The sequence below is a fragment of the Pseudophryne corroboree genome, chromosome 8 (assembly GCF_028390025.1).
Source record: "Pseudophryne corroboree isolate aPseCor3 chromosome 8, aPseCor3.hap2, whole genome shotgun sequence".
NCBI lineage: Eukaryota > Metazoa > Chordata > Amphibia > Anura > Myobatrachidae > Pseudophryne > Pseudophryne corroboree.
In genome coordinates this window covers 398,761,861-398,906,039 of record NC_086451.1, presented here as the reverse complement: position 1 = coordinate 398,906,039, position 144,179 = coordinate 398,761,861, and the positions used below count along the sequence as shown (strand labels likewise).

The window sequence follows — 144,179 nt, the reverse complement described above, 5'->3', positions numbered from 1 at the left end:
GTCTACTGCATGATCTGTGCAGGCTCCCATGGGGGAAGGGCAACAGGCTAGCAGGAGGCGGAGGAAAACACCGTGCTTTACAAATGCGAGCGTCCGAGTCCTCTAAGGCATAAACCAACAGCAATGGGGCGAGGGCCGGGCGCTGTTTGCAGTACTTTCACACATGAAATTAGAAATCTCTCATGAGGCGTCGTGGGCTAGGGGTGAAGGCTCCCACCTCCCTCACTGGGGGTCCAGGGTTCGAGACATGATGTGCTTTCTTTCTTTTTTTTCTTTTTTTTTTTTTTCTGTAATAATGCACTGTATTATTTTATTTCCATTGTAAGACAGTCAATGGAAGGATGCACACAGGTTTCACATAAATCAAAGTACATCTGCAGGAGCGATTCTTTACGCTAAATGCACCCAAACAGCGTGAATGAAATGAGTGTATTCTGGCGCTACCAACTAAGCAAAACAGTACTGTAGATCTTCAGCGTTTGTGCATTGCACAGGACCTGAATTTCCTTCCCTGTGCAGGCCCCCAGGGGGGAAGGGCGATGGGGGTAGGGGGGAGACGATGGAAAATACTGTGCCTTTGAAATGCAATTACATGAGCGTCCGAGTACACTACGGCATACTGTAAACCAACACCAATGGGAAGGAAGTGCCAACCTTATTTTTAATGTGTTCCCGTGACATTCACTTTAACATTTTTTTTTTTCTCTCCAATACAGTACATCCAATGGAAGGATGCACACAGGTTTCACATAAATCAAAGTACATCTGCAGGAGCGATTCTTTACGCTAAATGCAACCTACAGTACGGTACTGTAAGTGAGCAAAATAGTACTACAGTGGGCGTTTGTGTATTGCACATGACCTGCATTCCCTCCCTGTCTACTGCATGATCTGTGCAGGCTCCCATGGGGGAAGGGCAACAGGCTAGCAGGAGGCGGAGGAAAACACCGTGCTTTACAAATGCGAGCGTCCGAGTCCTCTAAGGCATAAACCAACAGCAATGGGGCGAGGGCCGGGCGCTGTTTGCAGTACTTTCACACATGAAATTAGAAATCTCTCATGAGGCGTCGTGGGCTAGGGGTGAAGGCTCCCACCTCCCTCACTGGGGGTCCAGGGTTCGAGACATGATGTGCTTTCTTTTTTTTTTTTTTTTTTTTTTTCTGTAATAATGCACTGTATTATTTTATTTCCATTGTAAGACAGTCAATGGAAGGATGCACACAGGTTTCACATAAATCAAAGTACATCTGCAGGAGCGATTCTTTACGCTAAATGCACCCAAACAGCGTGAATGAAATGAGTGTATTCTGGCGCTACCAACTAAGCAAAACAGTACTGTAGATCTTCAGCGTTTGTGCATTGCACAGGACCTGAATTTCCTTCCCTGTGCAGGCCCCCAGGGGGGAAGGGCGATGGGGGTAGGGGGGAGACGATGGAAAATACTGTGCCTTTGAAATGCAATTACATGAGCGTCCGAGTACACTACGGCATACTGTAAACCAACACCAATGGGAAGGAAGTGCCAACCTTATTTTTAATGTGTTCCCGTGACATTCACTTTAACATTTTTTTTTTCTCTCCAATACAGTACATCCAATGGAAGGATGCACACAGGTTTCACATAAATCAAAGTACATCTGCAGGAGCGATTCTTTACGCTAAATGCAACCTACAGTACGGTACTGTAAGTGAGCAAAATAGTACTACAGTGGGCGTTTGTGTATTGCACATGACCTGCATTCCCTCCCTGTCTACTGCATGATCTGTGCAGGCTCCCATGGGGGAAGGGCAACAGGCTAGCAGGAGGCGGAGGAAAACACCGTGCTTTACAAATGCGAGCGTCCGAGTCCTCTAAGGCATAAACCAACAGCAATGGGGCGAGGGCCGGGCGCTGTTTGCAGTACTTTCACACATGAAATTAGAAATCTCTCATGAGGCGTCGTGGGCTAGGGGTGAAGGCTCCCACCTCCCTCACTGGGGGTCCAGGGTTCGAGACATGATGTGCTTTCTTTCTTTTTTTTTTTTTTTTTTCTGTAATAATGCACTGTATTATTTTATTTCCATTGTAAGACAGTCAATGGAAGGATGCACACAGGTTTCACATAAATCAAAGTACATCTGCAGGAGCGATTCTTTACGCTAAATGCACCCAAACAGCGTGAATGAAATGAGTGTATTCTGGCGCTACCAACTAAGCAAAACAGTACTGTAGATCTTCAGCGTTTGTGCATTGCACAGGACCTGAATTTCCTTCCCTGTGCAGGCCCCCAGGGGGGAAGGGCGATGGGGGTAGGGGGGAGACGATGGAAAATACTGTGCCTTTGAAATGCAATTACATGAGCGTCCGAGTACACTACGGCATACTGTAAACCAACACCAATGGGAAGGAAGTGCCAACCTTATTTTTAATGTGTTCCCGTGACATTCACTTTAACATTTTTTTTTTTCTCTCCAATACAGTACATCCAATGGAAGGATGCACACAGGTTTCACATAAATCAAAGTACATCTGCAGGAGCGATTCTTTACGCTAAATGCAACCTACAGTACGGTACTGTAAGTGAGCAAAATAGTACTACAGTGGGCGTTTGTGTATTGCACATGACCTGCATTCCCTCCCTGTCTACTGCATGATCTGTGCAGGCTCCCATGGGGGAAGGGCAACAGGCTAGCAGGAGGCGGAGGAAAACACCGTGCTTTACAAATGCGAGCGTCCGAGTCCTCTAAGGCATAAACCAACAGCAATGGGGCGAGGGCCGGGCGCTGTTTGCAGTACTTTCACACATGAAATTAGAAATCTCTCATGAGGCGTCGTGGGCTAGGGGTGAAGGCTCCCACCTCCCTCACTGGGGGTCCAGGGTTCGAGACATGATGTGCTTTCTTTCTTTTTTTTTTTTTTTTTTCTGTAATAATGCACTGTATTATTTTATTTCCATTGTAAGACAGTCAATGGAAGGATGCACACAGGTTTCACATAAATCAAAGTACATCTGCAGGAGCGATTCTTTACGCTAAATGCACCCAAACAGCGTGAATGAAATGAGTGTATTCTGGCGCTACCAACTAAGCAAAACAGTACTGTAGATCTTCAGCGTTTGTGCATTGCACAGGACCTGAATTTCCTTCCCTGTGCAGGCCCCCAGGGGGGAAGGGCGATGGGGGTAGGGGGGAGACGATGGAAAATACTGTGCCTTTGAAATGCAATTACATGAGCGTCCGAGTACACTACGGCATACTGTAAACCAACACCAATGGGAAGGAAGTGCCAACCTTATTTTTAATGTGTTCCCGTGACATTCACTTTAACATTTTTTTTTTCTCTCCAATACAGTACATCCAATGGAAGGATGCACACAGGTTTCACATAAATCAAAGTACATCTGCAGGAGCGATTCTTTACGCTAAATGCAACCTACAGTACGGTACTGTAAGTGAGCAAAATAGTACTACAGTGGGCGTTTGTGTATTGCACATGACCTGCATTCCCTCCCTGTCTACTGCATGATCTGTGCAGGCTCCCATGGGGGAAGGGCAACAGGCTAGCAGGAGGCGGAGGAAAACACCGTGCTTTACAAATGCGAGCGTCCGAGTCCTCTAAGGCATAAACCAACAGCAATGGGGCGAGGGCCGGGCGCTGTTTGCAGTACTTTCACACATGAAATTAGAAATCTCTCATGAGGCGTCGTGGGCTAGGGGTGAAGGCTCCCACCTCCCTCACTGGGGGTCCAGGGTTCGAGACATGATGTGCTTTCTTTCTTTTTTTTTTTTTTTTCTGTAATAATGCACTGTATTATTTTATTTCCATTGTAAGACAGTCAATGGAAGGATGCACACAGGTTTCACATAAATCAAAGTACATCTGCAGGAGCGATTCTTTACGCTAAATGCACCCAAACAGCGTGAATGAAATGAGTGTATTCTGGCGCTACCAACTAAGCAAAACAGTACTGTAGATCTTCAGCGTTTGTGCATTGCACAGGACCTGAATTTCCTTCCCTGTGCAGGCCCCCAGGGGGGAAGGGCGATGGGGGTAGGGGGGAGACGATGGAAAATACTGTGCCTTTGAAATGCAATTACATGAGCGTCCGAGTACACTACGGCATACTGTAAACCAACACCAATGGGAAGGAAGTGCCAACCTTATTTTTAATGTGTTCCCGTGACATTCACTTTAACATTTTTTTTTTTCTCTCCAATACAGTACATCCAATGGAAGGATGCACACAGGTTTCACATAAATCAAAGTACATCTGCAGGAGCGATTCTTTACGCTAAATGCAACCTACAGTACGGTACTGTAAGTGAGCAAAATAGTACTACAGTGGGCGTTTGTGTATTGCACATGACCTGCATTCCCTCCCTGTCTACTGCATGATCTGTGCAGGCTCCCATGGGGGAAGGGCAACAGGCTAGCAGGAGGCGGAGGAAAACACCGTGCTTTACAAATGCGAGCGTCCGAGTCCTCTAAGGCATAAACCAACAGCAATGGGGCGAGGGCCGGGCGCTGTTTGCAGTACTTTCACACATGAAATTAGAAATCTCTCATGAGGCGTCGTGGGCTAGGGGTGAAGGCTCCCACCTCCCTCACTGGGGGTCCAGGGTTCGAGACATGATGTGCTTTCTTTCTTTTTTTTTTTTTTTTTTCTGTAATAATGCACTGTATTATTTTATTTCCATTGTAAGACAGTCAATGGAAGGATGCACACAGGTTTCACATAAATCAAAGTACATCTGCAGGAGCGATTCTTTACGCTAAATGCACCCAAACAGCGTGAATGAAATGAGTGTATTCTGGCGCTACCAACTAAGCAAAACAGTACTGTAGATCTTCAGCGTTTGTGCATTGCACAGGACCTGAATTTCCTTCCCTGTGCAGGCCCCCAGGGGGGAAGGGCGATGGGGGTAGGGGGGAGACGATGGAAAATACTGTGCCTTTGAAATGCAATTACATGAGCGTCCGAGTACACTACGGCACTCATATCCGAGCGCTGCCACGTGCTGGGAGTTCACGGTCGGCGGCCATTTTGTCAGGTTGCTAAGCGATCCAGCTCGGTATACCGTAATGTGCATACAGTAGACCTCGCTTATCCCAATGTAATTGAGCTAGGGGATTGTGACGCTCCTTCAGCATTGCCCCCTGAACTGTGAAATGTATGCCATATTGTATCTCACTACATATCCGAGCGCTGCCACGTGCTGGGAGTTCACGGTCGGCGGCCATTTTGTCAGGTTGCTAAGCGATCCAGCTCGGTATACCGTAATGTGCATAGACCTCGCTTATCCCAATGTAATTGAGCTAGGGGATTGTGACGCTCCTTCAGCATTGCCCCCTGAACTGTGAAATGTATGCCATACTGTATCTCACTACATATCCGAGCGCTGCCACGTGCTGGGGGTTCACGGTCGGTGGCCATTTTTTGTGTGCATAGAACTCGCTTATCCACATAGGCCCCTGTGTTTTTAACTACTATATTGAGATGCACATTTCTAGGCCTACAGTATTTAATATACAGTAAGCAGCATTGTTGTTAGGCAATAATTGAAGAATTTACATACAGTACTGACATGTACTGTATGTAATGCTTGTACATCATGTCAGTCGACCCTTATGCTGTACACTACTGTAAGTCTCACAGGGCCCATGCACTTCCAAGGAGGGTTATTTACTGTACTGTATCTGTTTCATACAGGAAACTAATTGCAGTCCATAACACTGAAGTTGTATTTTCAGTACTGTACAGTATACAATACTTAAATTTGAACATCAGGTACTGGATAGTAAACATGTACAGTATTAACTTCTATCATAAAACTCTTATGCATTTTCAGATGTGTAAATTTTAGACTACAGTATTCACAAATGTTTTCTCTCCATACAGGAATTATAGTTGGACAACATGCCAGTAACTATCAACAAAACGATGAGCAAGATAATCGCCAACATGAAAAAAGAAAATAAAACCATCAAAGAGATCCATGCATGGCTCAAGGAAAGTGGCATTATAGTCACTTTAGAAACGGTGCGCTATCATGCATTCGAGAGAACAACGCCCAGATTTGTATTTCCTACAAAATGCACATGGTACGTACTGTACACTACTGTAATGTTTAAATGACTTGCTTTATACCATAAACAATTTTTTTGAAATAAAATAAAAACTTCATCAATTGTAACTGTGATTGTGCTGTTCATGAATTCATATTTTTCATACTGTATTGTACTGTAGGAGAGTGCAACAAATTGTGGAGGAACTAACTCGTGAGGATGATGAGCGTACTGCTCTGCAAATAAAACGAATTCTCCATTCCAAGTATGACCTGGACATATCGGCCACCAGCATCAGAAGGATGCGACGGAAAATGGGATGGACCTTTGGCGCAACAAGGTAAAATACTGAAAGCAGTATAAACCATACAGTAAATGCACTGTTAATAATCCCTTGATACGTGATATAATAATGCCATAAATCATTATACAGAGTGTGTACTTTATACTATATACAGTATGTGTGTGTGTATATACTGTATATACAGTATTCTATCCCAAAAGAGATACCTACTGTATAGGCACTCAGAGACAGCAATGAAGCATTGCCGGCTTATTGTGATGATTACATACTGTATACTGTGTGTGTGTGTTTGTGTGTATGTACAGTATGTATATATATATTACTCTGTATGTAACTTAATGTACTGTATGTACAGTTTAATGTATACAGTAGGTATATAATACAGTATACTGCACATACAGTCTACTGTATATACAGTAATCTGTAAATCTGTAATTTCATAACTGTATCTGATTTCATTATTTTTGGCTCTTCACAGGATATCTCCAATGATAAGAGATGTGAATAAAGAAAAGAGAGTGGAACAGGCACGGCGATGGATTGAGAGTGGTGAAACATTTGATGATGTCATTTTCACAGATGAATCGTCTGTTGCCCTTGAGCGGTTCTCCAGAATGTCATTCAGGAAACGTAACCATATCTCTTTAAAACCACGCCCAAAGCATCCATTGAAAATCCATGTATGGGGAGGCATATCACGATTAGGAGCTGGTCCCCTATTATTTTTCGAAGGTACAGTACAGTACTATACTTTATTCTGTGCCTGTGTTCTGTAAAAATACATGTTGTACTGTAGAGTACGTGTAACTGCACAATAAAAGGAGTTGCTTATTAATGAACAACATTTTTTTATTTCTGTAGGAATCATGGATAAGAAATATTTCCAAGAAACAATAGTAGAGAAATGTATGGTGCCATTTGTGAATAAATATTACCCAACTCACCATAGGATATTCCAAGACAATGATCCTAAACACTCCGCCTCAGCCAAATTTATGGAAGAGAAAGGTATGAATTGGGAACGCACACCACCAGAGTGAGTATTCTTTCAACAGTGTACAAGTAAAATTTTGGATAGCACTCTAGTACTGTAAAAAAAAATTTTGTTTAATAAACAGTACAATATTGTATGTTTAATTTTCTCTATTTACTGTAATGTACTGTAATTAATTTTTTCTATACGCTTTTTTTTTTTTTTAATTAGATCACCAGACATGAACCCAATCGAATTAGTGTGGGCTCAATTGAAGAGGTACGTTAGGAGTGTTGCAAAGCCAACAACAAAACAGCAACTGGTGGATGGGATAAAGAAATTTTGGCTAGAAGTACTCACACCTGAACATTGTAATAATTATATAAATCACCTGTATAAAGTATTACCTGTTGTAGTTGAAAGAAATGGTCAAGCCACAAATATGTAGTTCTGTATTTTCTGTTTAAAATTTTAAATTGGTGCATTATTAAAAAAAATGATAAAATTGCCTTTGTCTGATTATTGCATAAACTAATGTAGAATATTATACAGTAGTAATGTTATTGATGTGTACTGTATGAACAGTTATTTTCAGTTTTATAAGTCCTGAATAAGAGTACTGTACATTTTGATCAGTGCAGTACATGGAATCGGATGTTGTAATACTTTATTTTTACATTAATATTGATGTTTTTCCAATAAATATTCAATTTTACAGTATGGTACGGTACAGTACATGAGGGTACCTGTACAGTATGATACGTCATTATGGGGGAGAAATACTGTATCCACTAAATGTACAGTAAAATGTTTTTTTCTTATTACAAACACACAAATGCATCTCAGATGGAAATATGCTATACACAGCAGACAGCTTATGGTGACAGAACTTCCCTACTGTATCCCCACCCATAGTCGTGGTATATTTTAGATTGCCTAATGAGACACTCCTGCAGCATTGCCAATGATTCATGTAAAACCTGTGTGCAAACAGTATCTGTATTGAATGCAAAGTACAGTAAGAGTACAGTATACAGTATTATCAGAGCCAAACCTGACCAACATGATGCCCTAGGCTAGATTTTGGCTGATGCCCTCTTGCACAGATGCTACGTAGTTCCGCCTCTAACCCTGCACCCCTTTCCCAGCACCATCACCCATTTTGGCGCTCCTACCCCCTATAATCTAAATAAGAACAATGTGCACATTTAGTGCCAGCCCAAAACAGTGTACAGTATGTTCTTGCTGGGAAGGGGCATGGTAACACAATAATACCCGAAGATGAAATGACACAACACAGTACTGCAACTTTATTCACATTATATCATGCAGTGGTGTCTCTTATTCTCATGACATCATATCATAGTACCACATTACTCCTAACAGTAATGCCCCTTATTCACATTACACCCCACCACATTCATCTTTATTTACATTAGACCACAGGTTCTCAAACTCAGTCCTCAGGACCCCACACAGTGCAGGTTTTGCAGGTCTCACAGAATCACAAGTGAAAAAATTAGCTCCACCTACTGTATGGACCTTCTAAAATGTGTCAGTTAGTAATGAATACATCTGTGCACTTGCTGGTTTACCTGCAAAACATGCACTGTGTGGGGTCCTGAGGACCAAGTTTGAGAACCACTGCATTAGACCATGCAGTAGTGCCCTTTCCTTATGTTACACCAGAAAATATTGTAGTACACCTTATACACATACAGTACAGTAATGCCACACATTAGTAATGCATTTCATATTTAAATTTTCTGATTTAATTTCATAGAGCCGCAGTCACTCACAGAATATAGGCATGTACTGTAGCATCTCATTTTATTCTGCAGAAGCTGATTATTCCCGTTTGGCTAGTTTGCCGCCTCTGTACAGTATATCACAATAGAAAAAAGTTATAGTGTCAGTGAAAAAAGCACCTCATGACAGATACTGTACACAAGCTCATGTCTAAATACTGTATACTGTAAGCAGTGACATTAAGGGGTACAGTACTGTATATGCAATTGCAGTCGAATTCCGGAAGGAATACGGAAAAAATGGACACGGGATCCCCCATCTTTTTAGAACCAGCACCGGGCTCTGCGCCTGGTCCTGGTGCAAAAAATAAGGGGGACAAAAAAAGCGTAGGGGTTCCCCATATTTTTTGAATCAGCACTGGGCTCCACTAGCTGGACAGATAATGCACAGCCGGGGGAGACTTTTATACAGGTCCCTGCGGCCATGGAATTAAATACCCAACTAGTCACACCTGGCCGGAGTACCCTGGAGGAGTGGGGGCCCCTTAAATCAAGGGGACCCCCCTCCAGCCACTCGATTATCTCTATCACCCCTGTGTATTGTAGCTAGGGGATTGTGACGCTCCTTCAGCATTGCCCCGTAGCCTGCAAAATCTGTGCTGTTATTTGCTCCATAGCTGAGTGCCTCCTAGGAGCTACTGTAGGAGTCACAGGCGGTAGCCATTTCAATTGAGTCTGCCCTGCTATAGAATTGTACAGGTATGTGTACATTACCGTACGGTGCATAGAACCTTTACAGTAGAAACTCTCCTGCAGCTTTGGCCTGCTTTACTGTATGTACTGTAAAACTTGTGTTTTGTCAGTTTGCTATGCGACCGAGCCCGGTGTAACGTACAGTACTGTAATGTGCATAGACCTCGCTTACAGTATCTCTGTGTATTTTGGCTAGGGGATTGTGACGCTCCTTCAGCATCGCCCCGTAGCCTGCACAGCTTATGCCATTTCTCATTCCATACCCAACTGCTGCCTGCCACGAGGTGGGGGTTCAGGAGGTGGGGGTTCATGGGTAGTGGTCGTTTTGACAGTGTGCTATGCGATTGAGTCCGGTGTACCGTAATACTGTATGCAATCCTACAGTAGCTTATCCCTCCCCTGTGTATTTTGGCTAGGGGATTGTGACGCTCCTTCAGCATTGCCCCATAACCTGCACAAGGGTTCAGGGGCGGCGGCCATTTTGCCAGTGTGCTACAGTATGTCATCGAGTCCGGTGTACCATAATATGCATACTGTGTATTTTAGCTAGGGGATTGTGACGCTCATTCAGCATTGCCCCATAGTCTGTACAATCTGGACTATTACTTGCTCCGTAGCCTAGGGCCTCTGTGGGGCAAGGAGTCATAGGTGGTAGCCATTTCTATTCAGTCTGCCCAGCTACAGAATTGTATGTGTACTGTGTACGGAGCATAGTACCTTAACCTGCATAGAACCTGCACATTATGGTACACCGGACTCGATCGCATAGAACCGCTCATGCAGCTACTGTATGCCCTGGTTTGCAGTATGTGAATAAAAAAAATAATAAAGTGTCTGAAAAAAACTACAGTAACATGCATTCGTACAGTACTTAAGGAATCGAACCCTGGACTCTGAGTATAGGAAGCGAAACACTTCACCACTTCGCCGCAGACAAATGTATAAATCCGTTGGTTTTGATTATGCTGTAATGGCTACGGGATTAGGACGATAACACTGTAGAAAATTCCTAATCTTGAGAGGCAATAGTGAACTTGTAACACACATCCATTTGCGACAGTGTACACTACTGGTTTTACAGTACTGTGTTTTGTCTGCGGGACTTGCACGCTCACATACAGTATTCATAAAGTATTGTAGATTGATCATATACTGTATGCTGTACTACTGTATTTGCGTCGGTGTCGTACTGTATATACTGTACAGTACTGTATTAAATAATGCAGCGTAATGAGTACAGTATTTGCTGTATGCAGCGTAATGAGATGCCTTAGTAAAGTAGTCCTTATTATGTATGTCAGTATTGTATTTTACGGGAGACCACACGCATGCGCAGTGGTGATTGTAAAAAGCGACATCTGGTGGCTGATCGCAGGTATTACACGTAAAGGTAACGCCAAACGTCAAATGTCTGTCTCCGTGCGATTAGATAGCCTCTCTGTGGCTAGGCGCGCCTCGCTACGCCACAGTACGCTGCGTATGGTCGAACGGGACAACCGCCGCGGCCACTCAAGATAAAGGTGGCTACATCTGTATCCTCATTTGTGACTGAGTAGGCAGTACAGATCTGTAATAGGGGATGGTCTCCAATATGATAAGTTCAGTGAGGGCATGTCAATGGAACTGCGGGCTATGCAGAGTTGTAAGTGCGTGTTACAATTGTTTTCAGACACATCTTTTGCATAAAAGTATATAGGTGGTCATTCCGAGTTGTTCGCTCGCTAGCAGTTTTTAGCAGCCGTGCAAACGCTATGCCGCCTCCCACTGGGAGTGTATTTTAGTTTAGCAGAAGTGCGAACAAAAGGATCGCAGAGCGGCTACAAAGTTTTTTTGTGCAGTTTCAGAGTAGCTCAAAACCTACTCTGCGCTTGCGATCACTTCAGACCATTCAGTTCCTGTTTTGACATCACAAACACGCCCTGCGTTCGCCCAGCCACGCCTGCGTTTTTTCTGGCATGCCTGTGTTTTTCCAAACACTCCCTGAAAACGGTCAGTTGACACCCAGAAACGCCCACTTCCTGTCAATCACTCTGCAGCAGCCAGTGCGACTGAATAGCATCGCTAGACCCTGTGTGAAACTACAACATTCGTTGTAATAGTACGTCATGCGTGCGCATTGCGCCGAATACGCATGCACAGAAGTGTCGTTTTTTTGCCTCATCGCTGCACAGCAAACGAATGCAGCTAGCGATCAACTTGGAATGACCACCATAAACTGGTACAAGTGCACACTGACAATAATGACAGTTTATGGACACAAGCATACAGAGAGACCATGGGAGTAATACAGACCTGTTCGCTAGCAAGCGATTTTTGCACTGCTGCGATCAGATAGTCGCCGCCTACAGGGGGAGTGTATTTTATCTGTGCAAGTGTGCGAACGCATGTGTAGCAGAGCTGTACAAACAGATTTTGTGCAGTCTCTGAGAAACCCAGGACTTACTCAGCCACTGCGAACACTTCAGCAGTCCAGGACCGGAATTGATGTCAGGAACCCTCCCTGTAAACGCATGGACATGCCTGCATTTTTTAAGACACTCCCAGAAAATGGTCAGTTGCCACCCACAAATGCCTTCTTCCTGTCAATCTCCTTGCGAACACCCATGCGAATGGATCCTTCGCACAAACCAATCGCTGAGCGGCGATCCGCTTTGTACCCATGCAATGCGCCTGCACATTGCGGTGCATACACATGCGCAGTTTAGACCTGATTGCCCACTGTACGAAAACGCAGCCTAGCAATCAGGTCTGAATTACCCCCCATGTTCTCTACATCCATACCCATCCATTCTTCTCTATTCTCTTATCTCTCTCTTCTCAATCACCATATACAACTGCCTTGACATGACCCATAGTTCTCTGCTACCTTCTCCACTCCTTCACCCACGCCACAGCCCCTCTCTCCTTGCTCCAAATCCATGTTTCCCTAGCATATCAGTAACCCCTCAAACCTTTCAAATCTCCCTTCATCCCTCACTGCCTCTTCCATCTGCCTTCAGTCTGCAAAAGTTGATCTTCTTATCTCTTTACCTTTTTGCTAACACTGAAGCTTGGACGCCCCCGATAAACTCCCATGCTGCCCTCCTTTATGGAGACCTTTCTTTTTACACCCAGCTTCACATAAACCATTGAAACTTTTCTCTCACCCATATGCACCCTCTTTTGCCCTTCTCAACCTTGGCATCTAGTCTGACCTATTTTCTCCAAAAGCTGACTAGTGCCTCACACTGACTAGTGCCTCTGAAGGAGATTGTACTCACCTGCTGACTTGCTTCAATCAAATGTAATTCTCTTGTCGTATACAGGTACATCTGCTCTTTCACTTGCTAAACAGTCCTACTTTACTTTAAGTATTAAAATCATCACCACTTCTTCACTACTTTCAATTTCTTTCTATACCTCATTTTCCACCCTCCCCAGCCTCCCACTCTCTGCACTTTGACTTTATAAACCACTATATCTGCAAAATACAGTTAATCCTTCCTCTTTCTTCACACCACATTAATTGAATGCTGTCCTTGTCTGTTTTTCTCACATTTCATAGGTTTGAAGTCTAGGCCTTTCTCTTCTTCTCTGTTCCCTTCACCTATCTCCATTCCCTTTAATTTCCTTTAGTCTCTCCTTCCTGATGCCTGCACACACCCCCCCTACCTGCTATCATTTTCCCTCTTTACTGGTATTTCCTGATCCACCATGAAAACCCTCCATTGACCCTTCTCTCTCTCTAGTTAATGGCCCTCATTCCGAGTTGTTCGCTCGCTAGCTGCTTTTAGCAGCAGTGCACACGCTAGGCCGCCGCCCTCTGGGAGTGTATTTTAGCTTAGCAGAAGTGCGAACGAAAGAATAGCAGAATTGCTATTAAATATTTCCCAGCAGTTTCTGAGTAGCTCCAGACCTACTCCTAGATTGCGATCAGCTCAGTCCGTTTAGTTCCTGGTTTGACGTCACAAACACGCCCTGCGTTCGGCCAGCCACTCCCCCGTTTCCCCAGGCACACCTGCGTTTTTACCTGTCACGCCTGCGTTTTTTAGCACACTCCCGGAAAACGGCCAGTTACCTCCCAGAAATGCCCCTTTCCTGTCAATCACTCACGATCAGCACAGCGACTGAAAAGCGTCGCTCAGACCTGTGTAAAATTGCTCCGTTTGATGTTAAAATACTTAGCGCATACACGCTGTGTACCATGCGCATGCGCATTTTCCACCTGTTCGCTGCGCTGCGAAAAACGGCAGCGAGCGAACAACTCGGAATGACCACCAATGTCCCATCTGTCTCATCAACCTATACTTTGAAACCCCTTGTACGGATTATCTATTACTGGCTCACCCTTTACTCCTCTTTCTTCATTCTAGGCACACTTTAGTCTGGATTTCTATCTCTTTGTTCCAATTAATGTAATCTAAACAATGTTATTTTCAACGTCTTCTCTACCAAATCCAAGGTTTGATTCTCTATACTTATCCTTTACCAGACCGGTAACCATCCATTCCTTATGTAAACTCTCCTTTACACTGGTACACAGTAATTGGTTTACCTTTTCTTTGTTCAATTAATCCCTTATCTATCTCCACACCTGCCTCCATCTCCCATATATCCTTCAAGTTGTATCCCCATAAGTCTCTGGCTGTGGCCATCTTCATGTCTTCCCTTGGTGAGCTTATCAACTTGTTCATTCATCATTATTACCCAATATTAAGCAAGTTGTCAGCTCGAGTGCCACATGACATGACAACATCTCCTGCTTTAGCTTCCCGTGCTCCAACTGCTTCTGCTGCCTTTCAAGAGGACCCACTGGTGATGAAAATGAGTCAACTCAGCGCACCACAGTGAAACAAGGTTATGACATCTGGTCAGGTTTAAAAAAATTGTCCACAATTATTTATCAATCTGCCGCTTTGACTCAGTCTGATACAGTAAGCATCAATAAGATGATGGAGGATTATTTTAATGACAATGTACAAATTAGCATGTCACACAATCCCTTTGAATACTGGGAGGAGAAAAAAGGCATTTTGGAGCCCCTTGTATAAACTTCCTTTGGTATAATTAAGCTGCCCACCCTCCAGTGTGTATTCAGTAAGAGTTTTTTAGCATAGTCTGGAACTGTGTGAACGATCGGCATAGGGGGATACTTGGGGGAAAACTGATGTTCATTAAAATGAATTACAAATTTTATGAGGAATACCTGTGCTAGCAATTACAACAAACAAAAACTTCTTCTGTAACTGTGAATTCCAGTGGGGATGAGCTAAATTTTTTTGATTATAATGATAATGTACAGATGAGGACACGCTTGTCGTGGCTCCGTCTGTGACTAGGCGCACCCGCCCGGGCACGCCTATCACCAAGAGCGTCCCCGTCCCACCGGGCGCGCACGCCCGCGACGGAGATGTTCCCCATTCACTTGAATGGAGAGCGTCTCTGTCCGTGCGCCCCGACAGAGAAGCTCTAAATGGGAGCGTCTCTCTGCACTCCCAGCGTGACTAGGCGGATGGATCACCTAGTCACGCCGGGAGTGCACGCCAAAGCCTCGGGCAGGTGAAATGATCGGGGCTCCATCTGTATTTAGTATATAAAATAATTAGAAAGAATAATAATTGTATAATACTGTTTTGGGGGGCATTGTTGAAGGTCTTTTTTGCATAGAGATACATTTTTTAATGATTATTGATCTAATACATTACTAATTTGTAGTGATGTGCACCGGAAATTTTTCGGGTTTTGTGTTTTGGTTTTGGGTTCGGTTCCGCGGCCGTGTTTTGGGTTCGAACGCGTTTTGGCAAAACCTCACCGAATTTTTTTTGTCGGATTCGGGTGTGTTTTGGATTCGGGTGTTTTTTTCAAAAAACCCTAAAAAACAGCTTAAATCATTGAATTTGGGGGTCATTTTGATCCCATAGTATTATTAACCTCAATAACCATAATTTACACTCATTTTCAGTCTATTCTGAACACCTCACACCTCACAATATTATTTTTAGTCCTAAAATTTGCACCGAGGTCGCTGGATGGCTAAGCTAAGCGACCCAAGTGGCCGACACAAACACCTGGCCCATCTAGGAGTGGCACTGCAGTGTCAGGCAGGATGGCCCTTCCAAAAAATACTCCCCAAACAGCACATGCCGCAAAGAAAAAAAGAGGCGCAATGAGGTATCTGTGTGAGTAAGCTAAGCGACCCTAGTGGCCGACACAAACACCTGGCCCATCTAGGAGTGGCACTGCAGTGTCAGGCAGGATGGCCCTTCCAAAAAATACTCCCCAAACAGCACATGACGCAAAGAAGAAAAAAAAGAGGCGCAATGAGGTAGCTGTGTGAGTAAGCTAAGCGACCCTAGTGGCCGACACAAACACCTGGCCCATCTAGGAGTGGCACTGCAGTGTCAGGCAGGATGGCCCTTCCAAAAAATACTCCCCAAACAGCACATGACGCAAAGAAAAAAAGAGGCGCAATGAGGTAGCTGTGTGAGTAAGCTAAGCAACCCTAGTGGCCGACACAAACACCTGGCCCATCTAGGAGTGGCACTGCAGTGTCACGCAGGATGGCCCTTCCAAAAAATACTCCCCAAACAGCAAATGACGCAAAGAAAAATGAAAGAAAAAAGAGGTGCAAGATGGAATTGTCCTTGGGCCCTCCCACCCACCCTTTTGTTGTATAAACAGGACATGCACACTTTAACCAACCCATCATTTCAGCGACAGGGTCTGCCACACGACTGTGACTGAAATGACTGGTTGGTTTGGGCCCCCACCAAAAAAGAAGCAATCAATCTCTCCTTGCACAAACTGGCTCTACAGAGGCAAGATGTCCACCTCATCATCATCGTCCGATTCATCACCCCTTTCACTGTGTACATCCCCCTCCTCACAGATTATTAATTCGTCCCCACTGGAATCCACCATCTCAGATCCCCGTGTACTTTCTGGAGGCAATTGCTGCTGGTGAATATCTCCATGGAGGAATTGATTATAATTAATTTTAATGAATATCATCTTCTCCACATTTTCTGGAAGTAACCTCGTACGCCGATTGCTGACAAGGTGAGCGGCGGCACTAAACACTCTTTCGGAGTACACACTGGAGGGAGGGCAACTTAGGTAGAATAAAGCCAGTTTGTGCAAGGGCCTCCAAATTGCCTCTTTTCCCTGCCAGTATACGTACGGACTGTCTGACGTGCCTACTTGGATGCGGTCACTCATATAATCCTCCACCATTCTTTCAATGGTGAGAGAATCAAATGCAGTGACAGTAGACGACATGTCAGTAATCGTTGGCAGGTCCTTCAGTCCAGACCAGATGTCAGCATCAGCAGTCGCTCCAGACTGCCCTGCATCACCGCCAGCGGGTGGGCTCGGAATTCGTAGCCTTTTCCTCGCACCCCCAGTTGCGGGAGAATGTGAAGGAGGAGATGTTGACAGGTCGCGTTCCGCTTGACTTGACAATTTTCTCACCAGCAGTTCTTTGAACCCCTGCAGACTTGTGTCTGCCGGAAAGAGAGATCCAACGTAGGTTTTAAATCTAGGATCGAGCACGGTGGCCAAAATGTAGTGCTCTGATTTCAACAGACTGACCACACGTGAATCCTGGTTAAGCGAATGAAGGGCTCCATCCACAAGTCCCACATGCCTAGCGGAATCGCTCTGTTTTAGCTCCTCCTTCAATGTCTCCAGCTTCTTCTGCAAAATCCTGATGAGGGGAATGACCTGACTCAGGCTGGCAGTGTCTGAACTGACTTCAGGTGTGGCAAGTTCAAAGGGCAGCAGAACCTTGCACAACGTTGAAATCATTCTCCACTGCGCTTGAGACAGGTGCATTTCACCTCCTTTGCCTACATCGTGGGCAGATGTATAGGCTTGAATGGCCTTTTGCTGCGTCTCCATCCTCTGAAGCATATAGAGGGTTGAATTCCACCTCGTTACCACCTCTTGCTTCAGATGATGGCAGGGCAGGTTCAGGTTTTTTTGGTGGTGCTCCAGTCTTCTGTACGCGGTGCCTGCACGCCGAAAGTGGCCCGCAATTCTTCTGGCCACCGACAGCATCTCTCGCACGCCCCTGTCGTTTTTTAAATAATTCTGCACCACCAAATTCAAGGTATGTGCAAAACATGGGACGTGCTGGAATTTGCCCAGATGTAATGCACGCACAATATTGCTGGAGTTGTCCGATGCCACAAATCCCCAGGAGAGTCCAATTGGGGTAAGCCATTCTGCGATGATCTTCCTCAGTTGCCGTAAGAGGTTTTCAGCTGTGTGCGTATTCTGGAAAGCGGTGATACAAAGCGTAGCCTGCCTAGGAACGAGTTGGCGTTTGCGAGATGCTGCTACTGGTGCCGCCGCTGCTGTTCTTGCAGCGGGAGGCAATACATCTACCCAGTGGGCTGTCACAGTCATGTAGTCCTGAGTCTGCCCTGCTCCACTTGTCCACATGTCTGTGGTTAAGTGGACATTGGGTACAACTGCATTTTTTAGGACACTGGTGAGTCTTTTTCTGACGTCCGTGTACATTCTCGGTATCGCCTGCCTAGAGAAGTGGAACCTAGATGGTATTTGGTAACGGGGGCACACTACCTCAAGAAATTGTCTAGTTCCCTGTGAACTAACGGCGGATACCGGACGCACGTCTAACACCAACATAGTTGTCAAGGCCTCAGTTATCCGCTTTGCAACAGGATGACTGCTGTGATATTTCATCTTCCTCGCAAAGGACTGTTGGACAGTCAATTGCTTACTGGAAGTAGTACAAGTGGTCTTCCGACTTCCCCTCTGGGATGACGATCGACTCCCAGCAGCAACAACAGCAGCGCCAGCAGCAGTAGACGTTACACTCAAGGATGCATCGGAGGAATCCCAGGCAGGAGAGGACTCGTCAGACTTGCCAGTGACATGGCCTGCAGGACTATTGGCTTTCCTGGGTAAGGAGGAAATTGACACTGAGGGAGTTGGAGGTGTGGTTTGCGCGAGCTTGGTTACAAGAGGAAGGGATTTACCGGTCAGTGGACTGCTTCCGCTGTCGCCCAAAGTTTTTGAACTTGTCACTGACTTATTATGAATGCGCTGCAGGTGACGTATAAGGGAGGATGTTCCGAGGTGGTTAACGTCCTTACCCCTACTTATTACAGCTTGACAAAGGCAACACACGGCTTGACACCAGTTGTCCGCATTTCTGTTGAAATACTTCCACACTGAAGAGCTGATTATTTTGGTATTTTCACCAGGCATGTCAATGGCCATATTCCTCCCACGGACAACAGGTGTCTCCCCGGGTGCCTGACTTAAACAAACCACCTCACCATCAGAATCCTCCTTGTCAATTTCCTCCCCAGCGCCAGCAACACCCATATCCTCATCCTGCTGTACTTCAACACTGACATCTTCAATTTCACTATCAGGAACTGGACTGCGGGTGCTCCTTTCAACACTTGCAGGGGGCGTGCAAATGGTGGAAGGCGCAAGCTCTTCCCGTCCAGTGTTGGGAAGGTCAGGCATCGCAACCGACACAATTGGACTCTCCTTTGGGATTTGGGATTTCGAAGAACGCACAGTTCTTTGCTGTGCTTTTGCCGCAAGTCTTTTCTTTTTTCTAGTAAGAGGATGAGTGCTTCCATCCTCATGTGAAGCTGAACCACTAGCCATGAACTTAGGCCAGGGCCTCAGCCGTTCCTTGCCTCTCCGTGTCGTAAATGGCATATTGGCAAGTTTACGCTTCTCCTCAGACGCTTTTAATTTTGATTTTTGGGTCATTTTTTTACTGATCTTTTGTGTTTTGGATTTTACATGCTCTGTACTATGACATTGGGCATCGGCCTTGGCAGACGACGTTGATGGCATTTCATCGTCTCGGCCATGACTAGTGGCAGCAGCTTCAGCACGAGGTGGAAGTGGATCTTGATCTTTCCCTATTTTTTTAACCTCCACATTTTTGTTCTCCATATTTTGCGCACAACTAAAAGCCACCACAGGTATACAATGTAGATGGATGGATAGTATAGTATTACTTATACTTATGGACGACGAGTGACGACACAGAGGTAGGTACAGCCGTTGCCTACCGTACTGCTGCTTAGTGCTTATATATATAATATACTGTATAACGGACCTGGTGGACACTGTCAGCAGACTGCTAAACTAGTATGAAGAAAGAAAAAAAAAACACCACAGGTATACAATGTAGATGGATGGATAGTATAGTATTACTTATACTTATGGACGACGAGTGCACTGACGACACAGAGGTAGGTACAGCCGTGGCCTACCATACTGCTGCTTAGTGCTTATATATATAATATACTGTATAACGGACCTGGTGGACACTGTCAGCAGACTGCTAAACTAGTATGAAGAAAGAAAAAAAAAACACCACAGGTATACAATGTAGATGGATGGATAGTATAGTATTACTTATACTTATGGACGACGAGTGACGACACAGAGGTAGGTACAGCCGTGGCCTACCGTACTGCTGCTTAGTGCTTATATATATAATATACTGTATAACGGACCTGGTGGACACTGTCAGCAGACTGCTAAACTAGTATGAAGAAAGAAAAAAAAAAACACCACAGGTATACAATGTAGATGGATGGATAGTATAGTATTACTTATACTTATGGACGACGAGTGCACTGACGACACAGAGGCAGGTACAGCCGTGGCCTACCATACTGCTGCTTAGTGCTTATATATATAATATACTGTATAACGGACCTGGTGGACACTGTCAGCAGACTGCTAAACAAACTAGCATGAAGAAAGAAAAAAAAAAAACACCACAGTGTTTTTCAGGCAGACAAACGTATACTGGACTAGTGGTCACTGTCAGCAAAACTGTGCACTGTACTCCTGCTATAACTGCTCCCCAGTCCCCACAATTAGGCAGTGTGAGCAGAGCAGTGCACTCAGAGTCAGCACAGATATATCATGCAGCAGTGCAGCACACTGAGTGAGCACAGCCACAGATATGGTGGAGCGTTTTTTTTCAGGCAGAGAAACAAAGGATTAAAATCACTGGTGGTATAATCAAAACCCTGCACTGTACTCCCTAACAGCTGCTCCCCGTCCCCAATCCTCCCCACAATTATAACAATGTCACTTAGTCTTTTCTATTACAGAGAGGACGCCAGCCACGTCCTCTCCCTATCAATCTCAATGCACGTGTGAAAATGGCGGCGACGCACGGCTCCTTATATAGAATCCGAGTCTCGCGAGAATCCGACAACGGGATGATGACGTTCGGGCGCACTCGGGTTAACCGAGCAAGGCGGGAGGATCCGAGTCGCTCGGACCCGTGTAAAAAAAAGTGAAGTTCGGGCGGGTTCGGATTCCGAGGAACCGAACCCGCTCATCACTACTAATTTGCAAAACATTTTTAAACAGAAATAATGTGGTGCTTCCCAAAAAAAAAAAAACGTATTGTGAAGCATATTTATTGTTATTTAGTAATATGCACAAGAGAAATTATTCACATCAGTTAACAGAAATTCTTGCAGGCTTGTAGATCATAGATAAGCAAAAATTCAGTGAAAAGAGTGGAGAAGTGAGCCAGTGGAGAAGTTGCCCAGAGCAACCAATCAGCATTGAAGTAACCTTTAAAATTTGCATACTATAAAATTATACAGAGCAGCTGATTGGTTGCCATGGGCAACTTCTCCACTGACTCACTTCTCCACTCTTTTCGCTTTTAGTACATCTCCCCCTCAGAGTGGTAAGGGAATTGGGATCCGGTCAAACGTCACCATCAGATATATACTCTGCAACGAGACTGATTATATTACACCACTGTAAGCAGCGGTTCTGAGATAAATGGTCGACCTAGTTAACGACGTTGATGGCCATTAGGTCAACCACTATTGGTCAACATTGGCATGGTCGACATAGGAAAATGGTCGACACATGAAAAATAGTTTACACAAGACAGGGTTTTTCAACCATTTTTGGTGTTGTTTCTTCCATAACATGACCAGGAACCCCAATTAATGTACCGCGTCCCCTTGCATGGCTCGCTTTGCTCACCATGCTGCGAACAAGGTGCATCGCTGCTCTACCACTGCGCTCGGAACAGGTTACTATTCCCAATTGTAGTCCACATGGATGGAAAAGTATGAAAACGTTAAAAATCGAGTTTTTTCTAAAGAGTCACGTCGAACTTTTCATGTGTTGACCTGTCCTGTGTCAACCATTTTAATGTGTTGACCATTTTCCTATGTCGACCATGTCAGTGTCGACCAATAGTGGTCAACCTAGTGACTGTTGACTTAAGAATGGTTGACCTACCATCTGGATACCGTAAGTAGCAGGTAGGATAGCCATTTCACCACGGTCCACTTAATACTGGACAGCAGGATCACACACCTCGTCCGCACCGGATCATCTACTACTCTTGGGCACTATCACTAGAGAAAAAAAGATCTTTGGGCATAATGGTAAATTAAAACCCACCCACAGACCATTAATATAGCTAACCGCTAAGGCTATTTTTACTTTTATTCTATTTTATCCTATTGGGACGCCGCTTTATTTACCAATAGTGATCCTACTAAAGGAACACAAATTTGAGACTTTTGCCTTATACAGACTCTACTATCTATATGGTATTTTAAGAAATCTTTCTTTTAGCCATGCATTGCCATTTCATCTAATCTAAATATGTCAAGTCTATAATTGGTGATTCAACCATATGTGTGAATATGGGAGGTAATTCAGACCTGATCGCTCGCTAGCTGATTTTTGCAGTCCTGAGTTCGCTTAGTCGCCGCCCACCAGGGAGTGCATTTTATCTGTGCATGTGTGCGATCGCATGTGCAGTCGAGCTGTACAAAAAAACTTTGTGCAGTTTCTGAGTTGCCCATGACTTACTCAGCCGCTGCGATCACTTCAGCCTGTCCGGGGCCGGAATTAACGTCAGACAGCCGCCCTGCAAACACTTGGACACGCCTGTGTTTTTCCAACCACTCCCTGAAAACGGTCAGTTGCCACCCACAAACGCCCTATTCCTGTCAATCTCCTTGCAATCGGCTGTGCGAATGGATTCTTCGTAAAACCCATCACACAGCAACAATCTGCTTTGTACTAGAGATGAGCGGGTTCGGTTCATCGAGATCCGAACCCCCCCAAACTTCACGCATTGTACACGGTTTCGAGGCAGCCTCGGATCTTTCCGCCTTGCTCAGTTAACCAGAACGCGCCCGAACGTCATCATCCCGCTGTCGGATTCTCGCGAGACTCGTATTCTATATAAGGAGCCGCGTGTCGCCGCCATTTTCACTCGTGCATTGGAGATTGAACGGAGAGGATGTGGCAGCGTTCTCTCCCTGAAATGCTCTGTAATCTGTGCTCAGTGTGCTGCAAATATCTGTGCTCAGTGTGCTGCAAAAATCTGTGCTCAGTGTGCTGAAAATATCTACGTTCTCTGCCTGAAAACGCTCCATATCTGTGCTCAGAGTGCTGCAAATATCTGTGCTCAGTGTGCTGCATACTGGGGACCACCAGTATTATAGTAGTACAGTACAATAGGCCATTGCTGTGTATCTTGTATCTCTATGCTGCAATATTGTGAGCAGTATATAGTAGGACAGTGCAGCATTTTGGTGACCAGCAGTATACATATATAGTACAGTACAGTAGGCCATTGCTGTGTTTCTTGCAGCTCTGTGTCAAGTATACTATCTCTGTGCTGCATTATTGTGAGCAGTATATAGTAGGACAGTGCATCATTTTGGTGACCAGCAGTATACATATATAGTACAGTATAGTAGGCCATTGCTGTGTATCTTGCAGCTCTGTGTCAAGTATACTATCTCTGTGCTGCATTATTGTGACCAGTATGTATACTGTACTGTGCGACGTGTGTTATGCACCTGGTGATTTTATAAATCCTGTAATCTGTACTGAGCGATGTGTGAGATACTCCTGGGGATTATACACCCTATATTATTATTATTATTATTATTATTATTATCCTTTATTAATATGGCGCCACAAGAGTTCCGCAGCGCCCAATTACGGAGTACATAAATAATCAAACAGGAAAACAGCAACTTACAGTTGATGACAGTATTGGACAACTACAGGGTAAATAAACATAGTTACATCAGCAGATGACACTGGAATAAGTATCAGGTGGCAGAAGACTGCTGGATGTGGTACAGTTGAAGATTATTAAAGTAAGACAAAGGATAAGCACATGAGGGAAGAGGGCCCTGCTTGTGAGAGCTTACAATCTAAAGGGGAGGGGTAGACAGACATGAGTGACACAGATGGGGTACATAGAGAATGTGGAACAGAGGGTTAGGATGAGATTTGGCTTGGTTTGGTGAAGAAGTGGACCCCCAGAAGGCACAAGTCAATACTTTACATTGCAATATTTTACTGGGCTATGCAGGAGAAAATTACAAATAGGGGAAAATAAAAATAAAAATAAGAATCGATAACTTCTACCGCTTTCAAAAAGGTCAAAGGAAGCTGAAATAATGGACAACTACCTCATGGAAGCCAGATACAGTATACCAAACAGTACTTAGCAGAGTTAGGAATGAGTGCTTATGAAATGCAGTAACATTTTGTCATAATATTTCAGAAACTGCATGGCTGGTCTCTTGCACTCTTTTACTCTAATACACCACCTGCTTTAGGATTATATTCAAAAACATTATGTCTCCATAATCCCAAAAACGTCAGTCTTCTCGGAAAGTGGTTTGTTCCTTTGTAAGGGAAAGAGAACAAACGTTCTCAAACAATGGTTTCTCAATTTCTTTTTCCTCTAGGAAGGGATTGTGGATTCGCAGGAATATCTGAGCATTTCTTTAATCAGAAAGCAGCGACTTTCTACAAATGTTTACGAATAATTCCTGTGATTTTGTCATTTTCTTCCAGTGATTTGGACCAATAATACCATTGATTAGAACGAATAATTCCTGTGATTTTGTCATTTTCTTCCAGTGATTTGGACCAATAATACCATTGATTAGAACGAATAATTCCTGTGATTTTGTCATTTTCTTCCAGTGATTTGGACCAATAATACCATTGATTAGAACAAATAATTCCTGTGATATTGAGGTGTTTGTGTCGCTTAGCTTAGCCGTCCAGCGACCACAGTGCACCTCTTTTTCTCTTTTCTTTGCATCATGTGCTGTTTGGGGCCAATTTTTTTAAGTGCCATCCTGTCTGACACTGCATTGCCACTCCTAGATGGGCCAGGTGTTTGTGCCGGTCACTTGGGTCGCTTAGCTTAGCCATCCAGTGACCTTGGTGCACCTCTTTGTTTCTTTGCATCATGTGCTGTTTGGGGACTATTTTTTTAAGTGCCATCCTGTCTGACACTGTAGTGCCACTCCTAGATGGGCCAGGTGTTTGTGCCGGCCACTTGGATTGCTTAGCTTAGTCATCCAGCGACCTTGGTGCAAATTTTAGAACTAAAAATAATATTGTGAGGTGTGAGGTGTTCAGAATAGACTGGAAATGAGTGGAAATTATGGTTATTGAGGTTAATAATACTATAGGATTAAAATTACCCCCAAATTCTATGATTGAAGCTGTTTTTGAGGGGTTTTGAGAAAAAACACCCGAATCCAAAACACACCCGAATCCGACAAAAAACTTTCAGGGAAGTTTTGCCAAAACGCGTCCGAATTCAAAACACGGCCGCGGAACCGAATCCAAAACCAAAACACAAAACCCGAAAAATTTCCGGTGCACTTCTCTACTTTGTACCCGTGCAACACGCTTGCACATTGCTGTGCATATGCATGCGCAGTTCTTAACTGATTGCAGCGTTGCAAAAAATGCTAGCGAGCGATCAGGTCTGAATTTCCCCCATGGAACAGTGTTTATTAGTCTCCCTCTGCCACATTTCAAAAGAAAGGATCCTAATTTGTGTATCAATTTAACACAAACAGTATTTGCTTAGCTCTACGTGCCGGTTGTGCTCAGGCTAAATAGCTACAATTTCTCATTTGATACAAGCTAGTTATATAAAATAAACTGTAACTAATAGCTACAATTCTTTAATTGATATAACTCAGATTCACTTAAAAATACTATCAAACCCATTTAGCTATATTGTTGGCACTCAGAGCTTTGAAAAATACCTCTGATCACCTCTTGGAAAGCTAGTTGAACTGATTTCTACCTATACAGTTATTTATGATTTCTATATGACGTTATACAGTGCACTTGTCAACTAGGATTTTAACATTATATTTATTCTTCAAACGTGTACTGCTGCTACGCATTGGGTATGGTATCCTGGCGGTTGGAATTCTGGCAGTCAGAAAACTGACCCCAGGATACTGGCCACCTGGATGCCGGCATCGGGGTGAGAGCTAGAAAGACCCTTGTGGGCTTGCTGCGCTCGCCATGCCGCGGGCTTTGTTGCTTGCTGTACTCGCTGTACTCGCTACAGGTTCTATTCCCACTCTATGGGTGTCGTAGACACCCATGAGTGGGAATAGCTGTGGCACAGCTGCCAGCTTTCTGGCAGTTGGGATCCTGGTGTCGGTATTCTGACCGCTGGGATCCCGACTGCTAAGATAAACTACATCCCGCTGCTACAACAGATCAAGAGGTTTGTTCACCAACCAAGCAGCTATGTGTTTCTCCAGAAAGAGCTGAGCAGCTAAGCAGATTTAAAACTTAATTATAAAAGGTATAGATGTAGTCACACTCATCCATCCTGCGGCTCGGTCGCATGGACACACGCGTCGTTCCGAGGAGCGGGCATGATTTAGTATGCTACTCATTTATTCCTCTGGGCAGTCGTACTTAGATGCACGCAGGCATTCTAGTTGCGGGCACACTTGCTGCACCTGGATTGCCGCGAATACTGCAAGCTGCAGGCTGGATGAGCGTGGCTACATCTGTACTGTGAGTGGGAGTCTATAGGATTTCAGAGCACAGAATACTCCATTTATTTGCATTGGGTATACTGTATGAACACTTTATAGTAACACATCACTTGGAAAAGAGTAGATCTACATCTAAAGAGCATGTTTATTCTACATTGAAAAGCTGATACAGTATTAAACAAGATTAGTAATAATCACCAGGCTTGCAACAAAAATTATTCAAAGATGTGCAGCAGCGATGTTGTAAAACCTCTGATTCTATGGCATCATGCACCTCCGACAACCTTGGACGCCATTACATCCTGCCACACATCTGAATACTGTAGTTAGGAAGGGCTAATTACTGGTGATACGGTCGTTAGGTCGACACAGCTTAGGTCCACAGTCATTAGGTTGACCACTGAAAGTCGACATGAATTAGGTCAACATGGTCAATAGGTCGACATGGTCATTAGGTCGACATGTACTGGGTCTACAGGTCAAAAGGTCGACATGAGTTTTTCACTTTTTTTCCATTTTTTGTATTTTTCCATACTTGACGATCCACGTGGACTAATATTGGAATGGTAACCTGTGCCGATCTAAGCGGTAGCAGAGCGAGGCACCTTGCCTGAAGCATGCGAGGGGACACAGTGCAGTAATTGGGGTTCCCCGTCACTTTATGAAGAAAATGACACCAAAAATAGTCCAAAAACTCATGTCGACCTTTTCACCTGTCGACCTAGTACATGTCAACCTAATGCCCATGTCGACCTAGTGCATGTCAACCTAATGCCCATGTCGACCGTCAGTGGTCGACCTAATGACTGTTGATCTAAGTTGAGTTGACCCAATGACTCATACCCAATTACTGTACTGGTAAAGTCCAGTAATGGTAACGGATATTTTGAGTGCTTATGGAGTAATGATACTTATACAGTATTTACTCATATGTAAAAAATAATGTTTAACAAGAAGTGATATTGCATATTCAGCATTTATTATTTAAATGACCAGTACAAAATCTATTGCATCCAGTGAGCTGTGACTTCGTGGATTTCCAAATTAAAGGTGTTCCTATTATTTATTTATTATTTATTACCAGTTATTTATATAGCGCACACACATTCCGCAATGCTTTACAGAGAATATTTTGTCCTTGTCAGTCCCTGCCCCAGTGGAGCTGACAATCTATATTCCCTATCATATGTACACTCACACACATTCACACTAGGGATAATTTTGTTGGAAGCCAATTACCTACCAGTATATTTTTGGATTGTGGGGGAAACCAGAGTACCTGAAGGAAACCCACGCAAGCATGGGGAGAAAATATAAACTCCACACAGTTAGAGACATGGTGGGAATCGAACCTATGACCTCAGTGCTGTGAGACAGTATTGCTAACCATTCCATGCTGCTCCTGAAAAATAAAAATAAATGTAATGGTGCTTATGTTGATTATTCCAGTAAAATGATGTATATCGTAATATCATCATATTGTAATATGTGTGCTTAATGCTTTTCATAAAAAATACAAAGAAAGCAAACATTAATTAGGGTTTGCCAACTCAAGTCCTGGAAATGCTCAATAGGAAGTGTAGCTTGGGTGGAGGTATGAGTACTGTAATTAGTATATCCTACCTGGATGGTGAGAGTAAGGTGTGCTACATAACAGTATATAAGGGATCGTCTCCTCTTTTCTCTTCCTTGGTGACTTCCCAAACTGTCTCTAAAAGTGTAGAGATGACCTGGCCTGCCATAGAGCATTTAAAGAAACAGAGTTATCAGTGATTAATGTCTATTATTTTCCTCTCCAGCACTTCTTCAGGACAGCCCTTCCATTGGGATTTTTCTTAAGTAACAGAATATGGGGGCAATAAGAATATAATGTCACATCTGTATGCTGCATAATCAAACATTTACTTTAATGACTGTGATGAGAACATGTTTCCCAAACTGAGAATCATCTGCTTGAATTTATCTCAAATGCTGCTGAGAGAGACAGCATTTTGCTAAACATAACCTGGTGTGATGTTTTCTTTGTGGGTCTCCCAATCGATTGGTAAGGTATTGAACAGACAACCAAAGGAAGTTGCTAGAGAGTTTATCTCAACATTACATGGGGGCTCATCCGGGATCACTAAACGCTCCTGCAAGCAGATGACAATGCGGCTGATGCTCGTATACAAACACTGACAAAACCCCAGGTGAGTAATCTAAAGATTGAAATTTCAACTTGATTACTCTCTCAGTGTCTGTATACTATCTACCAGTCTGTTCGTCTATGTGCAGGTGATAATGTGATCTATAGAACCCATTTTGTCTGTTTAAAAGGTGCACATTTTTTGTTTTTCTGTATTCACTGATAAAGTACGTACATAAGTTTCAGTTTCAGTTTTCAGTTTCACATTTGCAAGGAAAAATTTGGTTTTATTTTTAAATGACATGTCAGAATTGCAAATGTTCCATATTTTGGTTTTATTTTTTAATGACATGTCAGAATTATAAATGTTCACTATTGTTGTGGTATAATCCTAAAATTGAACAAAAATATTGTGAATTTAAAGGGATATTGCCATTTCAGTTTTGTAGGGAACCACTGTCTAGATTGTCGTGCACACATTATAATATATATAGTATATTGTAATTCAGACTTAAGGGTAAGATGGACTCAATAGAAAGGGAGTTTGGGTATCATTGCCCTAAGTACATGATGGAGTCAATAGAGAGGGGGCTCAGGTATAATTGCCCAGGGTGTACGGGACACATCATTTTTCAAACTCAAGGGGACCATATTCCAAGAATAGTGGAGGGTATTCCTAGAATACCAGGGGCAACAGAATACATGATATGGGGAGGAATTTATGACACCTTATTGGTCTTTGTTGGGGAGGATTAATAATAAATTTCTCACCAGTTCAGGGAGGCAAAGGTAATATAGCATATCCAGTCAGTAGTCCGCAATCCAGATAAAAGATGTATGACTTATACCCCTTTTCCACTAGCTCAAAAAACATGGGTAAATGCACGGAGGCATGCATTTACCCGTGTTGTTTGCTAGTGGAAAAGAGTCCCCCCCGCAAAAACCCGGATCAAGTGACCCGTGAATCCTACCCAGGTAACTACCTGGGTAGGACACGGGAATGATCCGGGTAGGGTTGTAGTGTAAACGGATGCCGTGTCGATGTGACATGGCTCCCGTTTACACTGTATGGAAGGGCAGTGCTGGGAGATCATGTGATCTCCCAGCGCCGCCCAGCGCAGGCCCTGCCACGTCACTAGCAGCATCACCAACCCGGCAATATGCCGGGTTGGTGAGCGCAGTGGGAAAGGGGGCTGAGCATGGGCCGCAGCCGGGTAGCACTCATGTCAGTCTCCCGGTTGCGACCCGTGCTCAGTAGTGGAAAAGGGTATAAGTGATTGAAGAGGTCTTTGTGGTCTAGATAGAGTCCAGTCAGCAATATCAAAGTTTTATTTTGTTGTGTCAGAAATTAAGATCCAAATAGTTTGCTTCATTTAACCTTTTTATTGTTGGTTTGGTTAACTTTCCTATGAGTAATCTTCCTATGAGAGAAGGGAAGAAAATACTTAATGGCATAAGTGTGATGTTTAAATGAGCAGGTCTTTTAAACTGAGGTACTGTATACTGACTGTTGTTTTTGGATACTATGCAGTGCAAGCAATGTTTGCAGCCCATAAGGATATCGCAAGGTGAACTGATCATTCACGCAGTGGGTGCACATGGTAGGAATGCCAGGGAGACGTCACGCTTGGAGATTGTCAGTGATAGGGAGGGGAAAAAGGCACTTAATGGTATTGGTGCAATTAAAAAAAAAGACAGTTTGAAGCAAATAAACACTTGATTAATAGAAAGGGTTTTTCTGACAGTGTTAAAATTTGGCAAGCTGTCTCAGGAAATTAAGGTTTAATACATCACCTGTATTTATGAGAAATAATAATGCCATAGGTCTTGGCAACATAATGCCCCTAGAAGAAAAACAGGCGTTGTACATGCATTGATTTATCAGGGAGAAATATCTAATCCTTTGTTATAATTTTTATATGACATGCACGCACATCACTGTATATATACAGGAAAACAGCAATGTGTACATGTAATGGGAACTGCAATTGTGCTGCTCCCTCGTTTATAAGCTGAAAGGTTTTAATGTGGCTCAGGAAAAATAAAGGAACAGTATGTATAGATAATGCTTCTACGTGAAAGAACATAGTGTAATATGTACATACATACAGATGTAAAATGTTTATGACTGCAAAATATGGATAATATGACAGTAAATAAAAGTTGCATTAGGGAAATAACTATCACTTCAGTCCTGAATGCCTTATAAGATAAGGAAAATTAGAAAACAGTAAGTTTAACTAAATAGAACATGCTACTGCACATTATATTAATGGGTGATCACGCATACTTATGTAGATTTATATATTCCCATAAGTAATTTATTTTACATATAAGCAATGTGTATTTTAGTTTTGGTTTAGGAAAGAGTTCTCAGCTGTTAGGTAGTTGGAGACAGTTGTACAGTACTCATTACTACTGAACTTTGTTATTATCTGAAATACTAGAAGTTTGGTAATGCAGTTTTGATGCAGGGGAAAATTAATCAGATATTACAACCCTAGACATAATGATCAGGAACATTACATACCATGGTTTCAGTCTGATATGTTAAGAATTGTAAATGAATTACCGAATATGAGGAAAAATCCTGCTGCATTTTATAAGCAATTGTCACAAGTGTGTGGTATATACAGACCTTGCTGGATAGATTTAGAGCACATTAGAGATATACTACAGCAAGTGGAACAAATCTTTAAGCAAGAGTACAGTGGAGATGTTTTGCAATACAAGAAACAGTGCTCGCTTCACCAGATATTGTGCAAAAGACAGGACAGCCAGTACAACTGCAACTGAAGAAAGGAACAGTACCACAAGGGGGAAGCACTTCGCCAAGTGATTTGCAAGCATGGAGACCTCTCTATCTAGAAGACACACAGATGGTACAGTATATGAATGATCTACTTGTCGCCACCACCACTGAAAAAGAAGTGTCAAGAAGAAACAGTGTCCTTGTTGAAGTTTCTAGAAGAACAGAACTGCAGAGCCTCAAAGGAGAATTTGCAGCTAGCAAAAAGGTAATCTTCCAGAACATTGTATTTCCCACTGTACAAGACATTTGACAGAAGACAGGAAGAAGCTCACACTGCAAGCTAAGATGCCAGTAACGGTCAAGCAAGTCAGGTCACTTCTCGGCCTAGTGGGATACTGCAGAGAAAGGATACCTCTAGCATCAGTCTACATGCAAACTCTGTTTGACAGCACCAAAAAGGAGGGTCCACACCCCACCCAACTGGAAATGGAAGAAGCAATTAAGCAATTAAAAACAGCAATTGCCTCATCTCCAGCCCTAGGACTACCTGACTACAGTAAACCTTTTACCTTGTATTGTCATGAAGAAGGAGGCCATGCACTGGGAGTCCTCACGCAAATTCACGGATTAAAGCAAAGACCAGTGGCCTATCACTCAAGTAAGCTTGACAACATTATTCAAGGAACACCTACCTGCATCAGAGCAGTGGCAGCAGCAGCAGTCCTAAAAGACAAGAGCACAGACATAGTGCTAAATCATGAGCTCATCATTCAAGTACCACATGCAGTTACAGAAATTCTTCAGCAAGCAAGAACCAAACGTCTATCAGCAGCAAGACTAACCAAGTATGAAGTAGAACTGCTAAGTGCAACAAACGTGACCATCAGAAGATGTACTTCCCTCAACCTAGCAACCCTTTTTCCAGCATTAATAAATAAAGGTGTTGAATCTCAAGATTCAAAAGGAGGGGAGAAACAGATTATCTTCCCTATTGATGGATCAGCAAGAAGATGATGATGAGGACCAGGAAGGTGGTCCAGAAGAAGAAGAAGAAGACAGAAACAGATCATCATGGACGCAGGACCAGAGGGATGGTCCGGAAGAGGAAGAGAATAATTCTAATAATAAAAAAAAATATTTTTCCCATAATTGTGTTGCTTTAATGGAACAAGAAACTCAACCCTTGCCACATGTTACAAATATAGCCCTACCTAATGTTCAGCATGAGCTATATGTGGATGGTGCAAGATACTATGAGGAAGGGATTCCTTATACAGGATATGCAGCAACTGAACATGAAGTTGTGAATTCAGGATCCTTTCCATCCTAGCACAAGATGGAAAACAAATACAATCTAATTAGAGACTTGTTCGAAGCACTTGACAAACCACTAAAGGTTGCCATCATCAAAGTACAAGCACATACAAAGAACCAATCAAGGGAAACACAAGGCAACAAACAACCTGACAGATGAGGAAGCCAGAATGGCCAAACAGCCAGTAAAGGAAACAGTTTATAGTGCAAAAACAGAGGAAACTAAAGAAGAAGATGAATCTCAAATGCCTGACCTACAGGATTTGAAGAAACTTCAGGAACAAGCTGGACCTGAAGAAAAGGCCTCTTGGGAGAAAAGAGGAGCCAAGCAAGAAGAAGAAACTGACCTATGGAAAGCAGAAGACAAAATATGTCTACCAAGAAGTTTATATCCATTCCAGAGACTCAGCAAATGGATAGAGGCCTGGCCAGTGGCCAGAACAACATCCAGAAACACAGCCAAGAAAATATTATCAGAGGTTGTTTGCGGATATGGAGTACCAGAGACTATTGAGTCAGATAGAAGCACTCATTTCACAGGAGAAGTTATGAAACACATAATGCAGGGTTTAAAAATATAATGGAACCCTCAAGCTTAAAATACAGAATATTATGCAAGATACAAGGAAAAGTTGGTTAGAGTGTTTACCAATAGCTTTGTTCAGTATTAGAACCACACCCAGTAAAACTACAGGTTATTCACCTTATGAAATCTTTTTTTGTAGCATACCTAAGATAGAATGTTATTATCCACAAGAGTTACAGCATAAACATGGTGATTTGACTGCATATGTTAAAAAGTCTTACTGAGAAGCTAACATCTTTGCATTCTCTAGCTTTTGCCTCTCTCCCAGATTCAGGAGCAGATCTGAATCTCTACAGGCTTCAGCCAGGAGATTGGGTGTATATGGAAAGACATGTGAGAAAGTCACTTGAGCCCAGATATGATGGTCCATATCGAGTGTAGCTGACCACGCCCACTTCTGTGAAAATGAAGGAGAGAGAGGCTTGGATACATTTACCCCACTGCAAACTTGCCAAAGTTACATTTGAACAGTAAACTACACATACATGCAGAGGCTAATTGGGCCTAGACCAGATAGGCCACTATGGGGCATTATATGGGGAACTTTAGTACTCATTGTAGTCATAATATACTCTATATTCCTCATAGGAGAGGGCAGGGGGTCAACAAAGAAGAAACTCCTGTTGAGAACCCACAAAATAACAGTAGACACCTCTTTAAAAGGGGACTGGCATGTACACCAACCCAAAACTCATACCAGTCCCTAGTGTGTAAAAAGTGTGCTACCAAACCCACTACTAGATATTGTGTTAAGCAAGTTAAAGAAAAGATCATGAAATCTTCATTGTTTCAAAAGTACCAGTTAGTTAAGAAATGCTGGGCTCACATGTGCCCACCCACAATGTACATGCCTCAACAGTGCCATAACAACCATGAAAAAGACCCCAGGTTACCTATAAACCTATCAGTACATATGACCATAAGGCATAAACGAGATGAGGGAACAGGTCACCAATGTAAGGATTTGCCACCAGTTCCCAAATGTGTCTGTAAATATTGTGGTAATTCCCCAGAAGAAAGATGCATAGAATCGTGTCAGTCACCTACAGGGTTAACCCAAAACATGTTGCTACAACTACATTACATGATAGGTAAAACTGTAAACCAGACCAATTGTTGGATATGTTCACGTGGGCCCACATCTGGGGGAGGAGGAGAATGGACATTTGTCCCCATTACATATGAGGAATGGGCAACGTTCCGGTACAATAACACTAACCGGACGCTGGAAAGAATAGCAGCTGACCAATTTGTATTCTTGGAACCACCCAAGTTATTAGCACACATGATTGCCCCAAATGTGTCATTCTGTGTTGAACTAGAGAAACCCCAGGAAGGGGAAAGTATGACAGGTCCAAATGACACCAGCATTATGCCTAGAGATACCTTTATGGGAAGTTTCTATCCATGTATAAAAGCTCCTTTCCGAATAGGCCACAGGCCAGAGGACACCAGGCCAAATAATGCACCATTTGTTCTAAAATGGAATACAACCCAGAAAATGGCATATATAGGGGTGTGGCCAGGTCCAGGTTTTCCTGCCTGGATGAACATAACAGGAAGTAATGCCACTACCTTTGTGGTTAATCAAACTGTAGCAGGGAGAGGTTTGCACAATTTAAGAAAATATGGATTGAAACCCCCCCCTCCCCCATTGCTACCTAACCATCTTTATTTTTTATGTGGAAAATACGCATATAAGTGGCTTGCCTATGGCAGTTATGTAATTGCACCATAGGGCGAATAGTGCCTACAGCCAGAATAGTCAAACATGAGGAGCTAAGGAATCTAATACAAAGTCAAAAAGGTCATGTACAGGAACACAGCCCCATTGCGCTGAGCATGAGAGAGGTAATAGCAGCTGGTAAAAGGGCAAAAAAGTTGATTTATGTAACCTGGTATGAGCGTATGGGTTTTTTAGATTTCTTTGGGTCAAATACATACTATAGAGTAGAATCCCTTGCTGAATTATTGGATAATATTACTGAAATGTATGATAACACTTTTAGATAAGTGGGAAAAGAACTCCAAAAAGTAAAAAAAAGAGCAGCTACAGCACAGATTAGTATTGGATTATCTAACAGCGCAAACAGGAGGGTATTGCATGACATTATATACCCAGACAGGTAGAATGCGTTGTACTTTTATCACTAATGAAACAGATAATGCACAAGAAGTGGTTCAATGGCATGTCCAAGAAACAGAAAATGAAAAACAAGCATATGCCAACAGAAACAATATCCCTGACACTCTAGAGGGTGACTGGGGATGGTTATCGTGGCTAAATCCTACTAAGTGGTTTAGTGGAATCAAAGGATGGATTGTTGGAATTTTAATGTTCTTATTAAAAATTGTTGGCTTAGCAATTTGCATATATCTGTGTTTTAAGATACTATTTTGTTTCCTTTCAGCTTGCAAAAAGTCTATAAACTCAAGACTCGAAACCTCCCAGTCCAAAAAGCTACAGAAGAGCTTGGCAAGAAAGAGCCGTGAGTAGTCTACCTTGATGGATATGAGCGAACGGCTATCACCCTCCGTTGGATAAAGTGAAAAGCACCATCTCACGGGGATATAGCCTTTAGCACCATCATAGCTAAACTGTTTGCTTAGACTCGTTAGGCAGAGGATTTGTAATGCCTTAATAGCTCAACTGTAATTTCAGATTATTATAAAAAGGAGGGACTTAGAGAGACAGCATTATGCTAAGCAGCCATTTTTTTATAACAGTAGCCATTTTATTATTATGAAGAAATGCTTTTGCTAAGAAGTTATAAGTAATGCTGACATTTTATTTCTTAGAAAGAATTATTCTGTTCAGTTAAAACACAAGTGTCACGATCCGGGTATCTGGACGCCATTTCTTACCCATCAGATGCCTCCTAAGGCTGGCTCAGCGCTCCAGCACCGGATCCCATCTGTTATCCTAATGTTCACATTCCTGCATCCTCTCCTGTCTCTCTGAGACGCTGTCACAGTAACGCCATAATACATCTGGCATGGCGTCTCCCGCGGCCTCCGCCGCCGTCCCTGAGCTTCTGCATGCAGAGTGTCAGAGTGGATTACGTCAGCCGCGGCCTCCGCTGTGTCCGCGTGGTTGGATGTGCACTTGTCTGCCTGGCATCTCCTGTCTCCAGTGGCCGGCGCCGCCATTACTGTTTTCATTACCACATGGATTACAAACCAAACTTCCCTCCAAGTGTCTGCATGGGCGCAGCCATCTTGGATTCTGTCAGCTGATCATTTCCTCCAATCTGTTGTCAGTATTGTTAATCTGCATAATTGCCTAGCCAATCCCTTCCTTGCTGCAGGTATAAATACACTGTGCCTGAGCAAGGAAGGCGTCAGTGCTTTGGTTGTCAAAACCTAGTTCCTGTTTGTCTCTCTCCTGTGATTGTCTTCCAGGTTCCAGCTCCTGTCTCAAGACTTCCACCATAGAGACCCGCACCAGCATTCCACCTGCGGTGTAGCCTGACTCTCCGATCCATATTGGATTCATCTGTTTCCAGCCACAACATTACCTGCTTCCAGCCCAGCTTCCAGCAGAGTACAGCTTCTATTAAAGGGCCGGTGTCCTTTCTACAGTTTACCACTCTCCACCGGTATTATTATTTCTCCGCTCTCAAGATCTACATTTCATTCATATTGCATCTCTCTCAAGCTTCATTTATTATTTAACTGGTTCCAGCCAGTATCCACTCCGTGCCAACATCTGTCTGGTTCCAACCAGAACCCACAGCAGCTATTTTATTTACAGCAGTCCAGCTTTCCCTGGTACACCAGCTGGTACGATCCTGGGCTTTCTTCATTGCTACAGTCGGGCCTGGTAAGGACTTTCCAACTCGCAGATAATAAGAACTGTTTCATACTATCAGAGCTCTGTGGCCCCTGCCACCCTGTAGTACCCAGGAACTGTATTTTTTCTCTGCTGATTTTATGTTTCTTTTACTGCTACTGTGATGCATGGAGTTTGTCATAAATAAACATCATTGACTTTTATTCAAGTTGTCGTGGTCACGCCTTCGGGCGGTTATTCTTCACGTTACTTACATGTCCAGGGGTCTGATACAACCTCCCAGGTTCCGGTACATCTCAGCCCCTACAACTGAGGCTGCCTCCCGTCAGCTCAGGCCCTCAGTTGTGACAGTAAGCACTGACCTAATGAATCCAGCCGGAGACCAGGATCAAGCGGCCAGGCCGATGCAAGAACTGGCAGCCCGACTAGAACATCAGGAGGCTGCACAGGGCCACATCATCCGCTGTCTCCAGGATCTCTCTACTCGGCTGGATGGGATTCAGACAACTCTCCGTGGATCAGGCGCGTCTGGTGCGTCAACCACAGTGACTCCAGCTATAACCCCACCCACCTTACCCATTTCTGCTCCACGTCTTCATCTTCCAATGCCAGCAAAATTTGACGGATCTCCAAGATTCTGCAGGGGATTTCTCAACCAGTGTGAGATTCAGTTTGAGCTACAACCTGGCAATTTTCCCAGTGACCGTACAAAAATTGCCTACATTATTTCTCTTCTCAGTGGCTCAGCCCTTGATTGGGCATCACCGTTATGGGAGAGGTCCGACACCCTGCTATCTTCTTACACTGCATTCGTGTCAACATTCAGGCGCATCTTCGACGAGCCAGGCCGGGTAACCTCAGCTTCATCCGAGATTCTCCGTTTACGCCAGGGGTCACGTACTGTAGGACAATATCTGATACAGTTCCAGATCCTGGCATCCGAACTGGTCTGGAACGACGAGGCCCTATATGCTGCATTCTGGCATGGCTTATCTGAGCGTATTAAAGATGAGTTAGCTACCAGAGACTTACCCTCTAAGTTAGATGAGCTAATCTCACTCTGCACGAAAGTTGATTTACGTTTCAGAGAGAGAGCAACTGAGCGTGGAAGATCATCTGCTCCAAAATCTTCTGCTCCTCCTCCTCGCCAACTGTCACCAACTAAAGATGAGCCCATGCAAATTGGCCGTTTCCGTTTAACTCCTGCTGAGCGCCGAAGATGTCTCTCCGAGTCTCTCTGTCTTTATTGTGCGGCTCCGTCTCACACCATTAATGCCTGTCCCAAACGTCCGGGAAACTCCAAATCCTAGCTCGCCAAGGAGAGGGCCGGCTAGGAGTAATGATCTACTCTCCATCTCCTCAAGATTGTAATCTCCCAGTCTCGCTTCAAGTTGCTCAACGTTATCGGAACGTCATTGCCCTCCTTGATTCCGGAGCAGCTGGGAACTTTATTACCGAAGCCTATGTTAAACGGTGGTCCCTACCCACCGAGAGACTTCCTTCGTCCATTTCTTTAACTGCCGTGGATGGCAGCAAAATTTTTGATGCAGTTATTTCTTTAAGGACTCTACCAGTTCGTCTGAGAGTGGGAGTTCTTCATTCCGAACTTATTTCTTTTTTAGTGATTCCAAGAGCCACACATCCTGTGGTCCTGGGCCTTCCATGGCTCCGTCTTCACAATCCTACAATTGATTGGACGACTACGCAAATCCTGGCATGGGGTTCCTCCTGTGCTGAGACATGTTTGTTTAAAGTATTGCCTGTCTGTTCTTCCTCCCCCAGGTCGTCTGATGTTCCACCTCCTCCATATCAAGATTTCACGGATGTGTTCAGTAAAGCTTCTGCTGATATCCTTCCTCCTCATAGAGAATGGGACTGCCCGATTGATCTCGTTCCAGGGAAGGTTCCACCTCGAGGCCGAACTTATCCGTTGTCTCTGCCTGAGACGCATTCTATGGAGGAATACATTAAAGAGAACCTAGCAAAGGGGTTCATTCGACCTTCTTCTTCTCCAGCCGGCGCAGGCTTCTTTTTTGTAAAGAAGAAAGATGGTGGTCTGCGGCCGTGCATCGACTACAGAGGTTTGAACGACATTACCATCAAGAACCGTTATCCTTTACCCCTGATTACTGAGCTCTTTGACAGAGTTAGCGGAGCTACCATCTTTACAAAGCTGGACTTGAGAGGTGCATACAATCTCATCCGGATCCGTGAGGGTGACGAGTGGAAGACCGCCTTTAACACCCGTGACGGACATTATGAGTACCTCGTCATGCCCTTCGGATTGAGCAATGCTCCAGCTGTCTTCCAGCATTTTGTCAATGAGATCTTCAGAGACATTCTATACCGTCATGTCGTGGTCTATCTAGACGATATCCTCATTTTTGCCAACGATTTAGAGGAACATCGTTTTTGGGTTAAAGAGGTTCTGTCCCGTCTCCGTGTCAATCATCTCTATTGCAAATTAGAGAAATGCGTCTTTGAAGTCAAGTCCATTCCGTTTCTAGGGTACATTGTGTCCGGTTCCGGACTAGAGATGGATCCTGAGAAACTACAAGCAATACAAAATTGGCCGGTACCCTTAACCCTCAAAGGGGTCCAGAGGTTCTTAGGGTTCGCCAACTATTACCGAAAGTTTATACGAGACTTTTCCACCTTTGTGGCGCCTATTACTGCTTTCACCAAGAAGGGTGCTAACCCGTCCAAGTGGTCTGAAGAAGCCATGCAAGCATTTCATCTGTTAAAACAAAGGTTCATCTCTGCGCCTGTTCTGAAACAGCCTGACATCGACTCTCCTTTCATCTTAGAGGTGGATGCCTCCTCCGTTGGAGTAGGAGCGGTGTTATCTCAGAGGGCTAAAGATGGCCATTTACACCCTTGCAGTTTCTTCTCCCGGAAGTTCTCCCCAGCTGAGCGCAACTATGCCATTGGCGACCAGGAGTTGCTAGCCATCAAGCTCGCTCTAGAAGAGTGGAGGTATCTGTTGGAGGGAGCTTCTCATTCAATCACCATACTTACAGACCACAAGAACCTTTTATATCTGAAAGGCGCACAATGTCTCAACCCTCGTCAGGCCAGATGGGCACTTTTCTTTTCCAGGTTCGACTTTAAACTCCAGTTCTGTCCGGGCTCTCAGAATCGCAAGGCCGATGCCCTTTCCCGCTCATGGGAGCAAGAAAATGAGTCAGAGTCTTCAGACAAGCATCCTATTATAAATCCGTTGGCATTCTCCACGGTAGGGATGGACTCTACGCCCCCATCAGGGAAAAGTTTTGTGAAACCGATGCTAAGGAAGAAGCTCATGCATTGGGCCCATGCTTCCCGTTTTGCCGGACATACAGGTATCCAAAAAACCCTGGAGTTTATCTCTAGGTCCTATTGGTGGCCAACTCTGAAAAAGGACGTCTTGGAGTTTATTGCATCTTGCCCAAAGTGTGCTCAACATAAGGTATCCCGCCAGTCGCCTGCGGGGCAACTGGTTCCACTATCTGTTCCCCATCGACCTTGGACCCATTTGTCGATGGATTTTATTACAGATTTACCCATGTGCAACAAGTTCAATACCATCTGGGTGGTAGTTGACCGGTTCACCAAGATGGCACACTTCATTCCTCTCACCGGTCTTCCGTCAGCTTCCAAGTTGGCTCAAGTATTCATACAAGAGATCTTCCGACTCCACGGTCTTCCTGAAGAAATTATCTCAGATCGAGGAGTTCAATTCACAGCCAAATTCTGGCGAAGTTTATGTGAAGTCCTCCAAGTCAAGCTAAAGTTTTCCACGGCTTACCATCCTCAGACCAATGGTCAAACCGAGAGGGTGAATCAGGACTTGGAGGCCTTCCTCCGCATCTATGTGTCCTCCTCTCAAGATGACTGGGTTCAATTACTTCCCTGGGCCGAGTCCTGTCATAACAACCAGTATCATTCTTCATCACCATTCTTCACTAACTTTGGATTCCACCCTAAAGTCCCTGAGTTCCAACCGCTTCCAGCAACTTCTGTTCCCGCAGTGGATATCACCTTGCATCAGTTTGCCAATATCTGGAAGAGCGTACGATCAGCTCTGCTCAAGGCATCGTTCAGGTACAAGAAGTTTGCGGATAGGAAGCGTCGAGCAGTTCCTGCTCTCAAGTTGGGTGATCGGGTATGGTTATCCACGAAGAATTTGAGGTTAAGAGTTCCCAGTATGAAGTTTGCACCTCGCTATATCGGTCCTTTCAAGATTGAACAAGTCATCAATCCTGTTGCTTACAGACTCCAGTTGCCTCCCTTCTTAAAAATACCCAGGACATTCCATGTTTCCCTGTTGAAACCGCTGATCTTAAATCGGTTTCATTCCTCACTTCCTCCAACTCCGAAAGTCCAAACTCAACGAGGCGTTGAGTATGAAGTGGCTAAGATCCTGGACTCACGTCACCGTTACGGTCAACTACAATATCTTATTGACTGGAAGGGTTACGGCCCTGAGGAACGTTCATGGACCAATGCTTCTGATGTCCATGCTCCTGCCTTGGTCCGGAGATTCCATTCCAAGTTTCCTCAAAAGCCAAAGAAGTGTCCTGGGGCCACTCCTAAAGGGGGGGGGGGGGTGCTGTCACGATCCGGGTATCTGGACGCCATTTCTTACCCATCAGATGCCTCCTAAGGCTGGCTCAGCGCTCCAGCACCGGATCCCATCTGTTATCCTAATGTTCACATTCCTGCATCCTCTCCTGTCTCTCTGAGACGCTGTCACAGTAACGCCATAATACATCTGGCATGGCGTCTCCCGCGGCCTCCGCCGCCGTCCCTGAGCTTCTGCATGCAGAGTGTCAGAGTGGATTACGTCAGCCGCGGCCTCCGCTGTGTCCGCGTGGTTGGATGTGCACTTGTCTGCCTGGCGTCTCCTGTCTCCAGTGGCCGGCGCCGCCATTACTGTTTTCATTACCACATGGATTACAAACCAAACTTCCCTCCAAGTGTCTGCATGGGCGCAGCCATCTTGGATTCTGTCAGCTGATCATTTCCTCCAATCTGTTGTCAGTATTGTTAATCTGCATAATTGCCTAGCCAATCCCTTCCTTGCTGCAGGTATAAATACACTGTGCCTGAGCAAGGAAGGCGTCAGTGCTTTGGTTGTCAAAACCTAGTTCCTGTTTGTCTCTCTCCTGTGATTGTCTTCCAGGTTCCAGCTCCTGTCTCAAGACTTCCACCATAGAGACCCGCACCAGCATTCCACCTGCGGTGTAGCCTGACTCTCCGATCCATATTGGATTCATCTGTTTCCAGCCACAACATTACCTGCTTCCAGCCCAGCTTCCAGCAGAGTACAGCTTCTATTAAAGGGCCGGTGTCCTTTCTACAGTTTACCACTCTCCACCGGTATTATTATTTCTCCGCTCTCAAGCTCTACATTTCATTCATATTGCATCTCTCTCAAGCTTCATTTATTATTTAACTGGTTCCAGCCAGTATCCACTCCGTGCCAACATCTGTCTGGTTCCAACCAGAACCCACAGCAGCTATTTTATTTACAGCAGTCCAGCTTTCCCTGGAACACCAGCTGGTACGATCCTGGGCTTTCTTCATTGCTACAGTCGGGCCTGGTAAGGACTTTCCAACTCGCAGATAATAAGAACTGTCTCATACTACCAGAGCTCTGTGGCCCCTGCCACCCTGTAGTACCCAGGAACTGTATTATTTCTCTGCTGATTTTATGTTTCTTTTACTGCTACTGTGATGCATGGAGTTTGTCATAAATAAACATCATTGACTTTTATTCAAGTTGTCGTGGTCACGCCTTCAGGCGGTTATTCTTCACGTTACTTACATGTCCAGGGGTCTGATACAACCTCCCAGGTTCCGGTACATCTCAGCCCCTACAACTGAGGCTGCCTCCCGTCAGCTCAGGCCCTCAGTTGTGACAACAAGGTTAGGTTGATAAGACTAGAACATACTGTGAGACAGTTTACTGGAGACGTACAGACTCATTTCCCAAGGACAGGAAGGGGGGAAGTAACCTCTAGAGCAGCTACCCGATATCAAGGTTCCCTGTCTCCAGAAATGATTGTTTTGTTTATGACGCACATAAAGTGCTTGTGTAAACACCTTTGTCTGCCTATAAGAACCATAGAATAATAAACTGCAGTCTCATTTTGCTAAACATAACCTGGTGTGATGTTTTCTTCGTGGGTCTCCCAATCGATTGGTAAGGTACTGAACAGACAACCGAAGGAAGTTGCAAGAGGAGTTTATCTCCAACATTGGCAATCATGCGGTGGGATGTAATGTTGCCCAGATTTGGCGGCTTTGCGGGATGCTGGCCGAACAAGACATTTTTTTAAAGGGGAAATCACTTACAAGACATTGTTTTGCCACCGAATTCAGACAGCATTACACCTTGCCCATGGTGGTCATTTATCAACGAGTGACAAAACTCATTGTGAATAATAAAATTAATTGTATATGGTAAATGGTGCTTCAGCCAATCAGATCCCAACTGTCATTTTTCACACACATGAAAGTTAGGAGCTAAACACATGGCACGAGCTGATTGCCTGGAGCACCATTTAACATGTGCAATGAGTACTATCAATCACAAGTTTCATCACTGGTTGATAAATGAGCCCCATAGTTTTTTATGATCATAAAAATGGGAGAATAAATCTAGTACTGTAAATTGTTCCATACACATGGCTCTTTTACAAATTTCTGCTACTGCATTGTCAAGCTCCTTGACAATGTTGTTGCTGCTTAAAAATACCTGACCAGAGCAGAGTAGGGGATGATATGGAAATGACTCCCTTACATAGTATCTTCTAAGGAGGAAAGCACAAGTAGTTGGAAACAGAGACAATTGAACCTCTGCAGAGCTTCAAATGCTAAGGGCCCTAACTTTGGTGGAGCTGGACTGTGAGATGCACATCATGAATGTGATATCAGTGTGCAGTATTGTATACTGTATATCATATCCCATACTTCCCGACATTCCAGAGCTGGGATGAGGGATATTATCCCAGTATTAAAAGACCCCATCATGTGTCTTTTTTTTTTTTTGGGGGGGACAGCGCATCATGCTCCCATTCCTCATCATGCTAAAACCCTGCTATGCCCCCAGACACTCTCTAAACACTAAAGACAGATTTGTTTGATGGCTGCGCTTAATCACCAGCTCAGGACGGTAGCTGCTGTGAGAGACAATGCGGGGGATCCACACTCCCTCTCGGTATATGAGTAGAAATGTAGGTATGTCACACTGCGCTTACCACCTACAGGTAGCTACGAAATACAATATATTTTTGAACCAAACATGGGAACTACCATATAGGAGTAGAATATTTCCAACGTATTTAGACGTAAGTCACTTTGTAAATATGAAAATATATTTATTAAAATATGTAATAAAAGTCACACAATGATATAACAATACACTTCAAATGGCCTAATACCGGTATATACTACAAAAATACACAACAAGACAATACAAACACAAAACACTGTAGTAGATGATATATTGGGGGTAGATACACAAAATTGCACTTTACTCGTCCCCATACATGTTGTAATTTTCAAATCCTTATATGAGACAAAAGTATGGGAATATGGCATAAGTATCCCAAATCCTTATATCAGTCTTATCAGAGCAACCGTGATGCGATGCATTCTCACAGCGGTGTCCAAAGTCACAAAGTGTGGTACAGCTTGACCAGTCTAACAATGAAGGGTAGCTACTCACAAAACTAGCATAGATCAGCGGTTTGCAGGGAAGCTTTCCTCGGCAAGTAGAAAAGTCCAAGAGTCTGCTGGCAGACTAAATCACTTGTGCTGAGATCAACCGGTTTTGCCTGTTCACAGACTTTATCAGGATATTTGATCAATGTGATTCTACTTGCCGAGTAAAGCTTCCCTGCAAACCACTGATCTATGCTAGTATTGTGAGTAGCTACCCTTCATTGTAAGACTGGTCAAGCTGTACAACACTTTGTGACTTTGGACACCGCTGTGAGAATACAGCGCATCACGGTTGCTCTGATAAGACTAATATAAGTATTTGGGATACTTATGCCATATTCCAGTGCCGTAACTAGGCATTTTAGCGCTGTGTGCAAGAAACAGCGTTGGCACCCCCACCCCACCCCCATGCAAGACAGGGGCAGTGCGCGCTGTAGGCACGCGGAAAATATATAGGGGCATGGCCTCATGGGAAAGGGGCATGGCCACAAAATAATACCAATTCATACTACGGTGCACAGTTGTCTCCATTATTCAAATTACGCTGCACAGTAGCACCACTACACCAGGTAGAGACCCTTTTACACATTACGGCAGACAGCGTCCCCTTTTTACATATTACGGCAGATAGCGTCCCCCTTTTTACACATTACGGCAGACAGCGTCCCCTTATTACACATTACGGCAGACAGCATCCCCTTATTACACATTACGGCAGACAGCGTCCCCTTTTTACACATTACGGCAGACAGCGCCCTATTTTTACACATTGCGGCAGACAGCGTCCCCTTTTTACACATTAGGGCAGACAGCGTCCCCTTTTTACATATTACGGCAGACAGTATTCCGTTTTTACACATTACGGCAGACAGCGTTCCGTTTTTACACATTACGGCAGACAGCGTCCCCTTTTCACACATTACGGCAGACAGTGTCACCTTTTTACACATTACGGCAGACAGTGTCCCGTTTTTACACATTACGGCAGACAGCGTCCCCTTTTTACACATTACGGCAGACAGCGTCCCGTTTTTACACATTACAGCAGACAGCGTCCCCTTTTTACACATTACGGCAGACAGCGTCCCGCTTTTACACATTACGGCAGACAGCGTCCCCTATTTACACATTACGGCAGACAGCGCCCTCTTTTTACACATTACGGCAGACAGCGTCCCCTTATTACACATTACGGCAGACAGCGTCCCCTTATTACACATTACGGCAGACAGCGTCCCCTTTTTACACATTACGGCAGACAGCGCCCTCTTTTTACACATTGCGGCAGACAGCGTCCCCTTTTTACACATTAGGGTAGACAGCGTCCCCTTTTTACACATTACGGCAGACAGCGTCCCCTTTTTACACATTACGGCATACAGCGTCCCGTTTTTACACATTACGGCAGACAGCGTCCCCTTTTTACACATTACGGCAGACAGCGTCCCGTTTTTGCACATTACGGCAGACAGCGTCCCGTTTTTGCACATTACGGCAGACAGCGTCCCGTTTTTACACATTACGGCAGACAGCGTCCCGTTTTTACACATTACAGCAGACAGCGTCCTGTTTTTACACATTACTGCAGCAGAGTCCCCCTTTGAGAAAGAGAGATAGAGAATTATACTTACCTGTTACCATACATGACATGATGAGCGGTACCACAGGAAGATCCAGGCTGTTCAGAGTGCTGGAGCAGCAACAACAGCAGCAGCAGCCGCCTCTCCCTCCACCCCAAACTCCGTCTCCGTGCTCAAGCTGAGAACCAGGTCCTCTCCTCTGTTGCAGCGCTGTAACACATTGGCTCCACTTTGCAGCATTACAGCTCCGGAGTTTACAGGAGTTACAGCGCTGTGCACGCTGTAACTCCGGCCCATGGCTCCCCGTGCCTTGTGTGACCGTGGCTGCAGCCGACAGTCACGGTCAGATAGCAGACGCGGCTACTACCGCGTAAAACACTAGACCACCAGGGCTGTCGGAGGAGGAGCTGGGACACTTTGACAGAGCAGCAGGGGGGGGGATGTGCGGAACCCGCTGTCACTTGCACACTACACAAGGGAGGCCAGTCGGGGGTCAAGGGGCATAATGCGCTCCTATCAGAAGTGCGCTGTGTGAAAGGCACACAACGCACACACCTAGTTACGGCACTGTCATATTCCCATACTTTTGTCTCACATAAGGATTTGTAAATTACAACATGTATGGGGACAAGTAAACTGTAATTTTGTGTATCTAACCCCCATAATTTTGTCTACTACGGTGTTTTGTGTTTGTATTGTCTGGTTGTGTATTTTTGTAGTATACCGGTATTAGGCCATTTGAAGTGTATTGTATATCATTGTCTAACTTTTATTACATATTTTAATAAATATATTTTCATATTTACAAAGTGCCTTATGTCTAAATACGTTGGAAATATTCTACTCCTATATGGTAGTTCTCATGTTTGGTTCAAAAATATCTTGTATTTCGTAGCTAGGTGGTAAGCGCAGTGTGACATACCTACATTTCTACTCTAAACACTATTTAGCAGGAGGTCAAAAAGATCTATTATAGGGTAGTGCCATAAAAATTAAGTATCTCCAGAATATATGGAGGAGTGACCCCAGGAGATATCTGAGATATTGTATCTGTGAGGGGGGTCAATTTTCAAGTGGTAAATCAACACCCATAGTTTTCTATGGGAGATGCTAAATTTGAACCATAACTGCAATTTCAAATCTCTTTACAGCAAAGGCCCTCATTCCGAGTTGTTCGCTCGCAAGCTGCTTTTAGCAGCATTGCACACGCTAAGCCGCCGCCTACTGGGAGTGAATCTTAGCTTAGCAAAATTGCGAACAAAAGATTCTCTAAATTGAGAATAGAAATTTCTTTGCAGTTTCTGAGTAGCTCGATACTTACTCTGCCACTGCGATCAGTTCAGTCAGTTTCGTTCCTGGTTTGACGTCACAAACACACCCAGCGTTCGCCCAGACACTCCCCCGTTTATCCAGCCACTCCCGCGTTTTTCCCAGAAACGGCAGCGTTTTTTCACACACACCCATAAAACGGCCAGTTTCCGCCCAGAAACACCCACTTCCTGTCAATCACACTACGATCACCAGAACGAAGAAAAAAGCTCGTAATGCCGTGAGTAAAATACCAAACTTATTAGCAAATTGACTTGGCGCAGTCGCAGTGCGAACATTGCGCATGCGCAATTAGCGGAAAATCGCTGCGATGCGAAGAAAATTACCGAGCGAACAACTCGTAATGAGGGCCAATAAACTTTTCAGCAAATTCTGATGTTGTCTGACACGTTACACAACCCCCTTTCCATTTGAAAAAAAATGACAGATTCAAGATGACTGATTTCAAGATGGCGCCCATGTTCAGTTTATACCCTAAACCAGAGGTTCTCAAACTCGGTCCTCGGGAGCCCACACAGTGCATGTTTTGCAGGTCTCCTCACAGAATCGCAAGTGAAATAATTAGCTCCACCTGTGGACCTTTTAAAATGTGTCAGTGAGTAATTAATACACCTGTGCACCTGCTGGGTTACCTGCAAAACATGCACTGTGTGGGCTCCCGAGGACCGAGTTTGAGAACCTCTGCCCTAAACGATAGCCCACCTCACCCATACCTTACTGGAGTATTCAGTTTTCCCATTTCCTGCACAGTTTTTGAAACAAAAGGATGTACTGCGACTTTTGAATCACCCTGTAGTGGCCGGTATCCCGCTGTCGGGATCACGACAGCCGGGATCCCGGCCGCCGGTAACAGGTATGTATTCTAGAGATGAGCGCCAGAAATTTTTCGGGTTTTGTGTTTTGGTTTTGGGTTCGGTTCCGCGGCCGTGTTTTGGGTTCGAACGCGTTTTGGCAAAACCTCACCGAATTATTTTTGTCGGATTCGGGTGTGTTTTGGATTCGGGTGTTTTTTTCCAAAAACACTAAAAAACAGCTTAAATCATAGAATTTGGGGGTCATTTTGATCCCAAAGTATTATTAACCTCAAAAACCATAATTTACACTCATTTTCAGTCTATTCTGAATACCTCACACCTCACAATATTATTTTTAGTCCTAAAATTTGCACCGAGGTCGCTGTGTGAGTAAGATAAGCGACCCTAGTGGCCGACACAAACACCGGGCCCATCTAGGAGTGGCACTGCAGTGTCACGCAGGATGTCCCTTCCAAAAAACCCTCCCCAAACAGCACATGACGCAAAGAAAAAAAGAGGCGCAATGAGGTAGCTGTGTGAGTAAGATTAGCGACCCTAGTGGCCGACACAAACACCGGGCCCATCTAGGAGTGGCACTGCAGTGTCACGCAGGATGGCCCTTCCAAAAAACCCTCCCCAAACAGCACATGACGCAAAGAAAAAAAGAGGCGCAATGAGGTAGCTGTGTGAGTAAGATTAGCGACCCTAGTGGCCGACACAAACACCGGGCCCATCTAGGAGTGGCACTGCAGTGTCACGCAGGATGGCCCTTCCAAAAAACCCTCCCCAAACAGCACATGACGCAAAGAAAAAAAGAGGCGCAATGAGGTAGCTGACTGTGTGAGTAAGATTAGCGACCCTAGTGGCCGACACAAACACCGGGCCCATCTAGGAGTGGCACTGCAGTGTCACGCAGGATGTCCCTTCCAAAAAACCCTCCCCAAACAGCACATGACGCAAAGAAAAAAAGAGGCGCAATGAGGTAGCTGTGTGAGTAAGATTAGCAACCCTAGTGGCCGACACAAACACCGGGCCCATCTAGGAGTGGCACTGCAGTGTCACGCAGGATGTCCCTTCCAAAAAACCCTCCCCAATCAGCACATGATGCAAAGAAAAAGAAAAGAAAAAAGAGGTGCAAGATGGAATTATCCTTGGGCCCTCCCACCCACCCTTATGTTGTATAAACAAAACAGGACATGCACACTTTAACCAACCCATCATTTCAGTGACAGGGTCTGCCACACGACTGTGACTGATATGACGGGTTGGTTTGGACCCCCCCAAAAAAGAAGCAATTAATCTCTCCTTGCACAAACTGGCTCTACAGAGGCAAGATGTCCACCTCATCTTCACCCTCCGATATATCACTGTGTACATCCCCCTCCTCACAGATTATCAATTCGTCCCCACTGGAATCCACCATCTCAGCTCCCTGTGTACTTTGTGGAGGCAATTGCTGCTGGTCAATGTCTCCGCGGAGGAATTGATTATAATTCATTTTAATGAACATCATCTTCTCCACATTTTCTGGATGTAACCTCGTACGCCGATTGCTGACAAGGTGAGCGGCGGCACTAAACACTCTTTCGGAGTACACACTTGTGGGAGGGCAACTTAGGTAGAATAAAGCCAGTTTGTGCAAGGGCCTCCAAATTGCCTCTTTTTCCTGCCAGTATAAGTACGGACTGTGTGACGTGCCTACTTGGATGCGGTCACTCATATAATCCTCCACCATTCTATCAATGTTGAGAGAATCATATGCAGTGACAGTAGACGACATGTCCGTAATCGTTGTCAGGTCCTTCAGTCCGGACCAGATGTCAGCATCAGCAGTCGCTCCAGACTGCCCTGCATCACCGCCAGCGGGTGGGCTCGGAATTCTGAGCCTTTTCCTCGCACCCCCAGTTGCGGGAGAATGTGAAGGAGGAGATGTTGACAGGTCGCGTTCCGCTTGACTTGACAATTTTGTCACCAGCAGGTCTTTCAACCCCAGCAGACCTGTGTCTGCCGGAAAGAGAGATCCAAGGTAGGCTTTAAATCTAGGATCGAGCACGGTGGCCAAAATGTAGTGCTCTGATTTCAACAGATTGACCACCCGTGAATCCTTGTTAAGCGAATTAAGGGCTGCATCCACAAGTCCCACATGCCTAGCGGAATCGCTCCGTGTTAGCTCCTTCTTCAATGCCTCCAGCTTCTTCTGCAAAAGCCTGATGAGGGGAATGACCTGACTCAGGCTGGCAGTGTCTGAACTGACTTCACGTGTGGCAAGTTCAAAGGGCATCAGAACCTTGCACAACGTTGAAATCATTCTCCACTGCACTTGAGACAGGTGCATTCCATCTCCTATATCGTGCTCAATTGTATAGGCTTGAATGGCCTTTTGCTGCTCCTCCAACCTCTGAAGCATATAGAGGGTTGAATTCCACCTCGTTACCACTTCTTGCTTCAGATGATGGCAGGGCAGGTTCAGTAGTTTTTGGTGGTGCTCCAGTCTTCTGTACGTGGTGCCTGTACGCCGAAAGTGTCCCGCAATTTTTCTGGCCACCGACAGCATCTCTTGCACGCCCCTGTCGTTTTTTAAAAAATTCTGCACCACCAAATTCAAGGTATGTGCAAAACATGGGACGTGCTGGAATTTGCACATATTTAATGCACACACAATATTGCTGGCGTTGTCCGATGCCACAAATCCACAGGAGAGTCCAATTGGGGTAAGCCATTCCGCGATGATCTTCCTCAGTTGCCGTAAGAGGTTTTCAGCTGTGTGCGTATTCTGGAAAGCGGTGATACAAAGCGTAGCCTGCCTAGGAAAGAGTTGGCGTTTGCGAGATGCTGCTACTGGTGCCGCCGCTGCTGTTCTTGCGGCGGGAGTCCATACATCTACCCAGTGGGCTGTCACAGTCATATAGTCCTGACCCTGCCCTGCTCCACTTGTCCACATGTCCGTGGTTAAGTGGACATTGGGTACAACTGCATTTTTTAGGACACTGGTGAGTCTTTTTCTGACGTCCGTGTACATTCTCGGTATCGCCTGCCTAGAGAAGTGGAACCTAGATGGTATTTGGTAACGGGGGCACACTGCCTCAATAAATTGTCTAGTTCCCTGTGAACTAACGGCGGATACCGGACGCACGTCTAACACCAACATAGTTGTCAAGGACTCAGTTATCCGCTTTGCAGTAGGATGACTGCTGTGATATTTCATCTTCCTCGCAAAGGACTGTTGAACAGTCAATTGCTTACTGGAAGTAGTACAAGTGGGCTTACGACTTCCCCTCTGGGATGACCATCGACTCCCAGCGGCAACAACAGCAGCGCCAGCAGCAGTAGGCGTTACACGCAAGGATGCATCGGAGGAATCCCAGGCAGGAGAGGACTCGTCAGACTTGCCAGTGACATGGCCTGCAGGACTATTGGCATTCCTGGGGAAGGAGGAAATTGACACTGAGGGAGTTGGTGGGGTGGTTTGCGTGAGCTTGGTTACAAGAGGAAGGGATTTACTGGTCAGTGGACTGCTTCCGCTGTCACCCAAAGTTTTTGAACTTGTCACTGACTTATTATGAATGCGCTGCAGGTGACGTATAAGGGAGGATGTTCCGAGGTGGTTAACGTCCTTACCCCTACTTATTACAGCTTGACAAAGGGAACACACGGCTTGACACCTGTTGTCCGCATTTCTGGTGAAATACCTCCACACCGAAGAGCTGATTTTTTTGGTATTTTCACCTGGCATGTCAACGGCCATATTCCTCCCACGGACAACAGGTGTCTCCCCGGGTGCCTGACTTAAACAAACCACCTCACCATCAGAATCCTTCTGGTCAATTTCCTCCCCAGCGCCAGCAACACCCATATCCTCCTCATCCTGGTGTACTTCAACACTGACATCTTCAATCTGACTATCAGGAACTGGACTGCGGGTGCTCCTTCCAGCACTTGCAGGGGGCATGCAAATAGTGGAAGGCGCATGCTCTTCACGTCCAGTGTTGGGAAGGTCAGGCATCGCAACCGACACAATTGGACTCTCCTTGTGGATTTGGGATTTCAAAGAACGCACAGTTCTTTGCGGTGCTTTTGCCAGCTTGAGTCTTTTCAGTTTTCTAGCGAGAGGCTGAGTGCTTCCATCCTCATGTGAAGCTGAACCACTAGCCATGAACATAGGCCAGGGCCTCAGCCGTTCCTTGCCACTCCGTGTGGTAAATGGCATATTGGCAAGTTTACGCTTCTCCTCCGACAATTTTATTTTAGGTTTTGGAGTCCTTTTTTTTCTGATATTTGGTGTTTTGGATTTGACATGCTCTGTACTATGACATTGGGCATCGGCCTTGGCAGACGACGTTGCTGGCATTTCATCGTCTCGGCCATGACTAGTGGCAGCAGCTTCAGCACGAGGTGGAAGTGGATCTTGATCTTTCCCTAATTTTGGAACCTCAACTTTTTTGTTCTCCATATTTTATAGGCAGAACTAAAAGGCACCTCAGGTAAACAATGGAGATGGATGGATTGGATACTAGTATACAATTATGGACGGACTGCCACGGTTAGGTGGTATAAAAAAACCATGGTTAGGTGGTATATATTGTAATACAATTATGGATGGACGGACTGCCTGCCGAGTGCCGACACAGAGAAAGCCACAGCCGTGAACTACCGCACTGTACACTGGTTGATAAAGAGATAGTAGTATACTCGTAACAACTAGTATGACTGACTATGACGGTATAAAGAATGAAAAAAAAACCACGGTTAGGTGGTATATATTGTAATACAATTATGGATGGACGGACTGCCTGCCGAGTTCCGACACAGAGGTAGCCACAGCCGTGAACTACCGCACTGTACACTGGTTGATAAAGAGATAGTAGTATACTCGTAACAACTAGTATGACTGACTATGACGGTATAAAGAATGAAAAAAAAACCACGGTTAGGTGGTATATATTATAATACAATTATGGATGGACGGACTGCCTGCCGACTGCCGACACAGAGGTAGCCACAGCCGTGAACTACCGCACTGTACACTGGTTGATAAAGAGATAGTAGTATACTCGTAACAACTAGTATGACACTATGACGGTATAAAGAATGAAAAAAAAACCACGGTTAGGTGGTATATATTATAATAATACAATTATGGATGGACGGACTGCCTGCCGAGTTCCGACACAGAGGTAGCCACAGCCGTGAACTACCGCACTGTACACTGGTTGATAAAGAGATAGTAGTATACTCGTAACAACTAGTATGACTGACTATGACGGTATAAAGAATGAAAAAAAAACCACGGTTAGGTGGTATATATTGTAATACAATTATGGATGGACGGACTGCCTGCCGAGTTCCGACACAGAGGTAGCCACAGCCGTGAACTACCGCACTGTACACTGGTTGATAAAGAGATAGTAGTATACTCGTAACAACTAGTATGACACTATGACGGTATAAAGAATGAAAAAAAAACCACGGTTAGGTGGTATATATTATAATACAATTATGGATGGACGGACTGCCTGCCGACTGCCGACACAGAGGTAGCCACAGCCGTGAACTACCGCACTGTACACTGGTTGATAAAGAGATAGTAGTATACTCGTAACAACTAGTATGACACTATGACGGTATAAAGAATGAAAAAAAAACCACGGTTAGGTGGTATATATTATAATACAATTATGGATGGACGGACTGCCTGCCGAGTGCCGACACAGAGGTAGCCACAGCCGTGAACTACCGCACTGTACACTGGTTGATAAAGAGATAGTAGTATACTCGTAACAACTAGTATGACTGACTATGACGGTATAAAGAATGAAAAAAAAACCACGGTTAGGTGGTATATATTATAATACAATTATGGATGGACGGACTGCCTGCCGACTGCCGACACAGAGGTAGCCACAGCCGTGAACTACCGCACTGTACACTGGTTGATAAAGAGATAGTAGTATACTCGTAACAACTAGTATGACACTATGACGGTATAAAGAATGAAAAAAAAACCACGGTTAGGTGGTATATATTATAATACAATTATGGATGGACGGACTGCCTGCCGACTGCCGACACAGAGGTAGCCACAGCCGTGAACTACCGCACTGTACACTGGTTGATAAAGAGATAGTAGTATACTCGTAACAACTAGTATGACACTATGACGGTATAAAGAATGAAAAAAAAACCACGGTTAGGTGGTATATATTATAATACAATTATGGATGGACGGACTGCCTGCCGACTGCCGACACAGAGGTAGCCACAGCCGTGAACTACCGCACTGTACACTGGTTGATAAAGAGATAGTAGTATACTCGTAACAACTAGTATGACACTATGACGGTATAAAGAATGAAAAAAAAACCACGGTTAGGTGGTATATATTATAATACAATTATGGATGGACGGACTGCCTGCCGACTGCCGACACAGAGGTAGCCACAGCCGTGAACTACCGCACTGTACTGTGTCTGCTGCTAATATAGACTGGTTGATAAAGAGATAGTATACAACAATATACTACTATACTGGTGGTCAGGCACTGGTCACCACTAGTCACACTGGCAGTGGCACTCCTGCAGCAAAAGTGTGCACTGTTTAATTTTAAATTAATATAATATTATGTACTCCTGGCTCCTGCTATAACAACCTGCAGTGCTCCCCAGTCTCCCCCACAATTATTATAAGCTTTTATACATTGATGTGCAGCACACTGGGCTGAGCTGAGTGCACACAGACTGAGTCACACTGTGTGACTGCTGTGTATAGTTTTTTTCAGGCAGAGAACGGATATAGCAGAGAACGGATATATTAAATAAAAGTTAACTTAACAACAACTGCACTGGTCACTGTGGTAAACTCTGTCTGCACAATCTCTCTCTCTCTCTCTCTCTTCTAATCTATTCTAATGGAGAGGACGCCAGCCACGTCCTCTCCCTATCAATCTCAATGCACGTGTGAAAATGGCGGCGACGCGCGGCTCCTTATATAGAATCCGAGTCTCGCGAGAATCCGACAGCGTCATGATGACGTTCGGGCGCGCTCGGGTTAACTGAGCAAGGCGGGAAGATCCGAGTCGCTCGGACCCGTGAAAAAAAAAGTGAAGTTCGTGCGGGTTCGGATTCAAAGAAACCGAACCCGCTCATCTCTAATGTATTCCGTGCTAAACCACCATCCATCCTGTTTCACTCCTTTTAATTACACTTTTTATGCCACAAGGCACTTGGTCAATGCAGCTTTGCTATACATCATACTGTATCTCCTAACGCATTAATACATTAGAGATGTGCTGCGGGCATTTTTCGTGTTTTGTGTTTTGGTTTTGGATTCGGGTCCGCGGTCGTATTTTGGATTCGGGCGCGTTTTGGCAAAACCACCCTTTCGGGTTTTGGATTCGGATGTGTTTTGGATTCGGGTGATTTTTTTTTTTAAACTCAAAAACAGCTAAAATCATAGAATTTGGGGGTAATTTTGATCCTATAGTATTATTAACCTCAATAACAACAATTTCCACTCATTTCCAGTCTATACTGAACACCTCACAATATTATTTTTAGTCCTAAAATTTGCACCGAGGTCGCTGGATGACTAAGCTAAGCGACCCAAGTGGGCGGCACAAACACCTGGCCCTTCTGGGAGTGGCACTGCAGTGTCAGACAGGATAGCACTTAAAAAAATAGTCCCCAAACAGCACATAATGCAAATAATAAATAAAAAAAGAGGTGTAAGATAGAATTGTCCTTGGGCCCACCCACTCACCCTAACCCACCCACCCTTATGTTGTATAAACAGGACATGCACACTTTAACAAACCAATCATTTCAGCGACAGGGTCTGCCACACGACTGTGGCTGAAATGATTGGTTTGTTTGGGCCCCCACAAAAAAAGAAGAAATTAATCACCCCACCAAAAAAGAAGCAATTCATCTCTCCTTGCACAAACTGGCTCTACAGAGGCAGGATGTCGTCCTCATCCTCACCCTCACCCTCAGATTCCTCACCCCTTTCAGGGTGTAGATCCTCCTCCTCCTCATCACAGATTATTAATTCGTCCCCGCTGGAATCCACCATCACAGGTCCCTGTGTATTTTCTGGAGGCAATTACTGGTCAATGTCTCCACGGAGGAATTTCTAATTCATTTTGAAGAACATCATCTTCTCCACATTTTCTGGAAGTAACCTCCTACGCCGATCGCTGACAAGGTGACCGGCTGCACTAAACACTCTTTTGGAGTACACACTGTAGGGGGGTCAACTTAGGTAAAATAAAGTCAGTTTGTGCAAAGGCCTCCAAATTGCCTCTTTTTCCTGCCAGTATACAGTACATACGGACTGTCTGACATGCCTACTTGGATGCTGTCACCCATATAATCCTCCACCATTCGTTCAATGGCAACAGAATCTTATGCAGTGACAGTAAATGACATGTCAGTAATCGTTGGCAGGTCCATCAGTCCGGACCAGATGTCAGCACTTGCTCCTGACTGCCCTGCATCACCGCCAGCGGGTGGGTTTGGAAATTTTATCCTTTTCCTGGCAGCTCCAGTTGCGGTAGAAAATGAAGGAGGAGCTGTTGATGGGTCATGTTCCGCTTGACTTGACAATTGTCTCACCAGCAGGTCTTTGAACATCTGCAGACTTGTGTCTGCCGGAAAGAGAGATACAACGTAGGCTTTAAACCTAGGATCGAGCACGGTTGCCAAAATGTAGTGCTCTGATTTCAACAGATTGACCACCCTTGAATCCTGGTTAAGCGAATGAAGGGCTCCATCCACAAGTCCCACATGCCTAGCGGAATCGCTCCGTCTTAGCTCCTCCTTCAATCTCTCCAGCTGCTTCTGCAAAATCCTGATGAGTAGAATGACCTGACTTAGGCTAGCAGTGTCTGAACTGACTTCACGTGTGGCAAGTTCAAAGGGTTGGAGAACCTTGCACAACACGGAAATCATTCTCCACTGCGCTTGAGTCAGGTGCATTCCCCTTCCTTGCCTATATCGTAGGGGGATGTATAGGCTTGAATGGCCTTTTGCTGCTCCTCCATTCTCTGAAGCCTATAGAGGGTTGAATTCCACCTCATTACCACCTCTTGCTTCAGGTGATGGCAGGGCAGGTTCAGGAGTGTTTGCTGGCGCTCCAGTCTTCGGCACGCATTGGCTGAATGCCGAAAGTGGCCCGCAATTTTCCCCCCTGTCGTTTTTCAAAAAATGATGCACCACCAAATTAATTGTATGTGCAAAACATGGGTCGTGCTGGAATTTGCCCGCATGTAATGCACGCACAATATTGGTGGCATTGTCCAATATCACAAATCCCCAGGAGAGTCTAAGTGGGGTAAGCCAATGTGCGATGATGTCCCTCAGTTTCCGTAACAGGTTGTCAGCGGTGTGCCTCTAAAGGAAATCGGTGATACAAAGCGTAGCCTACCTAGGAACGAGTTGGCATTTGCGAGATGCTGCTACTGGTGCCGCCGCTGTTGTTGCTGCGGGAGGCAATACTTCTTCCCAGTGGGCTGTCACAGTCATATAGTTCTTAGTCTGCCCTGCTCCACTTGTCCATGGTTAAGTGGACAGTGGGTACAACTGCATTTTTTAGGACACTGAGGACACTTTTTCTGACGTCTCTGTACATTCTCGGTATCGCCTGCCTACTGAAGTGGAACCTAGATGGGATTTGGTACCGGGGACACACTACCTCAAGCAATTCTCTAAGTCCCTGTGAACTAACAGTGGATACCGGACGCACGTCTAACACCAACATAGCTGTCAAGGCCTGAGTTATCCGCTTTGCAACAGGATGACTGCTGTGATATTTCATCTACCTCGCAAAGGACTGTTGGACAGTCAATTGCTTAATGGAAGTAGTACAAGTGGTCTTCCGACTTCCCCTCTGGGATGACGATCGACTCCCAGCAGCAACAACAGCAGCGCCAGCAGCAACAGCAGCAGTAGACGTTCCACTCAAGGATCCATCGGAGGAATCCCAGTTAGGAGAGGACTCGTCAGTCTTGCCAGTGACATGGCCTGCAGGACTATTGGCATTCCTGTCTAAGGAGGAAATTGACATTGAGGGAGTTGGTGGTGTGGTTTGCAGGAGCTTGGGTACAAGAGGAAAAAGGTATTTAGTTGTCAGTGGACTGCTTCCGCTGTTACCCAAAGTTTTTGAACTTGTCAATGACTTCTGATGAATGTGCTTCAGGTGACGTATAAGGGAGGATGTTCCTAGGTGGTTAACGTCCTTACCCCTACTTATTACAGCTTGACAAAGGCAACACATGGCTTGACACCTGTTGTCCGCATTTCTGTTGAAATAATTCCACACCGAAGAAGTGATTTTTTGGTATTTTGACCAGGCATGTCAATGGCCTTATTCATCCCACAGACAACAACTGTCTCCCAGGGTGCCTGATTTAAACAAACCACATCACCATCAGAATCCTCCTCGTCAACTTCCTCCTCAGCGCCAGCAACACCCATATCCTCATCATGGTGTACTTCATCAGTGACATCTTCAATTTGACTATCAGGAACTGGACTGTGGGTGCTCCTTCCAGCACTTCCAGGGGGCGTGCAAATGGTGGAAGGAGCCACCTCTTCCCGTCCAGTGTTGGAAAGGTCAGGCATCGTTTAAGGGTATCTCCTCTGATACTAGTTGTCAGGTGATTAATCTATCTACAGATGCTTGCCTACTAGCTCTGAGCCTGTTGCTATTATCTCTGCATTTACACCGCATATTGGTTAACACGCTGCCAGATCCTTGAACCTGGATCTGCCTCGGCTTTTGCCTGCGGATTTAGGCTTGCTATATTATCCTTTAATTCAGAACACCTATGATTTACACAGGCTTTGTGACTGATTAAAATAAGTTGAAATGCACTGTAAGACTACTGTATGTATATTGGATACCTTGTTGCTAGACTTCCCAACTGGACTCTGACCTGTTGCTGCCTTGCCCTTTTGTTGCACTGCCCTCCTGCCCTGGATTCGGCTAGAGTTGTCATCTAGCACATTAAGCTGTGTGCGTCTGCTGTTTAGAATTATCCTGCCATTATCTAGCTCTGGGCTGTTGGTCTCCACCTGCTGCTGTGGACCAGGTTTTGCAGAGAACTCCAAAAGCAGGTGACAGACTTAAATTGTTTGTTTTAAATACAGGTGTTTAGACTTACTGCGTGAAGGAACTTAAGTATTTACATTATATCAAATTGACAGGTATGCTGTATATGTTACTTTCCCTACAATTTTATTCTCTATATTAGTAGTATTCAACATGTGGCTCTCCGGCTGCTGTAGAACTACACAGCCCAGCATGCCCTGCCAATGTTTTGCTATTAGGGCATGCTACAACTGTGGCAGGACATGCTGGGATATGTAGTTCCACATCTACAGTATAGTACAGTATATGGTAAGATTTATTGCCAGGGTCGGACTGGCCCACAGGGGTTCAGGGAAAACCACCAGTGGGCCCCACTGCCTGGTGGCCCACCCCCTACTCTAGGGATCAAGTTCCAGACTGAGCACCTGAGTTATGCACTATACATAGGTTACCTTATATGCACAGGACTATGGTGTATTCACTACAGTACATTGCTGTTATTAATCTGGTACACTTTCATATATTCACTAGCAGTATTTACTGTATATATTTATCAAGGGGCCCAGACCATACATTAATGGTTTGTCAAGTCTCTAAACATGGGCCCCTTCCACTGCATTTTCCCGGTGGGCCCTTCATGCCCCAGTCCGACACTGTTTATTGCTCACACCTCTGTTTGGAAACCTAGAAGACAGCAGGCCGAAGCTCTCTGCAATTATCATACAGATCTGTCTGTGAGACTGCACATTCGCAACAGATTAACCTCTACTCTTTCAGGCTTAGTAAACTCAGCTCCTGATTGAGTGTATTGGGTGAGGGAGGGGTTACACTGCTGAACACTGGTTCAAGGATAATACTATACATGGGGGAGGTGCGGACATACACAAAACATATAGAAGTACTGGATTGTGCAGATAAACTGGTTACATTGGACAAGTAGGCAGCTGACTAGAACAGCAGTACAAGGAGGTAAACAAGAGATGTGTGCTGTGGTGCAAGTGTGAGCGAATGGGTGAAACATAAGATAATTATAACTGTCGATATTAACTGTTTAATCCAGTTTTCAGTTTATTATAATGTACCTGGTTTATACTTGCCTACTCTCCAGGGACGGATCTAGACATTTCTTTTAGGGGGGGCGGTTTAAGAATCAATGCGGACTCCTCCCCTCTCTACTCATTACTCCTCCCACTTCTAGTCCAGCCCCTCCCAAACACAAAATATGAAACTTTCAAAGCAATGGGGAATTTAGCTGTTTTTGTGTGTGAGATAAGAGTAGTATTTTATTTTTTATTAAATTGTATTGTGATGCTAACTAATAAATGAGCAGCAGTGGGGGTCAGGGTGAAAGTCTGTGGCTGCACCTAAGAAAGGTGTACAGAACTGCCCATAGTCTGTCTGAGAGGAGACATGTCTCATGTTACAAGCAGGCTGCACAGACCTCTCTCTTCACCCAGTGCTGCTGCTATCACACAGAATGCATGTCTCTCTTCACTGATTGCTGAAGTCTGACCTGTAAGCAGACATCAGCTAAGTTGCCCAGTGCACACATACGGGACACTGACCTCCGTTACAAGCTGCAGACAAGGAGATTGGAATTTCTGGGGGGAGAAGGAAGGTGAGGAGGGGGGCTCCTCTTGCAGCTCAGTCAGGAGACATGATGCAGGGCAGACACTGGTGAGACGCGAGAGACTCCCAATCCCAGTAATGCTTTGCAACAGGCTGACCAGGCTCACACACAGGGAGACCAGAGGAGAGAGGAGGAGCAGGGGAGGAAGGCCAGCTCTGATTGGCTGGGACTCGGGAGAGCTCTCTCCTCCCTCTGCACAAGTGCTCAGCTCAATCCCGTCTATCTGTCTCACCCAGCTGTGACTCGCTCTGCTGTGGGAGGGGTTAATGCAGATCTCCGGTACACTGTGTACACAGCAGCACATGGAATGGAGCTGTGTGTTAGGGGGGGCGGTCGCCCCGTTCGCCCCCCCCTAAATCCGGCCCTGCTACTCTCCAAATAGGAAAAATTGTGAAAAATGCATCAATATTTGATGAGATTTGTACATATTCTATAGTCCTTCTTGCTGCTGAGCCAATTTACATACTGTATGCAAGTTGCATGAGAAACTAGCATACCTCCCACCTGTCCCTATTTCAGCGGGACAGTTCCGCTACTCGGACACTGTCCCGCTACTCGGACACTGTCCCACCGTCACTCCCACGGGCCGCAGTGTCCCACAGGTGGTGGTGGGGGAGGGGTTTCAGGTTGGGGAGCCTTTCATCAATGCTGCTGTATTGGTAAGCATGACAAGAGGCGTAAGCTAAAACAGAGTGCACAAAGTGCATGTGTAGCAAAAATGCAGACGGCATTATCATTTCATAAATTTGAACCATGATTACGGCTGTATAATAGATAGTATCTGGAGAAAATATATATAACAAGTATATATGTGGGCGCTGTGATGAGTGTGTTTTCCCTAGCAGCTGTATAGATAAGGGGTAGTCAAACCCTTGAAAAGACAAGAAGAAAGAAAAATATATACAGCGCTGCTTGACACAATATAGTCTAAAATTGTATATATTTAATATTTAATATAAGAATTGATAATTAAAAATACTTTTGTTACAAATAAAAAATTGACACTCTAAAATGTAATATGTCTCATAAATGACTCGGGTGGACTTAAGAATCTAATATGCTGACAATAGATGAACTAAGCACTCTTTAATATAATGAAACCAGCACAAGCACAGTCATAATGATGGACCAAATGTATATTAGTTCATCCAATTGGATGTAGTTACCAAGTCTGTGTTCCGTTTGAAATGGATCCCGTAAGGTGTAAATCCGTATGGCGACGGAGGTAAAGTTGGGGTCCTGGTTCACAGTTCACTTGGAACTCCGTTCCAGCGAAACGCGTTAGGCAAAGACCTGTGTGGACACATGCTGACCAGCACCTCCATTAAGCCATCACTTGCAGTCAGGACCTCTGCTTCCATCTTCACCTCCGTGAACCAGGACCCCTACCGGCAATATCACTGCCTATGACATCTATAGGAGGATCCACCTAACGGAACACGGAGTTCCAAGTGAACTGTGAACCAGGACCCCAACTTTACCTCCGTCGCCATACGGATTTACACCTTACGGGATCCATTTCAAACGGAACACAGACTTGGTAACTACATCCAATTGGATGAACTAATATACATTTGGTCCATCATTATGACTATGCTTGTGCTGGTTTCATTATATTAAAGAGTGCTTAGTTCATCTATTGTCAGCATATTAGATTCTTAAGTCCACCCGAGTCATTTATGAGACATATTACATTTTAGAGTGTCAATTTTTTATTTGTAACAAAAGTATTTTTAATTATCAATTCTTATATTAAATATTAAATATATACAATTTTAGACTATATTGTGTCAAGCAGCGCTGTATATATTTTTCTTTCTATAATAGATAGTATCACGTTAAACATGACTCATCTCTAAGGGGTACAGCTGACTTGTGAATGTCCCTTTTGTAATGCACTTACATGTACAGTAAATGCCCCAATTGACCTCTCCCGGTACAAGGGGCTGCATGTTATGTGTAAATGTAGATACATATTGGGGGTAATTCCAAGTTGATCACAGCAGGATTTTTGATAGCAGTTGGGCAAAACCATGTGCACTGCAAGGGAGGCAGATATAACATGTGCAGAAAGAGTTAGATTTGGGTGGGTTATTTTATTTCTGTGCAGGGTAAATACTGGCTGCTTTATTTTTACACTGCAAATTAGATTGCAGATTGAAAACAGCCCTCCCAAATCTAACTCTTTCTGCACATGTTATATCTGCCTCCCCTGCAGTGCATATGGTTTTGCCCAACTGCTAAAAAATTTCCTGCTGCGATCAACTTGGAATTACCCCCATTGTGTGTAGAATAGTGGTTAGCATTACTGCCTCACAGTCATGGGTTAAACTCCTGATCAAAACCTTATCTGTGTGGAGCTGTATGTTCTCCCATGTTTGCACACTCCATAAAACATTCTGATATATTAATAATTTAGTGACACAATTAACCCTAATGCATACCTCCCAACTGTCTCGATTTCAGCGGGACAGTCCCGCTATTCGGACACTGTCCCACCCGGGTCGCAGTGTCCCGCGGGCGGGGAGGCAGTTAGGGAGGCTTTAATCACCCGCTGCTCTGCAAAGCAGTGAGTGATCTCTGAATAGATGCTGCGCGCACGGCATCTATTCAATGCTGGGAGGGGAGCAGGGGGCTGCCCAAATGCTCAGGGAGCACTGGGCACAACCCCAAAATGCCGAAAGCGGGTACGAGACACTCGACCATGCCTACTCAACTGAGGCCACACCCTCCCACACTAGGCCTCGCCCCCTTCTCGGGTCACGCGCGGCTGTGCCGCATGAACATCCCGACCCTGGGCCTTGAAAAGTTGGGAGGTATGCCTAATGTATATACAGTATGTGTGTGTACACTTCTACATTGGGGAATATAACATGCAAGCTTCAATGGGGCAGGAACTGATATGAATCTCCTATATAATAGCCCAGATCTGTCACTCTGTGACTGTGTGGATAACGTTGGGCGTGGCTAGGAGCTCTCATTGGGTTAGCAGCAGTTCTATCACGCCCAGTCCACAGCTGATTGGGCGAGAAACACCCTCCCACACAGGTTACATCCAATGGGAGGCTCTGCCCTTTGGCTGCTGTGTGTTCCCAGAGCAGGATTAACAATGGGGCTGATGGAGCTCCAGCTCCACACCCCAAAATAGGCCCACCTCATTTGCAGCAACATACCCACCAACAATTTACACATAAAAATCGCTACAAATTCGAAAAGGGGGCATGGCCACAGGTAAAGTGGTATGGCCACGCCCCTTGTCCTATACTTTCAATGGAAGTTTGGAGAGCCAAAGGGAGTCATTCCGAGTTGATCGCACACTGCAACTTTTGCTGCCCGTGCGATCAGATAGACGCCGCCTATGGGGGAGGGTTTTTTTGCATAGCAAGGGTGCGATCGCATGTGCAGCCGAGCTATGCAAAAACATTTTGTGCAGTTTCTGAGTAGCTTCTGACTTACTCACCCACTGCGATCACTTTAGCCTGTCAGGTCCCGGATTCCACGTCAAACACCCGCCCTGCAAACACCTCGACATGCCTGCGTTCGCCTCACCACTCCCCGAAAACGGTCAGTTGACACCCAGATCCGCCTTCTGCCTGTCAATCTTCTAGCGTTCGCTGCTGCGAACACTTCTGTCATTGCTCTGGTCGCTGCCTGGCGACAGCCGTCGCTGGGCAATGACTCGAATGCGCATTGGGGACTGCGCGCAGCCACAGTTCAGACCCTTTCACACGGCTGCGAAAAAAAGCAGCGTGCGAATGGGTCGGAATGACCCCCAAAAATCTGTACAGACCATAAAAAAAAGATACTGCACCTGCCAAAAAGGTACAGTTGGAGGGTATGTAGATAGGGAAAAAAATCCTTTTACTCCCGCGTCCTATGTCCTGCTGCCAGTCCGCCTGCCCCCTCCGGCATCAACAATCCCCACTCCCTAGCCGCGGCGCAGGTGGAACAAAAGCTGCTGCAGCCACCGGTATAGATGTGTATGAAAGCGGCGCAGCGGAAGGCTTTCATATCCCTCCCTGCATCGCATACTCTCTTAGCCCCGGAGCCTCTTCTGCACGTGATGTCACAGAAAAGCCTCCCCACCACAGCCGCGCCCAGATCCACAGAGGCCCTGACACCGCAACACAGCACCTGGGCTGCCGGCCTGGAAGCCCCGAGATGGCTAATGTAACGGATAGAGTGGGTGAAATCGCGGAGGGTAAAGTCTGGACGCTGAACCAATGTAAAAGGTGACAGTGCTGTGCAGTGCAGTGGGTGTGCAGTGTCACTGATACTGCACAGCACTCTCAACTTTTACATTGATTCAGCGAGTCAGTCAGTTCTGCCAGCCAGTCATTATTGTAAAGGGGGTTACTCACTGAGCGATAATCTAAGCAATCTGACTAGATTGCTTAGATTTTAAGCATGATCACTCCGTGTGTACCCCCCACAGCGATAGCGATGCGCAGCCCCGCGCATCGCTATCGCTGGTGCTAGATTGGCCTGCCATGCAGGCCAATCTAGCAGGTTGCTCATTTCACCCGCTGGAATCACTGAGAGATGACTATGCAGAAGCATGAATATATTAAGGGATCTATTTAGTAAACATAAATAATGCTGTGTAAATATACTGTGTATGTATGTATATATATATATATATATATATACATACATACACTAGAGATGAGCAGGTTCGGTTCGTCGAGATCCGAACCCCCCCGAACTTCACGTGGTTTACACGGGTCCGAGGCAGCCTCGGTTCTTCCCGCCTAACACGCAAAACCCGAACGGGGGAAAACGTCATCATACTGCTGTCGGATTCTCGCGAGATTCGGATTACATATAAAGAGCCGCGCGTCGCCGCCATTTTCACTCGTGCATTGTCGATTGAGCGGAGAGGACGTGGCTACTTTCTCTGCCTGAAAAGCTCAATATCTGTGCTCAGTGTGCTGCATTGTGGGGACCAGTTTATAGTAGTACAGAGCTGCATTGTGGTGACCCCCAGTATATATTACTAGTACAGTACAGTTGTCCATTGCTGTATCTTGCAGCTCCGTGTCAGGCTCAGTTCTATTCTCAGGATCAGTGCTCAATATCTTTGCTGCATTGTGGGGACCAGTATATAGTAGTACAGTGCTGCATTGTGGTGACCACCAGTATATAGTAGTACAGTACAGTTGTCCATTGCTTAATCTTGCAGCTCCGTGTCAGACTCAGTTCTATTCTCCGGATCAGTGCTCAATATCTGTGCTGCATTGTGGGGACCAGTATAAAGTAGTACAGTGCTGCATTGTGGTGACCACCAGTATATAGTAGTACAGTACAGTTGTCCATTGCTGTATCTTGCAGCTCCGTGTCAGACTCAGTTCTATTCTCTGGATCAGTGCTCAATATCTTTGCTGCATTGTGGGGACCAGTATATAGTAGTACAGTGCTGCATAGTGGTGACCACCAGTATATAGTAGTACAGTACAGTTGTCCATTGCTGTATCTTGCAGCTCCTTGTCAGACTCAGTTCTATTCTCTTGATCAGTGCTCAATATCTTTGCTGCGTTGTGGGGACCAGTATATAGTAGTACAGAGCTGCATTGTGGTGACCATCAGTATATAGTAGTACAGTACAGTTGTCCCTTGCTGTATCTTGCAGCTCCGTGTCAGACTCAGTTCTATTCTCTGGATCAGTGCTCAATATTTTTGCTGCATTGTGGGGACCAGTATATAGTAGTACAGTGCTGCATAGTAGTGACCACCAGTATATAGTAGTACAATACAGTTGTCCATTGCTGTATCTTGCAGCTCTGTGTCAGACTCAGTTCTATTCTCCGGATCAGTGCTAAATATCTTTGCTGCATTGTGGGGACCAGAATATAGTAGTACAGTGCTGCATTGTGGTGACCACCAGTATATAGTAGTACCTTACAGTTGTCCATTGCTGTATCTTGCAGCTCCGTGTCAAACTCAGTTCTGTTCTCCGGATCAGTGCTCAATATCTGTGCTGCATTGTGGGGACCAGTATATAGTAGTACAGTGCTGCATTGTGGTGACCACCAGTATATATTAGTACAGTACAGTTGTCCATTGCTGTATCTTGCAGCTCCGTGTCAGACTCAGTTCTATTCTCCGGATCAGTGCTCAATATCTTTGCTGCATTGTGGGGACCAGTATATAGTAGTACAGTGCTGCACAGTGGTGACCACCAGTATATAGTAGTACAGTACAGTTGTCCATTGCTGTATCTTGCAGCTCTGTGTCAGACTCAGTTCTATTCTCCGGATCAGTGCTCAATATCTTTGCTGCATTGTGGGGACCAGTATATAGTAGTACAGTGCTGCATAGTGGTGACCACCAGTATATAGTAATACAGTACAGTTGTCCATTGCTGTATCTTGCAGCTCCGTGTCAGACTCAGTTCTAGTCTCCGGATCAGTGCTCAATATCTGTGCTGCATTGTGGGGACCAGTATATAGTAGTACAGTGCTGCATTGTGGTGACCACCAGTATATACTAGTACAGTACAGTACAGTTGTCCATTGCTGTATCTTGCAGCACCGTGTCAGACTCAGTTCTATTCTCCGGATCAGTGCTCAATATCTGTGGTGCATTGTGGGGACCAGTATATAGTAGTACAGTGCTGCATTGTGGTGACCACCAGTATATAGTAGTACAGTACAGTAGGCCATAGCGTTATCTTGCTGCACCATGTCACTTCTAGTATCCTGATCAGTGCTTAATATCTGTGCTCAGTGTCAGTGCTGCATTGTGGTGACCAGTATACTACAGAACAATAGTCCAGTGCTGTTCTCGCTGCTCAGTGTCAGTTCTCCGTAGTATAATCAGTGCTCAGTATAATCAGTGCTCAGTATAATCAGTGCTCAGTATAATTAGTGCTCAGTATAATTAGTGCTCAGTAAAATCAGTGCTCAGTATAATCAGTTCTCAGTATAATCAGTGCGCTGTTAGACGTGCGCCCGTTCTCCGCCATTAGTGCATTGGTATTTAGACAATTGATGAAGTTATTGTTTCCCCGGTACAAAATCCCATCTAGATTCCACTTCACTAGGCAGGCGATAGCAAGATTTTACCAATTAATATCAGTGATTTATAACTATTAATTACAGTGATCTTGCCAAATAATTCCAGTGATTTTGTCATTTTCTTCCAGTGATTTGAACCAATAATACCATTGATTAGAACGAATAATTCCTGTGATTTTGTCATTTTCTTCCAGTGATTTGGAACAATAATACCATTGATTAGAACGAATAATTCCTGTGATTTTGTAATTTTCTTCCAGTGATTTGGACAAATAATACAATTGATTAGAACGAATAATTCCTGTGATTTTGTCATTTTCTTCCAGTGATTTGGACCAATAATACCATTGATTAGAACTAGAGATGTGCACCGGACATTTTCCGGGTTTAGTGTTTTGGTTTTGGATTCGGTTCCGCGGCCGTGTTTTAGATTCAGATGCGTTTTGGCAAAACCTCCCTGAAAATTTTTTGCCGGATTCGGGTGTGTTTTGGATTCGGGTGTTTTTTTTCAAAAAACCCTCAAAAACAGCTTAAATCATAGAATTTGGGGGTCATTGTGATCCCATAGTATTATTAACCTCAATAACCATAATTTCCACGCATTTCCAGTCTATTCTGAACACCTCACACCTCACAATATTATTTTTAGTCCTAAAATTTGCACCGAGGTCGCTGGATGACTAAGCTAAGTGACCCAAGTGGCCGGCAAAAAAACACCTGGCCCATCTAGGAGTATCACTGCAGTGTCAGACAGGATGGCAGATTTAAAAAATAGTCCCCAAACAACACATGATGCAAAGAAAAAAAGAGGTGCGATGAGGTAGCTGTGTGACTAAGCTAAGTGACCCAAGTGGCCGACACAAACACCTGACCCATCTAGGAGTGGCACTGCAGTGTGAGACAGGATGGCAGATTTAAAAAACTAGTCCCCAAACAGCACATGATGCAACAAAAAAAAGAGGTGCAAGATGGAATTGTCCTTGGGCCCTCCCACCCACCCTTATGTTGTATAAACAGGACATGCATACTTTAACAAACCAATCATTTCAGCGACAGGGTCTGCCACACGACTGTGGCTGAAATGACTGGTTTGTTTGGGCCCCTACCAAAAAAGAAACAATCAATCTCTCCTTGCACAAACTGGCTCTACAGAGGCAAGATGTCCACCTCATCCTCATCCTCCAATTCCTCACCCCTTTCACTGTGTACATCCTCCTCACAGAGTATTAATTCGTCCCTAATGGAATCCACCATCACAGGTACCTGTGTACTTTCTGGAGGCAATTGCTGGTAAAGGTCTTCCCGGAGGAATTTATAATTCATTTTGATGGACATCATCTTCTCCACATTTAGTGGAAGTAACTTCCTACGCCGATCGCTGACAAGGTTACCGGCTGCACTAAACACTCTTTCGGAGTACACACTGGAGGGTGAGCAACTTAGGTAAAATAAAGCCAGTTTGTGCAAGGGCCTCCAAATTGCCTCTTTTTCCTGCCAGTATACATACGGACTGTCTGACATGCCTACTTGGATGCTGTCACTCATATAATCCTCCACCATTCTTTCAATGGTGACAGAATCATATGCAGTGACAGTAGACATGTCAGTAATCGTTGGCAGATCCTTCAGTCTGGACCAGATGTCAGCTATCGCTCCTAACTGCCCTGCATCACCGCCAGCGGGTGGGCTAGGAAATCTTATCCTTTTCCTTGCAGCCCCAGTGGCGGGAGAAATTGAAGGAGGAGCTGTTGACGGGTCACGTTCCGCTTGAGTTGACAATTTACTAACCAGCAGGTCTTTGCACCTCTGCACACTTTTGTCTGCTGGAAAGAGAGATAAAATGTAGGCTTTAAACCTAGGATCAAGCACGGTGGCCAAAATGTAGTGCTCTGATTTTAACAGATTGACCACACTTGAATCCTGGCAAAGCGAATGAAGGGCTCCATCCACAAGTCCCACATACTTTGCGGAATCGCTCCGTCTTTGCTCCTCCTTCAATTTATCCAGCTGCTTCTGCAAAAGCCTGATGAGGGGAATGAACTGACTCAAGCTGGCAGTGTCTGAACTGACTTCACGTGTGGCAAGTTCGAAGGGTTGGAGAACCTTGCACAAGACAGAAATCATTCTCCACTGTGCTTGAGTCAGGTGCATTACCCCTCCTTTGCCTATATCGTAGGTGGATGTATAGGCTTGAATGGCCTTTTACTGCTCCTCCATCCTCTGAAGCATATAGAGTATTGAATTCCACCTCGTTACTACCTCTTGCTTCAGTTGATGGCGGGGCAGGTTCAGGAGTGTTTGCTGGCGCTCCAGTCTTCGGCACACAGCGGCAGAATGCCGAAAGTGGCCCGCAATTTTCCGGGCCACCGACAGCATCTCCTGCACACCCCTCTCATTTTTCAAAAAATTCAGCACCACCAAATTAATTGTATGTGCAAAACATGGGACATGCTGGAATTTTCCCAGATGTAATGCACGCACAATATTGGTGGAGTTGTCTGATATCACAAATCCCCAGGAGAGTCCAATTGGGGTAAGCCATTCTGCGATGATGTTCCTCAGTTTCCGTAAGAGGTCGTCAGCTGTGTGCCTCTTAAGGAAAGCGGTGATACATAGCGTAGCCTGCCTAGAAACAAGTTGGCGTTTGCGAGATGCTGCTACTGGTGCCGCTGCTGTTGTTGCTGCGGGAGGCCATACATCTACCCAGTGGGCTGTTACAGTCATATAGTCCTTAGTCTGCCCTGTTCCACTTGTCCACATGTCCGTGGTTAAGTGGACACTGGATACAACCGCATTTTGTAGGGCACTGGTGACTCTTTTTCTGACGTCTGTGTACATTCTCGGTATCACCTGCTGTTAGGGTCTCCTGCTCTGTGCTGCCACGTCGTCATGGCAACCGGGAGACAAGTGCTAGCGGAGTAACCTGAGCGTAGCTGATACTCCGGTTCGGGTTTTTTGCTGTGCAATGGTTACAGGCTCTGTGCACGGCAGGGGATCCGGTGCTGGTTTTTGTGCTCACAGTCTGTGAGGTCTGAGTGGGGCGTGGACAGCACCTGCTATATAAACCCTCTTCTCAGGTTAGGCAGATGCTGCTGAATCTTTGTTGGTTAGTCAGTTCCTGAAAGCTAGCTAGTACTGTGTAAACTTTGTATTTGTTTGTTGCTTACTGCAAATAGGCCTTGGGATTTGGTATTACACTCTGCCAATCCAGACCTAGCAGTAAGACTGGAGTCAGTCGTTTAACCTGCTGGGGTTCTTTTGCTACTCTGTGAACCTAGCAAGTTTGCGGCTGTATTCTCAGACTTGCCTGCCAAAATCCTTTCTCACTGTGCAAGGTGTTCAGGTGTCAGTTTAGTGGCAGTAAGCTGAACCAGTGCACTGCAAGTGAGGACTAGGATTGTGGAGACTCTCCTTGTGTCTATTATTCCATCTCTGACCAAGGAGTTTACTGCCACACCCGTTGGTAACCCTTTAGGGTTTTGCTGTTGCCCTTAGCAACAGCATTTCGGGTTCTCTACGTATTAAATCACTACATCTCGCTTCTTTCCATCTGAGCATTCCTAATACTAGGGAGACACCCGGTTTCTTAGCCTTTGGGCTTCTCTGTTCACTTTGTGTTTATTTTGTTACCCTATCACCTTCTGTGTATGTAATGTCATATTCCCCAGTCTGTCTGTGAGTTCATTTGTTTTGCATCCCTCACCAATCAGACACCAGTACATTCCTGCTGGCACTGGTGTGCATAACATATTCAGCAGCCCAATACTCCTGTTGAAATTTTGTAGGAATATGGAGCATACCCCTCAAAATACTTTGCAACAGGTGGTCGATCAGGTGCAGGTCCTGACACGACAATTTAATGATTTGTCCATTAAAATGCACACCTCGCAGGCCGCTGGCGGAGCTCCCGCAGCAGCAGTACCTTCAGGGGTTAAGGAGCCGAAAGTAAATCTCCCGGATCATTTTTCTGGAGATCGCTCGCAGTTCTTTTGTTTCAAGGAGAGCTGCAAGCTATATTTCCAGCTTAGGCCTCAGTCTTCTGGGTCGGAGATTCAGCGGGTGGGCATAGTGATTTCCTTGCTACAAGGAGACCCACAGGTCTGGGCATATGGGTTGCAGCCTGACTGTCCGTCGCTTAAAAGTGTTGATGCTTTTTTTACGGCACTGGGCATGTTGTATGATGACCCTGACAAGACGGCCTCAGCCGAGGCTCAGATTTCGATCCTTAAGCAAGGGCGAAGGCCAGCTGAGGTTTATTGTACGGAGTTTCGGAGGTTGGCCCATGATACCCAGTGGAATGACCCAGCCCTGAGACACCAGTACCGAAGAGGTCTTTCTAACCAGTTAAAAGACCAACTGGTACAATATCCCTTGCCTGATAGCTTGGATCAGCTCATGCAGTTATCCATTCGGGTGGATAGACGGCTGAGAGAGCGCAGGCTTGAAAGGGAGACCGAGGTTTCCTTCTTTCCCAAGGGAACCTCAGACTCTGAGGAATTTTCCGAGGAGCCTATGCAGATTGGGGATACCCGCCTCTCCTCGCGTGAGAAGACGCGGAGGAGACAGCAGGGGTTATGTTTGTACTGTGGGAATAAAGGTCATGTGGTAGTATCATGCCCAGAAAAGCCGGAAAACTTCAGGGCCTGAGGGTGATGGGAAATATCCTGTCAGGTCAGAAGTCGGAATTTCCCAAGAAGACTTTTATCATTCCAGTGACCTTGAAGATCCTCGGTCAAACTGTCAAGACTGAGGTCTTTGTGGACAGTGGGGCCAACGGGGTTTTTATGGACCGCCAATTCGCCCGGAGACACTCTGTTCCCTTAGTATCCTTGGCATCGGAAATTGAGATTTGTGGGTTAAACGGGGAACCATTATCCCAGGGTAAAATTACCTCTTGCACTAGCCAGATTTCTTTGTTTATTGGAGCCACACACTCTGAAAAATTGTCCTTTTATGTGACTGTCTGTACTTTTGCCCCATTGGTGTTGGGGTTACCCTGGTTAAGGGTCCAAAATCCTCAATTTGACTGGGTCTCTGGGGAGATTCTTAGTTGGGGTACTGATTGTTTCTGGAGTTGCTTGAGCCTTCCAGTCAGGCTTTCGCAGCTAAGTTTGCCAGGATTGCCAGGATGTTATGCAGATTTTGCGGACGTGTTCTCCAAAAGAGTTGCAGAGGTACTACCTCCCCATCGCCCCTATGACTGTGCCATTGATTTGTTGCCGAATGCTAAGCTTCCCAAGAGCAGGTTGTACTCCCTGTCACGTCCTGAGACTCAGGCTATGGCAGAGTACATTCTGGAGAACTTGGCTAAGGGATTTATCAGACCTTCACAGTCTCCAGTTGGGTCGGGGTTCTTCTTCGTGGGTAAAAAGGACGGTTCGTTGTGACCTTGCATCGACTTCAGGGAATTGAACCGTATCACGATTAAAAACTCATACCCACTGCCTCTCATTTCGGTCTTGTTTGACCAGCTTCGTACTGCCACCATTTTTTCTAAGATTGACCTACGCGGTGCGTACAATCTAATCCGAATAAGAGAGGGGGATGAATGGAAGACTGCCTTTAATACCCACTCAGGGCATTGTGAATATTTGGTGATGCCTTTTGGGCTCTGTAATGCCCCGGCAGTCTTCCAGGACTTCATGAACGATGTGCTCAGGGAATATTTGGATAGATTCTTAGTTGTATACTTAGATGACATCCTAATCTTCTCCCATTCCCTGGAGGAACATCGGAAGCATGTACGCTTAGTCCTCCAGAAACTCAGAGACCACCGGCTTGGGGCGAAGCTGGAGAAGTGCGAATTTGAAGTTCAGCAAATCGCATTTCTAGGATATATTATCTCCCCAGAAGGTTTCCAGATGGAGGGTTCCAAGGTACAGGCAGTCCTGGATTGGGTGCAGCCCACTAGTTTGAAGGCGCTTCAGCGTTTTCTGGGCTTTGCGAATTTTTATAGACGATTTATCGCTGGATTTTCATCTATAGTGGCGCCCTTGGTGGCACTCAGTAAGAAAGGGGCGGATGTTGCTCACTGGTCTTGTGAGGCCAAAGCGGCTTTTGCCCGTCTCAAAAGGGCATTTGTCTCGGCCAAGGTGCTGCGACACCCAGATCCAGAGCGTCCTTTTGTGGTGGAGGTGGATGCCTCTGAGATGGGTATTGGGGCAGTGCTCTCTCAGATGGGGGTGTCTGATAATCGCCTTCATCCCTGTGCTTACTTTTCCCGTAAATTTTCGCCTGCCGAGATGAATTATGACGTGGGTAACCGGGAATTGTTGGCTATTAAGGATGCACTCGAGGAGTGGAGACACTGACTTGAGGGGGCTAAGTTTGTGGTCTCAATTCTCACCGACCATAAGAATTTGGCATATTTAGAGTCAGCGAAGCGCCTCAATGCCAGGCAGGCATGATGGGCTTTGTTTTTTGCTCGCTTTAATTTTTTGATAACATATCGCCCTGGGTCAAAAAACATCAAGGCTGATGCGCTCTCGCGGAGTTTTGCTCCAATCCAGGAGACCACCGAGGAGCCATTGCCCATTGTGTCCCCATCATGTATTAAAGTGGGCATTACCCAGGACCTCTTGTCATTAGTCCTTAGAGCACAGGAGCAGGCTCCTCCAGACCTTCCGGTAGGTCTTTTGTTTGTGCCTCCTAGATTAAGACAGCGAGTGTTCCTGGAATTCCATGCCAAGAAGTCGGCAGGTCACCCGGGTATTGCCAGAACTCGGGAGTTGCTATCTAGGGCCGTGTGGTGGCCCTCGGTGGCTAGGGATGTGGATCAGTGGGTTCGGGCATGTGACATCTGTGCCCGAAATAAGACTCCTAGAGGGGTTCCTGTTGGCCCATTACATCCACTCTCTATTCCATCTAAGCCATGGACCCACATTTCAATGGATTTTGTGGTGGACTTGCCCAAATCCTCGGGGATGACAGCCATCTGGGTTGTCAGTGACAGGTTTTCGAAGATGGCGCACTTCGTTCCATTGGTTGGGCTGCCATCGGCCAGACGCCTGTCTGAATTATTTATGCTGCATGTTGTGCGCCTCCACGGGTTGCCACTTGATGTGGTCTCTGACCGCGGATCCCAGTTTGTGGCCAAATTCTGGAGGGCATTTTGTTCCGATCTCAAGATTTCTGTCAGCTTGTCGTCAGGCTACCATCCGCAGTCTAATGGGCAGACTGAAAGGGTGAACCAGTCCTTGGAGCAGTTCCTCAGGTGTTATGTCTCCAAGTGTCAGACTGACTGGGTGGCTCATCTGTCCATGGCGGAGTTTGCCTATAACAACGCGGCTCACTCTGCTACAGGGATCTCTCCCTTCCTTTGTTTGTATGGGCATCATCCTAAGGCCAATTCTTTTGACCCCCTGGACTCCACGCCTGGTGGTTCCTCTGTGGTTTCGGTCCTTAGAGGTATTTGGAGGAAAGTGAAGAAAGCCCTTGTGTCTGTGTCATTAGTGACCAAAAGGGTTTTTGATAAGCGGAAAAGACCCTGCAGCTTCAAATTAGGAGACTTCGTCTGGTTGTCTACCAAGAATTTGAAGTTGAGACAGCCATCTCATAAGTTAGGCCCCCGGTTCATCGGTCCTTATAAGATCACTAGGGTTATCAATCCGGTGGCATTTCAGTTAGATCTACCCCGTTCTTTGGGTGTCAATAAAACATTTCATTGTTCCCTTTTAAAACGGGCGATTAGTAATCCTTCTTCCAGTGGTAGACCTTCCCCTCTTCTGATACGTGGCCAGAGGGAGTTTGTTGTTGAAAGGATTCTTGACTCCAAGATGGTTCGGGGTCGGCTGTCATTTTTGGTGCACTGGAAGGGGTATGGCCCGGAGGAGCGGTCGTGGGTGCGCAGTTGTGATCTTCATGCCCCCAGACTGTTACGCTCTTTCTTCTCGCAGTTCCCCGATAAACCCGGTGGTAGGGGTTCTTTGACCCCTCGTCAGAGGGGGGGTACTGTTAGGGTCTCCTGCTCTGTGCTGCCACGTCGTCATGGCAACCGGGAGACCAGTGCTAGCTGAGTAACCTGAGTGTAGCTGATACTCCGGTTCGGGTCTTTTGCTGTGCAATGGTTACAGGCTCTGTGCACGGCAGGGGATCCGGTGCTGGTTTTTGTGCTCACAGTCTGTGAGGTCTGATTGGGGCGTGGACAGCACCTGCTATATAAACCCTCTTCTCAGGTTAGGCAGATGCTGCTGAATCTTTGTTGGTTAGTCAGTTCCTGAAAGCTAGCTAGTACTGTGTAAACTTTGTATTTGTTTGTTGCTTACTGCAAATAGGCCTTGGGATTTGGTATTACACTCTGCAAATCCAGACCTAGTAGTAAGACTGGAGTCAGTCGTTTAACCTGCTGGGGTTCTTTTGCTACTCTGTGAACCTAGCAAGTTTGCGGCTGTATTCTCAGACTTGCCTGCCAAAATCCTTTCTCACTGTGCAAGGTGTTCAGGTGTCAGTTTAGTGGCAGTAAGCTGAACCAGTGCACTGCAAGTGAGGACTAGGATTGTTGAGACTCTCCTTGTGTCTATTATTCCATCTCTGACCAAGGAGTTTACTGCCACACCCGTTGGTAACCCTTCAGGGTTTTGCTGCTGCCCTTAGCAACAGCATTTCGGGTTCTCTACGTATTAAATCACTACATCTCGCTTCTTTCCATCTGAGCATTCCTAATACTAGGGAGACACCCGGTTTCTTAGCCTTTGGGCTTCTCTGTTCACTTTGTGTTTATTTTGTTACCCTATCACCTTCTGTGTATGTAATGTCATATTCCCCAGTCTGTCTGTGAGTTCATTTGTTTTGCATCCCTCACCGTTCAGACACCAGTACATTCCTGCTGGCACTGGTGTGCATAACATATTCAGCAGCCCAATACTCCTGTTGAAATTTTGTAGGAATATGGAGCATACCCCTCAAAATACTTTGCAACAGGTGGTCGATCAGGTGCAGGTCCTGACACGACAATTTAATGATTTGTCCATTAAAATGCACACCTCGCAGGCCGCTGGCGGAGCTCCCGCAGCAGCAGTACCTTCAGGGGTTAAGGAGCCGAAAGTAAATCTCCCGAATCATTTTTCTGGAGATCGCTCGCAGTTCTTTTGTTTCAAGGAGAGCTGCAAGCTATATTTCCAGCTTAGGCCTCAGTCTTCTGGGTCGGAGATTCAGCGGGTGGGCATAGTGATTTCCTTGCTACAAGGAGACCCACAGGTCTGGGCATATGGGTTGCAGCCTGACTGTCCGTCGCTTAAAAGTGTTGATGCTTTTTTTACGGCACTGGGCATGTTGTATGATGACCCTGACAAGACGGCCTCAGCCGAGGCTCAGATTTCGATCCTTAAGCAAGGGCGAAGGCCAGCTGAGGTTTATTGTACGGAGTTTCGGAGGTTGGCCCATGATACCCAGTGGAATGACCCAGCCCTGAGACACCAGTACCGAAGAGGTCTTTCTAACCAGTTAAAAGACCAACTGGTACAATATCCCTTGCCTGATAGCTTGGATCAGCTCATGCAGTTATCCATTCGGGTGGATAGACGGCTGAGAGAGCGCAGGCTTGAAAGGGAGACCGAGGTTTCCTTCTTTCCCAAGGGAACCTCAGACTCTGAGGAATTTTCCGAGGAGCCTATGCAGATTGGGGATACCCGCCTCTCCTCGCGTGAGAAGACGCGGAGGAGACAGCAGGGGTTATGTTTGTACTGTGGGAATAAAGGTCATGTGGTAGTATCATGCCCAGAAAAGCCGGAAAACTTCAGGGCCTGAGGGTGATGGGAAATATCCTGTCAGGTCAGAAGTCGGAATTTCCCAAGAAGACTTTTATCATTCCGGTGACCTTGAAGATCCTCGGTCAAACTGTCAAGACTGAGGCCTTTGTGGACAGTGGGGCCGACGGGGTTTTTATGGACCGCCAATTCGCCCTGAGACACTCTGTTCCCTTAGTATCCTTGGCATCGGAAATTGAGATTTGTGGGTTAAACGGGGAACCATTATCCCAGGGTAAAATTACCTCTTGCACTAGCCAGATTTCTTTGTTTATTGGAGCCACACACTCTGAAAAATTGTCCTTTTATGTGACTGTCTGTACTTTTGCCCCATTGGTGTTGGGGTTACCCTGGTTAAGGGTCCAAAATCCTCAATTTGACTGGGTCTCTGGGGAGATTCTTAGTTGGGGTACTGATTGTTTCTGGAGTTGCTTGAGCCTTCCAGTCAGGCTTTCGCAGCTAAGTTTGCCAGGATTGCCAGGATGTTATGCAGATTTTGCGGACGTGTTCTCCAAAAGAGTTGCAGAGGTACTACCTCCCCATCGCCCCTATGACTGTGCAATTGATTTGTTGCCGAATGCTAAGCTTCCCAAGAGCAGGTTGTACTCCCTGTCACGTTCTGAGACTCAGGCTATGGCAGAGTACATTCAGGAGAACTTGGCTAAGGGATTTATCAGACCTTCACAGTCTCCAGTTGGGTCGGGGTTCTTCTTCGTGGGTAAAAAGGACGGTTCGTTGTGACCTTGCATCGACTTCAGGGAATTGAACCGTATCACGATTAAAAACTCATACCCACTGCCTCTCATTTCGGTCTTGTTTGACCAGCTTCGTACTGCCACCATTTTTTCTAAGATTGACCTACGCGGTGCGTACAATCTAATCCGAATAAGAGAGGGGGATGAATGGAAGACTGCCTTTAATACCCACTCAGGGCATTGTGAATATTTGGTGATGCCTTTTGGGCTCTGTAATGCCCCGGCAGTCTTCCAGGACTTCATGAACGATGTGCTCAGGGAATATTTGGATAGATTCTTAGTTGTATACTTAGATGACATCCTAATCTTCTCCCATTCCCTGGAGGAACATCGGAAGCATGTACGCTTAGTCCTCCAGAAACTCAGAGACCACCGGCTTGGGGCGAAGCTGGAGAAGTGCGAATTTGAAGTTCAGCAAATCGCATTTCTAGGATATATTATCTCCCCAGAAGGTTTCCAGATGGAGGGTTCCAAGGTACAGGCAGTCCTGGATTGGGTGCAGCCCACTAGTTTGAAGGCGCTTCAGCGTTTTCTGGGCTTTGCAAATTTTTATAGACGATTTATCGCTGGATTTTCATCTATAGTGGCGCCCTTGGTGGCACTCAGTAAGAAAGGGGCGGATGTTGCTCACTGGTCTTGTGAGGCCAAAGCGGCTTTTGCCCGTCTCAAAAGGGCATTTGTCTCGGCCAAGGTGCTGCGACACCCAGATCCAGAGCGTCCTTTTGTGGTGGAGGTGGATGCCTCTGAGATGGGTATTGGGGCAGTGCTCTCTCAGATGGGGGTGTCTGATAATCGCCTTCATCCCTGTGCTTACTTTTCCCGTAAATTTTCGCCTGCCGAGATGAATTATGACGTGGGTAACCGGGAATTGTTGGCTATTAAGGATGCACTCGAGGAGTGGAGACACTGGCTTGAGGGGGCTAAGTTTGTGGTCTCAATTCTCACCGACCATAAGAATTTGGCATATTTAGAGTCAGCGAAGCGCCTCAATGCCAGGCAGGCATGATGGGCTTTGTTTTTTGCTCGCTTTAATTTTTTGATAACATATCGCCCTGGGTCAAAAAACATCAAGGCTGATGCGCTCTCGCAGAGTTTTGCTCCAATCCAGGAGACCACCGAGGAGCCATTGCCCATTGTGTCCCCATCATGTATTAAAGTGGGCATTACCCAGGACCTCTTGTCATTAGTCCTTAGAGCACAGGAGCAGGCTCCTCCAGACCTTCCGGTAGGTCTTTTGTTTGTGCCTCCTAGATTAAGACAGCGAGTGTTCCTGGAATTCCATGCCAAGAAGTCGGCAGGTCACCCGGGTATTGCCAGTACTCGGGAGTTGCTATCTAGGGCCGTGTGGTGGCCCTCGGTGGCTAGGGATGTGGATCAGTGGGTTCGGGCATGTGACATCTGTGCCCGAAATAAGACTCCTAGAGGGGTTCCTGTTGGCCCATTACATCCATTCTCTATTCCATCTAAGCCATGGACCCACATTTCAATGGATTTTGTGGTGGACTTGCCCAAATCCTCGGGGATGACAGCCATCTGGGTTGTCGTTGACAGGTTTTCGAAGATGGCGCACTTCGTTCCATTGGTTGGGCTGCCATCGGCCAGACGCCTGTCTGAATTATTTATGCTGCATGTTGTGCGCCTCCACGGGTTGCCACTTGATGTGGTCTCTGACCGCGGATCCCAGTTTGTGGCCAAATTCTGGAGGGCATTTTGTTCCGATCTCAAGATTTCTGTCAGCTTGTCGTCAGGCTACCATCCGCAGTCTAATGGGCAGACTGAAATGGTGAACCAGTCCTTGGAGCAGTTCCTCAGGTGTTATGTCTCCAAGTGTCAGACTGACTGGGTGGCTCATCTGTCCATGGCGGAGTTTGCCTATAACAACGCGGCTCACTCTGCTACAGGGATCTCTCCCTTCCTTTGTTTGTATGGGCATCATCCTAAGGCCAATTCTTTTGACCCCCTGGACTCCACGCCTGGTGGTTCCTCTGTGGTTTCGGTCCTTAGAGGTATTTGGAGGAAAGTGAAGAAAGCCCTTGTGTCTGTGTCATTAGTGACCAAAAGGGTTTTTGATAAGCGGAAAAGACCCTGCAGCTTCAAATTAGGAGACTTCGTCTGGTTGTCTACCAAGAATTTGAAGTTGAGACAGCCATCTCATAAGTTAGGCCCCCGGTTCATCGGTCCTTATAAGATCACTAGGGTTATCAATCCGGTGGCATTTCAGTTAGATCTACCCCGTTCTTTGGGTATCAATAAAACATTTCATTGTTCCCTTTTAAAACGGGCGATTAGTAATCCTTCTTCCAGTGGAAGACCTTCCCCTCTTCTGATACGTGGCCAGAGGGAGTTTGTTGTTGAAAGGATTCTTGACTCCAAGATGGTTCGGGGTCGGCTGTCATTTTTTGTGCACTGGAAGGGGTATGGCCCGGAGGAGCGGTCGTGGGTGCGCAGTTGTGATCTTCATGCCCCCAGACTGTTACGCTCTTTCTTCTCGCAGTTCCCCGATAAACCCAGTGGTAGGGGTTCTTTGACCCCTCGTCAGCGGGGGGGGTACTGTTAGGGTCTCCTGCTCTGTGCTGGCACGTCAGCATGGCAACCGGGAGACCAGTGCTTGCGGAGTAACCTGAGCGTAGCTGATACTCCGGTTCGGGTCTTTTGCTGTGCAATGGTTACAGGCTCTGTGCACGGCAGGGGATCCGGTGCTGGTTTTTGTGCTCACAGTCTGTGAGGTCTGATTGGGGCGTGGACAGCACCTGCTATATAAACCCTCTTCTCAGGTTAGGCAGATGCTGCTGAATCTTTGTTGGTTAGTCAGTTCCTGAAAGCTAGCTAGTACTGTGTAAACTTTGTATTTGTTTGTTGCTTACTGCAAATAGGCCTTGGGATTTGGTATTACACTCTGCCAATCCAGACCTAGCAGTAAGACTGGAGTCAGTCGTTTAACCTGCTGGGGTTCTTTTGCTACTCTGTGAACCTAGCAAGTTTGCGGTTGTATTCTCAGACTTGCCTGCCAAAATCCTTTCTCACTGTGCAAGGTGTTCAGGTGTCAGTTTAGTGGCAGTAAGCTGAACCAGTGCACTGCAAGTGAGGACTAGGATTGTGGAGACTCTCCTTGTGTCTATTATTCCATCTCTGACCAAGGAGTTTACTGCCACACCCGTTGGTAACCCTTTAGGGTTTTGCTGTTGCCCTTAGCAACAGCATTTCGAGTTCTCTACGTATTAAATCACTACATCTCGCTTCTTTCCATCTGAGCATTCCTAATACTAGGGAGACACCCGGTTTCTTAGCCTTTGGGCTTCTCTGTTCACTTTGTGTTTATTTTGTTACCCTATCACCTTCTGTGTATGTAATGTCATATTCCCCAGTTTGTCTGTGAGTTCATTTGTTTTGCATCCCTCACCGTTCAGACACCAGTACATTCCTGCTGGCACTGGTGTGCATAACACCTGCCTAGAGAAGTGGATCCTAGATGGGATTTGATACCGGGGACACAGTACCTCAAACAATTCTCTAAGTCCCACTGAACTAATGGTGGATACCGGATGCACGTCTAACACCAACATAGTTGTCAAGGCTTCAGTTATCCGCTTTGCAAAAGGATGACTGCTGTCATATTTCATCTTCCTCACAAAGGACTGTTGGACAGTCAATTGCTTACTGGAAGTAGTACAAGTGGTCTTCCGACTTCCCCTCTGGGATGACGATCGACTCCCAGTAGCAACAACAGCAGCGGCAGCAACAGCAGGTGTACCACTCCAGGATCCTACAGAGGAATCCCGGTAAGGAGAGGACTCCTCAGTCTTGACAGTGACATGGCCTGCAGGACTACTGATGTTCCTGACTGAGGAGGAAGTTGACGTTGAGGGAGTGGGTGGTGTGGCTTGCAGGAGGTTGGTGACAGGAGGAAGAAGGGATTTAGGTGTCAGTGGACTGCTTACGCTCTTACCCAAAGTCTCTGAACTTGACAGTGACTTCTGATGAATGCGCAGCAGGTGACGTATAAGGGAGGATGTTCCTAGGTTGTTAACATCCTTACCCCTACTTATTACAGATTGACAGAGGCAACAGATGGCTTGACACCTGTTGTCCGGATTTGTGGAGAAATAATTCCACACCGAAGAGGTGGTTTTTTTGGTAGTTTGCCCAGGCATCACAATGGGCTTCTTCATTCCACGGACAACAGGTGTCTACCACGGTGCCTGACTTAAACAAACCACATCACCATCAGAATCCTCATCGTCAACTTCCTACTCAGAGCCAGCAAGACCCATATCCTCATCCTGGTGTACTTCAACAGTGACATCTTCAATTTGAATATCAGGAACTGGACTGTGGGTGCTCCTTCCAGCACTTGCAGGGGGCGTGCAAATGGTGGAAGGAGCCACCTCTTCCCGTCCAGTGTTGGAAAGGTCAGGCATCGCAACTGCAGACACACTTGGACTCTCCTTGGGGATTTGTGATACCATCCCAGAACGCACAGTTCTTTTCTGTGCTCTTTCCAGCTTAAATCTTTTCATTTTTCTAGTGGGAGGATGAGGGCTTCCATCATCATGTGAAGCTGAACCACTAGCCGTGAACATAGGCCAGGGCCTCAGCCATTCATTGCCATTCCGTGTCGTAAATGGCATATTGGCAAGTTTACGTTTCTCCTCAGACAATTTAAATTTCTTTTTTTGGTTCTTTTTACTGAACTTTGGCTTTTTGAATTTTACATGCCCTCTACTATCACATTGGGCATCGGCCTTGGCAGACGACGTTGATGGCATTTCATCGTTTATGTCATGGCTAGTGGCAGCAGCTTCAGCACTAGGAGGAAGTGTTTCTTCTTGATCTTTCCCTATTTTATCCTCAAAATTTTTGTTCTCCATAATTTTTTGGGAGTTATATAAGACAATGGGGGTAATTCCAAGTTGATCGCAGCAGGATTTTTGTTAGCAAATAGGCAAAACCATGTGCACTGCAGGGGAGGCAGATTTAACATGTGCAGAGAGAGTTAGATTTGGGTGGGGTGTGTTCAATCTGCAATCTAATTTGCAGTGTAAAAATAAAGCAGCCAGTATTTACCCTGCACAGAAACAAAATAACCCTCCCAAATCTAACTCTTTCTGCACATGTTATATCTGCCTCCCCCGCAGTGCACATGGTTTTGCCCATTTGCTAACAAAAATCCTGCTGCGATCAACTTGGAATTACCCCCAATATGCGGCACAGGAATGACTGATGGACAGGACACTACTACTGATCTGATGCAGTACAACACAACAACACTGTAAGGGACTTGTGGTTGTTGTTATTATTATTATTATTATTATACGGCAGCAGTGGACATAAAGCAGCAGCGTATACCACTGTGACTGCCTCATCACTGGAATGACTGATGGACAGGACACTACAAATGGTCTGATGCAACACAACACAACAACACTGTAAGGGCCTTGTGGTTGTTGTTATAATTATTATACGGCAGCAGTGGACATATAGCAGCAGCGTATATCGTCACTGGAATGACTGATGGACAGGACACTACCACTGGTCTGATGCAGCACAACACAACAACACTGTAAGGGACTTGTGGTTGTTTTTATTATTATACGGCAGCAGTGGACATACAGCAGCAGCGTATATCGTCACTGGAATGACAGGACACTACCACTGGTCTGATGCAGCACAACACAACAACACTGTAAGGGACTTGTGGTTGTTGTTGTTATTATTATACGGCAGCAGTGGACATACAGCAGCAGCGTATATCGTCACTGGAATGACTGATGGACAGGACACTACCACTGGTCTGATGCAGCACAACACAACAACACTTTATGCAGCTACACTGGATATATGGCAACAGAGGACACCAACACTGTGACTGGCTAGACTGATGCAGCACATTACATTGACTACACTGGACTGGACAGCACAACACAGCACCACTTTATACAGCTACACTGGATATATGGCAGCAGAGGATACCAACACTGTGACTGGCTGGACTGATGCAGCACATTACATTGACTACACTGGACTGGACAGCACAACACAGCACCACTTTATACAGCTACACTGGATATATGGCAGCAGAGGACACCAACACTGTGACTGGCTGGACTGATGCAGCACATTACATTGACTACACTGGACTGGACAGCACAACACAGCACCACTTTATACAGCTACTCTGGATATATGGCAGCAGAGGACACCAATACTGTGACTGGCTGGACTGATGCAGCACAATACACAGACTACACTGGACTGGATAGCACAACACAGCACCACTTTATACAGCTACACTGGATATATGGCAGCAGAGGACACCAACACTGTGACTGGCTGGACTGATGCAGCACAATACACTGACTACACTGGACTGGACTGAGCAGCACAACACAGCACAAGACTCGCCACCCCACTTTCCCGCCCCCACACAGACACAAAACACTGAGGACACGTCCTCTCAATACACTCTCCGAGACTGGAATGAAAATGGCTTCGACGCGCGGCTCCTTATATGGAATCCAAATCCCGCGAGAATCCGACAGCGGGATGATGACGTTTTGCAGCTGTTGGAAGGCAAAGTCCGGTAAGGTTCGGTTCTCTGAAAACCGAACCCACTCATCTCTAGTTTTGAAATTCTTGTATCAATAAATGCATATCACTTCAGCTGTGTATAGTTATCACCACAGAGTCCAGTAAATGGGAGTGTCACAGAACGGGGAGATATCCTACTGTATATAATAAAAGGCTAACGCTGCTCCTCAACTCTGTTATGTGCACCGGTGCCCACTAGCGGGCACCCGATGGACAAAATGACATTGTAACAGATGAAAAGTGAAAGTGAAAAGCTGTCACTGATGAAAGTGATACTGCAGGGAGATGTTACAGCCTCCTAACCTGCTGCTGCTGCTAATATTAATAATAACACTGATCTGACTGTTTGACATTTGCTGCATATGGCCGAACTTGGAATTTTTTTTAAAGTTGCAATCGTGTTCAAAGCAAAACCATGCCTTGTACATGACTGCCACTTTTAAAAAAAAAGTCAGAGTTCAGCCAGGAACTCGCACCTCTGGCCAACTTGGACTTGATTACATCTGGCCCATGACCTCCGTACTGTAAGGTGGTAATGCTAACCTCTATACCAAGCATGCTTTTGGGACAAATAACTGACAGATGTGAGGTTACAGAGAACATTTTGTGGCTAATTCATATTGTTGATGCTAAGGCCAATGTTGAATATTGAAGTGTTTCAGTTGTTCAATCACTGGTCTACAGTGAATAACCCTGCTTCTTCTATGTCTACATTGTAGTCTTATTCACAACCACCCATCTGCGACAATGGACTTCATTGGAACTGGAACCCTTATTCTGGTTCTCTGTATCACCTGCCTCATATTCCTCTTCATGTATATTGAGAACAATAAGTGGAAAGACATGCCGCCTGGACCTACTCCGCTTCCTCTCCTGGGAAACATCCTACAGCTAAACATGAAAGAGTTGCCCAAGTCATTTAAAAAGGTGAGAACTTAAATATTCTATGAACTGAAACTTGCATTCTAAGAATATTTAGTATGAAACTAAGGACTTAAGGACATTTATGGTGGCAGAAACATATAAACCCTGAACACGTCAATCTAAAATTCAAACATACAGTAACAATTCGAAACAAATTTATATAAATTATTACATTACATTACTTAGTGAAAACCTACTTGCTGTTTTCTTTTAATATAATCATACATTCTACATTTTCTCTGTACATTTTTTCTGTATAGCAGAATCAATATGGAATATTGTTAAAAAAAATTTAATCAGCTATCAGTACTGTTAACCTTTTCTCAGCTGTAACAGGAAGCAGTCAGGATCCCGGCTGTCAGAATACTGATGCCGGATTTTCAACACTATTCTGAATGCCGACACCGGCATCCAGAATGGGTGCACCATCCTGGCACCGGATTCCTGACAGCCGGGATGCCGAAGTAAGAGACACCGCGGCGATAGAGTCGTAACCCGCGGGGGGAGGTTCGGTTTAGGCTGCTTTCCGGGGTTTTAGGGTTAGGCTGAGTCCCGGGGGGTGGGGTGGGGGGTTAGAGTTAGGCAGTGGGGAGGGGGGGTTAGGGTTAGGCTACAGGGGGGAGGGTAAAGTTTAGACAGTGGGGACGGGAGGTTAGGCTTAGGCACCTCCGGGGGATGGTTAGGGTTAGGCAGGCACTAAGGGGGGAGGTTAGGGTTAGACTACAGGTAGGGAGGGTTAGGGTTATGGGGGTGGGGGAGAACACCCCTTAATCACCCCTGTCGGCTTCTTAATCAGTGGGATCCCGTGCACCGGGATCTCATACTGATCCCGCTGTAACATGTACCCCGCTGTAACATGTACAGAACTAATGCAACTGCATATTTTATAATTAAATGTTAATAGCAGTATATAAAGAGCAGTGGTATGTACAGAAGCCAGAAGAAATTATGATATGACTAGTTACAGTAGCTCAACCCCACTGTTATTTCGATCACAACATGTTACTTTTATCCCTTTCACACCAAAATCCCGGATCTGAGCCAGAATAATGTACATGGTTTCAACCCATGTTGATACCCCTTTTACACTGAGTCAAGGACCCCGTAAAAAAAAGTTGTGTGTCAGTGTGACTTAGTCTACTCGGTTTTTGTGCCCCTTCTCCGCGACCCTGGTCTTGACTAGGGTTTTTCCTAGGTCCTTGCCTCGGTGTGAAAGTGGTATTAAAAGGAGGTCATTGAGCTACTTTTAACAAAAAGCAGATAGAGTAAAGGGCCACATAAAACCCCTGATAAGATCGGCAATGTATTGTCACAATTTTCTGATCCCCTGCCTACTGGGTTGGGGAATAGGGAATGTTCAACATGATGACTTTGTCTGATTTGCTGATCCTAACCAAAAATGATAGAGATTGGCAGAATTTTCCTGACTTCCCCACCGATCACAGATTATTATGGCCGCCTAACTAAACGGTCATTTGAAGTATAGGGCCCTTAACCCAGGAACACCCTTTCTCACTGTCGCATATTCTCCTCAGACCCAGAGTCCTTTCTACACCAAAATTACACTAATAACATTGATATAATTTATTTATTAGATCAATGATTTCTAGGTGACCTATTTAATGGTCCGTCCCTCCAGGAGCAAATTATACTAATGACAGTGACTTATTGACTACATTTAAGTGCTTCGTTAAAGACTGTTATATTTGTATGTTGTTCTTGCCATAGCTCGCCAAGATCTATGGTGATGTATTTACTGTTCATCTCGGACCAAGGACTGCGGTTGTCTTATACGGATATGATGCAGTAAAGGAGGCTTTGGTGGACAACGCCAATATCTTTAGCCAAAGGGCAAAAGTTCCTGCAGCAGAACTTATTTTTAAAGACTATGGTAGGTAGCAACTATCCTTAAGCACCCCCCCAGTATAATTTACACCAACAGTTTATGAGATTTGATCAAACTTTTTTGTTTTCAAGAACCATGAAATGATGTCTTTGTTTTTAAAGGCGTTATTCTTAGTAATGGGGAGCGTTGGAAACAGATGCGTCGCTTCTCTCTCATGACGCTGCGAAATTTCGGAATGGGGAAGAAGAGCACTGAGGAACGAATCCAGGAGGAATGTCGGTTTCTTAGAGATGAGTTTAATAAAACATCAGGTTGGTTTGAAAATGATTTAGGTTTACTCAAGAAAAGTGCAGAGGGCTGAAAGTAGAGCAAAATATGGTTAGTAGTATAAATTATAGTATAAATATAAAATTATAAAAATGTATAAAACAATTTAGAAGTATTTCGGTTTTCAGTATTTTTATATTTATGAAATATAGTAATCACTGATCTTTTAATAAGTTGTGTTAATATGTAGGTAGTGCCCTAAATTATCTTTATTTATTTTTTTAAAGAAAAAAATGTATTTTTTCCAAGTACTGCAGTTGCTAAAGTGTTGTTTAATATTTAGCTGAAGTAGTCTCTTTCAATGATAATGTATTGCTTTAAACTGCTGGTATAATTTTAGCAAAATCATATAGGTGTCCATGCAGAGCTGGATGGACATTGTCAATGTCTATTGCATCCTGAAAACAGAAAAGCATTTTGCTACCTACTGTATGCAGAGCTGATGTTCAAAGGGAGATACAACAGAGTCTGAATAGGTAGCTAAATGCTTTTTTATGGCATGCATTATATGCTTGTGAATATTTACAAATCAAACTGCATTGATCTCATGGATCAATCTACAGATACCGAGCCTCGTGGCACACCTGGTGTTATAAAGATTATGGAATATCCCCGAAATTACCACTACCAGCACTAGGTCTTGCCAGTCAGCACTTGTAGCATTACAGAAGGAGAATTATAAATGTACTAAGATAGGATCAGAGGGTGCTTAACTAAGTGTTATGAAATACCACCTCATCTACATAACAGTATTACACAAAATGAACAAATAAAAACACTTGTTTTTAATAAAAAAAATTCAGACCTATTATAGTGTCATAAAAAAGTATACAAATTCACATACAAGAACAATGTATACATCAAGTCAACAAATTTGTTCCAGTTTAGATTAAAACTTCAAGGATTGACCACTCCTAAATGACTTGAAGCCTCCAAGGTGGGAGGTTACAGTAGGTACAGATAAAACACCCAACACGTTTTTTAGCAAAACGACTTCATCAGGTGTAGATCAAAATTCACAGAGATTAAAACATAAACAAAAGGATTGAATGAATCCAGATTTGTTCCTAGTAACACTCCTGGTGGTGCAACTTTCAACAAGTATCAGTAGCCAGGGACATGTGCATCCTTCACCAGTAGTGAATCACTGGTGAAGGATGCACATTTTGATCTACCCCTGATGAAGTCATTTTGATGAAATGCATTGGGTGTTTTATCTGTACCTACTGTACCCTCCCACCTTGAAGGCAAGAACTTTTGACCCAGGGAGCCTGTTCTGGGCCTCCCACTGGATGAATTTGGAAGAAAACTTTAATGAACTGTAATTACTGACAAATAATATTTTAACTATTTAAAAATGTAATTAGTTTTTTGACTCATGAGTAACTTTGCAACCACTTCCTAGGTGCACCCATTGATCCCACTTTCCTCCTGACCATTGCTGTATCCAACATGATCTGCTCTATTGTGTTTGGAGAGCGTTTTGAATATGAAGACAAGGAGTTCCTTGGCCTGCATGCCATGCTGAAAGAAGTTTTCAAGATAATATCTTCTTCCATTGGGCAGGTAAATGCTTCCAACTGTCCATCTTGGGGGTCTGTTTAAAGGCATTGAGGAGACAGAATGATGGTAAAAGGCTCTGTCACTGCGGTTTCCTCTTTAAATGAGGGTTAATGCTGGAGAAAGCTCTAACTTTATCCATGTTACAGGTTTGCAGATGTCGTCATAGATCTCTATGGGGCGGTAAATGTCAGCAATTTATTAAGCAGCTAAAAGTAAAAATATCCTCATCTGATGTACTTGTTTTATAATGAGTCATTCTGAATTTCTATATCTAATTAAATGTCTGGATGTATTAAGACATTTTCCAGGTTAGCATTTTCATGCATATGCAATGACACTGTCCAAAATATAATGTAAATAAATGAACCTTTAAAATGTAAGCTTTCACGAGCAGGGCCCTCCTCCTCCATGTGCTTTTCCCTCTCTTACTTAACGTATATTCTTTTCAATACTCCCTTCAATGGCACCAAATCCCTCGGTTTTCTCCCACCCTGATATATATTTCAATGTCGTCTGCTGATGCAGCTAGATCTATATACCCTGTACATGTCCTATATTGTCTTGAACTGTAAGTCATTGTTTTCTTGTTTTGCTTATTTTGTTTATGCACTCTCTAATAATAATAACTGGTATGCACAAACTTTAGGACAAGTGCTTGCTTTCTGCCAACATTAACAATATCTGAAGTGTTCAAAAGCAGCACAGTTTACAGTGGTTAGCATTACTACTTTACAGCCCTGAGGTTATCAGGTCCTGACCAAAGCACTATTTGTGTGAAGTTTGTATGTTCTCTACAAGTTGTCTTCCAAGTGCTCTGACTTCCTCCCACAATCCAAAAACATGCCAGCAAGTAAACTGAATTTAATAAAATAATAAGCCTTGTGTGTACGTGTGGCATGTGATAAGGAAATATAGATTGTAAGCTTCACTGGAGCAGAAACTGATGCAATGGACTCAAATATTCTCTGAAAAGCCAGGAGTAATATGTATGTCATATATAAATAACTTTATAATTAGCGCACAGTAAAATACAATGGAGAGCTATTGGAATGCTGATTTGTGGATGATTCAGAGTTGCACGTAAGTCTACTTTGTGGACTAACGTTGAGACTTTTCACACTGTGCATGCTTCATAGCTGATCATATGCAACTTTAACTATGGGCAGAGTTGTACAGATCTCAACTGCATCTCCTCTTGTGGTATCTCCTCTTGTGTCCGAATGGGTGTCCACTGGGCAACAGTCAGTGTCATGGGTGTGTATGCAGAATTGCGGGTTGTTCGGAGTTGACTGTACGCAGAGAGCTTTCTAACTTCAGATGGATGTCTTGATTGAAGGATAGTTCAAAATGCACCATAATAGTGGGGGCGGCTATTTTCACAATCCTCTAATTATCGGTTTAGGAGAAGATGTTATCTATAGTTTCAACTGGATTCGCTTTAAAATGCTCTTGCGAAATGTCTCCCGTTGTGGATTGTTACATCATTTAATGGGATGCAGTCAATTTACCGACAATCAAAATCCCGACGGACAAAATCCCAACAGCAATTGACCCACGGTCAAAATCCCGACAAGGTCAAAATCCCGACATGGACAAAATACCGACATTTAAAATACCGACAAGGTCAAAATACCGACATTTAAAATGTCGACAGGTCAAAAAGCTGAAGCGAGTTTTTCATGATTTTTTTCATTGAAATTGACTTGTTCATACTTTACCATCCCAGTGGACCTGGAGGGGGAATATAATAGTGTGCCGAGCGCAGTGAGGCACTGCGCTCGCCATGCAAGGGGATGCAGTACACTTATATGGTGTCCATGTCGACATACACACAAAAAACAATGACAAACTCGTGTCAGCTTTTTGACCTGTCGACATTTTAAATGTCGGTATTTTGTCTATGTCGGGATTTTGACCATTGGTCAATTGCTGTCGGGATTTTGATTGGAGGTATATCATATTGATCCCCATTTAACTACAGGAATATTATTTATATATATATATATATATATATATAATTATTATTATTATTATTTTTTTATTACATTACAGCTTCTCAACTCTTTTCCAAAACTTATCAGTCGTATTCCTGGACCTCACCAGAAAGTATTTAGCAATTTTACCATGTTGAAAGCATTTGTGAAGAAAAAAGTGAAGGAACATCAGGAGACGTTGGACGAGAACTTCCCCAGGGATTTAATCGATTGCTTCCTAATGAAGATGGAGGAGGTATGTAAGACTCACCTGAACCTGCAGACAGGGGAGGCAGCAGAGAATGTCTGTCTAAGCGAAATAATAATAATAATAATAATAATAATAAAAATAATTTTATTTATATAGTGCTTTTCTTCAGCAGGACTCAAAGTTACATTACAAGCATATCTACTAAAGTGAGGGTTTATAGACGTGGAGATGTTGCCCATAGCAACCAATCAGATTCCAGGTATTATCTTCTAGAAGGTGCTAGACAAATGATAAGTAGAATCTGATTGGTTGCTATGTACAACATTTCCACTTCTATAAACGTGCACTTTAGTAAATATACCCCTTAGCGTTACAGCAGGAGGACAACAAATCAAAAAACAATGAACATAGTGTACATAATAAACTTAATGGAGGGTTGGTGCAGCCATTGTTTTCTAATGAATTAATCTCATTTACATTAAGAAAATGGAAGAAAATGCCCACAAACCATCTGCCTCCACTATTTGTAGTTAACAGATTCAGGGCGGGATGTATTGAAATACATTGCCGCCCCTCACCACCTACCGCAATGATGTTGATCGTATATGTACTAACATTTGCGATCAACATTGCAATGCGGTGACGGAGGCCCCCCGCGATACCTGTGAGGTGGTGTGCGGGGGGTCTCCGTCACCTCCCAGGGGTCTCCACACTGCCTGCACGCCGGGAAGCAGCAGCAGGCTGCTCCCGGCGCCTCCTCCTCCCCCCTGCACCCGGAAGAACCTCCGGAAGCGTTGCTAGGGGGAGGAGGAGAATACCTTCCTGGGCCACGGCTGCCTGGAGGAAGGTATGCCGGGGGGAGGGGGGTCGGCGTCTGCAGGGGAAGGGGGGGGGGCGGTGAAGGCGGCGGGTTGCGGCGGCTGGCGATAAGAAGCCCATAGGCTTCTATAGGGTATCACCATCCAGAGATGGCGATACCCTGGGCAGCGAAAAACCGCCGGTGGGGTCTTAGTACATTTGAAAATGCGGTAAAACCCCCGAAAATGGGGGTTTTACCGCATTTTTCCCTTAGTACATCCCGCACTCAGAATCATTAAATCAATCTAAAGTTTATCTAGGTCTTAGGTATTATTTACTTTGGAATTTTGTATTTGCAGGAGAAGGAAAATCCTAACTCGGAGTTCCACTTTGAAAACTTATTTGTCACCGTGATGAACCTTTTTTTTGCTGGGACAGAAACTACAACCACAACTTTGAGACGTAGTTTGAGGATTTTGCTCAAGTACCCAGACATACAAGGCAATTATAGTCAGAATGCAGTTGTGGCGAATGAGTGTGCTGAGATTCTTATTTGAGATTTATTTATTAAGAAATAATGTGGGGTATCCAATTAGGCACGAAGAAACATTGGAAGTGAAAAAAGTTTTCGAAATTTTTCCCCAATATTTTTTTGGTGCTATCCTATTAGGATGTTTTCACCAACCGCTGCCCCGTTTTCCCGTGAAAAGAGGGCTGCTTTTGGGGATTTGGTTTTGCCTGCCTTAGGCAAGTGAAACAAAATCCCCAATAAGCCGCTGCCCCCGCCGGCTTATCGGGGTTAATTAGATACCCCAATGTATTTTTAAAACACTTCTTTTTCTTAAGAGATGAGGACGTGAAGGTGTATTTAAGACATTTTACTTTAATTAACTAGCTCAGGTGCTGTAGGTGGTACACAGGTCTGCCATCAGGGGGGGAAAGCCGGGACTCCAGTACCGGGCCCGGACCGCAAGGGGGCCCACATCGCAGCAGTGTGGTTTATAGCACACTTCAGGCTTCCATTGAGGGACAGTACTGGTGGCATTTTGAATGTGGAGCTTGCCGCGAGCCATTCAGAGCCGCAGCAGCAGCTCCTGATTGGCTGCCAGTCTGCTACCTCCCAGTCCAAATTTAAAATACTGCTGGTGCTGTCCCTCTATGGCTGCCTGCTCTGGACTCCCTGTGATGCTGCTGTTGTCCTGGCACTCTACGGTCGTGCCTAGGGGCACCAACTGATGTCCTGCGGCCTTATCCTGGGACTGGTAACCAGAACGGTAAGTTGTAGAGGCTGCAGGGGGAGCGGAAGGTGAGTGGGTGGGGCACCCTGCCTATTCTGGAAGTCCTGGGCCCCACAATTTCTGATGGCACCTCTGGTGGTACATGTGCAAACATTGAAATACTTAAAGGTGTAACTGCTTTATCCCCAGCCAGTGAAAGATTGTAAGAGATGGCCAGTATGTGACCTGGAAACATTTCCAGAGGTCAAATTATGTTTACAGTAATACTGTAAGTGGTGGGTATCCCTGTAGACATAACATTCCCCTTGTCCAGGAAGATACAAATACACATGATAGGAAACCAGCCAATTCCCCCGATTTGACAAATTATTAAATGAATTAATACTATTAACCATTTCATCATCACTTCAATTCTACAAAAGTAGGTGAAAATGCTGCAGTGTTGCACTCAGAGGTGTGGGGAATAGGGATTAGAGGGGGGGGGGAGAAGACAGATGCAGAATGCGGGCTGTCAGCTTGAGAAGCTTTACAGGATAAGGTGCAGGGAGATCATAGGGTGCCAGCAAGGCAGCATCTGGCATACATCCCTGGAGATGTATATCTGTATAAATTTCCCACATTCACCGGCTGTCTCCGGGGAGAGGATGCAGGGAGCGAGTAGAGGGTAGAGAGGGCATAGCACAGGTGAGAGGTTGCGGGGAGGGGGAGCGGACACCGAGGAGAGGATGCTGGTAGGGAGAAGAGGACAATGGGCAGAAAAGGCACAGACAGCCCTATAGATGAATTGCAGTTCTTTTAACTAAAAAAAATGATCACCTATAATAACTTTATCAGAATGAATAGACCCCTATATGACTGATATCCTGTCAGGAAATTGCTCCTGACTACCTTTACCTGTCACAAACTGCATTGTGTGCATTATTGACTAGGAAGTTTACTGTAATGGGATCCTCAGATTTCCACTTTCCACCACTCAGTCTTGAAGTACAGTAGCTCTGGCTATAGATCTAACACCTCACAGTACACTAGTTGCCACCATCTGCTGTATAAGCCAGCAGAAAGCCTGTGAATTAATTACACTCTATTACTCGCTCTTTGTTCTGGTAGCCTAATGGATAACATCTTACACATTGGCATGTACAGCCAAGCAATCATCTCTACTAAACAGGCAATACTGTACAAGTTTTTAGAGCAGTGGTCCTCAAACTTGGTCCTCAGGACCTCCAACAGTTCATGTTTTCCAGGTCACCCAGCAGATACACAGGTGTAGTCATTACTCACTGACATGTTTTAAAAGATCCACAGGTGTAGCTAATTATTGCACTTGCGATTCTGCGAGGAGACCTGGAAAACATGCACTGTTTGGGGTCCTGAGGACCGAGTTTGAGAACCTGTGGTGTAGAGCAATGTGGACATACTTATGAAAATAGGTATTGTAACGTAGGAAAAGGGTGCAATGCTTACAGATTCTAAAAACAATTAGTAACAAGATAGCTTACATATGGTAAAATAAATATAAAAAAAAGGAAATGCTCCAGATTACAAGAGAAGTTGTCTTGGTGGAATGAACATCAATTCCCTTAGCGCTAAGTTTGATTTATACACATATATACTGTGTGTGTGTGTGTGTGTGTGTGTGTATATATATATATATATATATATATATATACTGTATATATAATCTCCTTTAAATAACAAAACCAATTAAACACACTTTCCAATGTTATAAATCTAGTACAGTAGCTAGTATTCCTGGATTCACATTTTACACATCAACGGGGAGATGTACTAAGCCTTGGAGAGTACTAAAGTAGAGAGAGATAAAATACCAACTGCCATTTTTCAAAACACAGCCTCTAACATGGCAGTTAAGAGCTGATCGGCTGGTACTTTTTCTCTCTCAACATTATCTCTCTCCAAAGCTTAGTACATCTGCCCCCAAATGTACAACACAACAGTTAAGTTACTATTACTGTGAAGGAATCCTACTTTGAAGTCATTTGCCATTTAACCAAGATTACAGAATGTATAGATGTATTAATTATTGTATGCAAAAATATACTTTGTGTCCCTTTCGCTTGCCCTACCTCAAGTTCACAACATGCCCCATGACAGTGGCGACAGAGAGTGACAGAGGGCCAGATGTATACAGAGGGATACAATGTGTGGCAGGGGTAATGGAGAGGCAGAGGGTTATAGGGAGAGGTGACTGGGGACTCAGAGGATGATCGGGAGACTTAGGATGACAGTGGGTGACAGGGGCACAAGTACACATTCCTGTCTGCTGCAGAGAACCTAGACTGGGGCAGGCCTCTGTTCTGCCAACCCTTTCTGCTTTCCTCACTTTGGCACTTAAGGCTCTGGCAGCACCAGTTACACCAGAATCCGAAAGAATTCCAGGCAGTTCATTGCTGTGATCATCAGTGCTGAGAGGCAGCAGGATTCCCATCTGTCTGGGTTAGATAGAAGATTGATACAGCTGCACACACTCAAGGTCAGCCCCGACACCCATAGTCCCAAGGGGCCCCAGTGCAATGCACCACTAGCAGTTCCACCTCTGATTATTTCGATATACTGTATGTATTTACAAAGGGTCTGATTCAGGTCCTGACGGGCTTACAGCGCATACAGCAAATTACCAAATTTCAGTGCTTTGCCCATGGGACAAAAATGCAGGGTCTGCGATGACGGAGGCAGTACGGCATCAGACTGACAGTCTGATTCTGTTTGGGGTAGGGGAGAGGGTGGCGATTGCCCATTTATCAAAACAGGGGCGTGTTGCTGCCATTGTGGGGGAGGGACAAGGCCAGGATTTCTGTCACAGGACAGACATTTCCTGGCCTCTTGGTAGGACCTGCGGCATCCAGCCAATGGTGTCGCAGATGATCTGATCCTGCATCTAGGACGCAGCTCAGATCAGTAATGCAGCTGGAGGTGTGACATCTCCTGTTGCATTGCCATATCAGTGCTATCGCTGCTGCTGTGTCTATCCACATCTGAATCAGGCCCAATGCCTACGCTCATGTAAATGTTGGCCAAAGTCTAAAAGTAAATTTTACTTTACACAATTATTCATCTTTCCTCAGCCAAAGTACAGAAAGAAATTGATCAGGTGATTGGCCAGGACCGCCCTCCCTGTATAGAAGATCGGGACAAAATGCCATATACAGATGCTGTGATCCATGAAATGCAGAGATTTGCAGACATTGTGCCTACGGGTGTACCCCATGCAGTATCTGAAACTACAGTATTCAGAGGCTACACAATCCCCAAGGTCGGAGGAAATGTTTATTATTACTAAACATTCTGCCTAATTTATCTTGTCTGATTGTTTCATGTACTACTAAAGTGTGATACTGAAATGACAGAAATTAACTGAACTTTATTCATATAGGCCAACATTGTGTTAACCTTTGGTGAAGTTAAATATTGTATTACTAACTATCAAAATACTTGGAAAGTGCATTGAAGTGTTGAAGATTATGGGGGAAATGTATCAAAGCCTGGAAAGTTATAGGGGGAAATTCAATTGATACCAGACGGATTCGCTTTGCAAATCCACACTACACCCACCACACTTTATGGAGGCGGGATCATGCTCAAGTGTTCCCTACCCCAAAGGGTATTGCAGTTTTTTTTAACACTGCTGCTATGCCATCTACAGTGCATCTGAGGAAGCCGCTGAGACTTGCCAGAGGTGGAGAAACGCGTTATTGAGCATTGGATACTTGGAGAGAGGCACTGTCATAGTGCGCTGTGACGCATTCATTATCAGAATGCAACTTGAAAAAGTATAGCAGAGGTGATAAAAGGACTGCAGTACCCTGAAACTCTGGCCTGAGAGTATAAAGAGGTCATACAAGAACCACAGCTGCTTCTCATATTATAATCAAGCCTCAATTGAAGTGTAAACTATAATTACTATAACACATATGAGGACTCCCGAACTTTCATTGTGGAATCAATGTGAGATCCTTGAATTCTGTAAAAACAACCAGCCATATAAACATGACTTTTAATGGTTCTAATAATTAGTCACTGTCTAAAATAGATAGTGTTAGATCATAGGAGAGTATATTGATTTTTAATAGTGTGTTTATATTTGTTCATCGAATATATAGAGTAAATAATAATACATTGATTGAGCAAGCACTTCCTTTTTTCTCTCTGTGGTGGACCAGTCCATACAGGGTTAGCTTATATCTTTTTACAGGGGGTTTGCAATTACCTCTACTTGGAAGCTGCAGCACAATTAATTCATTTGTAAATTTGTCTCCATCATTGTCAGCCTGACCAGTGCTTTTTAGGTTTACGAGTGATTGATCCAAGACACCTTTACCCTGATTTGGAGTTGCACCCAATGGTGAATGTGGCCACATCTAGCACATTTAGCACACTGCACGTGTGCTGTGGCTAACATGCCATTAAGAGCATCTACGAGCAAGTCATATGCATCTTAGGGCCTAATTCAGAGATATAAGCAAACTTGATGGCTTGCATACATCTCCAATGGTTGCACATGTTAAGATCTGTCTCTGCAACAGCGGTCACAGTGCCCTCTAAGCCTAAGCTTGATTGACATGCTACGGCCATTTGGGGGCAGATAAGGGGCAGGCACAGCCAGTGTTTTAGAAACTGAGGGCATGTCGGCCCCATTTTCTGGGTGTGCTGAGGCCACTGGCTGTGCCGCTCCCGGCAGCGTGAAAACATCACCATAGAGGAGAAGCAATCTGTAGGTGTGTCATGGCATGTAGACAATGTTTTAATCTATTCTGAGGTGGGTGAAGTGTATGCAGAATTCAGTGCATTTTTAGATGTGTCTTCTGCAACAAACATGGGGTAAAGCTTCATGCTATAACTAGCTGACAGCTGCTCTCACAACTGGAGGTATAGCAGTGGTGCATAGGACATAAATAGGCCAGAGTTGTGACCACAATACATGCGACTCAGAATTAGGCATGTTATTAACACCATACCTTCACTTTCCTAATGATTATCCTTGACAGTAATTTGTAACAATTTGCAGCTGAATGCATTAAGTTTGAAGCCAAACAACATTCACATTGGTTAGTTGTGTATGTCTTGCGGCATAGTAGTAATATATAGTAACTTCAGCCAATAACATAGTTTAATTCTGTGACTTACACTTAGGTTTGTATTCACCCTTATGAAATCAGATGTGCATTTGCAATTGATTGACTTAGACACATCAGCTTGCAGGCAATGGGAAAAACATAAAATATTTGACATAATTGTCATCTTTACAATGTAAGGATTGTGGCTCAAACTGCCCTGGTACCAATTAATCAAATTGATGGAAATGTGCTATACTGCCACATTGTATGCGTTTGATGATGGAGTGTGCCTCAAACCTCACTACTTATATGTATTATTGAGAGATGCAACAGTCTTCACTCTGACTGACCCTATCTATCATTATTCATTATGTATTTATTAGCTTGTGTTTATTTCCATGGGAGTTTTTAATTTCCATGACCTATAGCTAACTTCATACCAACATGGCTTATGGTATGGAGGCAGGTGCCACACAGAGAGGTTTGTTCTCTGTTTTAGATCATGACTTTTTATGTTGTTACCAATCTGAATGACGTCCCATTGCTATGGTAGATGTACAGTTACTTCCTGCTATATCTTCAAACTATTGGATACAATCAAAGCTGGATTAAGCGGGGGCCCAAGGGGTCAGTACCCTGGGCCCCCCCGTCTTAAGGCCCCCCCCCCCCCCCTGCTGGTGACGTCTCCACTCTGCAGCCGTCCGCCATCAGTAGCAGCTCTCCTGGCAGCAGCGGAGGCTGGAGATTGCAAGGATCAGTCCCCATGCGGGGAGGGAGCTGCATGCAGTATGGGGCATACTGCAATCCCCATGCCCCCCGAGAGCGGGGAACCTTCCTTGCCTGGGAGCCTGGAGTCTTCTCTCCATGCTGCAGCGTGGGGGCCCTCCCCCGATGGCTCCTGTTACCGATGGTTGGCCTTGTTGAGTGGGAGGGGAGGTGAGCAGTGAGTGCAGCCGGCGGTGGTTACTGGTGGGAGTGGTTGGGCCCCCTGTCTTGGGTGCCCTGGGCCCCCCAAGGGCTTAATCTGGCCCTGAATATGATTCATTATTAGAGAACATTCCACAGTATTTGGCAGATAAAGCATGTGAACTATACCTTTTTACCATTTTACTTTTTTTTATTGTCTACTTATTTGTATTGTCTTTCTGATTATCTACTTGAAGGACACCACCGTGTTTGCTTTTCTGACCTCTGTCTTGAAGGATCCGAAACACTTTCGAAACCCAGAGATATTTGATCCTGGTCACTTTCTGGATGACAATGGCAGGTTCAAGAAAAATGAAGCTTTCATGCCATTTTCCACAGGTACAAATGATAAAAAGGGGGTGAGCTCAGATAAAACAAAAATCAAAACAACTATAAATAAAGTTGCATAAAGCAACTAAAGAAAAAAAAAATACAAAGGTGCCACATATTACTCTCAATGTATTTTTTCCCCCCAAAATGTAATTATTAGTACAATATACAGTAGGTCTGGAAACCTGTATATACTGTAGTAGAAGACACAGATAAAAGCAATAAGGGCACTTATGCTAGTTTGAAAATACTTATAAAATATTGGCCACAGTTACTGTATATTAAAATTAACTTGCTGGAGCTTTTTTTTTATACAACTTTAACTTAACTTCAAAATACAAGTTGCCAAACCTGTGATGTTCTTGTCCTACCTTCTCTACAGGGAGGAGGATCTGCCTTGGAGAAGGGTTGGCGAAAATGGAGATCTTTATTTTCCTCACCTATATCCTGCAGAATTTCACCCTGAAATCTGATGAAGACCCTTCAGCTATTGACATTTCTCCTCTGCCCAACACCAACAGTGCTATACCTCGCCCTTATGAAATGCGATTTGTCCCACGCTGACAGCTCCATCTAGCTGTTTAATATGTTCCAGAGTTAATAAAAATGTGACATGTATTAATTCATGTTTACTGTACTACTAAATTTCATATACAGCAATAGAACATTTCCAATTGAAGTGGATCTATCTTACATAATTCACTTACTCCATTCTGTAATTTCAGCACTGACCAGAAGATTTCCTACATGGAAGATAATCAAACTATTTTGATTGTTTGCATGAGTGTTGTATATTTGCACTTTCCTTTTCCAATCAGATGGGTGTTTATGGGTGGCAAGAATTCATATCAGTAAAATACATTTGTTGCACGGCTGATAACCTTTTTTTTAGTTTTTGTACTTATTTTAGAGAACTAATATTTGTTTTGGGATAAATATGGATTTTGTAATGGTAGCATGTTAAAAATTAGTTTATGCTCATTTCCTCTGATTTATAAATAAAAGGAGCAGAATAAGTAAATAAAACTTGTATTAGCTATTATTTCACCATCAGTGAGTTTAAAGCAACCATTTAAGCATTAATATCATTTGTATTTCATGTTACGTATGTGTGTGTAGTACAGTGCATAATGAGACTAAAGCAAATTTGAACGGGATCAGTACGAAATCCCGCCGGACGGGATCCCGGCTGTCGGAATCCCGACACCGGAATCCCGACCGGCACAATCCCGACAGGGGGGCGAGTGCAACGCAGCTTCTTGCGGGCTCGCTGCGCTCGGCACACTAATTTATTCTCCCTCTATGGGTGTCACGGACATCCACAGAGAGAGAATATGTCGGGATTGTGCTGGTCGGGATTCCGGTGTCGGTATTCCGACCGCCGGGATTCGGTCCAGCGGGATCTTGACCGCATTCCATTTGAACACAGGTTGTTTGCAAAGCATTTCTTGCATATTTTTGCGTAGAATCCGGCATAGGCAACTTCGGGCAATGCATAATCATACACATTTCAGGCACATCTCCATTTGTGACTGAGTAGGCAGTAGAGGGCTGTAATTGGGGTCCCTCATTTAGGCTAATGGGCCCTACACACTGGCAGATCAAACAGAACAATATGAACGTTCTCGTTCATAAATGAACGAGAACTCGTTCATATCGTTCTGTGTGTAGGCACCAACGATTAACAATGCGAGGCCCCGTGCTCGTTAATCGTTGGTGCCCCGTCGCTTATGCATGCAGGCCAATATGGATGAGATTGTCCATATTAGCGTGCAGTGCTATGGAGCCAGGTGACAGGTGGAGTGCAGAAACTAAACTCCCCCCTGCCGCCGGGTCACCCGTCGGCCATATGTGCCATCGGGCAGCTCGGCGGCGGATCGGTATGTGTGTAGGGCCCAGATGTTCAGTGAAGGCAGTGCAGAGTTGTATATGTGCCTAAGCACAACTGTTTTCCGACAGATCTGTTGCACAAAGTATAAGACTGGTGCAAGTACACACTGATAATGATGACCGCTATGAAAAGAAGCATACAGAGGGACTTACGTGATGGCGGCGCGCAGTGCTTAAAGTGGTCCTAGAGAGGTGGTGGAACTCACCCCCCTCCCCAAGAAGAAAAAGAAGTAAAGCTATTGCGCGCGCCGCCAGAAAATGGGGTGTGGCCTCAAAAAGGGGAGTGGTCACACAATAGTAACAATGCCCACAGTAGTAGCACCCCGTAATACACATAATGCCCACAGCAGTAGCGCCCCTTATACAATGCCCACAGTTGTAGTGCTCCTTATGCAATGTTTACTTTACTGGTAGTGCCCCTTATATAGAACCCATAGTAGTGCTGCCCCTTATGCAATGCCCACAATAGTAGTGCCCCTTATGTCCCCAGGAGTGATGCCCCTTATGAAGTGCCCCCTTTACAATGCCCTTATTAATAGTGCCCCCAGTAGTAATGCACTTAATGGTAATGCCCCCAGTAGTAATGTTGCCTGTAGTAATGCCCCCAGTCATTTAGCCCCAGTAGTTATGCCCCCTGTGGTAATGCCCCTGCAGTTATGACCCCAGTAGTTTAGCCCCCAGTTGTTTAGCCCCCATGTAGTTTGCCCGTTAGTAATGCCCCCAGTAGTTTGCCCACTTGTCGTTCAGCCCCTGTAGTTATGCCCCCTTTTAGTTTGCCCCCTGTTAGTTTAGCCCCCAGTAGTTTAACCCTTGTAGTTATGCCCCCCTGTAGTTTGCCCCAAGTAGTAATACCCCTGTAGTTATACCCCCAGTAGTAATGCCCTCCTGTAGTTTGCCCCCAGGTAGTAATGTCCCCAGTAGTTTAACCCCTGTAGTTATGCTCCCAGTAGTTTAGCCACCCTATAGTAATGCCCCCAAGTAGGAGGGCTGCCCCCAAGTAGGAATGCCCTCCTGTAGTTTGCCCCCAGTAGCAATGCACCCAGTAGTAAGCCACCGTTAGTAATGCCTTTAGTAGTTAACCCCCATGTAGTTAAGCCCCCAGTAGTAATGCCTTCAGTAGTTAACCCCCATGTAGTTAAGCCCCCAGTAGTAATGCCCCACTGTAGTTTGCCCCAATAGTAAGCCCCTGTTAGTAATGCCCCGTTTGTAATGCCCCCAGTAGTAATGCCCCTGTTTGTAATGCCCCCAGTAGTAATGCCCCCATTTGTAATGCCCCCAGTAGTAATGCCCCCATTAGTAATGCCTTCAGTAGTTAACCCCCATGTAGTTTAGCCCCCAGTAGTAATGCCCCACTGTAGTTTGCCCCAAGTAATAATGCCTCTGTAGTTATACCCCCAGTAGTAATGCCCTCCTGTAGTTTGCCCCATTAGTAATGCCCCCAGTAGTATGCCCACAATAGTAATCCCCCCAGTAGTAATGCCCCCAGTAGTTTGCCCACAATAGTAATGCCCCCCAGTAGTAATGCCCCCAGTAGTTTGCCCACAATAGTAATGCCCCCCCAGTAGTAATGCCCCCAGTAGTTTGCCCACAGTAGTAATGCCCCCCCCAGTTTTTTGCCCCCAGCAGTTAGCCCCCGTTAGTAATGCCCCCAGTAGCTTGCCCACAGTAGTAATGCCCCCCCCCCCCCCAAAAGAAGCGCCGCTACACATAGGGAAAAAAATAAAATAAAAATCACCATACTCACTGTTCCCCGCTCCCAGACCACTGCAATTTTTCCTTCCGGCACCCGCTCCTCGGCACTATGAGAGAAACGTCATGACATCTCTCCCATAGCGCACAGTGACAGAGCTAGAAGCCGGAGCTCAGTACTGTGCTCCTGCCTCCGGCTACCGCCGGGCGCCCTCTGATAACGCAATCCCAGTGGGCGCCCGGCATCTTCCAGTGGCGGCGGCGGCACACAGCGGGTTAGGTGAGCCGGAGGAGGCGGAACTGCATTCCGTCTCCAAGTGGAACTGACGGAACGCAGTTCCGCCCCGTTCCGGCTCACTTTAACCCCTGGCGGCGCATCGATACGCAGCGGCTGCAGTGCTCGTGTCTAGGGGAGCACTGCTGCTGCTGGTGCCAATGCTGGTTGCTGATCCCGTGGCCGCGGGAGGAATCCGGTATTCACGGTGGGATCTTCTGACGCAGTGGGGTGCTGGCGTCCCCGTGGAGGCTGCTGGCAGGATGTTCAGTGCCGCGTCTCCGGCCCGGGCTGCGTCCCGGCTCTCGCTGTGCCCTGGATGGTGCCTCCGGCTGGCGCTGCTGGGGCTGTCTGGGCAGCGCTTCCGGCGTCTTCAGCTCCGGCTCCGGCTGCGTCCCCGGCTCCTGTTGCTGTGCCCCCGGATGGCGTTGCTGGGGTCAGGAGGGCAGCGCTTCCGGCGTCTCTGGCCCCGGCGTCTGGTGCTGTGCTCCATGGTGTGGATGCTAGTGCACCTGGGGCTCCTGCAGAGGAAGGCATGAGGGGAGAGAGCCTTCACCCCGGAAAGCAGGGGGGAGCTGCGGAGATGCTGAGGGGAGCATCGGCGGGTGCTCCTCCTGAGGCTGCTGGTGGCACTACAGGGGAGAAATTCCATCACCACAGTTGGCAGAGAAGAGAGCATCGGAGCCGTGGTGGGTCCAGGCCTTGGGAAAGGCAGAGCTGGCAGCATCACCCACCGCTGAGTCGGCACCCCCGCAGGCTGAGGAAGCAGAAGAGGGGTAAGAGAGCTGGTCTCCTGGCAAGATTGAGGCAACGGCCCTTCAACTCTCCTTTGCCTAGTATATTTTTAGCAAACGTGAGATCTCTTACTAACAAGTTGGTTGAGGTAAGGCTGAAAATTGCCTGCAACAGGACATTAGCTAACAGTTCCTTCTTGATATTTACTGAGACTTGGTTAGGGGTCAGTGATCCAGATTGTCCCTTTGAATTGCCTGACAGGACTTTGTTTAGATTCGACAGGACTTCTGAGTCTGGAAAGAAAAAAGGCGGTGGTCTCTGTGTATGTATATATATATATATATATATATCTATCTGGCTCTGGGGCTGGCACTCACTTGATACAAATTATCCGCAGCCGGTGCCCTCACTATAAAACATAATACCTTCCTCCTTAGTGCGGCACTCCTGGCTTCACAAAATACACGACTCAGCAGTGGGTTCAATAACGTTTCAGTATTAAACTGTCTTCAGATTAACACAGCAATAGTACAGCACATACCTTTTATAGAACCCCTCCTCGTGCAAACAGGCTTGCCGGAGCGGGACCGCACGCCCTTCCGGGGACGCCTTAAAGTGACGTCATTCCGTGGCCGGAGCTCCGGTGCGTCTGTGATCAGTTACCATAGTAAACATAAACACCCATCACCAATACATAAAAATAACATCTGAAACTAGTACAAATATTAAAACACTGTTATAAACACTGCAAGAGTATCTTAGTTACAATGTTTCCATAATGCTGACCTATATAGCAACATTATTACCCAAAGCAATACAGGAACGTATCTCGTCATAAGTACAGGGACTTCTATTACTAGATTCTTACAAAAAGCTACCAAAATTTAAATTCTCATTCAATCCCTTTGGATGTAACACCCCCAGCCTTGCAATCCACTGAGTCTCACATTGAATTAATTTAAGAGATCTATTGCCCCCTCTAAGCGAGGGGGGAATATGATCAATCATCCTATATCTAAGAGAGGAAAGTGGATGCTTCTGTGTCACAAAATGTTTTGCGACTGGTTGGTCACTAAACCCACTAGCCAGGGCATTGCGGATTGAGGAGCGATGGGCTGCCATCCTTTCTTTGAACTTTCTTTCCGTTTTACCGACGTAAGAAAATCCACACGGACATATAATCTGATATACTACAAATGTAGTGTTGCAGTCCAACAGATGTTTAATTGAGATTTTTCTTCCTGTCTGGGGATGCAAAAATGTGTTTCCTGGATTGTGGAATTGGCACGTAACACATACCTTTTGTTTGGACTCTACTAGGGATTTTAATGTATATCCACGATCTCTCAATCTATCTATCAAGCCAGGCATTCCCCACCACGGTCCTCAAGGCACACCAACAGTGCAGGTTTTAGTGATATCCAGGCTTCAGCACAGATGGTTAAATCAAAAGAACTGAGGTACTAATTAAGTCACCTGTGTTCAAGCCTGGATATCACTAAAACCAGGGGCAATATTTACTAATATTCGTGTTTGAGTCGGTTTGTGTAGTGTTTAAACTCGTGTTGTATCGGGTGCATTTTCATGCAACTTTTTGAATCCATATACGCAAAGTTACGAAGCAGTCGACTTTATGGTTTTCGAGTTTTCCGATGTCGATGCCAGTCGTTTTTTTTTGGCACATTTACGGCCGTCATTGTCGTTTGCGTACGTGTTTTTGTTGGATTTGCTGTTTTTTTCACTAAGTTAAACGCGGCAGGGTTTTTTGTTTCCCGCGGCCGCATTTTCACTTTCAGTTTCGATTTTCATCCCCGTTCGTGATTGGTTGTGTTTCAGATGGTAGGAGTGTCTGTGCGCAACCATATAAATACGCCCCAAACTGTCCGCACCTCGTGGGTATAGTTAGTGGTGAGGAGGAGGGAGGTTGTGCTGTGGAGGTAGGTGATTTTGTGGTTTGAAGAGGAGTGTTGGTAGCGATTTCTGAGTGTGGTATTGTGTTTGAAAGTCGTCTTGTCATTCTTGTTGTCTTGTATTTTGTGGTTTTGTCTCATTTTTAGTCCAAGTTATTTTTCTTTATAGTCCCTTGTCAGTGTGTGTGTGTGTGTGTGTGTGTGTGTGTGTGTGTGTGTGTGTGTGGGTGTGTGTGTGTGTGAGTTGTGTAGTGGTAGTGGAGGAGTGTGTTGTTTGTCTTTTTTTTTCCTGTGTTAACTGTTTAGACACACAATTATGTGTGACTCAGAGGTGGAGGGTGTGAGTGAGGGGGAGTAGGTCGGTCAGGTGGAGGAGGTGAGTGTTAGTGAGGTTAGTGAGGTGGAGGAGGTGGGTGAGGTTGCTACAGCAGCCTCAAGTGACAGTGACAGTCAGAGTGCTCCGCAGCCACGCACCACTTCTAAGACTGGGCGGAATGTTAAATTTAGTTTTGCTGAAAATGTGGCATTGGTGCGTGAGCTGATGAAGTATCAGAGGCAGCTATTTGGCCCTGAGTCCGCCAAGGTGCCAACACGGAGGAAGACGGTGTTGTGGTCGAAAGTTGTTGCTGCTGTCAATAGTGAGGGGGTGGTCAAGCGGACGGAGGACACATGCCGCAAACGGTACTATGACATAAAGCGACGTGTCAAGTCCAAAATGGCCAAGGAGGCCAAGTCGGCTCGGCAAACCGGTGGTGGGCAGCCCTATATTGCAAGATATCTGGAGTATGAGGAGCCCATGCGGAGTGTCATATCTCCTGAAGTTGTCTCTGCAACCCATGTCCGGGATTCAGAGAGGCCAAGGAAGAATGGTGAGCATGTGTTTTTTTTTTATTATAAGTTGTATTTTGTAATCTGTGTCATGTGACATTGCATATTACTCCCATCTTCAAGTGTGTGTTTGCAAATACATTGTTTTGGGTCATGTGTTAGCTAAAAGCCAATGTAACATCTTACTTTATTGTATGTCATGTGTTTTTCAGACAGATATTTAGCATGTGTAGTTTGGACTTGTTGTGTCTCTGATTTGTCCTGCAATAATGATTTCCTTTTGGGCGTTTTTTACGTTAAAAATTATGACTATGTTTTATATATAAGTGAACCATGTTTTTTGGAATTAAACTAAGTCGTTGTCATGTTTGAGGCTGGAGTACTGGAAAGTGGTTTGTAAACCAGTTACATGTGTAATGTCATCTTAACAGAATGTTATTTTTTTTTTTTTAAATTATTTAAAAAAAATTTTTGCTTCTATTTGTACCGTGACACCATACTGCATTTTTTGAAAACTTTACTTTTGCTTGTTTTTTTGTGTGGTCATATAGTGGTAATGTGTATTTGGAGTGCCACATCACAGAGCCAATTAGATATTGCATCTGTATTATTTTTTATAAACAATACAAAATTAATTTGTGTTTTTTTATAAAAATAAAAACCCATTCCTTTAACTTGTTGCCTATGTCAGTGTCCTGTACATGTTTGCCTGTCTTGATGTTGCCATAGTGCATATTATTATTATTTTTTTGTATTTCTGGTCCTTATGTTTTTTTGAATTAAAAACCAAGCATTTCTAAAGGAAAAAATGTTTATAAGCATAATGGGTGGATGTATACACAATAGCATGATTTATGAATATATCTCATTTTATACAGTGTCTGAAAAAAGCAGTACTACTCGTCGGCCAGTAAATCCTAACACATCTGATGATGATGACGCTGCGGAAGCAGGTAAAGTGTCCATTGTAGTATAGGGTATGCTTGTAAAGGAATGGGCATAACAAAATTGCACTTTCATTAAAAGGTCCATCAAAAGAAGTATGGAGCAGCAGAAGTGGCTCTTCTGTTAGACATCACCACAAGAAACCTGTGGCCGAAAAGAAAGCAAGGTCGTCTGTCCCGCCACAAACACAGCAGGCTACCCCGCCACGTAGATTATCGTCCGTATGTTCTGTCCCCCCACTCCAAATTTTGGACACACCTCCAAGACGACATCCACACTCCCCTCATCTTGATTGTGAGTATCAAACTGTAAAAAAAGTGTAAAATGTCAGAACATAATCATAATTAGTCATAACCGCATTAAGTCCAAACACATCCAAAACAAAAATACTTACCGCAGTAAGTAAAAGCTGAAATGGAATCCAAACTAAATAGCCTTGTCCACATCCAGTAAAGATAAGTATGTCCACTTGAGTCATACAGTATGACATTGGGTCTAAGATGCTGCAACAAAAAAGCATGTTGGTTTGCTTGTAAAAAGTAAGTTTGTTTTTCCTAAAATCTCATGTGTGCTTAAGGTAACATTGCAAAATACCTACAAAAACATTACTATGTTTGTTTGAACAAAGCTATAAGGTAACACATTATGTATTACAATGTTTCTTTTATGCTGGAGTATGTGTGAGCTAAAATAAAACTAAAGTGTTTGCTTTCACAATTAAGTAACCAGACACATTTGCCACAAACAGGCATATGTATGTATTTAAGCTATGAGTGATGATCTTGCTAGGCAGAATAGTTTAAAGCAACAGTGAATGACATGTGTTCCATGTGTAGTGTTTTTTTATCATTTCCCAACCATATGGATAGCTAACGGAGATATGTTTAACATTTCAGCTTCGAGTCCTGGGAACAGCATCCCTCCGCATGGAGGAGAAAAACATCTTAGAAATGCAGCCATTAATGCATGGAATGAGCCCCCCAGCACCTGTGAGTACACCACCACAGCAAAGCACACCACCCCCACCACAACCCAGCCCAACAACACCAGGAACACAAGGCCCTGATCAGGTGTTTTGGACTATTTGGGTTAGACAGCAGGCCACTAATGAAGATTGCCTGCGTAAGCAGACACAAATGTTTGCAAGCCTACCATCTCACCTCAGAAGAATCTCAAGAAATCTGAGTCGACAAAATGAGCAAACAACCAGAATAGGCAATACCATGGAACTCATGCGTACAGACATTACACAGGTCATGGGCAACTTACAGCGCATAATGGAAGAATAGCACAGACTAATGGAACAACAGCACAGACTAATGGAAGAACAGCACAGACAACAGCAAAGTTATATGAGCATTTTTCAAAACAGTCAAAAGATTAATGAAAGTTTATTCAGAATAGTAGACAATCAAAATGCTGCAACACGTGAACTCAATGCCACCCTCACTAACCTGAATGAAACACTCAGATGCATGCACCAACAGCAAACAACCAGCAGTTCTGGTACGACTACTCCAAATATCACGCCAGTCTCATCACCACCAAGACGGTCCACCAGAGCACGCCAACATGACAGTGCTAAAGGCAAAGGGCAGGACAAGCAGCCACCAAAAAAAACATAACAAAAATAAGTTAGACATTTGTGATAAGTAAAGTTAGCAAGTGTTTTTGATGCTTTACAAAATAGCACACTTAGCTCATTGCCCCTTTTTTAACATCATTAATTATAAGTGCACCAAATTAAGTGTAAAAAATAGTTTGCACATTTATTCCTTGTCATTTTTTTGGGGTATTGGAGGAGGAAAATGTTGATGGAGCCACACATACATGTTAGCAGGAAGTAAAGTGACCACTTGATTTTTTTTCTAATCATTACTCTTTCTAGATTCCAATCATTCTCTTTGCCTGCAGATACAATAATTGCCAGCCAGGCAGAATGTCTTTAGCAGGAAGTAAAGTGACTACTTGATTTTTTTCTAATCATTACTCTGTCAGGATTCTGTAAGTTGTCTGTCCCCGGCGGGGGCGCTAGTGGGTCAGTGTTGGTGTGACGTAATACACGAGGAGACCGAAGAATAGTCCTGCGCATAGGCGCTGATATTTATTATGTCACAGGGATCACAAAGCAATTGAATAACAGGTGTAGTGGAATGCAATTGCAGTGGAATGCAAAACCAGAAATAACAGGAAATAAATATTCAAAAGTCACTGGTAACTATGATTGAAACAAACAGAACTCCGGTCATTGTAAAAAGCACACAGCCTCAGTATAACTCAGGATGAAATAACTTTGGAAAAACAGAACTCTGATAACTGTACAGTCTCTATGAAGCACAAGTCCAGATAGCCTAACGGGCTTAAGCAGGAGACAGTCTCTAAGCAAATAGATGTTAACTGCAAAGATGCACAGATGGTAACTTATAATGAGTGCACAGGTAGATAATGATAAAACACCTGAGGAGAGTCTCTTACTGCTGGTGGATTGTGGCTGGCTGTGGCTGGAGTTTGTAGTTCCACAGGAACACTGGAACAGGGAAACAACTTGGAGATGTGTTGTTAAAAAATCTCAACAACGCCTGTTTTTATTGAGGAAAATGCGCATGGCAGGGATACGTAAGGAGATTTTAGTAAACTTTTATTCAGCAATTTTAGAGAGTGTCCTCACATACGGAATTATAGTATGGTTTGGAAACTGTACTGCTATAGAACGTAAGTCCCTTCAGAGAGTGGTTAAAACTGCAAGTAGAGTAATTGGAGTCAGCCTGCCCTGTATTCAGGATATATATGAAAAAAGGCTCCTCACTAAGGTGAAAAGTATTCTGGGAGATCTATCTCATCCAAATGGGGGGATGTTTTCTGTGTTGCCATCTAATAGGCGTTACCGTTCTATTCTTTGTCGGACAAACCGGTTAAGGGGTAGTTTTTTCCCAAAAGCAATAAACATGTTAAACCAGATAGGACCGAGATAATTTGACAATTGGGAATGTCTTGGGTTTAGGAGTGCTCTCTTCGTTCTGTTCTTATGGTCTCTGTATATGCTTGCTTTTTAGTTTCGTTGATTGTTCATTGAACTATTGATGACAATAAAGTATTATTATTATTATTATTATAAATAGGAGATTGCTGGAAACAAAGGATTTTAGACTGGAACCTGGAACTGCTGGGACCTGTAGTTCCACAGGTCCAATACACAGGGGTATCTCTGCAGACAGATGACTGCAAACAGGAGACGCCTGTTCACAGAATGTGACGTGTTGTCCAAGGCGATGAGACTGAGCCAGGAACTGGAGTTTATACCCCTTGGTCTGTGATGATTGGATGTTGCATCTGTGAGGACACACCCTGCTGGATTAGGTGTTCAGATCAGCTGTGGGTTAGCTGAAGCACTGTGTACTCCAGGCTGCAGTAGACTGAAAACTGGAACTGGAACAGAACTGAACTGCTGGAACCTGTAGTTCCACAGTAGTGATGCGATGGAGAATGCAGATTCCTGACATACTCTTTCTAGATTCCAATCATTCTCTTTGCCTGCAGATACAATAATTGCCAGCCAGGCAGAATGTCTTTAGCAGGAAGTAAAGTGACCACTTGATTTTTTTCTAATCATTACTCTTTCTAGATTCCAATCATTCTCTTTGCCTGCAGACAATCCAAATTACAATGTTAGTGATACATATCTTAGCTAGCTTATCTATACAACATTACAAGATGAACACAATTGAGTTGCGTAAAAAGCTTGTAATATGTTGCCTTTGTTTTTTTTTTAAACATTGTCCAAATGAATGTCAGTATTGTTGGGCCAGATTTGTGTGTGCTAAAAATTAAGCATGTTTTTACACATGATGCTGAAACAAACAAATATGTACTTTTAACAAAATTAAAAAAAACTGGTTATAATAATGTATATGTGTGGCAAACTGTGTATTTACTTACACATCATCAAGTTTACAGCATCAAACATTAGGAAATAAATTATTCCTGATTACAGTAAGTTTGTGAGTCTTAAATATGATGGTGCATCACACATAGGGACACATGTATTCCTCAAGGCAAACATATATGTTGAGGAGTGTCTTTTGGGAACACAGGTTCTCAAACTCGGCCATCAGGAACCCACACAGTGCATGTTTTGTAGGTCTACTCACAGAATCACAAGTGACATAATTAGCTCCACCTGTGAACCTTTTTACATATGTCTGTGAGTAATTCATACACCTGTGCTTCTACAGGGTTACGAGAAAAACATGCACTGTTTGTGGTCCTGGGGGCCGAATTTGTGAACCTGTGCATTAGGACATTACACACAATGATAAAGTGAAATAATAAATGGATTATGTGGGCTTGTAAGAAATTAGCACTGTAAGATTTCGAACACTTATCCAGACTTAATGCATGCCACTAATAATCTGTTGTTTTGATATTAAAAAGACACACAATACACATACAACATTTGTTGATCATATAGCGAGGGTATTTTTGTATGTGTCAAGGAGACAGACACATTCTGAGTAATGGTTTTTGATCAAAAAAACAAAACATCTATTTATGAAGACACAACAAATGAAATAAGCAAACCAAGCTTACCTTAGAAATAGCTATTGATGATGTATTGCCTAACCTGCCTCCCTACATCAGTACTCCAAGTATCACCAGATGTCTCTAATTCCTCTGCTTGCTGGCTGCTTTCTTCCTCCTCCTCCTCCTCCTCAACATGTGGCAGATGTTGTTGCAAACACATGTTATGAAGAAAGCAGCAGCAGAACACAATTTGAGTCACCTTGGAGGGACTATACAACAAAAGGCCACCAGACTTATCCAGACGCCGAAACCCAGATTTCAGCACACCTAAACATCTTTCTATCACATTCCGCGTGGACTTATGTGCATGATTGTAATTGTGTTCAGCAGGGGTATCAGGTCGGGACAATGGAGTTAGAAGCCAAGAGAAACAGCCATATCCTCCATCACCTAAAAGACAGATATAGTAACGTGATTCATGTGAAGATACAGCAATGCATAAGTAACACACTGTGGGGCAGATGTATTAACCTGTAGAAGGCATAAGGATGTGAAAAACCAGTGATATGTGCAAGGTAATAAAGGCAGCAGACAATCTGATCCTAAATGTTAATTTACATATTGGAGCAGATTGGCAGGTGCCTTTAACACCTTGCACAGATCACTGGTTTCTCACTTCCTTATGCCTTCTACAGGTTAATACATCTGCACCTGTATTTGGGCAAAGTCTACGCAGTCCTACACATATCAAATTACATACCGAGCAGCCATCCATCTGGCATTTGTCCGTCCGCAAACTTATCAAAGAGGGATTACTGACTCAGGATGAAGGAGTCATGGCAGCCCCCAGGGTAACCAGCAACAACACTCATTATTTTGAGATTTGCATCACAAACCACCTGCACATTTGTGGAGTGTTCAAAATGGCAGTTTGTATATATCTGCTGCCTGCCCCTAGGTGGTCTCAGCTGAATGTGTGTGCAATCTATGACTCCAAGCACATTGGGCATGCCAGCCAGCTCATAGAAATCTACCCTGACGGCATGCCACTGAGACTCCTGGGTAGGGAAGCAGATTGAGGCCTCGATGTGTGGCTGCAAAACAGCCAAAACCTGTGTGAACATTTTAAAGAACAATAAACTTGAGATTTTAGGACAGAACTGGCCACCGAGAAATTAAAACAAACACAAAACAGAAGAGGTTGTTAGGTATACATCACCTGTGTTAAGATTCTGGAAAATGTGGGCTGTGAGATTCCTATGACATCCCCAGACACAGCCTGAAAGCTGCAAGTAGCCATAAAGTGCAACACAGCCAGGAGTTTGTGCAGGCCTGAGACAGGGCGAGAGCGTGCTGTCTCAGGGTCTAGGCCCAGTTTGACAAGGTCATACAGACGGAAAATGTTGTTATGATTTAGACAGAACACCTGTATGACCTTATCATCGGACAATGCGTTCAAGTTTAAACGCCCCCTAAAAAAACGAGGCCTGCGCAGCCTCCGCGGAACCTGTACAACCTGCTGACCATGTTCAGTTTCTTGGCCCTGGGTACTTACAGGCTGATGTCTGAGTCTGAGGAATCCCACAGCACACAAAAGATCACTGGCCCACAGTCCTGCTGCCATTTCTGAATGTAGGTGTATTGAAATGGGCCTAACATCCTTTTATAGGCATCCTAATTCAGGTGTGAGTGATTTTTTATTTGCAACACATGTAAACACGACTGAAAAAAGCAGGTCTATTTTTTGCCGCTTTTTTTAACGAATCGCAAAAAAATACGACCGCATTTGAGCCCACTGAGACTAACACCCAAATAAAATAACAGCCGCGTTTGACCGATGGTCTGTTCATTCGTATTTCGGGACGTTGTCATTCAAACCATTACGAATAGACCAGACACTGCTGAGATTGGTGCTTAGTGAATTCCCGGATTGGGACTTAGAAAAAAAAAACACAAATCGACCAAACTCGGATTTTTAGTAAATACTGACCCAGGACTGTTAGTGTGACTTGAGGACCGTGGTTGGGAAACACTGTATCAAGCTGTCTAGATACAAAAAAGAATTTGGATCTCCTATCTACTGCGCTCTCCTAATAAACAAATATACAGAGAAAGGAAATGAACCTCTACTTATCTTAGGAGGTTGGTATTTTTTACCCTATCTTTCACAGGTCCAACCTTCTTCTCGTTAGATTGTATTACGAGTATTACTTGGATAATATTGTTCCAATGGTCCAACAAACACCCATGCAAGAGAAAATAAAACACAATCTAGTGTAATACCGTCATGCAAAATCCCTTCATTGGGTACAATATAGATCCATAATTTTGGATCAATAATAAATGTGATCCACAAGAATATATAAAATAATTTTTTTTTAATAAAAAGTTCCAATCATAAAATGTGCTTCAGTCACATGAATACGTGACACATGTTCATTACATCCAATAATTTGTGGGGGTGGCTTCCTACCAGATTTGGGAATTTTGAAACGCTTGTAAAAAAGCTGTGCAGATTTTTCAGCAATCCCAGGGAAAATCAGCTTCAGTGGTCAGCACCTCATCCTCTCCTCGTCTGGTATGTCCGTCACGATTCCTCACCATCATCCAACGCGTTTCGATCAGATCCGCTGATCTTTGTCAAGGCATATTCTGGTGGCCTCTTCTTCCAGCTCTTTATACCCTTATGAATTAATAATCCTAATTGCTGGGAGGAGCCACTCTCACTTACAATCAACGGCGTTTTTACACATATACAATAATCAGATCTTATTCTAACATTCAAAAACTAGTCCACAGGATAATACAATATCCCTATATTTCATAACAGATGTTATTTATCAGCTAGAATTTAGTTAAAAACATAAAATACCGATGACCGGAAGTGTCCTGTGTATACAGGATTAACTTCCGTCTAAACTTCTCCAAAGGATTCCACATGCCGGAAAACGGAAGTCAGGTCCGGTCCGCTCGACGTCATTTCCTGTCACCTGACCATTCTGTCACGTGATGACGGCCGTCCGCGTTTGTACACAGTGTTATTCCTGAAAGCCTGTCCGGTCATGTGATCCTCTGTGGCCGGAAGATCCTTAGCGGCCATTTTAGAAAATCCAAAAGGATTTTGACAGCGCATCACCTCATCATTAGAATAATATAAATAGGAAGGGCGGAAGTGTGTATATCGCCATATTGTCTCCTGGAAAAAGAGATTTTCCTTTATTTTCATAGTAAATCATTACAGAGAGTTCCTATAATCATAATTCATGTTTATCCAGTTAATATGGACAAATTGGCTAAAAGAGTGGGCTAAAAAAATACAATAAAAAAATACATCAACACAATCCAAATAACTCATGATCAGTCCTAATCAAGAAACCATTTGACCTCAAAGTCCTTATTCAGGCCACCCGGGATTAGAGTTTTTAATGAATATATATACTGCATTTCAGTTTTTCTTAGGGATGCAGCTATATTATTACATCTCCTGCTTCCTTTTATATGTTTTAATGCTCTGAATACCTTTAACTGTTTAGTATCCTGACTGTGAATTTTCTTAAAATGGGATGAGAGTGCATGTGTCTCAACAACATTCCTTATATTCCGTAGGTGTTCTGTAAATCTTGTTTTTAAGTTTCTACTGGCCCTGCCAATATAAAATAAGTCACAGCTACATCCCAAATAGTAGATCACATTTCTTGAGGTACAAGTTATGAACTCATTCATTTTATTATTCTGTCCATTTATTTCAATTTCAGTGCATTTTGCTGCACCTTTGACCTCTTTGCACATACTGCATGCCCCACACCTAAAAAAACCTTTTGAGAGGGTACGGATATTTGCTTTCGGAGGTGACATAGCGCTCCTCACTAATTTGTCTTTAATATTTTTAGCTTTCCGATAAATGAATTTCGGTCTATCTGGCAATAATTTTTCTAATAAGGGGTCACCTTTCAAAATCATCCAGTGATCCCTAAATATTCTTTCTATTTGTTTATGCTGGGTATTGTAACCCGTGATAAATGCCAAAGAGTGATCCCTATTTCCATCCAATGTAGATGTTTTTTTTTGATGGAAGTAATAAATCCTTCCTGTCTATACTTTCACATTTGGTAATAGCCTTCTCGATACTTTTGTTACTATAACCACTGTTCTTAAATTTCGTAATCATTACATCAGCTTGTTCTTTATAGATCTCATTGTCTGTGCAATTTCTCTTCAATCTCTGTAGCTGGCTATTAGGTATAGACTCAAGCCAATTGGCATGATGGCAGCTAGTGGTAGGGATATATGTTCCTGAGTCAGTCAATTTTATATAATTAAGGGTTTTTAATTGTCCATTTTCCACATAAATAGTGAGGTCAAGGAAATTTACACTAATATTGCTAATTTCAAATGTTAATGAGATGTTGTAAGCATTCTCATTCAACTGATCACAAAATGTGGTCAGGACTGCTCTGTCACCCCTCCAAACAAAAATAATATAATCTATGTACCTAGACCAGGATACCAGGCTCGCCCCAAACTGATGGTTTTGCCATACATGTTGGGTCTCCCACATACCCATAAACATGTTGGCATAGTTTGGGGTGAACCTGGTACCCATGGCCGTGCCCACTTTTTGCAGGTAAAAACTGTCCTTAAAGTGGAAATAATTGTTCCGCAAGATGAAATCAACACCCTTCACCAAAAAAATCACATAATTCTGACTCATAGTTACTATCCGATAGATACGTAACCACTGCCTCTATTCGTAGGTCATGGTAGATAATCGTATACAACGAAGTAACATCTGCTGTAACTATATAACAATTCTCGTCCCATTGTATACTTTTAATGACATTCAATGCATCTCTTGTGTCTTTTAAATGTGAACGATTTTTTTGAACTAGGGGTTGGAGGTGGAAATCTATGAACTCTGACATATTGTCTGTCACCGAATTAATTCCCGACACTATGGGTCTACCGGGTGGCTTCTGTGGGTCCTTATGGACTTTCGGTAAGATGTAAATAACCGGAATACTTGGCTCTGTTGGTATAAGGAATTGACCCTCTGTCTCACTGATGGTACCATTATCCACATAGGTTTTAACTAATGTCGTGAGACCTGTTAGAATCCTCTTAGTTGGATCCCCTCTTATTTTTTTGTACGTACATCCATCACTAAGTTGTCTTATCACTTCATTCTCGTACTTGTCCATATCCATTATTACGACCCCCCACCCTTATCTGTGGGTTTTATTATAATGTCCTTATTTGATTTTAATTCTTTTAAGGCCTCATTCTCTTTTTTTGATAAATTATAATGAACTTTCGGTGATGTAAGTGCTTCAATGTCTTTGTTTACTAGTGAGAAATGCTATTAAATGCCAAATAGGGATCACTCTTTGGCATTTATCACGGGTTACAATACCCAGCATAAACAAATAGAAAGAATATTTAGGGATCACTGGATGATTTTGAAAGGTGACCCCTTATTAGAAAAATTATTGCCAAATAGACCGAAATTCATTTATTGGAAAGCTAAAAATATTAAAGACAAATTAGTGAGGAGCGCTATGTCACCTCCGAAAGCAAATATCCGTACCCTCTCAAAAGGTTTTTTTAGGTGTGGGGCATGCAGTATGTGCAAAGAGGTCAAAGGTGCAGCAAAATGCACTGAAATTGAAATAAATGGACAGAATAATAAAATTAATGAGTTCATAACTTATACCTCAAGAAATGTGTTCTACTATTTGGGATGTAGCTGTGACTTATTTTATATTGGCAGGACCAGTAGAAACTTAAAAACAAGATTTACAGAACACCTACGGAATATAAGGAATGGTGTTGAGACACATGCACTCTCATCCCATTTTAAGAAAATTCACAGTCAGGATACTAAACAGTTAAAGGTATTCGGAGCATTAAAACAAATAAGAGGAAGCTAGAGATGTAATAATATAGCTGCATCCCTAGCAAAAACTGAAATGCAGTATATATATTCATTAAAAACTCTAATCCCGGGTGGCCAGAATAAGGACTTTGAGGTCAAATGGTTTCTTGATTAGGACTGATCATAAGTTATTTGGATTGTGTTGATGTATTTTTTATTGTATTTTTTTAGCCCACTCTTTTAGCCAATTTGTCCATATTACCTGGATAAACATGAATTATGATTATAGGAACTCTCTGTAATGATTTACTATGAAAATAAAGGAAAATCTCTTTTTCCAGGAGACAATATGGCGATATACACACTTCCGCCCTTCCTATTTATATTATTCTAATGATGAGGTGATGCGCTGTCGAAATCCCTTTGGATTTTCTAAAATGGCCGCTAAGGATCTTCCGGCCACAGAGGATCACATGACCGGACAGGCTTTCAGGAAATAACACTGTGTACAAACGCGGACGGCCGTCATCACGTGACAGAATGGTCAGGTGACAGGAAATGACGTCGAGCGGACCGGACCTGACTTCCGTTTTCCGGCATGTGGAATCCTTTGGAGAAGTTTAGACGGAAGTTAATCCTGTATACACAGGACACTTCCAGTCATCGGTATTTTATGTTTTTAACTAAATTCTAGCTGATAAATAACATCTGTTATGAAATATAGGGATATTGTATTATCCTGTGGACTAGTTTTTGAATGTTAGAATAAGATCTGATTATTGTATATATGTAAAAACGCTGTTGATTGTAAGTGAGAGTGGCTCCTCCCTGCAATTAGGATTATTAATTCATAAGGGTATAAAGAGCTGGAAGAAGAGGCCACCAGAATATGCCTTGACAAAGATCAGCGGATCTGATCGAAATGCGTTGGATGATGGTGAGGAATCGTGACGGACATACCAGACGAGGAGAGGATGAGGTGCTGACCACTGAAGCTGATTTTCCCTGGGATTGCTGAAAAATCTGCACAGCTTTTTTACAAGCATTTCAAAATTCCCAAATCTGGTAGGAAGCCACCCCCACAAATTATTGGATGTAATGAACATGTGTCACGTATTCATGTGACTGAAGCACATTTTATGATTGGAACTTTTTATTAAAAAAATTGTATTTTATATATTCTTGTGGATCACATTTATTATTGATCCAAAATTATGGATCTATATTGTACCCAATGAAGGGATTTTGCATGACGGTATTACACTAGATTGTGTTTTATTTTCTCTTGCATGGGTGTTTGTTGGACCATTGGAACAATATTATCCAAGTAATACTCGTAATACAATCTAACGAGAAGAAGGTTCGACCTGTGAAAGAAAGGGTAAAAAATACCAACCTCCTAAGATAAGTAGAGGTTCATTTCCTTTCTCTGTATATTTGTTTATTAGGAGAGCGCAGTAGATAGGAGATCTACTGCGTGGTGGGTCCAGGCCTTGGGAAAGGCAGAGCTGGCAGCATCACCCACCGCTGAGTCGGCACCCCCGCAGGCTGAGGAAGCAGAAGAGGGGTAAGAGAGCTGGTCTCCTGGCAAGATTGAGGCAACGGCCCTTCAACTCTCCTTTGCCTAGTATATTTTTAGCAAACGTGAGATCTCTTACTAACAAGTTGGTTGAGGTAAGGCTGAAAATTGCCTGCAACAGGACATTAGCTAACAGTTCCTTCTTGATATTTACTGAGACTTGGTTAGGGGTCAGTGATCCAGATTGTCCCTTTGAATTGCCTGACAAGACTTTGTTTACATTCGACAGGACTTCTGAGTCTGGAAAGAAAAAAGGCGGTGGTCTCTGTGTATGTATATATATATATATATATATATATCTATCTGGCTCTGGGGCTGGCACTCACTTGATACAAATTATCCGCAGCCGGTGCCCTCACTATAAAACATAATACCTTCCTCCTTAGTGCGGCACTCCTGGCTTCACAAAATACACGACTCAGCAGTGGGTTCAATAACGTTTCAGTATTAAACTGTCTTCAGATTAACACAGCAATAGTACAGCACATACCTTTTATAGAACCCCTCCTCGTGCAAACAGGCTTGCCGGAGCGGGACCGCACGCCCTTCCGGGGACGCCTTAAAGTGACGTCATTCCGTGGCCGGAGCTCCGGTGCGTCTGTGATCAGTTACCATAGTAAACATAAACACCCATCACCAATACATAAAAATAACATCTGAAACTAGTACAAATATTAAAACACTGTTATAAACACTGCAAGAGTATCTTAGTTACAATGTTTCCATAATGCTGACCTATATAGCAACATTATTACCCAAAGCAATACAGGAACGTATCTCGTCATAAGTACAGGGACTTCTATTACTAGATTCTTACAAAAAGCTACCAAAATTTAAATTCTCATTCAATCCCTTTGGATGTAACACCCCCAGCCTTGCAATCCACTGAGTCTCACATTGAATTAATTTAAGAGATCTATTGCCCCCTCTAAGCGAGGGGGGAATATGATCAATCATCCTATATCTAAGAGAGGAAAGTGGATGCTTCTGTGTCACAAAATGTTTTGCGACTGGTTGGTCACTAAACCCACTAGCCAGGGCATTGCGGATTGAGGAGCGATGGGCTGCCATCCTTTCTTTGAACTTTCTTTCCGTTTTACCGACGTAAGAAAATCCACACGGACATATAATCTGATACACTACAAATGTAGTGTTGCAGTCCAACAGATGTTTAATTGAGATTTTTCTTCCTGTCTGGGGATGCAAAAATGTGTTTCCTGGATTGTGGAATTGGCACGTAACACATGTGCATCTTATGCATCCCAACCTTCTACTTTGGGAAAATAATGTGCGCTGAGAGTTACCCTGTTTTGAAATGTCCGCTTTCACTAAATAATCCCTTAGATTACGGTTACATGAGTAACACGGCATCAGTTTGGTATCTGATAAGTCCAGACCATTGTCTGATTTCACCAGAGGCCAATGTTTTTTGGCTATAGTATTAATGGATGGTGATAGCTGATTATATTTGTTAACCCATGGCATTCTCTTCTCAGTGCCCACCTGTTCAACCTTTTTTCTCAATAACATTTCTCTATCTATCTTTAATACCTTTTGTTTGGACTCTACTAGGGATTTTAATGTATATCCACGATCTCTCAATCTATCTATCAAGCCAGGCATTCCCCACCACGGTCCTCAAGGCACACCAACAGTGCAGGTTTTAGTGATATCCAGGCTTCAGCACAGATGGTTAAATCAAAAGAACTGAGGTACTAATTAAGTCACCTGTGTTCAAGCCTGGATATCACTAAAACCAGGGGCAATATTTACTAATATTCGTGTTTGAGTCGGTTTGTGTAGTGTTTAAACTCGTGTTGTATCGGGTGCATTTTCATGCAACTTTTTGAATCCATATACGCAAAGTTACGAAGCAGTCGACTTTATGGTTTTCGAGTTTTCCGATGTCGATGCCAGTCGTTTTTTTTTTGGCACATTTACGCCCGTCATTGTCGTTTGCGTACGTGTTTTTGTTGGATTTGCTGTTTTTTTCACTAAGTTAAACGCGGCAGGGTTTTTTGTTTCCCGCGGCCGCATTTTCACTTTCAGTTTCGATTTTCATCCCCGTTCGTGATTGGTTGTGTTTCAGATGGTAGGAGTGTCTGTGCGCAACCATATAAAATTATAAATACGCCCCAAACTGTCCGCACCTCGTGGGTTTAGTTAGTGGTGAGGAGGAGGGAGGTTGTGCTGTGGAGGTAGGTGATTTTGTGGTTTGAAGAGGAGTGTTGGTAGCGATTTCTGAGTGTGGTATTGTGTTTGAAAGTCGTCTTGTCATTCTTGTTGTCTTGTATTTTGTGGTTTTGTCTCATTTTTAGTCCAAGTTATTTTTCTTTATAGTCCCTTGTCAGTGTGTGTGTGTGTGTGTGTGTGTGTGTGTGTGTGTGTGGGTGTGTGTGTGTGTGTGAGTTGTGTAGTGGTAGTGGAGGAGTGTGTTGTTTGTCTTTTTTTTTTCCTGTGTTAACTGTTTAGACACACAATTATGTGTGACTCAGAGGTGGAGGGTGTGAGTGAGGGGGAGTAGGTCGGTCAGGTGGAGGAGGTGAGTGTTAGTGAGGTTAGTGAGGTGGAGGAGGTGGGTGAGGTTGCTACAGCAGCCTCAAGTGACAGTGACAGTCAGAGTGCTCCGCAGCCACGCACCACTTCTAAGACTGGGCGGAATGTTAAGTTTAGTTTTGCTGAAAATGTGGCATTGGTGCGTGAGCTGATGAAGTATCAGAGGCAGCTATTTGGCCCTGAGTCCGCCAAGGTGCCAACACGGAGGAAGACGGTGTTGTGGTCGAAAGTTGTTGCTGCTGTCAATAGTGAGGGGGTGGTCAAGCGGACGGAGGACACATGCCGCAAACGGTACTATGACATAAAGCGACGTGTCAAGTCCAAAATGGCCAAGGAGGCCAAGTCGGCTCGGCAAACCGGTGGTGGGCAGCCCTATATTGCAAGATATCTGGAGTAAGAGGAGCCCATGCGGAGTGTCATATCTCCTGAAGTTGTCTCTGCAACCCATGTCCGGGATTCAGAGAGGCCAAGGAAGAATGGTGAGCATGTGTTTTTTTTTTATTATAAGTTGTATTTTGTAATCTGTGTCATGTGACATTGCATATTACTCCCATCTTCAAGTGTGTGTTTGCAAATACATTGTTTTGGGTCATGTGTTAGCTAAAAGCCAATGTAACATCTTACTTTATTGTATGTCATGTGTTTTTCAGACAGATATTTAGCATGTGTAGTTTGGACTTGTTGTGTCTCTGATTTGTCCTGCAATAATGATTTCCTTTTGGGCGTTTTTTACGTTAAAAATTATGACTATGTTTTATATATAAGTGAACCATGTTTTTTGGAATTAAACTAAGTCGTTGTCATGTTTGAGGCTGGAGTACTGGAAAGTGGTTTGTAAACCAGTTACATGTGTAATGTCATCTTAACAGAATGTTATTTATTTATTTTTTAATTATTTAAAAAAAAATTTTGCTTCTATTTGTACCGTGACACCATACTGCATTTTTTGAAAACTTTACTTTTGCTTGTTTTTTTGTGTGGTCATATAGTGGTAATGTGTATTTGGAGTGCCACATCACAGAGCCAATTAGATATTGCATCTGTATTATTTTTTATAAACAATACAAAATTAATTTGTGTTTTTTTATAAAAATAAAAACCCATTCCTTTAACTTGTTGCCTATGTCAGTGTCCTGTACATGTTTGCCTGTCTTGATGTTGCCATAGTGCATATTATTATTATTTTTTTGTATTTCTGGTCCTTATGTTTTTTTGAATTAAAAACCAAGCATTTCTAAAGGAAAAAATGTTTATAAGCATAATGGGTGGATGTATACACAATAGCATGATTTATGAATATATCTCATTTTATACAGTGTCTGAAAAAAGCAGTACTACTCGTCGGCCAGTAAATCCTAACACATCTGATGATGATGACGCTGCGGAAGCAGGTAAAGTGTCCATTGTAGTATAGGGTATGCTTGTAAAGGAATGGGCATAACAAAATTGCACTTTCATTAAAAGGTCCATCAAAAGAAGTATGGAGCAGCAGAAGTGGCTCTTCTGTTAGACATCACCACAAGAAACCTGTGGCCGAAAAGAAAGCAAGGTCGTCTGTCCCGCCACAAACACAGCAGGCTACCCCGCCACGTAGATTATCGTCCGTATGTTCTGTCCCCCCACTCCAAATTTTGGACACACCTCCAAGACGACATCCACACTCCCCTCATCTTGATTGTGAGTATCAAACTGTAAAAAAAGTGTAAAATGTCAGAACATAATCATAATTAGTCATAACCGCATTAAGTCCAAACACATCCAAAACAAAAATACTTACCGCAGTAAGTAAAAGCTGAAATGGAATCCAAACTAAATAGCCTTGTCCACATCCAGTAAAGATAAGTATGTCCACTTGAGTCATACAGTATGACATTGGGTCTAAGATGCTGCAACAAAAAAGCATGTTGGTTTGCTTGCAAAAAGTAAGTTTGTTTTTCCTAAAATCTCATGTGTGCTTAAGGTAACATTGCAAAATACCTACAAAAACATTACTATGTTTGTTTGAACAAAGCTATAAGGTAACACATTATGTATTACAATGTTTCTTTTATGCTGGAGTATGTGTGAGCTAAAATAAAACTAAAGTGTTTGCTTTCACAATTAAGTAACCAGACACATTTGCCACAAACAGGCATATGTATGTATTTAAGCTATGAGTGATGATCTTGCTAGGCAGAATAGTTTAAAGCAACAGTGAATGACATGTGTTCCATGTGTAGTGTTTTTTTATCATTTCCCAACCATATGGATAGCTAACGGAGATATGTTTAACATTTCAGCTTCGAGTCCTGGGAACAGCATCCCTCCGCATGGAGGAGAAAAACATTTTAGAAATGCAGCCATTAATGCATGGAATGAGCCCCCCAGCACCTGTGAGTACACCACCACAGCAAAGCACACCACCCCCACCACAACCTAGCCCAACAACACCAGGAACACAAGGCCCTGATCAGGTGTTTTGGACTATTTGGGCTAGACAGCAGGCCACTAATGAAGATTGCCTGCGTAAGCAGACACAAATGTTTGCAAGCCTACCATCTCACCTCAGAAGAATCTCAAGAAATCTGAGTCGACAAAATGAGCAAACAACCAGAATAGGCAATACCATGGAACTCATGCGTACAGACATTACACAGGTCATGGGCAACTTACAGCGCATAATGGAAGAATAGCACAGACTAATGGAACAACAGCACAGACTAATGGAAGAACAGCACAGACAACAGCAAAGTTATATGAGCATTTTTCAAAACAGTCAAAAGATTAATGAAAGTTTATTCAGAATAGTAGACAATCAAAATGCTGCAACACGTGAACTCAATGCCACCCTCACTAACCTGAATGAAACACTCAGATGCATGCACCAACAGCAAACAACCAGCAGTTCTGGTACGACTACTCCAAATATCACGCCAGTCTCATCACCACCAAGACGGTCCACCAGAGCACGCCAACATGACAGTGCTAAAGGCAAAGGGCAGGACAAGCAGCCACCAAAAAAAACATAACAAAAATAAGTTAGACATTTGTGATAAGTAAAGTTAGCAAGTGTTTTTGATGCTTTACAAAATAGCACACTTAGCTCATTGCCCCTTTTTTAACATCATTAATTATAAGTGCACCAAATTAAGTGTAAAAAATAGTTTGCACATTTATTCCTTGTCATTTTTTTGGGGTATTGGAGGAGGAAAATGTTGATGGAGCCACACATACATGTTAGCAGGAAGTAAAGTGACCACTTGATTTTTTTTCTAATCATTACTCTTTCTAGATTCCAATCATTCTCTTTGCCTGCAGATACAATAATTGCCAGCCAGGCAGAATGTCTTTAGCAGGAAGTAAAGTGACTACTTGATTTTTTTCTAATCATTACTCTGTCAGGATTCTGTAAGTTGTCTGTCCCCGGCGGGGGCGCTAGTGGGTCAGTGTTGGTGTGACGTAATACACGAGGAGACCGAAGAATAGTCCTGCGCATAGGCGCTGATATTTATTATGTCACAGGGATCACAAAGCAATTGAATAACAGGTGTAGTGGAATGCAATTGCAGTGGAATGCAAAACCCGAAATAACAGGAAATAAATATTCAAAAGTCACTGGTAACTATGATTGAAACAAACAGAACTCCGGTCATTGTAAAAAGCACACAGCCTCAGTATAACTCAGGATGAAATAACTTTGGAAAAACAGAACTCTGATAACTGTACAGTTTCTATGAAGCACAAGTCCAGATAGCCTAACGGGCTTAAGCAGGAGACAGTCTCTAAGCAAATAGATGTTAACTGCAAAGATGCACAGATGGTAACTTATAATGAGTGCACAGGTAGATAATGATAAAACACCTGAGGAGAGTCTCTTACTGCTGGTGGATTGTGGCTGGCTGTGGCTGGAGTTTGTAGTTCCACAGGAACACTGGAACAGGGAAACAACTTGGAGATGCCAGAAATAGGAGATTGCTGGAAACAAAGGATTTTAGACTGGAACCTGGAACTGCTGGGACCTGTAGTTCCACAGGTCCAATACACAGGGGTATCTCTGCAGACAGATGACTGCAAACAGGAGACGCCTGTTCACAGAATGTGACGTGTTGTCCAAGGCGATGAGACTGAGCCAGGAACTGGAGTTTATACCCCTTGGTCTGTGATGATTGGATGTTGCATCTGTGAGGACACACCCTGCTGGATTAGGTGTTCAGATCAGCTGTGGGTTAGCTGAAGCACTGTGTACTCCAGGCTGCAGTAGACTGAAAACTGGAACTGGAACAGAACTGAACTGCTGGAACCAGTAGTTCCACAGTAGTGATGCGATGGAGAATGCAGATTCCTGACATACTCTTTCTAGATTCCAATCATTCTCTTTGCCTGCAGATACAATAATTGCCAGCCAGGCAGAATGTCTTTAGCAGGAAGTAAAGTGACCACTTGATTTTTTTCTAATCATTACTGTTTCTAGATTCCAATCATTCTCTTTGCCTGCAGATACAATAATTGCCAGCCAGGCAGAATGTCTTTAGCAGGAAGTAAAGTGACCCCTTGATTTTTTTTCTAATCATTACTCTTTCTAGATTCCAATCATTCTCTTTGCCTGCAGATACAATAATTGCCAGCCAGGCAGAATGTCTTTAGCAGGAAGTAAAGTGACCACTTGATTTTTTTCTAATCATTACTCTTTCTAGATCCCAATCATTCTCTTTGCCTGCAGACAATCCAAATTACAATGTTAGTGATACATATCTTAGCTAGCTTATCTATACAACATTACAAGATGAACACAATTGAGTTGCGTAAAAAGCTTGTAATATGTTGCCTTTGTTTTTTTTTTAAACATTGTCCAAATGAATGTCAGTATTGTTGGGCCAGATTTGTGTGTGCTAAAAATTAAGCATGTTTTTACACATGATGCTGAAACAAACAAATATGTACTTTTAACAAAATTAAAAAAAACTGGTTATAATAATGTATATGTGTGGCAAACTGTGTATTTACTTACACATCATCAAGTTTACAGCATCAAACATTAGGAAATAAATTATTCCTGATTACAGTAAGTTTGTGAGTCTTAAATATGATGGTGCATCACACATAGGGACACATGTATTCCTCAAGGCAAACATATATGTTGAGGAGTGTCTTTTGGGAACACAGGTTCTCAAACTCGGCCATCAGGAACCCACACAGTGCATGTTTTGTAGGTCTACTCACAGAATCACAAGTGACATAATTAGCTCCACCTGTGAACCTTTTTACATATGTCTGTGAGTAATTCATACACCTGTGCTTCTACAGGGTTACGAGAAAAACATGCACTGTTTGTGGTCCTGGGGGCCGAATTTGTGAACCTGTGCATTAGGACATTACACACAATGATAAAGTGAAATAATAAATGGATTATGTGGGCTTGTAAGAAATTAGCACTGTAAGATTTCGAACACTTATCCAGACTTAATGCATGCCACTAATAATCTGTTGTTTTGATATTAAAAAGACACACAATACACATACAACATTTGTTGATCATATAGCGAGGGTATTTTTGTATGTGTCAAGGAGACAGACACATTCTGAGTAATGGTTTTTGATCAAAAAAACAAAACATCTATTTATGAAGACACAACAAATGAAATAAGCAAACCAAGCTTACCTTAGAAATAGCTATTGATGATGTATTGCCTAACCTGCCTCCCTACATCAGTACTCCAAGTATCACCAGATGTCTCTAATTCCTCTGCTTGCTGGCTGCTTTCTTCCTCCTCCTCCTCCTCCTCAACATGTGGCAGATGTTGTTGCAAACACATGTTATGAAGAAAGCAGCAGCAGAACACAATTTGAGTCACCTTGGAGGGACTATACAACAAAAGGCCACCAGACTTATCCAGACGCCGAAACCCAGATTTCAGCACACCTAAACATCTTTCTATCACATTCCGCGTGGACTTATGTGCATGATTGTAATTGTGTTCAGCAGGGGTATCAGGTCGGGACAATGGAGTTAGAAGCCAAGAGAAACAGCCATATCCTCCATCACCTAAAAGACAGATATAGTAACGTGATTCATGTGAAGATACAGCAATGCATAAGTAACACACTGTGGGGCAGATGTATTAACCTGTAGAAGGCATAAGGATGTGAAAAACCAGTGATATGTGCAAGGTAATAAAGGCAGCAGACAATCTGATCCTAAATGTTAATTTACATATTGGAGCAGATTGGCAGGTGCCTTTAACACCTTGCACAGATCACTGGTTTCTCACTTCCTTATGCCTTCTACAGGTTAATACATCTGCACCTGTATTTGGGCAAAGTCTACGCAGTCCTACACATATCAAATTACATACCGAGCAGCCATCCATCTGGCATTTGTCCGTCCGCAAACTTATCAAAGAGGGATTACTGACTCAGGATGAAGGAGTCATGGCAGCCCCCAGGGTAACCAGCAACAACACTCATTATTTTGAGATTTGCATCACAAACCACCTGCACATTTGTGGAGTGTTCAAAATGGCAGTTTGTATATATCTGCTGCCTGCCCCTAGGTGGTCTCAGCTGAATGTGTGTGCAATCTATGACTCCAAGCACATTGGGCATGCCAGCCAGCTCATAGAAATCTACCCTGACGGCATGCCACTGAGACTCCTGGGTAGGGAAGCAGATTGAGGCCTCGATGTGTGGCTGCAAAACAGCCAAAACCTGTGTGAACATTTTAAAGAACAATAAACTTGAGATTTTAGGACAGAACTGGCCACCGAGAAATTAAAACAAACACAAAACAGAAGAGGTTGTTAGGTATACATCACCTGTGTTAAGATTCTGGAAAATGTGGGCTGTGAGATTCCTATAACATCCCCAGACACAGCCTGAAAGCTGCAAGTAGCCATAAAGTGCAACACAGCCAGGAGTTTGTGCAGGCCTGAGACAGGGCGAGAGCGTGCTGTCTCAGGGTCTAGGCCCAGTTTGACAAGGTCATACAGACGGAAAATGTTGTTATGATTTAGACGGAACACCTGTATGACCTTATCATCGGACAATGCGTTCAAGTTTAAACGCCCCCTAAAAAAACGAGGCCTGCGCAGCCTCCGCGGAACCTGTACAACCTGCTGACCATGTTCAGTTTCTTGGCCCTGGGTACTTACAGGCTGATGTCTGAGTCTGAGGAATCCCACAGCACACAAAAGATCACTGGCCCACAGTCCTGCTGCCATTTCTGAATGTAGGTGTATTGAAATGGGCCTAACATCCTTTTATAGGCATCCTAATTCAGGTGTGAGTGATTTTTTATTTGCAACACATGTAAACACGACTGAAAAAAGCAGGTCTATTTTTTTGCCGCTTTTTTAACGAATCGCAAAAAAATACGACCGCATTTGAGCCCACAGAGACTAACACCCAAATAAAATAACAGCCGCGTTTGACCGATGGTCTATTCATTCGTATTTCGGGACGTTGTCATTCAAACCATTACGAATAGACCAGACACTGCTGAGATTGGTGCTTAGTGAATTCCCGGATTGGGACTTAGAAAAAAAAAACACAAATCGACCAAACTCGGATTTTTAGTAAATACTGACCTAGGACTGTTAGTGTGACTTGAGGACCGTGGTTGGGAAACACTGTATCAAGCTGTCTAGATACAAAAAAGAATTTGGATCTCCTATCTACTGCGCTCTCCTAATAAACAAATATACAGAGAAAGGAAATGAACCTCTACTTATCTTAGGAGGTTGGTATTTTTTACCCTATCTTTCACAGGTCCAACCTTCTTCTCGTTAGATTGTATTACGAGTATTACTTGGATAATATTGTTCCAATGGTCGAACAAACACCCATGCAAGAGAAAATAAAACACAATCTAGTGTAATACCGTCATGCAAAATCCCTTCATTGGGTACAATATAGATCCATAATTTTGGATCAATAATAAATGTGATCCACAAGAATATATAAAATAATTTTTTTTTAATAAAAAGTTCCAATCATAAAATGTGCTTCAGTCACATGAATACGTGACACATGTTCATTACATCCAATAATTTGTGGGGGTGGCTTCCTACCAGATTTGGGAATTTTGAAACGCTTGTAAAAAAGCTGTGCAGATTTTTCAGCAATCCCAGGGAAAATCAGCTTCAGTGGTCAGCACCTCATCCTCTCCTCGTCTGGTATGTCCGTCACGATTCCTCACCATCATCCAACGCGTTTCGATCAGATCCGCTGATCTTTGTCAAGGCATATTCTGGTGGCCTCTTCTTCCAGCTCTTTATACCCTTATGAATTAATAATCCTAATTGCTGGGAGGAGCCACTCTCACTTACAATCAACGGCGTTTTTACACATATACAATAATCAGATCTTATTCTAACATTCAAAAACTAGTCCACAGGATAATACAATATCCCTATATTTCATAACAGATGTTATTTATCAGCTAGAATTTAGTTAAAAACATAAAATACCGATGACCGGAAGTGTCCTGTGTATACAGGATTAACTTCCATCTAAACTTCTCCAAAGGATTCCACATGCCGGAAAACGGAAGTCAGGTCCGGTCCGCTCGACGTCATTTCCTGTCACCTGACCATTCTGTCACGTGATGACGGCCGTCCGCGTTTGTACACAGTGTTATTTCCTGAAAGACTATCCGGTCATGTGATCCTCTGTGGCCGGAAGATCCTTAGCGGCCATTTTAGAAAATCCAAAAGGATTTTGACAGCGCATCACCTCATCATTAGAATATATAAATAGGAAGGGCGGAAGTGTGTATATCGGCATATTGTCTCCTGGAAAAAGAGATTTTCCTTTATTTTCATAGTAAATCATTACAGAGAGTTCCTATAATCATAATTCATGTTTATCCAGTTAATATGGACAAATTGGCTAAAAGAGTGGGCTAAAAAAATACAATAAAAAAATATATCAACACAATCCAAATAACTCATGATCAGTCCTAATCAAGAAACCATTTGACCTCAAAGTCCTTATTCAGGCCACCCGGGATTAGAGTTTTTAATGAATATATATACTGCATTTCAGTTTTTCTTAGGGATGCAGCTATATTATTACATCTCCTGCTTCCTTTTATATGTTTTAATGCTCTGAATACCTTTAACTGTTTAGTATCCTGACTGTGAATTTTCTTAAAATGGGATGAGAGTGCATGTGTCTCAACAACATTCCTTATATTCCGTAGGTGTTCTGTAAATCTTGTTTTTAAGTTTCTACTGGTCCTGCCAATATAAAATAAGTCACAGCTACATCCCAAATAGTAGATCACATTTCTTGAGGTACAAGTTATGAACTCATTCATTTTATTATTCTGTCCATTTATTTCAATTTCAGTGCATTTTGCTGCACCTTTGACCTCTTTGCACATACTGCATGCCCCACACCTAAAAAAACCTTTTGAGAGGGTACGGATATTTGCTTTCGGAGGTGACATAGCGCTCCTCACTAATTTGTCTTTAATATTTTTAGCTTTCCGATAAATGAATTTCGGTCTATCTGGCAATAATTTTTCTAATAAGGGGTCACCTTTCAAAATCATCCAGTGATCCCTAAATATTCTTTCTATTTGTTTATGCTGGGTATTGTAACCCGTGATAAATGCCAAAGAGTGATCCCTATTTCCATCCAATGTAGATGTTTTTTTTGATGGAAGTAATAAATCCTTCCTGTCTATACTTTCACATTTGGTAATAGCCTTCTCGATACTTTTGTTACTATAACCACTGTTCTTAAATTTCGTAATCATTACATCAGCTTGTTCTTTATAGATCTCATTGTCTGTGCAATTTCTCTTCAATCTCTGTAGCTGGCTATTAGGTATAGACTCAAGCCAATTGGCATGATGGCAGCTAGTGGTAGGGATATATGTTCCTGAGTCAGTCAATTTTATATAATTACGGGTTTTTAATTGTCCATTTTCCACATAAATAGTGAGGTCAAGGAAATTTACACTAATATTGCTAATTTCAAATGTTAATGAGATGTTGTAAGCATTCTCATTCAACTGATCACAAAATGTGGTCAGGACTGCTCTGTCACCCCTCCAAACAAAAATAATATAATCTATGTACCTAGACCAGGATACCAGGCTCGCCCCAAACTGATGGTTTTGCCATACATGTTGGGTCTCCCACATACCCATAAACATGTTGGCATAGTTTGGGGTGAACCTGGTACCCATGGCCGTGCCCACTTTTTGCAGGTAAAAACTGTCCTTAAAGTGGAAATAATTGTTCCGCAAGATGAAATCAACACCCTTCACCAAAAAAATCACATAATTCTGACTCATAGTTACTATCCGATAGATACGTAACCACTGCCTCTATTCGTAGGTCATGGTTGATAATCGTATACAACGAAGTAACATCTGCTGTAACTATATAACAATTCTCGTCCCATTGTATACTTTTAATGACATTCAATGCATCTCTTGTGTCTTTTAAATGTGAACGATTTTTTTGAACTAGGGGTTGGAGGTGGAAATCTATGAACTCTGACATATTGGCTGTCACCGAATTAATTCCCGACACTATGGGTCTACCGGGTGGCTTCTGTGGGTCCTTATGGACTTTCGGTAAGATGTAAATAACCGGAATACTTGGCTCTGTTGGTATAAGGAATTGACCCTCTGTCTCACTGATGGTACCATTATCCACATAGGTTTTAACTAATGTCGTGAGACCTGTTAGAATCCTCTTAGTTGGATCCCCTCTTATTTTTTTGTACGTACATCCATCACTAAGTTGTCTTATCACTTCATTCTCGTACTTGTCCATATCCATTATTACGACCCCCCACCCTTATCTGTGGGTTTTATTATAATGTCCTTATTTGATTTTAATTCTTTTAAGGCCTCATTCTCTTTTTTTGATAAATTATAATGAACTTTCGGTGATGTAAGTGCTTCAATGTCTTTGTTTACTAGTGAGAAAAAAGTTTCTACATAATTACCCCTCATGTAAGTTGGGTTAAAGATGGACTTGGGTCTGAACACTTTTTTAAGCGGAATATCTTCCGTCAATTCCTCCTCTAATTGCTGTCTACCAGCAAAAAACCTCTTTAATGACAGTTTTCTTGCATATTTTTGGAGGTCCACATAGACCTCAAATTTATTGAGCTTTGCTATTGGGGCAAATTTCAACCCTTTTTCAAGTAATGACATTTCTGACTCCCCTAGTATATGTTTGCTCAAATTGACGGAAGATATTCCGCTTAAAAAAGTGTTCAGACCCAAGTCCATCTTTAACCCAACTTATATGAGGGGTAATTATGTAGAAACCTTTTTCTCACTAGTAAACAAAGACATTGAAGCACTTACATCACCGAAAGTTCATTATAATTTATCAAAAAATGAGAATGAGGCCTTAAAAGAATTAAAATCAAATAAGGACATTATAATAAAACCCACAGATAAGGGTGGGGGGGTCGTAATAATGGATATGGACAAGTACGAGAATGAAGTGATAAGACAACTTAGTGATGGATGTACGTACAAAAACTAAGAGGGGATCCAACTAAGAGGATTCTAACAGGTCTCACGACATTAGTTAAAACCTATGTGGATAATGGTACCATCAGTGAGACAGAGGGTCAATTCCTTATACCAACAGAACCAAGTATTCCGGTTATTTACATCTTACCGAAAGTCGATAAGGACCCACAGAACCCACCCGGTAGACCCATAGTGTCGGGAATTAATTCGGTGACAGCCAATATGTCGGAGTTCATAGATTTCCACCTCCAACCCCTAGTTCAAAAAAATCATTCACATTTAAAAGACACAAGAGATGCATTGAATGTCATTAAAAGTATACAATGGGACGAGAATTGTTATATAGTTACAGCAGATGTTACTTCGTTGTATATGATTATCAACCACGACCTAGGAATAGAGGCAGTGGTTACGTATCTATCGGATAGTAACTATGAGTCAGAATTATGTGATTTTTTGGTAAAGGGTGTTGATTTCATCTTGCGGAACAATTATTTCCACTTTAAGGACAGTTTTTACCTGCAAAAAGTTGGCATGGCCATGGGTACCAGGTTCACCCCAAGCTATGCCAACATGCTTATGGGTATGTGGGAGACCCAACATGTATGGCAAAACCATCAGTTTGGGGCGAGCCTGGTATCCTGGTCTAGGTACATAGATGATATTATTTTTGTTTGGAGGGGTGACAGAGCAGTCCTGACCACATTTTGTGATCAGTTGAATGAGAATGCTTACAACATCTCATTAACATTTGAAATTAGCAATATTAGTGTAAATTTCCTTGACCTCACTATTTATGTGGAAAATGGACAATTAAAAACCCGTAATTATATAAAATTGACTGACTCAGGAACATATATCCCTACCACTAGCTGCCATCATGCCAATTGGCTTGAGTCTATACCTAATAGCCAGCTACAGAGATTGAAGAGAAATTGCACAGACAATGAGATCTATAAAGAACAAGCTGATGTAATGATTACGAAATTTAAGAACAGTGGTTATAGTAACAAAAGTATCGAGAAGGCTATTACCAAATGTGAAAGTATAGACAGGAAGGATTTATTACTTCCATCAAAAAAAAACATCTACATTGGATGGAAATAGGGATCACTCTTTGGCATTTATCACGGGTTACAATACCCAGCATAAACAAATAGAAAGAATATTTAGGGATCACTGGATGATTTTGAAAGGTGACCCCTTATTAGAAAAATTATTGCCAAATAGACCGAAATTCATTTATCGGAAAGCTAAAAATATTAAAGACAAATTAGTGAGGAGCGCTATGTCACCTCCGAAAGCAAATATCCGTACCCTCTCAAAAGGTTTTTTTAGGTGTGGGGCATGCAGTATGTGCAAAGAGGTCAAAGGTGCAGCAAAATGCACTGAAATTGAAATAAATGGACAGAATAATAAAATTAATGAGTTCATAACTTATACCTCAAGAAATGTGATCTACTATTTGGGATGTAGCTGTGACTTATTTTATATTGGCAGGACCAGTAGAAACTTAAAAACAAGATTTACAGAACACCTACGGAATATAAGGAATGGTGTTGAGACACATGCACTCTCATCCCATTTTAAGAAAATTCACAGTCAGGATACTAAACAGTTAAAGGTATTCGGAGCATTAAAACAAATAAGAGGAAGCTAGAGATGTAATAATATAGCTGCATCCCTAGCAAAAACTGAAATGCAGTATATATATTCATTAAAAACTCTAATCCCGGGTGGCCAGAATAAGGACTTTGAGGTCAAATGGTTTCTTGATTAGGACTGATCATAAGTTATTTGGATTGTGTTGATGTATTTTTTATTGTATTTTTTTAGCCCACTCTTTTAGCCAATTTGTCCATATTACCTGGATAAACATGAATTATGATTATAGGAACTCTCTGTAATGATTTACTATGAAAATAAAGGAAAATCTCTTTTTCCAGGAGACAATATGGCGATATACACACTTCCGCCCTTCCTATTTATATTATTCTAATGATGAGGTGATGCGCTGTCGAAATCCCTTTGGATTTTCTAAAATGGCCGCTAAGGATCTTCCGGCCACAGAGGATCACATGACCGGACAGGCTTTCAGGAAATAACACTGTGTACAAACGCGGACGGCCGTCATCACGTGACAGAATGGTCAGGTGACAGGAAATGACGTCGAGCGGACCGGACCTGACTTCCGTTTTCCGGCATGTGGAATCCTTTGGAGAAGTTTAGACGGAAGTTAATCCTGTATACACAGGACACTTCCAGTCATCGGTATTTTATGTTTTTAACTAAATTCTAGCTGATAAATAACATCTGTTATGAAATATAGGGATATTGTATTATCCTGTGGACTAGTTTTTGAATGTTAGAATAAGATCTGATTATTGTATATATGTAAAAACGCTGTTGATTGTAAGTGAGAGTGGCTCCTCCCAGCAATTAGGATTATTAATTCATAAGGGTATAAAGAGCTGGAAGAAGAGGCCACCAGAATATGCCTTGACAAAGATCAGCGGATCTGATCGAAATGCGTTGGATGATGGTGAGGAATCGTGACGGACATACCAGACGAGGAGAGGATGAGGTGCTGACCACTGAAGCTGATTTTCCCTGGGATTGCTGAAAAATCTGCACAGCTTTTTTACAAGCATTTCAAAATTCCCAAATCAGGTAGGAAGCCACCCCCACAAATTATTGGATGTAATGAACATGTGTCACGTATTCATGTGACTGAAGCACATTTTATGATTGGAACTTTTTATTAAAAAAATTGTATTTTATATATTCTTGTGGATCACATTTATTATTGATCCAAAATTATGGATCTATATTGTACCCAATGAAGGGATTTTGCATGACGGTATTACACTAGATTGTGTTTTATTTTCTCTTGCATGGGTGTTTGTTGGACCATTGGAACAATATTATCCAAGTAATACTCGTAATACAATCTAACGAGAAGAAGGTTTGACCTGTGAAAGAAAGGGTAAAAAATACCAACCTCCTAAGATAAGTAGAGGTTCATTTCCTTTCTCTGTATATTTGTTTATTAGGAGAGCGCAGTAGATAGGAGATCCAAATTCTTTTTTGTATCTAGACAACTTGATTGGGGTGAGGGTAACACCCCCTTTTTGGATTTCCATTCTCCTGCTGCTTAGTAAGCGCATTTTCATACAGGTGTATTTCCAATTCTTTGTAACTGTATCAAGCTATCAATTTGGGATTCTGCGATTACCGGGTCGCTATTTATCCGCCATATTCTGATCATCTGTGAATATGGGAGACTTCTGATCATAGACCTAGGATGACAGCTATTTCGCTGAAGAAGATTATTCCTGTCAGTTGGTTTTGAATAAACCGTAGTGCTTAGCTGATTATCGTGGATACGAACTTTAACATCTAGGAAATTCATTTAATTGGGATCAATGGCATATGTAAATTTAATGGGGCCCTAGTTTCAGATGTCATTTTTATGTATTGGTGATGGGTGTTTATGCTTACTATAGTAACGGATCACAGACGCACCGGAGCTTCGGCCACGGAATGACGTCACTTTAAGGCGTCCCCGGATTGGCGTGCGGTCCCGCTCCGGCAAGCCTGTTTGCACGAGGAGGGGTTCTATAAAAAGGTATGTGCTGTACTATTGCTGTGTTAATCTGAAGACAGTTTAATACTGAAACGTTATTGAACCCACTGCTGAGTCGTGTATTTTGTGAAGCCAGGAGTGCCGCACCAAGGAGGAAGGTATATATATATGATCGATGGTGTTCCAGCGCGGATCTGATTGAGACCTTTTGTTCTGCTGATTTGGAACTCATGCTTATGAGGTGTAGACCATTTTATTTGCCCTGGGAATTTTCTGTGGTTTTTGTAGCCGCAGTGTACATCCCCCCGCAAGCGAATATTGCCTTGGCATTAGATATCTTGCTTATTTCTTTTTCCAAACAGATGACCCCTACACCCGGACTGTGCATTTATTGTTGCCGGAAATTTTAATCAAGCGAATTTAAGATCTGTGTTTCCCAAATTTGTACAGAATGTTTTGGTACCAACTCGGGGAGCTAACACTATTGACCATGTTTATACTAATGTTAAACATGCATACAAATGTCTTTTGTGTCCTCATGTTGGGCAGTCCGATCACTCATCACTCTGGTTAAGTCTCAGATATTTGTCGGTATCAGGGAGGGATCGACCAATTACTAAGGAAGTTGAGATCTGGCCAGAGGGAGCTTTATTAAGTTTGCAGGGTTGCTTCGAGTGTACCGACTGGGATCAGTTTATTGAGGAGGCTACTGGGGATTTAGGTGTTGATAACGATCGTCTGGCATCAATGGTGTCATTGTATATTAATTGTTGCATAGAAAGTGTTACTAAGAGGAAGGTAGTTCGTATCTTCTCAAACGACAAACCTTGGATGAACAGTGAGGTTCGTTCCCTATTGAGAGCTAGGGATAGGGCGTTTAGCGTAAAAGATATATTAGCATATACGATTGCCCGTTCTAACTTAAAAAAAGGTATTTGTCTTGCTAAGGAAGCTTATTCGAGTAAGATTGAAAACCATTTGAAGGAATCAGGTGATGCAAGAATGATGTGGAGAGGAATTAAATGCATCTCTGATTACAAAAGTTCTACTTCTGCCAGGACAGGCGGTCCTTCGGCTGATGAGCTAAATCATTTTTATGCACGCTTTGAAGAGGTTGACTTTTCTACTGGTAATTCCTCTAGATTCCACTCAGATAGTTTTTTGACCCTGACTGAAGTTGAGGTTAGGGATTGTTTCAGCAGAACGAATGTAAGAAAGGCTCCTGGACCGGATTGTATTCCAGGCAGAGTATTACGGGCGTGTGCTGAGCAGTTGGCAGGCATTTTTACAAAGATTTTTAACTTTTCATTGAGTCAATGCACTGTTCCACGGTGTTTTAAAACTTCAATAATTGTTCCAATTCCTAAGACTGTGTCGGTCATTGGTCTGAACGACTATAGGCCGATTGCTCTCACTTCATTGATTATGAAATGTTTTGAGAGAATTGTTTTGGTCCATCTAAAAAGTGTCATTCCATCGGGATTTGACCCTAATCAGTTTGCCTATCGGTCGAACATATCAACTGATGACGCAGCTCTTATGGTGCTTCATAGAGTACTTTGTCATCTTGAAAATAGGGACACCTATGCTAGATTGTTATTTGTGGATTATAGTTCCGCCTTTAACACGGTAGTGCTGGCGGTGTTAGTAAAAAAGCTTTTAAAGATCGGATATGATACGGCCATATGTAATTGGCTGTTGGATTTCTTGACAGTTCGCCTGCAGACAGTCAGACTGGGCTCTGACTTGTCTTCGGAACTGGTGTTAAATGTAGGAGTTCCGCAGGGTTGTGTTTTAAGTCCCTTCTTATATTCTTTGTATATCTCCGACTTTGGGGTAAATTTACTAAGGTGAGAGATTTTTAGAACTGGTGATGTTGCCCATGGCAACCAATCAGATTCTACTTACCATTTATCTAGCTGCTTCTAGCAGATAATAGATATAATCTGATTGGTTGCTATGGGCAACATCACTAGTTCTAAAAATCTCCCACCTTAGTAAATTTACCCCTTTGAGTCTAATTCGGAGACAATCTCTGTGATTACGTTTGCGGATGATACCACTGTGGTGGGTTTGATAACCGGTGGAGATGAGAGTGGTTATAGAGAGGAAGTGAGAAGGCTCGCTGAGTGGGGGGTAAAAAACAACCTGTTATTAAACGGTATGAAAACTAAGGCGGTTGTGATGGATTTTAGGAAATCTAAAAAAACTAGCATCTGCCCGTTGATTTTGAATGGTGAGGAGGTGGAAAGGGTCACCGATGTGAAATTTTTGGGGATCAAATTCACGGAGGATTTATCATGGTCCTTGCATATCACGTCAGTGGTCGGGAAGGCTCAGCAGCGTCTTTTTTTCTTACGGAAGCTCCGAGTAGCAGGTCTGCAGCAATCTACTCTTGTTAACTTTTATTTCTGCGTGATTGAGAGCTTGCTGACCTACGCGATCACAGTGTGGTATGGTAATGCCAAGTGTTTGGATCTTGTTGCCTTGGAAAGAGTGATTAAATCTGCGGAGAGGATCATTGGCCAACCCTTGCCTAGGTTGGCGGATGTACTCACCGTGAGGAGTCTGTCGAAGGCAACCAAGATGATTGAAGATAGGGGTCATCCCTGTAATATGTTTTTTTTCCCCTCTTGTCATCGGGGAGACGTTATAGGTGTTTAAGATGTCGTACCACTAGGTTAAGGAATAGTTTCTCCCCTTCTGTGATTGTTGGTCTGAATTCTCAACTTTGCTAAACTTATGTGATGTATTTTATCTGGTGTATATGACATGAGAACTGTATGTAATTTCGCTATACATGTCCATGTACAGTGACAATAAATTATTCTTATCTTATCTTATCACCCCCCCATTCTTTTTTCTCCTCTTCATCTCTCTCTCTCTCTCCTCCCTCATTGTACTGTTCTATTTCATCATACTTTTCACAACTCCCCTCACTCTCCATTTGCTGCTATCACCATATAAAACTGCTTTGATATGAACCATCACTCCCTCCTACTTTCTCCACTCCCTTGCCTCCAAACTCATCCTTCTCCAGCATACTAGTAACCCCTTAAACCATATCCACATCTCCCGTCATCCCTCCCTCCATCTTCCATCTGTTCTCTGTCTCCAAAAGCTGACCTTCACCCATGACCTCTTAATCTCTACCACCCTTAACCTCTCTGCTATCACTGAATGGCCCTTTCTTTATAGTCCTTTTTCACCCCTCACGTTTGTCTTGGGGGTATATTCAATAAGAGTCGGATCCATTCCGACATGCAGTTGTCGGAATGGATCCGACAAGCCCTATTCAATGGACGGCCAAATCCAACTATCTGATTTGGCCGTACACAGGGTCCTGTGCTGCCGCTGCTGTCAGCGGCTGCGGATGCACTGACAGCAGCGGCCAGGGGTGCAGATGTCGGTGGCCGGCGGGGGGATTAACGGCGGCGGGCGTGAGCAGGATGGCGGCGGGGGGGGGGGCAGAGATCGGCGGCCGGCGGGAGGAGCTGGCTGCGGGGGCACATGTCTGCGGCGGCTGGGGGAGGTGCTGCAGGGAGAGAGGTGCCCCACAGCCAGCTCCTCCCGCAGGCCGTCAATCTCAGCTCCCCCAGCCGCCCGCAGCACCACTCGTCTTGAAAACAAGTCAGATTGAGTTTGTCGGAAAGGGGGCCAGAACCTGTCAGATTTGGCCCCATTTCCGACAGAGGCACGTGGATCGGCGGCTATTCCGCTTATCCACGTGTTTTCCGACAAGTCGGGAATTCCCGACTTGTCAGAAAAAATCAACCCCTATTTAATAGGTCTGAACCCCTTCCGACCTATTTCTGTCGGAAGCTGCCGTCTTTCCGACAAGACGGCACCTTCCGACAGTTATTGAATACATCCCTTGGTCTCTGTTTTCCTGTCACTAATGGTGTTCTCCTCAACCTTGGAGTCTACTCTAACCCACTTTCTCCAAAATTGCTTTAGCTCTGCCTAATGTCTCTGGTGGAAATTGTGCTCTTTTGCTGACTTCCTTAATTCAGATTTAATTCTCCTGTTGTATACATCTGCTCTTTCCCTTGCTAAGCAGACCCATTTTAAGTTTCTACATTAATTTCACTCCTGAAATCATCACCACTTCTTCACTACTTTCAACTCCATCCTACCCACATCAGAACTACCCACATCATAACTCTCTGCACTTGACTTTATCATCCACTTTATCTGCAAAATACAATCAATCTGCCATAACATTTCTTCCCTTTTTCTCCACACCACCTTATTCCTGGGCTACTGGCCTTGTCTATTCTTTCTTTCCTGATGTCTGTTCACACATCACTCACCTGCTCTAATTATCCCTCTTTTCTTAGAGTTTTCCCTCTCTCTCTCATTAGTATCCCATTGTTCTAAACACCCTATACCTTGAACCTCCTTGAGCTGATTGCTTACAACTGACTAATCACTTTTCTCATCCTTCTCCTACCATGGCATATTTGATCTGGATTGTTTCTCTCAATCCAGTGAAATTAAGTTAACCAATACAGTGCATCATCTCCAACCTCTTCTCTGCCAAACCCAAAGCTCTTTTTTCTATACTTGTTTTTTCTGACCACTCAGTGGATTTTGACACCGGTTGCAACACAATCATCCTGCAATATTGCAATATATTGGCTTCTGGGACACAGCACTTAGTTCACCAGTTCAAGTTCATAACACGGGCACACTATCATCGCCACCACCATCTGTTTGTATTACCATCATAACATCCCTGTGGTCCCGATCCTCTGTATGCCTCCTCTCTGGGTGAGGCAGGGACTGTCTGGGAGGCTACATTTGACTTGGTAGTAGCATATGTGAATAAAGCTGAATAGGGCCTCCTGCTGTTATGAGTGCCTACCATGATTTTGAGATTACAGAACCTATTTGCACAGAAGATAAGGCCTCACAGCCTAAATTCAAACCAAACACCCATGTTTGTGTATCACTCTGCAATAATTAGATTAGTTGTAGAACACTTGCTGTTCTTCTGTGACTGAAGTATACATTAGCAGGCAAAAATACAATTTACTAACTTACTGTATGCTCTCCTTAGAATTCCCAAACACACTTCAGTTTCCAGAAAATCAGTCTGGTAGTTTGGTACTTTAACTCTGCCACAGCTTGTGATGAGACAGAAGCAGCTTTTTCCTGAACAGCCAACCTCTGAGAAAGCTCCTGAACAAAACTGAGTCAAGGGCCAATATTTACTAATATTCGTGTTTGATTCGGTTTGTGTAGTGTTTAAACTCGTTTTGTATCGGGTGCATTTTCATGCAACTTTTTGAATCCATATACGCAAAGTTACGAAGCAGTCGATTTTATGGTTTTCGAGTTTTCCGATGTCGATGCCAGTCATTTTTTTTGGCACATTTACGGCCGTCATTGTCGTTTGCGTACTTGTTTTTGTTGGATTTGCAGCTTTTTTTCTAAGTTAAACGCGGCAGGGTTTTTTTTTCCCGCGGCCGCATTTTCACTTTCAGATTCGATTTTCATCCCCGTTTGTGATTAGTTGTGTTTCAGATGGTAGGAGTGTCTGTGCGCAACCATATAAATACGCCCCAAACCGTACGCACCTCGTGGGTTTAGT

At 43.8% G+C, this 144,179-nt stretch overlaps 1 protein-coding gene across 2 annotated transcripts; it reads left to right on the top strand.

The window, feature by feature from the left end:
• Positions 1-59,620: 59,620 nt before the first annotated feature.
• On the top strand, positions 59,621-101,716 carry LOC134949282 (cytochrome P450 2C18-like). Of its 2 annotated transcripts, none has more exons than XM_063937781.1 (10): positions 59,621-59,756; positions 86,182-86,389; positions 88,115-88,277; positions 88,394-88,543; positions 89,965-90,125; positions 92,175-92,351; positions 93,464-93,605; positions 97,429-97,616; positions 100,581-100,722; positions 101,096-101,716. In XM_063937781.1, exons 2-10 carry the CDS (start codon positions 86,210-86,212, stop codon positions 101,275-101,277), a joined length of 1,485 nt encoding a protein of 494 aa, XP_063793851.1. In that variant the 5' UTR covers positions 59,621-59,756; positions 86,182-86,209; the 3' UTR covers positions 101,278-101,716. The 2 variants fall into 2 exon arrangements, with proteins under 2 accessions (XP_063793851.1, XP_063793850.1); XM_063937780.1 differs by lacking the exon at positions 59,621-59,756 and adding an exon at positions 60,624-60,699.
• Positions 101,717-144,179: the final 42,463 nt, after the last annotated feature.

Excerpts from the sequence above, each read along its gene's own strand:
- LOC134949282 (XM_063937781.1), top strand. The coding sequence starts at position 86,210 with ATGGACTTCATTGGAACTGGAACCCTTATTCTGGTTCTCTGTATCACC. Across the intron at positions 86,390-88,114 it reads TGCCCAAGTCATTTAAAAAG|CTCGCCAAGATCTATGGTGA; the intron begins GTGAGAACTTAA and ends TTCTTGCCATAG. Across the intron at positions 97,617-100,580 it reads GAGGCTACACAATCCCCAAG|GACACCACCGTGTTTGCTTT; the intron begins GTCGGAGGAAAT and ends ATCTACTTGAAG.